We start from the raw sequence: 136,412 nt of genomic DNA, 5'->3' as shown, positions 1-136,412 counted from the left end.
GTATGAATAACAATACTTACTAAAATTGGCTTTGTCAATCTGGATGGCCAAATGATAAAATTCCCTGGTGCTTGTCCCACTGTTTGAACCTCCTCACTAGACACAAGAACACGAGCAGAACAATCCTTAATATCTACAACCACCACTCGCAACATATCATCTTTAATAGTGTTGTGGTGGATGGTGCTTCCCAAATTATATATTTTACCTAAAACACAAAATAAGAAGTTTATTTAAGAAGTTTATTCAACAAAGCATGATCAAAAAGCCAATATTTTGGAAGCCTTTTACATTGGGCAATCAGTTCGCAACAACATAAAAAAAGAGAGTGCAGTAAAAAAGAAAAGAATAAAAAGGAGAAACCAACGAAAGAATATATGACTTTTTGCTTATCCAAACAAAAGACAATCAGTCAAGATTTATGACTTTTAAAGCATAATTCTTCATTTTTATTATATTTTCAGCTTTTCTTATTCTAAATTATATATACTCTCAGCTGAAATCAAATCACAATATCAAAGCCTTTAAAAGACTAGTGAAAGTGAACTCAACATGTGATTTTCAACTAAACTACAGTGCTTAAGTTATATGATGAAATTGAAAAATAAAATAGAGTTTATAAATAAGATACCTTACTAAATGGGAGGTGGTCCTGTTCCTAAGTTTATGGAAACAACTATTCTACGACACACATGAAGGGTATGAAAGAACAAAGCATCAACCTAGTCTCCACAATAACTTATTACGATCTTACATCTTACATTACCATCTTTTCCTTCAATCTCAAACACTCGCTTGTGCTTTTCAAATCCAATAAATTGAACATAAACAACACTCGTTGGCATGACTAATGCAAAACACAATCTGTTGTATACATAGAGAAAATGAAGAAATAAATTAAACTTACCTAAGGCCACCAAATGCCCGGGGGGATCATCAACATACAACTCACAATCAACAGGGACATCAACACCATCCCCCTTTGTGCTAGAAACAATTGGGGGAGTCCCCTTTGGTTGACCTTGAATAGCCAATCCTAAGGATGCTATCTCAGATTTGATTTCTGATAATAACTCATCTTTCAATTTTGGGAACAACTCTTTCATAAACTCATTTCTCAGCGCATTCTTATCGGATTCAGAAAGTTGTGCTAAAGTAACCTTTCGAGTAGTACCACCAAAGAATTGCTTGATGCCTACTCCTCCTCCAACACCACGGACATATCTTGGATGCTCAGGACGTCCAATGGCAGTAGCTAATATGTCTTCTCGGCCTTGTTGAGTGAATGAACCTTGGGAGCTTTTTTCCACTAAGTCATCCTGAAAAAATAAAGTATTTTAGTCTACCTATTACAGAATACATGCCAAAGAATATACATATTAAAATTAAAATTAGGCTTGGCATGAGTTACTAACAATCCTCTCCGCTATAAGTCGAGTTTCTTCAGAAGTGTATTCTCCCGATGGCTTAGTGCGAGCTCTCTTCCATTTCTCATGACGTGGAGGTGGAGAAATCAAATCTGACTGATCATTGGGAGCTGAGGAAGAGGCCTCACAGATCATAATCTCCTCTAACCTATGATATCCACCACGAGACAATATGTGTGGGTGGACATTTTTTTTCACGATGTCCTGTGCAGCTTTTCTCTTTTCCTATTTCAAACATGTCACATAAAAAATTAATAAGAAATTATCAAACAGAAAAAATGAATATCAAATGATAAATATAAAACATTCAAGTTACCTGAAAGGTAGGGTGTAATCGTTTTTCTCGAAAAGCCTGCCAAGTTTCCTCATCAAGGAACTGATAAATGTCACAAGGATTCTTGTGACTTAACTTACCATAAATGTACCGGCTAGTAAGGTCACTCTTGAAACACCTTCACCGTTGCCCAACATATGATATCCATTTAGTTCTCAACAAGATGGTGTTTGGGACATCATATGTTAGCTATATAATAGGTACATGAGTGTTAGATTTACAATTTTGCTAATAATTGTGGAAGTTAAGTTAAGATTTTCATACCATGATAGTTTCCCATATTTGATTCTTCACTTGTTCAGGAACATGGTCCCAATCGTCAATAAGAATACTAGCCTTACTTCTACCAAGTAAGGCCACAAAGCTAGTGAATCTTGCACGGTTGTCTCCAAAAACTTTTCCTGTACTCATATCAAATTGAATGGGCAATCGTTTATCAGCACTACGACTAATAGTCAAGTCTTTGAGCCTAGTAGCATGTCTACACTTGGGTTGGGTAGACGGTTGACTTTGTTCCTTACTTTGTGATGGTGGAGGTGTAGATGAATCAGCCATAAACCTGTTTAAACAAAAAAATTTAAGAGAATTGTCACCTCTGTTGGCATTTTCTATGTTACTAAACAGTGTTATAACCACATATCAGTGGTATCACGAAACTTTTTTTCTTCCCGCCACAGCACACCTGGTTTGTGACTTCAAAAGGAAAAAAAATTATCTTTTTAATTGGTAGAGTTGGAGGAAGTTTTGATTATTTATGTCAATGACAGGGCCCACATTGTAGTACTATAGTTTAATAGATGCTCATGCAATGACTTGCAGCGGTTGCCGTCTTAGGTTCTCTTTTGCTTAGTTTACCAATGTCAAAAGTCAAGAGCTTCTTCTGTCTGTAAATTAAGTTGCTCGAGAATACGGTAGCAGTTTTAGAAAATAATAATATCATCATACTAACTTAGAGTGACGAAGCAGTTAACCTCAAAGGTTCATATTTCTTCCTCTATCTATATTAGGATGAAGTCAAATTTATATAGACTTAGTGTTCATCCTTCTCTGTTTCATAAGGATTCTAATTTGGTTGCTTATAGTAGATATGTCAATCCACTCCAGAAATGTTGTAATTAGAATAAAGACTCTCTCTAAATATTCAGTTTTGGATTGTAAAAAGTTGTACTTTCAATGGAGCTGCCACATGTTAATGTCCATAGGACTTGAGAATAAATATTGTTGATACCTTCTAGAGTTGTATCTGATGCTCTCTTTCTTGCTACCTCTGCTGAAGAAGATTATCCATAACAGAGGTGGATATAGATTGGAATGAATCGTATGTTTAAGAAAAAAAACTAATTTAGATTTTTATAAATCCAATTTTAATAATTAGATTAAATTTTAAATTCAAATTTATATTTTCTAAGAATATAAATTTAAAAACTGTTATATATAAAATTGTTGTATATTTCTAAGAATGTCTGTAAATTAAATATCTATTAGAACTATATTCCATTATTGTGTAATTAATCAATAATTTGAAAAACAAACCATTTTCTATATTAACCTATAAAACTAACTGGGATGAACAGGTATTATTTTCTCTATTGTTCTGTAATGTTTACTCAATTATATATAAGCATGGTGTCCCTGATATACTCTACTAACAACAGAAACTTGCAAAATAAAATCAAGATTACTCGGTCAAAATAAGAAACTTCATGACAGTTCATTAACAAAATATTACATTGTTATGTTGGTATATTTTCCCATAACCCTTCGTGATGGTCATCACGTGTGGCATGGACATCATCAACTTCAGTATCAACATCCAATGTTGGTATATTTGTGGAGAAAGATGGTGTCTCATAAATATCAGAAATTCAAGTTCAATTAATGAACACTTGGTTCTCATTCTTGCATTTTATCTAGACTCAATTTTTGGATTCAAGATTGAGTTTTAAGGAATACAAAGTGCCCACTTACAAACCAAGAAGTCAGAAGTGATCCTTGACTAGTAAGAATGAAGCGAAGTAGGCATTTTTTTGTTTTTTTGCCTAGATCTCCTTTGTTGCTTTATACATATATTGCTGCTTTGAACTTCCTTTTGCTGATTTCATCTTTGATTGCTTGTTTTGAGTCATATTGAGTCATTTTCTGTTTCTAGAGATTAGGAAAGGTGCCACTAGTACAAAAATCATATTTTATGACGTACAAAAACGAACTATGACGTACATAGTTTTGTACGTTATAATAGGTCTACATATTTTATGACGTAGTAAAAATTTACGTTATCTGAACATATTATGACACTGTTTCTAAAAGAAATAATTCTAATGAATGTGAACATAGATAATTTTACTCAATATCAATTCAAAATAATTTTCTCCAATATATGCAATTTTTTTGGCTTAATTTTGTGAAAATTAATCCATATTGCTATTTGATATTGGAATATCATTCTGGTTTTTCATGTCAGTGTTGAATATTTGATGAAATTATAATAGAGACACCTAATTGGAAAATTGGAAAGAAAATATACATCCAACTCTAATCTAACTTGTAGAGATTTTCTTATATTTGATTTGACTGACTGAAAATGTAAGTAAGCATTATTTTGGTTTTGAATGAATAGTTCAGTGAAAAGCATGAATGTATAGGTGTAAGACCGACATAATAGTTCAGTGAGAAGTATGAATGTATAGGTTCTAGTGTAAAGAAGCAAAGTAACTAAACCCTAAAAGAGACAACTAAAAGATACATATAATAAACCAAATAGATTGTGTATATCATCAATTGTTTTTTACCGTGCATGCAATATGCAACTTTATATCTTTTTGGCTTCGTTGTCTCTCATTACTCTGAGATATTCAATCTGCACCTTTAAAGCGAAGATTCTGGCCGTATATAGTGCAACGGAAGCTTTGGCCATCATAATTTCTTCAGGAGTCTTCTTCCTCGGAAAATATTGCCAAACTTCAAGTTTGCCGAGCATTGTTAGTGTTGGAATAAAGAACCCCTTGAAATAATATTCAGGTTCTGTATAAACAAAAACAATAGGGAAGGAATCAGAAACAGAACGAATAAGAAACACGAAACATAAAAAAACAAAAATCAAACTAATCAGAAACAAAACTAATCAGAAACACAAAGGAAAAAATCAGCAAAAAAAACAAAAATCAAACGAGGGAAGAATCAGAAACGCGAAGAAACGAAAAAACAAAAATCAAAGGAATCAGAAACACAGCTCAGGAATAAAAAACAGAACGAATCAGAAAATCAGCTTACTGAACATCTTCTAAGGTTTCTTCTGAGGTTTCTTCTGTATTATCTTTCAAATTCGAATTTTAGGCGCTTATATATATGTTCAGATAACGTAAATTTTTGCTACATCATAAAATATGTAGACCTATTATAACGTACAAAACTATGTACGTCATAGTTCATTTTTGTACGTCATAAAATATGATTTTTGTACTAGTGCGCAGTACTGCCATTTTGAGTTTTATTCTCTGTTTTGAACTTTCTTTGCTGTTTTGAGCCAATTCTTTTTTTTTTGCTGCTTTTGTAGGTTAACCTATAATGCTTTACTGTTTTCATATTGGTAGTAGTTGTTTTTATTAGTTTCATTTGTTGTTTTGAGATTTTGTTTACTAACTAGTTTTAACTAAACTAACCAGTTTTTGTTTATCTTTGCTGATTTGAATTCACTAACATGTTTCTTTTCTGTTTTGAGTTTTCCTTTTCTGATTTAGATAGTTCTTTGCTGTTTTGAGTGTGTTGAAGTATCATTTTTAGTTTTCTAAAGCTTTTGCTATTACAGTAGTTTTATATACACTCTCTACACTGTTTTTAGTCTCATGCATCATATCCATCCCATTCTTTAGACTAATAGTTGGTGTATCCATATTGTTTTACAGTTCCATATAGTAAATATCCCCCAATTTTGTGACAATCACCATGGTTAAGCTCTCACAAACTAGCTACTAAAATCAGAGTTCCTAGGATTGAAACTCAGGTTTCCTCTGTACTACATTAAAGGGGGAATTTGATTTTTTACTAGAGTTCTATGCGACTATGGGCTCTATCAAGAGTGAATCCTTTTAAATATGCTAAAATCAAACACCATCACAAGCAATCGAGAGATTACAACATGAAAGAAAACATGAATAACAAATCAATCATATTTATTAGGCATCTTTACTATCTTCGATTCAAGTTTTGTAATTTACTTACTGTGCCCTTAGCTTAGTCTTCTCAATTTTCTGCAAGGTCTTCTTTTGCTCTTGGACAGAAATCCACTGTTGTTCTAGATCATTAAACTCATCGCCAATGGCTGTGCTGATGAGAAACAGATGGTTAGACACATTATGCTATAAAACTACACAATTCTAAAGACAAAAAGCACAACTAGAGACATATCTAAACTCTTCTTTCAACAAACATTCTTTTTCAAGTTCTTCCTCCAGTTCTCTCTGCAGAAGGTCCAGTTCCGCGTCAGCAACAGTCTCAGATCTAGCTTCCTCTATTTTCTGCTTGCAAGCATCTACTTTTTTCTCACAATCTGATTCATACAAAAATACATTTAAAAGCACAATACAATGAAGAAGATCCACTATTAATTATACGTAATGCCTTTAGTTACATGTTGGACACTCCACCACCCAAATACTATTAATTAAAGTCAGATTTCTGAAATCTCATTTTAGTNTGAATCTCATTATACAAAAATCGTTTAATAGCAACACGACTTCAAAATATTTGTAATAGACATATTTCAAATAACTTGCTCAATCCTCAAGTTTTGAAGCATTTCAAATAACTTGCTCGTTTCATCAAATCAAACATCAACTTACAAACATACTTTAAAAATTAACATGACATGTAAAGAATAAGTCAAGTTACTAGTTTTTTTATTTTCTAAAACTCGAGAAGAAACACTATCATATTTATTTATCTAATGAGAGATCCAATAAAGTATTAGTCAATATTTTGGCTAATACCAGTAAAAAAATGTGGTTTAGATTCAATGTCCTACACAACTAAATGCTGGAGGGGCAGCTCAAAATTTCCGCGATGCAGGGATGATGAATCATGTGACTGTAATGGAGTAATAGATGACTAACTAACATGCTCCAGTCAGTACTCCTTCGAAGATACAACTTATCAGGAACTTCTTAAATTCCTAGAGTTTTGGTTGTTATGTCTAAAAGAGGGCATAAAATTCGTAGAGTTTTTCTTGCAAATAAGAAGCAAAGCGAAGATGGCTGGTTATTATAAACACTACAAGACAGATAATAAAAAGAAAAGTAGTAAGGAAGAAAAGCAACAAAAAGAGAAGCTTATACAACAAAAATGATGGCTTCAGAACTCAGAATAAATACGTACACTACTAAACTGTCATTTACTGCAAAGAAGGTTTTAGATATTCATACAGAGTGGGAGTGAAAGAAACTAAACACCTTCGTTGTTTAGTGGAGGCTGCAAAGAAATCCTCGGCAGCCACTAGGAGACGGCGTGGGGGCGTGCCGATGGCGTTGATGCTCCGACTAGTGTGCACGGCGTGGAGGCTTCGAGACGTTTAGGGTTTCGAGACGACGTGGAGTGGGGTGTATTCTGTGCTCTGGGAGGAGACTGAAAAATGAAAATAACACTAACATTGTCACGATAGATTGAGATTCGAAGAAAGGAAATGGTGAAGAGAAAGGAAAGCTGTTCGATTTGGAAGAGACGAAATGATGTGCTGGACTGGGAGATTCAAAGGGGATTTTTGCAAGATAGGTTTCTGAATATTTTCATAATATTTTTTTGCTTATAATTTCTATTTTGCCACCGCACCGAACTTATTATGATAGGTGGCCTTTTACCTATCATAATATATGTATCTTTTATTACGAAAATGCCATCACTACATTTATTATGATAGGTTTTTGAAAGTACGTTATAATATATCTTAATTTTATTACAAAATTGCCATCGGTCAATATATTATGATAGGTGGATTTCACCTATCATAGTAGCCTGTCATAGAATCCTATTTTTCTACTAGTATATATATATATATATATATATATATATATATATATATATATATATATATATATATATATATATATATATATATATGTATGTGATTGATGTGGAATGTAGATATTTTCAATAAAAAAATATTATGTTGTGTGATTTTAGGATTTATATTGAATGAAAATTCTTTTATAAATTTATTCTGACTATATTAAATTCATAGAAAAAAAAAGTATTTAAGTGATTAATTTCAATGATATAAAAAAAAATACTGCAGATAGAATAAATTTATCTTATTATATAAGAAAAACTTAATTTCTAATAAATGATTTTGTATGAGCGATAAGTTATATGACATGCAAAATATCTTTAACTCCAACCCAAACCAGAAAAATAAATGATCAAACATAATAAATAAATGTTTAATTTGAATGATATTATGTAGTTGGTAGATAAGATGTGAAAGGATATCATTTTTGGAATATTTGAATTATAAATGTATTCGTTCTTTTAAAAGAATTTACTAGCTTAATTATTTTATTGTTTATGTGATTTCCAAATATAATGATGTGTTACACAAAAGCATACCAAAATACTTAACTGTAAATATTGTTTAATTAATTAATTGCATAATATATATACATATATATATATATATATATATATATATATATATATATATAAAATATATACAAGTGTGTGCTTTTTTATGTGTAATAAAAAGTTATATAATATAGTGGTTTATTACAAACGTTACAATTTTCATTAAATATAATTTCTTAAAATATTTCAATATAGTAATTATAATTAACAATATAAAAGACATAAAATTACTCCAAAAATAACTTTAAACAATTTACTCTAAATCTTCTTAAAGTTATAATTAATAAACTAAAATTATCAACTAGCTTATCTATTATATTTAGAGTTAAATATATTTTTAATTATAAATTTTAAAATAAAATTAAAATATATTTATATTTTAATATTTAATATATTTGAATTTTTAAACTTTAAAAATAAATAGATATAATCTATTTAAATTAACTATTGAATGGAACTTGTAAAAGAAGTTAACATTATTAATTTATAAAGATTATATTAATTTATTTTTTAAGTTTAATGACTAATATCTAAATTTAAAAACAGAAATAAATTTTAATTTCGTGTTAAAAATTAAAAATATATTTATTCCTATGTATATGTATTTAAGAATCTTAATAATAATGTGATTTGTCCAAGTAAAATAATATATAATTAAAACTTTATCTTATATATGCCTTACAAATATATTGTAACTTTAAGAAACGCAACAGTATAGTAAGAGAAACATATATACGGTATATTATTCATTTTAAAGATATTGACAAATTCCATGTGTGCCATGTGAAAGTGTTAAATTTTGCATTAATGTGGCAATTGTTTGAGACATGGTATTGCTGGTTTTGGCCCTACAACACAATTCTATTATTACTCAACCAAATTTTAAAACATTATCTCTCATTTTACCTTTTTATTCTTTCTATTTTTCGCTCTCTTTTAGATATTATCTAAGTCATTTGTGCCATTAAAATAAAATAAAAAAAGGTAAGGGGTATAATTAAATAAAAACAAATTTTGTCAAAAATTAAGACATTAATAACGTGGATTATGAAATAGTTGTTTTGTTTTTGTTTTGATAGATTGACAAAAGCATCACTTGGATAGACAGTATATGTATTAATGATATAGTGAATAACGCTTCCTTTTAAACTTTGATTTCTCTTAAACTTTTGATATAATTTAGTATCTAAATTTCAAAAATAAATAAATATATATTTTTTAGTTTAGTTTAATTAAATCCTTTTAATTGTCAACATACATTTCACCAAACGTTTAAATAATTTATATCATTTAACACACATCTCAGTGTAAATATCAATAAATTGTTATTTGATACATAAAAATAAATTAATATTATTAAATTAAAATAATTATATTAATTTATTTTTAAATTTTGAGAATAAAAATATATCAAAATTTTAATTTTACCAAATTTAAGAAATACAAATATATTTAACTCATAAAATTATAAACCTTGAACCAGAAATTCATAATACTATATTTTCTCAGCGTGGAAATAATACTATTCATTTAAACTATTTTTAAAACAGTACTTTATTCTATGAAATATTTATTTCTGCGCAACTGTAATTTATAATAAATAAATATTGTAAACGTACGCATTACTCTGTAATTAAAGTTTATACTTGAATACATAAGTTATATATTGGATTATACTAACTATTTTTTTTTTTCATATAAAATTGTATTTAATTCCTGATAATTTATTTTGAAATAAAGATTAAAAGATAAATAGAAAGAGATGGGTGCTTTACAAAGAATCAAATATGTGAAAAAAAAATTAAAAGAAAAATTGTTTGATATGCGTAGTCGATTGGACCAAATTATATCAAACTAAAATTACAATTAAGAAATAAAATTGAGTAATAAATATATAATAATAAGATTTTATATATATATATAGTATGTGTGTTGGGGGAGGGTTTAACGAGAGTGATCATAAACTTTTCTCTCCTTACATCTAATGTAATGAATGAGTGTAAATTCAAGAATCAATGTTAATAGATTATGAATTTTTAGTCTGTTGCAAAATATTCAAAATTATGGGGCTGCAGAAAGAAAAAGAAGGGTGCAGAAAGAAGGAACCCGAAGATGATCCATTGAGTAAATACAAATAGGCTTCTCATTCCCAAAAATATGTAATTTGGGCCCAACATTAGTGAGTCGTATCTATAGTAAAAAAACACTTTAAAATTAACCTAGAGACCCTCTGATTATTATTTATATTCCAATCTAATCTAGTGACGTATATAAAATATTAAATAACATTTTACTCCAAATAGAGAACAAGTTTGACGCAAAAACAGCTCACAATTAATAACCTAGAATGACGTGTAAACATATAAAAAGAAATATTTATGTTTATATTTTTAAATAATTTGAAACAACATAATATAGTGTGGTAAAATAAAGAGGTTTAGTTGACAATTAGCGTTATAGATAGGGTTTTGTATTAAAAGTTATGGGTATTAAACAAAAAAATACTAATAATTATAAATCATAAAAAGGTTTACATTTTGCACTTCATCAAAATAATATAAAAGGGTATAATAAATTTTATTTTTATTTTACTTTTTAGTATGATTAATTAAATTAAAATAAAGTATAAACTAACATTTTTCAGTAGTACAGTTCTTTTCTATTATAATGCTTTATTTAAATAAAAATATTTAAAATAAAAAAACTCTTCAAAACCTCTAGAGGATTTTTTATTTAAATAAAAGCAAATTAATGTATACATACTTCCCCAGCATTAGAATTAGTAAAAAATGTTCTCTATTTTTTTTTATCAAAGTAATGCTTTAAAACATGAAAAAACTTTATAAATCTAGACATATTAGCAAAGACCAACGATCAAACTAATAATGATTAACAGAATAAAATTGTATTGTAATAAAGAAGATGCTACTGGATTTTGGATTTTGGGAGAAAAAAAAAAAGGAGAAGAAGAGGAGTTCAAGAGGAGTGCACGAGGGACTTTGATAGAATAGAGCTATATAATTCTTTCTTGTGAATGTAATAACGATATATGTGAAATTATATGTAAAATACGATCTTTTATTTTATTGATTACAATAAATAAATAAATAAATATATATATATATATATAAATCAATTTTAGGCTATTATTAAAACTACAATCATGTCATTGCAATACAACTTCTCAAATTTATCCACTAATAATAGGAGATATAATGATAATGGTAAGATATGAATCTACAAATAAGATTTTATTCTTACTATCTCTTTAAGATGGAGCGTGAAAGTTATGAATACCCAACTTGTATAAAAATAAACCAAATTTTCTTTAATGGAAGTGGACATGGGTTTTCCCCAAGCAATTCTACTTCAGCTATGATGTCCAACACATACTTCCATTGGCTCAAGAAAACTCTCCTAGGAGATCGGGCAACCTTCACTCCAAGAAAGTACTTTAATTTACCTAAGTCCTTCATATAGAAACATTGATGAAGATAGCCTTTGAATTTTACAATGGTCGCACCATGATTACTAGCAATGATAAATCAACCACATAAACTAACACGACTAGTTGTACAGTTTCTTTTCGAAAAATGAATAAAGAATGGTCTAATTGAGAGCGTTGGAACCTGTATTGATAAAAAGCATTTGACAGTTTAGCAAACCAACATCGAGGAGCTTAATAAAGGCCATAAATGGACTTGCGAAGACGACACACCATACCGTTCTAAGACAACAAGAATCCCAAAGGCAGTTTCATGTACACGATTTCCTCTAGATCTCCTTAAAAAAAAGCATTATGGACATCCATTTGATGGAGTTCCCAGTCTTTGGCTACAACGATTGCTAACACTGCCCAAATGGTGACCATTTTTGCCATTGAGGCAAAGGTCTCGTTGTAGTCAATCCCTTCAACTTGGTGATTTCCAAAGACAACTAATCATGCTTTAAAGCGTTCAATACTCCCATCAGAGTGATATTTGATTTTGTAAGTCCATTTGCATCCCAAAGGCTTTTTCCCTGCTGGTAAAGGGGTAATATCCCATGTTCCATTACTTTGGATGACATCGATTTCACTAGTCATTGCATCTCTCTATTGAACATCTCAAATAGCTTCAGAAAAGTATACAAGCTCTCACTCTTCGTGAAGAGTTGCAAGAAAGATTCTATGTTACAAGGAGAATTTATCATAGTTTAGATAATTTGTCAATGGGTACGACATACTTAAGGAAGGTGAATGTCAAGTGAGGATTGAGGACCTGATTAGGATGATGGTGTTCGTGACATAATCATGAAGCTTTATTAATGGTTGTTGTACATGATGACCTCTCCCGAGTGGGGAAGAGACAACAAACATCTCTTTAACCTTTTGTTCTATCATCAAACTGGAAGTTTATTCTGTTGAAGGAACACTCTCGGACGGGGACTCCTGTTCAAGGTACGTATCTTGGCCCCATTGACCTCGATCGAGGCCACTTTCTTGGTCGTGGGGCTATTTTCACCAATATCCACAATGTGTCCATCATTATTTGCTTTCACAACATCGATAAAAGGTAATTATACTTTTGAAGGTTCTCTATGGACGAGAGAGACAAATGGGAATTCATGTTCAACAAACTTCACATCTCTCTTGAAACCCAAAAGACTTCTCTTTCTAAATCAAACAATTTCCATCCCTTTTGTCCATCTGAATATCCAAAAAACACACTCGTGCATCTTCTACTTACAAATTTATCATCATTCCTATCTTTTCTTATGTGCATAACACAACCATCCAAACACTCGCAAATGGTCATAGGTGGGCGACTTCCCATTCACTATTTCTTATGGAGTTATTCCTTGGAAAATTGTTGAAGGTGTGCAATTGATCAAGTAACCTATGGTTAAAATGATTCACCCTAGAACCTGCGATTAAGTTGTCCTTGAAATCGTATAGCACATGCTACATTTAGAATATGTCAATGTTTTCGCTCATTCTTGAATTTTGCTAAGGTGTTCTAGTGCAGGTTTGATGGAGTACCCAATATAGCTGAACATGTTGTCGAAGACACAAACTTTATTCCATTCTCACTTAGTATAATTTTGATTTATTTCTTGTATCATTGTTATATTAAATTGATGAAATTCATTAAAGTTTGTGACACAACTTTCTTATTGTTCAATAGGTATATCCACACAGCTCGAGAACAATCACCAACCAAGGTTAGAAAGTAAGACACACCACCCATAAATCATAATGTATTAAATAAAAAATGACGGATGCTTAATAATCACTTAAAGGGAATTTATTCGTACTTTGCTTCGATCTCTCACACACTTCACACACTATACTTTTATCTTTATCACTACACCCATTAGACACATTAAGAATCTTTTCATCAATTTGGTAAGCACAATGTCTCATTTGCTTGTGCCAAATCTTGAGCTAACTTTCTGTATTGATCTGATAAGCCTTTATGTCAGTCACACCATGAAACCAATAGAGTCCATCTTTTCGTTCACCCGCTCCTATCAACGTCCTCAAAATGTGGTCCTATATTGCATAAAACCTACAGTAGAATGCACTGTACATTTTGATTCATCTATTAACTCTGATATTAAAATCAAATTGTAATTCAACTTTAGAACATGTAGAAAATCAATCCTTCTTTGTTTGCCATCATTGGTTCACTATTTGGCAGTCCCACAGGGCACCCTTGCAAAGCTCGGCTCTCCCGCAAGTTATCTATCATTCCTGTCATATGGTTAAAGGCACCACTGTCAACAATCCACAAGTTACACGCTTTCTTACTGGTCATCGTTTCACTTGCATTTGCCTTGTGAGAATTCAACATGGCTGCCAAGATCTGCTAATGCTCATTACTCAGTCCCGCTACTTCTTGTTTTCTAGTGTCTGGCTTCTGCCATTACTACCTATACTAGTATGTACCACATTGACACAAGGTGTTCCTCTTCTTCCTCGGAAGGACCTTGTCGTTTGTTGACTTCTTCCACCACTTTTGTTTTCATTTTGCGGCCTTTCTTCCAACCAATCTGGATAACCAATGATGTCGGAGCAATTTCTTTTGTAATGTCCTGTCCTTCCACAATGTGTGCGTACATCTGTTTTTTTTTTTTCTTTTTCTTCATTGCATAACTTTCCTTTAGTCTCTATTTTCATAACCAATCCCACGATCATTCCTCACTCTTCTTTGGACTTGGTGATTGTTCTCACCTTTTCTTCTTGCATCATGGTGGCATATACCCAGTTTAATGAGGGTAATGGATATGTTGCCAAAACATCTGATCGTGTTGTTCCATAGCTTTCGTAATCTAGCACATTAAAAATTGATGAAGTTTTTCTTTCTCTTCGTTTCTCAAGTTTGGTAGTAATACTACACTTGCGTCCACCATATTTACACTATGGTATTTGCTCATAATTTGCCAATTTATCCCACAATATTTTTAGCTTCCCATAATAGGAAACCATTGTCATCCCTTATTGTTTGCATTCCACCAATTCTGACTTTAGTTGTTGGATTCTTGGTCCATTCACGATTAATAATTATTCCTTAATGTCATCTTATAGGTCCTTTGCGTTTTCCATGTAGGCAATAATAGAACGCAGATTAGGTTCAATGGTGCTTAGTATCCAAGACACATGCATCAATTAAATTGTCCAGTAACATTCCATCTTGGATGCGTCTGTTTTCATCTCTATATAAGTCCCATCTATGAAACTCTATTTTCTTCGAGCTCACAAAGAGATCTTCATTACCTTAGTTCATTCCTCATAATTTTGTCCTTTTAGTTGCACTTGTGTAATTACATTTCTAAAATTATCATTGTTACTCAGATTGTAGGACGATGATGTTTTCTTCGTCGTCTCGATTTCAATAAAAGGAAATCAATTTTAAGCTACTATCAAGATTATAATTACATAATTGACATCCACAAACCACAATTTGTAAAATTTATTCATTAACAAAAAAAAGACAATAATAATGATAAGATATGAAACTATCAATAAGATTTTATTCTTATTTGATAAAAAAACGGATCCCTATCTTTAAAAAAAATATAAAAAAAAATATGTTTTTAAAAAATAATAAGATTTTATAAATTTTATTCCAAAATTTATTTTCAATTACTTTTAAATCCCTTTGTAAAAAAAACATGAAAGATTCATTTTTTCCAACTACTTTCATCTGCTAACGATAATATAATGGCAATAGGCAAGTTGATGGTAGGAAATGGTTCCATGTCTATTTTGTTGAAGTCCTCCTTCCCACTTAATGTATTCTTTCTCTTCAATTTAAGAGTTAACTATACCTTGTTTTCATGCTACCATAAACAATCAAACATTTATTTTCTGCATTTTCATGGCATGAATGTATAAATGATTTTTGTTTATTTTTTTGAACATTATTGAAAATCTGTAACTAAATAATATTATCACTCATATTTTCGACTAAAAGATAACGAAACAAATGCTGACAGACTGTGATATAGTAAACATCATGGGAAGCCATATGCACGAATAATGACAAAACATCATTCGCAAACAATATATATATATATATATATATATATATATATATATATATATATATATATATATATATATATATATATATATATATATATATATATATTTGAACATAAGTGTTACCAATAATAATAATAATTATTATTATTATTATTATTATTATTTAAATCGAAACTTTTGTCTGCTCTTTATTTTTTTGTTACCTTTTACCATTTTGGTTTTCCTATTTCAAAGCTAACCATAAACAATGTGTCCACAAAGAGAAATGTGGCTTATACTTTCTTGCTTTAAAGGGCAACATTCCACAACAATTATTGATACATCATTCAAAAATTTTATCCGTAATGTATAAAATATGTTAAATTTTGCTCTTACCCAGATTCAATAATTGCATCTAAATATTGTAAGTTTCGCAATCTTATAGATATATATAATGTTTTTAATATTAAAATAAATTTTTATCAAGATACAAATTTTTGGATATTATTTTTCAATAAAATATATATTTTACCAAGTTAATCTATATAATAAGATAAAAGTTTACATTTAAATGTCCGAATAAGTTATAGAAGTGAATTTTTGAAATATAAAATAGCAAAAAAATATCTAAGAAACTATTATATAAACTGTCCTAATCCATTACAAGCTTCAGTAGTTTCAATGTACTGGACTAAAATAGTTCTTTAATTCAAATTTCGTAAATTAATTGAACTAAGGCCAACAGACATATCTTTCATATAACTGTTCCCAAATTGAGACATCTACGTTGTATAAGGGATGAAAATCAACTGAAAACTACATTTGCGGTTTGTTGATGAAGACATGGACGACCAAGATTCCATCAGAAACAAAATCTTAAATAAAAATTAACTATAAGTGTTTGGATAATCTAATCAAAAGATTTCAATACATTATTTATCAATAGCAATTAATTTGCTCAATGTATCATGTGATTGCCACGTCACCACTAAGATCAATAATCCGACCCTGTGTAATTTGATAGGTGTCATGATGATATTATAGGGCGTATAAGAATTTCCCGCCCTTAGCACTGTGGGGCCCGCACTTGCTTTCCCTTGTGGTGTAAATATTGGGTACCTGCATTTTTAATTATCCCTCATATTTGAATTCCAACAATACCCTTGCAACCTCCATATTATTATCAAATTAAACTTCTATTATAATAATAGTAACCTCAGCTAATTTATACTATTAGTATGATTCTCAGTTATAATTTGGTTTTTAAAATTATTCTTTATGATTTATTGTACATATCTTAATAATTTTATTATTTTGATTCAGAACTTATTTTTTTAGTTTTAAAATATATTAATTCAATAATAAATTAAATATGGTAACAGGTTTTTATAAAAGTAATATTATTATGGATAGAATATTAAATTAAAAGTGAAACTATTCATATACATTTAAAAATTAAAAGGCTAAAATTATGTACAAAATATACAGAAATTAAAAATAAAGGAAACGAATTTGAGTAATATGATAGAAGACCAAAATAATATTTAAACTAATTTTCAATAAAACTTTTTGTATGACTTTTTTTATGGCTGACTACCAGTCTATGATTGTTGAATTACCTGTAGATAGTCAATAAATTATATGCAGTTTGAAATAATGAGAAAAATAAAAGCAGTATTAAAAATGAAATTTTAAGCTTTCAACAATTAAACATTTTTAATTTTAACCAGTATGATTGCATTCTAATTAATGTTTTATTTTGGTTTACTGTAGATGTTTAATAATACATATCGTTTTTATCAAATCATATAAAAGTAAAATTGTGCATTTAAAATCATTACCAAATTTCAGTAAAAGAAATCATGAATAAAGATAAATTATTCTCATATAAGTTTATTGAGAGGATGAACCATTACTTAAAATTAGTTATTACATTCTTTGAAATACATTAAAATTTATTAAATATTTTTCTAATTTTATAATACAAAACCATTTAGTACTAAATGATTTGTTTGATTAATCTTCCATATAATTTATTTAATAAACTATCATATCTATTTATTAAATTTTTATTAAAGATCTGGCTCTATTGAGTAGATTAAACAAGACTATGGAATTGTTGTATATAATCTTAATAAAATTGTTATGTACAAAGAAATTATTTAATAAGATTTAATAAATTGATAAGATGCATATTGTAAAGACTTAAAAAATAAATTTTAAAAATGGAAATGGTTTAAAATAATGAAATTTAACTATTTTTAATATGAAATGATTTTAATATAAATTATTTTGTTATGAACGTATTTCATCATTTTAAAATATGTTATATTTCTATAAATTATTTTTTTAGATTATATGATTTTTTTTTATGAATTCTTATTTTCAGTTTATTTGATTGAAGAATTGAGATGGTAGGAATGATTTTGACGACAAGCTCTTCAATTTAGACCGATCAGTTTATTTGATAGAGTAAGTTCATTGTTTGCTCTTCTTTTTGGTCTTTTGTTTTCCTTTGCATGCATTCTGTTATGGATGCATGTGACATTTGATTCTTCTATAAGATTCTTTGTTGTTTAGTAGTCTTAATAGTGTACTTGTGTTAGAATTTCAAGTGTAAGTCTAAGTCCTACATTGGATAGAAATGAGAGAGTAGAGCAGTATATAAAGGTGAAGACCCATTAATCCATTGTCTTAACGTTTTGGATAGAGAGTGATGTCAATCTCTTATGTGATTGGGCTCAGGTTTCATTAGTTGATCTTGTATCTTCCTAGTGAATCTCCTCCTTCATAAACCCAACAGGTGGTATCAGATCCAAGTGAGGACTTCTTGAAGGGGAGATTGTTAGAATTCAAAGTGTTTGTGCTTGTGGAACTATTTTAGGCTTTCTATAATGGTTTGGTTTTTCATAAGCCAGGAGAAGCTAAATACCATTATTCTATTTTTTGAGTTCACGATAGTGTGTTGTTTGACACTTTTGTTTTGGTCTATAATTGGTAATATGTTGTATGGATTTTATGATGGAATTTAATGGTTGAAAGTAAGCATGTGTTGTTTGTTTGTAATTGATGAAATTGGAGTTTTGGTTAGTTGAAATTCGGTTAGATAAATATGAAGGTGTGATGTTAGAAATTGTCTAGAATTACGATTATGACAGGTGAATTTTTATAGGGATTGATTTTTGAATGAACTTGATGTTAGTGGTCAAAGTTTGTACAATTTAAGATTTAGGTAGCTACTTGTATTGCTGAAACTGGTCATTTGGGTATGTTGAGTTTTTGTTGTGTTTGTTGTATGCTTGTTTTGATTGGAATTGATGTTGAATTGAAAGAACCAAGGAATTGGTCATTTGATCAAATTGGTACTCAATCTGACACCTAAACCTGTTTTAGAACCTTCATTGTCAGGAATGTAAAATTGGTCATTTGAATAGTTCCTTAGTTACCTAAAAGCATTTAGATGAAACTATGTTTTTTGATGTGAGATTAAGGGTCATTGATATGTCGTTGAGCGCCACTAATATGCCGCTGAGCGCTGGCCATCTAATGGCACTTGGTTTTGAGTGGTGGTCTTGTAGTCCTGAGCGTTTCTTGTTGCGAGTTGTGTACTTGTGTTTATGTGTTCTCTCTATTCTGGATTGTTTTGAATTTTTAGTGATATTGATTTAATGTATATTTAAATGAAAAATGTTGATGCTTTATGGATTTTAAATATGAATATAAGTATGGTTAAGGTGCTCGTTCATGTATGATACTATGATAATAAGGAATGTGATATTAATGATGAATATGGTATGTGTTTGATGTAATTCCATGAATATAGTGGAGAGATTCTATGGTGGTGTTTGGTAGTGTAATATATTGATGTAGAGGCTCCAAAATGAGGGATGATCTTGACACTCTTAATAATCATCCAGTCCAAAGTAGGAGAATGGGGTATATTGTGAAGAATTGTAGGAGGTCCTTAGTCTAGTGGTCATTTCTTGGTCATATATGTTTGATGAATTAACCTTGATCTGTGGTAGTTTAATTGTGTAGTTGTTTGATGTGGGTGAGTCGTTTCACCACACACGGGTGCAAGTCTCCTAAGACTTCGACATGAATACATGTATCTCGATGGTCAAGTCTAGAGTGAATGATTATGTGCCTTAGGATTGATTGATTTATTTGTGTTATATGCTTACTTCTATTAAAGTGATATATGATTGATTTTGGTACATTAGCTTACCATTTCCTTTCTCTTTACCTGTCTCTGTGTTTCTTTTTTTTTGCGATGATTATCTTAATGATGTGAGTAAATGAATATGTTCCCATTGATTTAGTGCAGGATGATAATGGTGTTGAAGCTTAGATGTAGACAGTTTTTGCTTTCTATTTCATCAGTCTTGGAAATCAGTATTACGTTTTTTGTTTTCAGTTTAACAGAATTCTTAAGAGAGATCCCAGTATGTGTGTATATTTGATGTTATGGTTATGTATGAGATCATTGTAATAACCTTGTGTACCTATGTTTTTAGGATTATCTATCTTTTCAACGATTTATGTATGATAACTCCTTTAATAATCGTATACTATTAAAATGAGATATTACACATATATTTAATAAAATTAATTAATTACTTATTAGATATCTTTTTATCAATTTTCTTAATTTTGCATCCTTTCAAATTACCATTTATGAATTATCTATAATAAATCTAACATATAGTTCATATGTATGTATCACTATAAAACTGAGTATAATTTACATACTAAAAAATATTTATTTATTATTAAAAATGACTATATAAAATAAATATTTATTTTGGACAAGTATTCACTATATATATTTTTTAAATGTTATCATTCTCGTTAAATGAATATACACATTCCTTATCCTAATATTATTAATCCTTTCTATTGTTGATTTTTTAAATATACTGCTACATTTTCATTTTAAAATTAATTTCTTTTAATAACTACTTTGTCATTTAATTCTATTAATACACCTTAATATTACAGATGATCATTTAATTTAATTTATTTATTTTTGAATATTGTTTTATAAAAATGTTTATTTAGTACCATATAAATTTGGTTATCATAATCAAATATTTGTCTTACCTAACATCAATGCCTATGGGTTGGTGGAAGGGCATTTATGAAAAAGTGAAAAAAGATGTATAGAAATTCACTATACTGCAGAGAAAAAGGGTGGCACTTTACGTCAGCTGTGGTTTTGGATTTTCTTCTCTCTCCATTTTGCTTTCACTCTCTATTTATTTCCTCTCTCTCTCTCCTTTCCTTTGTTTTCTCTGCCAATAAACCTCTTTTCTCCTTCTCTTACACACTCTGACTTTCTGTTTCAGCTTCTTCTTTTTCTTTCACTATTTTTGTCCGCTTCACATTTTGCAATTTTCTGACCCAAGCAGAAAATAGTTCGCACAACATTGTTAGGTCAGTGCATTTCTCGGGCTCCCTTTTAGATCCGTTATCTCCAGGTTCACGTTTCGATTCCTGTATTTCTAGATTTTTTTTTTAATCTGTTGCAAGTGTTGTTTATGGAATTTTAGATTATGTTCGTTGATGTTGGTTGATACGCAGTGTGATAATTTTTTTAGAGATTATGATTGCTTCTTAATTTATTGTTTTTCTTAGATGGTTTCATTGTGTTTCTGTTACTGTTGCTAAGTTATTGTGATGCGATGAGAAAGATCATAGTAATATCATAGTGTTGCGATTATGATTAATCTAGTTTAAGTAGGTGACTGGATTTCGGAAATTTTTCTTATACTAATTTGTATTTTTAGAGTATTTGAATTGGTTCAGAGAATTTGTTTTTGCAGGCTTTTGAGTCCTCTGATGGCAAGTGATTCTTTTGTGATTTCCAATGGCAATGGCAATGGCAAGTCAGAGCCTCCTCCACAGAGGACTTACCAAGCAGTAGTGATTTCCACCAGAGATAGGGGCATTGCTAAGGATGGAAAATTGCCCTGGATGTTACCCGCTGATCTCAAATTTTTTGATGAGATCACTACTATAACATCTGATCCGGGGAAGAAGAATGCTGTTGTGATGGGTAGAAAAACATGGGAGAGTATCCCTCCTGAGAATAGGCCTCTTCCTGGTCGCCTTAACGTTGTTCTGACTCGCTCGGGTAGCTTTGATATTGCAACTGCAGAGAATGTTGTAATATGTGGAAGTGTGTCTTCTGCTATGGAACTTTTGGCTGCTTCTCCATACTGCCTGTCAATTGAGAAAGTATTTCTTACAGGAGGTGGTGAGATATTCAGGTATATTTATATTTTAGTTACCTTCCTGCTTCTTTCCTTTTGTAATCATATTAAGTTTTTTTTTACCGGTGTAGCTGATAATTGTTATGTACAGAGAGGTTCTTAATGCACCTGGATGCGAAGCGGCTCATATTACAGAAGTTGAGGCAAGCATTGAGTGTGACACTTTTATGCCTCGAGTTGATACCTCTCTATTTCAGCCATGGTATTCATCATTTCCTTTGGTGGAAGACAACCTCCGCTATTCTTTCACCACTTATGTGCGTGTTAGGAGTTCTCCGGCTGTGTCCCTAGGTCAAAATTCTGATCCAGTTTTTGATAATGTTTCAGACTCTTTAAATTTTGAGGTCAATAAATTTTCTTTTCTTCCAAAATTCATTTACGAGAGACATGAGGAATTTAAGTATCTAAGTTTGGTTCGAGAAATTATTTCTGAAGGCACAATTAAGGATGATAGGACAGGGACTGGTACCTTGTCGAAATTTGGCTGCCAGGTAACATCTCGATTGCTCTGTTAAGCAGTTGCAATGATTTATATGTATGCTTACACCTTCTCTATAATTCCGCAGATGAGGTTTAATCTGCGCAGAAACTTTCCGCTTCTAACAACCAAGGTATGTATGAATTTGTATAAACTACTGCACAGTAATTTCTTATTTTTCTTGTTTCGTTTCCTTATGTTATTTTGATGTAATTGTTTTTTGTTTTGTCACTTTTAAAGTTTATGAAGACCGAAGAAGAATATATATTGTACTTCATGATATTAAAGTTGACATGATTTCTTAATTTGGTTCCTAGAAAGTATTTTGGCGAGGGGTTGTTGAGGAGCTTCTTTGGTTTATCAGCGGCTCAACAAGCGCCAAGGTAATGATATCTGTACCAATCTTTTCCGCGCAGACGTGCTTACATGCCCTTTTCTAGTTATGTTACTGTTCACAAAGTCGCTAGCACGAACCAAATATTGGGTAACTAAGTTGGTTTACTTGATAGACACATGGGAAGCTTTGTAGTCTCCTACCCAACTCATTATTCCCCCCCTTTTTTTTACCTTTTTCAAAATTTTAATCAACTTATACATTGTTGTGTTGTGAATCAAAATGATATATGTTCGGATCCTTATTAATCTGTGTACTGATGACTAAGATATCAATACCTTTTATGTTCAACGATTTTTTAGTGACTAAATGTTGTGATAAAGCCGGGCTTTCGAGAATTTGTAGGCTGGCTTTACATTAGTTGGCTCTATAATAAATGCCTATGTTCATGGAATTGGGGGCTTGACATTAGTTGACTCTAGTTTTGATAATAAATCCCTATGTCCATAAAATTGGCAGTATGTGAATTAGGAAGTGAGTTTAAGAGGCAATTAATTTTTACAAAACTAGTTTATAAAACGAGGATTGTCTCTACTTGTATTTTGTAAATTGACCATATTTTTAGTCGCTATATAAACTGAAGTTTTTTTAAAATATATTTGCATTGGTTAAAATATTATCATGAAAGGGTTTCATGATGACATGACTAGCACCTGGATGTTGCATTATTAATATTGAATAATTTACCAAAATACATGCCTCAATAATATAGCTTAATAGCTTCCTGCTAACGATTTTTAGTTATTTTTCCAAACATAGCTAGGGTATAAAAGGCTGCCGAACCAAAATTCAATTAAATCACGGTGTTGCGTGAAGGCATATTAGTGGTTTACAAGAATGTCTCGCTGATTCATTAGATACGACCAGAGTGAATTTTATTCTGAAATCACTTTGTATTGACAGGTGCTGCAAGAAAAAGACATTCATATCTGGGATGGCAATGCATCTAGAGAATACCTTGATAGGCAAGCATGACCTACTAATTTTTGTAGGAACTACAATTTTTTCTTCTCTGTGCATTTGCTAACTGGATTTACAATTTATATACAGCATTGGTTTGAGAGAAAGGGAGGAGGGTGACTTAGGACCTGTTTATGGGTTTCAGTGGAGGCACTTTGGAGCCAAGTAGGTGGATGTACCTTTATTTTATATATGTCATTAGGCATCATTTTGTGGCCTTGCTTAGTTCCTTATTTTCCATCTTACATTTTACAGGTATACTGACATGCATGCTGACTACTCTGGCCAAGGATTTGATCAGCTTCTGGATGTTATTAACAAGATAAAGCATAACCCTGATGATCGACGGATCATTCTTTCAGCTTGGAATCCATCTGATCTTAAATTGATGGCACTTCCCCCCTGCCACATGTTTGCGCAGGTCTGCAGCTATATTTGGGTTTATCTTGGAATAACTATCTCTTTCTCTCGTTCTCCTTTCATGAAGTTTTGTCAACAAAAAAATTCCTGCAGTTTTACGTAGCAAATGGGGAATTATCGTGTCAAATGTATCAGCGATCTGCGGACATGGGCCTGGGGGTGCCATTTAATATTGCATCTTATGCTCTCCTGACATGCATGATTGCCCATGTTTGTGGTAAGCAAATTATGTCAGTGTTATAGACTTAAATTTGTTCTCAGACGTACATGGCATCTTAATTCCTTTTCATGATACAGATTCGTCATTATTTGATTTTAAATGACTTTAAGCTGATTAATGGGTTATGATTCACAAAGATTTTATATTATTATGATTAGCATAATAAAAGTATGGAATGGAAAAATAGTCCTTTTGGATGCCAATAATCAGATTCTCTGAAAAATTAGAATGCCCTTAAAAAGAAAGATATAGGTTTGGGTGTGTTCTGTTTCACCGTTTAAAGTTTGGGTGTGGCTCTGATGTTTTTGGGTTGTAATGTTCCGTAGAGAGATACAGCTTTTATATTAAAATAAAATTGAAATCAGATATCGGACTGATCTAACCATATCATATCCTGTCTTTGTCAGACCTTGTTCCGGGTGATTTTAGTCATGTTATCGGGGATGCACATGTTTACCGCAATCATGTGAGACCTTTGCAGGAACAGCTTCAGAATCAACCAAAACCTTTTCCGGTAGGTGTAAATGTTAAAAAAACATTTGCTTAACGTAGATGCCCACAAAATATTTACAATTATGCACTCGTATAAACTGCCTTTTCCTTGTTGATTGCCTATACCTCAATTCAGATTTTGAAGATAAACCCAAAGAAGAAAGATATAGATTCCTTTGTTGCTGCCGATTTCAAGCTCATTGGATATGACCCTCACAAGAAGATAGAAATGAAGATGGCTGTTTAGGGATCTTGTAAGACTCTCAAACCCTGCTTCTACGCTTTCTGAAATGGGGCAAATAATATATATATATATATATATATATATATATATATATATATATATATATATTATATTTTCTTGATTTTATTTATGTAAGGAATGTTTACATTATCTGGTTGACATTTGCACCTGTGGCAAACAGAAAAAACAGCTGATCAGGATTCATATTGAACTAGTTTTGACTGGCTGACAGTACAAATTCTGCTCTTCCAAAAAGTGAAAATTGAAGTAAAATTGGCTTTTCAAAATTGTTTATAACACGTCATAAAAATTTTTAAAATCAATTTCACTAGTAATTTTCTGAATTTAAAGGTACACTCTGAAAATACGTTATTGATTTCTTTTTCTCAAATTTACAGAGAATGCGTCGGTAGTGCTTTGCATTTTTTTTAAAGCATAGTCACTTGATATTGTGTTTCATATGTTGGTCATCAAACTGAAACGTGGTATTTTCATTGTTTCAGGTATAACCATAGGACCTATATATTAAATTTATGGACAAATAAAAGAATATCGCTGGATATACTTCAAGCTTTGCTTGTTACTACTGGGAATCCTTTAGGTCCACATGTCTCGTGGCTCTAAGGTGATTTAGGTTGAGGGTTTTTTCATTTCTTTTCCATTTTCCTCGTATCCTTTTGAATTTTGAGGATTTTTTATATGTATTGTGTTGGCCATTTTTATATATACACACACACGCATGTATGTATAAAGACCAAGTAATTTGGTGTAAAAATTTAGAAGTACAAGTGATTTAAATGACGTCGATATGAATAATTTATTAGTTAAGTGAAAAATCCTACAAATAAATAAAATTTTTAATTCAAATTGTAGTTGATAAAAATAATCATTTCTTTGAAAATATTTTTTTTTAGTTTTGAAATATGTATTTGTATGAAAAGTTTGAGAGACAGAAATTAACCTTATCTTTGTTAGCCTATTATTATAATCGTACCGCTTATTAAAACATAAGTTGTTAGAATTCCACTTAAAGTTATTATATCTTGCAAAGCTAAGTACAATTTTAATAATAGTTTAGAATAAATGGTCTACATTATGAATGTGAGTTAATCGCAATGTTTTTAGTTTTTATGTAAATATTGTGTTTTATAATATTTTTTAATTATGATTTAAATATTATATGTAATAATGAATTTTTGAAAAAGTTCTGATTTTTACGTTCAAAGACCATTTTTAAGATTCATCTTTTCATGAAAATCATCTCAAGTTTTAGACATGCAAACCATTCACATATAACTAATGGAAAATGGTATAGATCAACATATTTTTAATTTAATGTTTGTTTAAAAATAATTTATGATCATCCAAATATAACAATAAAATCATATTATAAAGGAGACGAAATTTAAAAAGGTGAATGTAAAAAAAGAAAATATATAAAGTGAAAACTTAGAGAGAGAGAGAGAAAAAAATCACATCATGCAAAGAGAGAAAAAAAAAGTTTTAAATATCAAATCTAAAATCTTGAAAAGGTATTATATGTCCTAATTAAAATAATTGATTCCTTCTATTACATATTTGTGGACTGAACTGTATCATGATGAATGTATGAATTAGGTTTAAGATATTTAGGTACACCTCATAAAAGCTTGCATGATTTTTATTTGATAACACATTGCATAAGGTATTGTTGATTGGGTCACACCAATTAAAAAAGTGACTAAGGAATATCTCACTTGTGTTCTTAAGGAATAAGTGAGGGCACACCTCATGAAAGCAAAGCCTCATCAGATATCACATTGACATATCAAAAATCATAATATTTTAATAACATTTTTAACCATTTTTTTTTATAACAGGATACGTGTCATCATTTTATTCATCTGTTTGAATTTATTTTAAAAAAATATTTGAAACGAACTAATTATAAACTATCATTAAAAAGTTATAAAATAAAAATTGTTAAAAAAACTTTTTTTATATAATAAAACTATACAGTATTTTGATATATCATTCTTTTTTCTAGTTTCGCTATTTTATTTCGCACTTTTTATCTCTCTTATTTGTATATTATATTTCATGTTTTCTTTTCCCTTTTATTTTTGCAATTTGTTGCATATTATATGCATGAAGAATTCAAATAAAAATAAAAATGCAAGATATAATGCACATGATGGTGATTGCCATATTGAGCGCTTCTCCCAATAGGTAGTAATTATATTCCATACTCAAATTCTTTTTCTTTTTTCTTTCAAACTATTTTCCTCATTATATTTTATTAAAATATATTTTTGACTGGCAACACATTATTTTTTAATTTCTAATTTTGTTGTTCAAAGTTCTTTTTACCTAAAACGATAAATGCATGCCTGGATAGCAGTTTTAAAAAATACTATTAGGTGCTAAATATGAGTGTTTTTGAAAAACAACATTCTTTAAAACTTTTTTAAAAATAACTAATTGAATTTCAAAGACGCTAAATAAAACTTGATTAAGATAAAATGGACAATTATTTTCCAGTTTTTTTGCGAAGAGACAACGAGTTATAGTGGTTTTTTAATTTTATTTTCTCTTTATACTAAATGAGTATTTGTTTTATGATTTATAGTCTAACTACCTAGATTATAAGCTGAATGGATCAAAAGTTTCTCTCTTGCATTATTTATTTTAATAGTACCTTATTTATTTTCATCTTCAATTAGTTTAGAATTATAATTTGGTAATATTTTTCTTCGTATCAACTATTTTTCTTTCACATTTCACTTTTAGTTATGTCACTTTCAGTTTCTAAAGAATTTTATGTATTCTTTCTAAAAATTTAACATCATATATTCTCTTTTGGTATACGAAAAGGATGGTAAGAGAGTTATTTGAAGGAGAGATTATTATCAAAATGTTGGTATGAGTTGTATTGTTGAGAGAGACTGAATTGAGATTTCTTCTAATTCTACTAGTATTTGGAATCAAATAAATGAAAATGATTGGTAGTAAGAGTTAATCGAGATTATTGTCTATAATGTTGGTGGTAATTAAACTCATTAAACATAAATAAGACCTGAACATAATATAGCTAGCTCTTAAAAACAAGATTGATTGAAAAAGGACATGGACAAAATCTTATAATAATAATAATAATAATAATCAATATATCAGTACCAAGTATCATAAGCCTATAAATGTAATGTTATTTTATTTAAAACAATAATGTGAATTTAATGTTGATATTAATGCTGATATACTATATATGCATTTAACATAATACAGTTAAATACTATTTTTAGTCTCTTAACTAGAAGCTATTCCTAATTCCACAAGGATAAGTTATTATAAATAAATTGGTATATTATAAGTGATATGCATATACCAATCATAATAATAATTATATAATAAATCAGTATATTATAAGTGATAAGCATATAACAATCATAATAATAATAATAATAATTTATTAATTATATTATTAATATATTTTAGTAGACACTTATAATTCAAGCAGCTATTTCATAAGTTTAGCTAATTCATGAATTACTCCCAGAAAAAAAATAGATATTTTAATCTTCTCTTATTAAAAAAAGTTATAATGATAATAAAATGTCTTTTCAAGATTAATAATTATATATTAACATTAATTATTAAAACTTAAAAATATATTTATTTATTTTCATCATCAACAAAATTCAAATAAAATTAATGATGTAACTGTTGGAGAAAAAATATAAAAAATAAAGATAAATATATAAATTATATTTGTTTTCCGACAATTTTTAATTTATTTCTTCTCCCAGTTAATTGTAGGTGTATAAAAAATATTTATTCTTGTAAAATCTAGTTTCACTTTTCAGTACAAACCAGCCAATAGGATTGCTTTCCTTCTGGAACACAATCCTGTAAACCCATACTGCATAAATTTACAGACAAATATATTCTTAAAATCCTAAATACATATTAAGAGTCGAAACCAAACCAGAGAATAGCATCTGTAGTTATCATCATGCCCTGTCCCCCAGGGGAAGTTCCCTCATCTCCACACTATTCTCACATCTCAAGAATCAGAATACATCGTTCACATCAATTCTTCTTCACTTTTTCTTAGATATCTTAATATTTCATTAAAAATAACATTAAAATTTTTATCAAAATACACATTCAGATATAAAATATAAACAATAAATTTATTAATATGATATGAAAAAAAATATAAGAAATATAGACAAAATTAATGTATTCTTGGATTTTTTTTTTAGCAATACATTATTGTTAGAGAAGTAACAATTTTAAGAATGACATTAAGTTCGATGGGTCAACACAACAGAAAAAAAAAATACTGAGTTGGAACAATATATTCAATTCATGAATTGAGACCAATTCAAATTAGTAGCCTAACAGTATGTTAGATCAGTTTTATGGGTTAATCAAGTCAACTTAATAGTGTGATCAAAATTTTATATAATTCAATCAAGATATGATACAGTTCGATCGATGTATAAAATAACTCGATCAAGATATGATATAATTTAATTAAAGTATAATATAACTCGACCAAAATTTGAAATAACTTAGACAATAGCTTGTTTTAGCCTTTTCAATCCAAAATTAACCTCAAAACTGTGATTAGGCTGGTTTCATGTAAAAATATAAAATTTGGTTTAATAGCTATTTTGATCTCTTGATTTGTAGGATGTGTTCAAAGTTGTCGTTTTTTTTTTCAAAAGTTCACAAACATCCTATATTTTCCAAATACAAGTGGGTCCTTTTTACTTGCGTTAAAAAGTTAACGGCAGAGTTGTTTCCCTGGCCAAAATTAAATGACGTGTCTAATTAGTTGGCAAACTCAACCAATAAGAGATTGCTACGTGACAGTCCCCTTTCCACTCCAAAGTAAAACTTTATGAGACTTCCTTTTCTTCTTTAATCACCGTAATCATTGTCACTCTAATTCCTTCTTCTCCACTGTAAAAGTCATAATCGCACGTTGCTTCCCAAACCTTAATCCCTTTTTTCCCTTTTTGTGTTTAATGTTCTAGCATTTGTAAAACTGATAATAGGAATTGAAGAAAAAATTGCAAATGCAGAGTTTTTGATACTCAAGGACCCAAAGGACACCGGTTTCATTAGAATTTAGGGTATGGCTGGTATTGTCAAGACAACCCTTGCAGAACAAGTATTTAATAAACTACATTCTGAATATGAAGGTTGTTACTTTTTAGACAATGAAAAAGAACAATCACGTAGTCATGGAATAATTTCTTTGAAAAATGATATTTTTTTTCTGCACTATTAGGACATGCTATGAAAATTGACATACCAACTTCGTTGCCTCAAGAGATTCTAAGGAGAATTAGTTGTATCAAGGTTCTTATTATTCTTGATGATGTGAATGATTTAGATCACACAAAAAAGTTACTTGGAACTCTTGATAATTTTGGATCGGATACAAGAATAATTGTAACAACCAAAGATAAGCAAACCTGGAAGCATCAATTGTTCATCAAGAATCTAGCAAACTTGGAAGCAACAATTGGTTGTTGGATCCAAATGGTGATGTTTATCAAACATCGAAAAATGACAAGGTTAAAGTCTAAGTACACATAACATCTTTTGAATAACATTTTATATTTTTCTTGAAAGATGTATAAATTTTTTTCTTTTACATTGATGGCAGGGTCTTGGTGGCATTACAAGCTTACGAATCCACTTGCCAAGAACTGGGAAGAAAAATCTAATCCCTAGCATATTTTTTGAGATGAGCAGACTATAGTTTCTAGAAATTTTTGTGGAAAATAATGATGATTTGTTTGATCAACTTTATACTCTTACTAAAGAGCTTCAATTTTTGGAAACTGAACTTAGATTTCTTTGTCGATTGAATCACCACGCATATGCTAACGTTCACTCACATCGCATCCAGCGCACGGTAGTCCCTCTCCCTCCCGTAGGCCGAAACCATGCCCACAGCTGTCGGCTCTGCCATTAAGGGGCCTTTGCCAAAATGTGCCGAGAGGGAGGAGTGAATAGCGAAAGAGAGAACTGTGGTGTAGGTCGCCATGTGGGTCTTAAGTCCTAATGAAGCGAAGTGTTTGAGGATTTAGTTGGCGACATCGGAACTGGGTTTTGTTTCGACGAGGTAATGGTGCAGGGTGAGGGCGTAGAGGTAGGAAGAACCGGAGAGAAAGCCCTTTCCTAATCTACAATTATGAAACCCTAATTTTGGTGGAAAGGGATTTGTCATGTGACATCTTCTCATTGGCCTCAAATGACCCCACAGTGCCATGTCATATATAATTGTACAAGTCATCAAGTTTTTGCACGCAGGGCAAGTCTGTCGTAAGCATTTTTAACGCCGTAAGCAAAAAGGACTAACGTGAACCGTTTTTACAAAATATAGAACGATACTGAACTTTTAAAAAAAGAAAGGACAATTTTGAACAAACTCTACAAATGGAAGGACCAAAATATGTATTACACCAAAAAAATTTATCATGTTTCCCATGTCAAAATACATTTTCGATGACAGAAAAAAGAAGTAGACAAACTAACCCATCAACCCAGTAAGTGAGGTTATAAAAGTTAACCCATTCTTAAGTACTCACCTATCTAAGGTAAGTCAAAGTGAAACTAAATTTAATTAATCCATTTTATCATCTTAAACACCATATTACACTTTTCATCAGTTTATCTCAAATAATTATTAATATTAGGATTAAATATGTTTTTAGTCCCTATATTTTGGGGCGATTTTAGTTTTAGTCTCTCTTTCAAACTAAGGTACAATTTAATCCTTTAACTTTAGAAAACCCTATTTTTAGTCCTTTTTACCAAATTTTTTTAACTGTATTTGTTGTTTCAAGTACGTTTCATTATAACATTTGGATTGTTTACACTGTTTGACACATTTTTGCTTCAATGTTAACTGAGAAACGCGATTGAAACAGCAAATAAAGTTAAAAGAAATTGGTAAAAATGACTAAAACCAGAGTTTTCTAAGGTTGAAGGACTAAATTGTACCTTAATTTGAAAGATGGACTAAAATCAAAATCAGCCCAAAGTATAAGGACTAAAAACATATTTAACCCTTAATATTATTGTAAAATGGATTTCTCTTTCTACATAATTTATTCAAATTCCCATCACTTATAAAAGTTATTAATTATTAGGTTTAAACCTCTTTTTGGTCCCTAAGTTATGAGCGGACGTTCAGTTTAGTCCCCGCTTTTAAAAATGTAAACCTTTGATTCCTAAGTTATAAAAAATGTATCAAATGAGTCCTTTTTTTATTTGAAATACTGTTTTTGGTTGTTTCTTAACAACTGCTACATATTTAGATTGCTCTGATTTGTTTATTAATAATGACAACACTTGCTCTGATTTGTTTATTAATAATGACAACACTTGAGATTGTTATTTGTACTTCGACCATGAACATCAAAAAAAGACTCATGATACATTTTTTATAACTTAGGAACCAAAGATTTACATTTTTAAAAACGAGAACTAAACTGAACATTTGCTTATAACTTAGGGACCAAAAAGAAGTTTACACCTAATTATTACTTTATTTACATAATTTTAAAATATACATATATAATTTTTTTTACATTAAATAATAATCTTCTTCTTTTCGAATCCTTTGTTCCCTAGCGATGAAAGCCTCCACAGTGCGACGAAACTCTTCGTTGGTCATTCCATCTTCAGGGAAAGAAATTCTCGCCACTTCTTCAACAGGAACACCTTCAATCTTCTTCCTTCCCTTCTCAGTCTCACACCTACGCAACACACGACGTCGTTTCTTCCTCAAAATCTCCGTCTCGCACCTCCTATAACCTTTTTCCAAACCGATATTTGCTTCCCCTGTTTTCATTTTCTGTTTCTTTCTGCTATACTCTGCCACAGCATCTTGGTTTTTGGTTGTATTTTCAATAAACTCTTGGTACAGATTGGGCTCCGGAACAACGTTGTTACCCCGAGCGGAGAACTGAGCGAATAGTGCGATGATTATGATGTTTCCGACGAGGAAGACAAAGCAAGGACTGTTCATGAAGAGTGACAAGTCTCTGAAATATTCGCCGGAGTTTCTCACTGCAACCGGAAGCTGCACAGAGAACCTTGAAACCAAGACCAAAACCACACAAACTTCGATGATGCGTAACAAGCTTGCGACCCTTCGAAGCTTGCGGTGTTTGAGGATGGCGTTGGCTTTCTCTGTTTGAAGGTTATTGAAACTGAAGGAGTCCATTTCTTGAAGGATTGATGCAAATGCAAACAAGAACTCGTCTTATGTGTTTTACTCAAAGGGGAATAGAAATTTGTCTGTGGAAATAGAATATGTAAGTGATGTTGCAGAGAACAGTGAAGAAGCTTCTGCAGTTGGAAACATGGATACAGAAACAAAATCCAAGTGAATGTAATGTGAACTGTGTGAAGTGTGAACAGAGTGGTTCTATTTGGTGCTATGAACTTGTGCTATTCCTTCTTTATAGAGCAGAATCCAAACTTTTTAAGAAAATAATAAAATAAAAATCTTTCAATATTCCATTATCTACTCTTTTTTTTATCCCTTCCTTTCCTGTGTGTATGTATCAAATTATATTTACCTTTTTTTTTTCTTCACCTCATGTAAAATTTATGATTCATATCTAGGTTATAATTATTTTAAACAGCTTAATTTTTTTATCCAAAATTTTAAATAACAGTAACATGTGGTTTTACTGATGAATTAAAGATGACATCTTATTATATAGTTTTTGGTTAACAATGATGAATAATTCGAACAAATTGAACAAAACTTAAAAGAAAAAAATATCTTTAACAACTCTTTTTTGACAATTTTTTGACAACGCATACATGACAGTTTATGATTAGTCCGTTTTAAATATTTTTTTAAACATAAATTCAAACAGATCAATAAAATGATGATATGTATACTGTTGTAAAAAAGTTGTTAAAAAAAAGTTGTTAAAAAAAAATTGTCAAAATATCATTGTCCAAACTTAAATATTAGGAATGTACTTTTATATTTGTTTTCAGAATTCAAATTATGGACCATTGTTCTTGTTCTTAGAAATTATAAGACATATTTAAAGTACATAAATAAAAATAAATATCATTTTATATGTTGATTTTATAAAATTAAATTATATTTAAAAGTTATATTTATTATTTGTTCAATTTTTAATGATAATTATTGTCATAGTACTATATTATTATTAATGTCTCCGGTTGAAATTATATGTGAAAAAAATATATTAGAAATGTGAAGTTTGATTATAAATTAAATAAATTTTAAATATATAATTATATACAAATCTCATTTTAAATTCAATTTTATTATTTTAAATTAATTTTAAAATCAATTTCTTAAAAATTAACATAAGTTTAGTCAAAGAAGTTATTTACATAAAAGCAAGCATCGCCACCTATTCTCTTTATACTCTGAATTATTTGTGGAACTTGGAATATTCTTCTTTCTGAAATGACTTTGGACTGAGAGGAATAACTAGAGGTTGATATTGATGGCTTTAAGTTCCATTGTCATAAGGGGTGACAATTGGCAATATTTAAATAAAGTGCTGCAGAATTCCTTCTAAACTTGAAAAAAAAAAAGAGTATAATTTTTAATTATGGAATATTATAAACAGTTTTATTTAACTTAATACAAATTATTTATTTATGACTTAGAGATAAAACCAAATGACTGCAATATCTTATTTTTGTTTACTTTGAGTTATGTTGTGTTGTGGATATGGTTCCAGATTCTGTATTATTGAAATCAGGTCCTTCCCACAGAATCAGTGAAACGATGGGTGTTCCCTTCGACTATCACTTTTCTCTCTGTTCTTGCTTGCTGGAACCAAATTTCTCTCAGAGGATCTAGCATAATGCCTCTCAATATAAAACATAAACATTTATTTTATTAACTTCTCTTTAAAGTCTGCAAAATATTTTTCAAATTTTTTGTATTTCACTTTAATCTAGCTCATATATTTTTTATTTTCTCACGATGCAATTAAACTTTCCACATTTTATTCATTTTCTTATGTGCTTATAGTTTTATAGGTTAATTTCTTGATTTGATTCCTCAACTTTGGTTATTTATGATTCTAGATGTCCATATTTACAAATTATATTGTTTTGTTAAACTATTTGAATTACATGAATCAAATTTAGCTTTATGCTTTGGAACTCATAAGTAATTGCAAATAAACCTGGAAATCAATTATACACAATGAAATAGAGGAAACTACACGTTTTTCATTATAAAAATACCTCCATGAGCCTTCATTCTTACATAAGAAAAAATATTTTTAAATAAAATTAATACTTTTAAAAATAATATTAATTTCATGAATCTTCATAGAAAAATATAAAAATCTATGGAGTTTCAATATACTTATTAATGTTTTTCTTGCCATTAACTTTATTTTAATCTAAAATAATATTCAAACAAATATCCCAAACATTAAATAATGTGTATCATAGACACGGATACTATAAAAATTGTACTCGTTCTATTATTAACAATTAATAAAAATATGATATGGTACTCGTATACAAATTCAATATTAATTATTTCTATCACAATAGATAATGTGATTTTTTTATTATTATCATACTTGTAAGACTTAACCCATCCTAATCATTCTTGATGATATGAGCTTAAAATCTTGAGCTCTACCATTTTGATTAAAGACATGGATGACCAACCAAACGAAAAAAACAACTTTTCATTCTTCTTCCATAGCAGATATTTAATGTTTCAACGTGTTTTTATTATGCTTATTTTTTAACAACTCGGTTAACATATATTAAGTTATACTAAAATATTAAATATACTAATTAAAGTATTTAATAAATTTTATATTTGTATTAAATTAAAACTTTTTATTTCAAAGTTAACAAAATACATTTTATATTTAATAAAGATTTTTTTATTTTATTTCTAACAAGATATTATCATATAAAAATACATTTTTTATGTAATTGTTGTTATATTGTAAGTTTAAAATTAAAAATAATTTAATTGTATAAATTAATTAATATCTATTTACTATCATAGATAAATATAAATATAATATAGATAAAATAAAATCAAAATAAAAATAATTTTAGAAATTAGGTTAGGGAAATAAATTGAATTGTAAAAATTCGGTTAAGGAAAAGGTAGAAATGAATTGAATCGGATTTTGAAATTAGGCTGTGTTTGTGTATGTGTATTGGATTTTGAAATCGATTACATGAAAATCTTATTGTTTATCAGATTTTGAAATTTAATTGTTTGTGTTTATGATTGTGTTTGTATGTGTAACATGTTTTGAAATTTGGTTATGTGAGTATTTTAGTGTTTATTGGATTTTTATATGTATAAGAGCCTGTTATATAAGGCGATTTCGAAAAAAAACGGGTTTGGAATGGAATTGAATTTAAACAGGGAGAAGAAAAAAAAGAAAAGGAAAGTTTTGGTTGTGAAAAGTTAAAGAGAGTTGGCAGGAATTGGAAAGAGGGGGAGGGAGCTAATTGGTTTTTGAGAATTCAAGAAAGAAAAGAGAAGAAGGAAGAGGGTTGTCGGAGAAGGTTAGGGTTACATCAGCTTCCGGCGACAAAGGTATTGTTTAACCCAATCCTGTTCATCCTTAATGATATTGTTTAATCACTCTGTGTTTATCATTTCATCTGTTATAATTCTCTGTTTTCTTGCAAATGTGATGCAATATCGCGATGATTTTTGTCTCTTGCTCCTTCCTGTTGATTCATTAGAAACCCTTAGCAAAATCATAAGAATTACAGAGAGATAAACCCATTATCAGAGTTCAATGACATAACTTAAACAAAAATAAAAGAATTAAACAGATTCTTAAGAGTGTGCGAACGTCACTTTTATGTGATTCTTGATCTTCGTGTGTGTTTCGCTTCACCATCTTCGTCGTCGCGTGCGCCTTCTCTGCATCGCCAATCATGGGAGCGACGAAGAAATAAAATGGTGGTAGCACTGATTCGTTGGTTGCAATGCATAACACACAGAGAAGAGAAAACAGGGGATATTCTGGAGGGATTCTCGCTCACATTTCATCTCTGAAAAAAACGCTGGATCAGGTAAACGAAAAGATAGAGGCTACTACTGATATTACTCGAGATATTGAATCCAGCATCGTCAAATGCGAGGAGATCGAGGCCGATTTCGCAACTGGGAAGCTCATTTTATCAAAACTTCTGCCCTCTTGCAATTCGACACTGTTGACTGTTGATGGGAAGCTTTTACAACCCTTTGTCCAGAATTTCAAGAAGAAAACAGAGAGAACAGATCACGATGACCGCGAACCGAACAGAACTGTTGTGATCGACTCCAACAGAACAGAGCACGACAGTTGAGCAGCGCTTCCTATGAACGGTTTCATCAACGCCGATTACGGTAGTCATGAACTAAGCAAAAGTGGTGCGGTGATGCTCCAGCTGAACAGGATAGAACGCGGTGATAGAGCTAAGCGGTACAGGCAACTGTTATCGACAACACTGCAGCCAACGAGTTTGATGATTGAGTGTCCGGTGCAGGAAGTGGTAGCCGGCGACGGTGACGGTGTGGCAGCAACCTAGGTGGCATGGCGCTGACAGTACATTGAGAAAATTCTAGGGTTTATGGTAGGAAGAAGGAACAAACTCCTGTTACTTTAAAAAATTTATTCAGAATAAAAATTAAATAATACAAATAATTAATAATAATAATATTAATAAATAATAAAAGTTAAAATAATAATAATAATAACTAGACCTATTCTAATTTTTTCTTTTTTTTTAACCCTCTTTTCTTTTATGTTCACACTCCTCTCCGTTCACTTATGATTTCTGCTTCACCCATTGCTGTTCTTCTTTTTGAATTTTTTTTTTTTTTTTTACGTATAGTTGTCAACACGGATGCGGCACGGCCTAACTTATCATATATTAGGTATCTGATGAATCAATTCAATTCGGCTAATTGAACTTCGCCAGTGAAAAAAATTCAAATTCGATTCAATCTATTATAGATTAAAGATTAGTAAGTTAGATTGCTTCACGAATTATTTAATTATAAGTTTTTTTAGTTAAAAAAATAACAAAATTTTTCTAATTTAAATTTAAATAAATAAAAATTTAAAATCTATCAAACATAAAATTTCATTTAAACAAAAGTATCACAAAGTATTCTTAACAAATTTTTTAATGATTTCATATTTATTCAAATTTGTTTTTATATAAAAAATGAGATAATAAATATATATGTATAGATTTTTCATGTTGTTTAATTATTTTATACAAAAATAATTTCATACAAGTTTTTTTTTTAATAAAAAATAATTAATCCAACAAAAGTTATTTATTAGAAAAATTAGATAAGTTAATAAATTAACGTGACTCACTAACTGAGATGAATCATGTTCTTAGTCAACTGAATTCAAATTTGACCCTTATCATAATTTTAATTTTCCTTCATCCATTTATATCCAAACCTATAATTGGTCGGATTAGTTCATAGATTCCAATTTGTTTTCGCAACACTATCTCTATGTTCGTATTTTTTTTATGTTTCAAATCTTGATTTATATGTCACATCTCTACTCACAAATTACAAAGTTTTATAATAAATTACAGTTTTCCTATCCAATTTTGGTTTTGATTGATGAATAAATTATTATCTTATTGAATCTTGAATTCACTTTGTAATAAAAATTATTAAATTTTAAAATAAAAAATATTAATAAGGACAACATTTCTCTAATATTTTTTCAGAAAAGGAGTCACCTAACCTGATTTACTTAGGACAATTTCCATCCTTGTCAAACCAAAATAATTTTAAAAATATTTTTTCTCTATCATTACATATTTGTAGGTTGATTTTTTCTTTTGGGAAAACAAACATTTTAAAAAATTGCATTAATTTTGTACCATTAATTAAAGGTAACTATCTCCAAAAGGATTAATACCTTCTTATAGGTAACTGACACTCAAACTCAAAGTTGGTTAAACAAACCATTCTTTGTGGGTTTTCATAGTTTTTCATAAACTATGATGACTACTTCTTTTACGAAATTTTTGTTATTCATTATCCTGTCGCAATTTCAGTTGCAACAGGTATGACAATTGGCATGACAGATTATATCAATGTGTTGTTGCCATCCAAATGTTCCATGCAATACGAAACACACCAGAATGCTATGAACAGATTAAAAAAGATGTTTGATAGGTAGGAATACTCATCCATATAACTACTTTTTATTCATTTTTCTGTTAAAGGATTTGCTATGTTTCTGTTATTGATCAATTAGTCAGTTACTTAGATTGCTTAATTTTATTCATGTCTAGTAAATAGTGGAACCCTGTATAATTGCTAATTTTCTTGGTGTGAATATTAACAAAATGAACATCAATTATTAATTGGGTGTGTTTTACCTTCAGGAATATACTTGCAGCTCAAATTAGAAGTAATACACAGGACCCATAAACTACTACTTTAAGCCTAAGAAGCGAATTCACAGTCCTCCTTTTCACTCTTAGTCGTAAGGAACAGAATGGCTTAGAAGAACTGTATGTGAACATAGCTTGTTGTTTCTTTCCAAGTCCGCGAAAAACACTTTAATGTGTTTAAGATATCAATTGAAAGTTCACAGTTATGCAATTAACCAGTGCATTAAAGAAAGGCAACTCTCTTCTTTTCCCCTTATCTAGATTTCTGTGTGTGCGTCATCATTCATCAGCCAACTTGTTTGTAGCAGGTTTTCTCCAACTTCTTTCATCCCTACTTTATTTTTTAAAACCTAATGTTAATTGCTTATTTTAGAGTTCTTATAGTTCAGTTCAAATGTTCCATTTTAACTGCGAGATTTTTGGCTTTGTTTTTGCAAAGAAGGACTTTCCTGGGATACCAATGAATCCATTCTGAGAGATGTCTTTGAGAAACATGGTGAAATCATTGAAGGTTAAATCTAAGATCTTATCTCAATTTTTGGTTCCAATTTGGCCATACAACTATGTTGAAATTGCCCTAAATTCTTCTATTTGTCCTTTTGCAGTTAGAGTAATATGTGATCATGTGACTGCGAAATCAAGAGGTTATGGATTTGTGCGGTTTGTTTCTGAAACAGCAGCTGCTACAGCTCGCAAAGAAATGAATGGCCAGGTTTTTATTTGTTTCATTTCTCCTATTTGTTTGAGATGAATTCACTCTTTTATATCACAGTCTTTGAAAATATGCGGACTTATTTGCTAAAGAAGTTTGCTTCTATGTCACCCAACATTGTTGTGTATGAACCTTGCTCCTTATTCTTTGACATATACTAGATGGCAGACGCATTCGGGTTACTTATGCACACAAAGGTTAGGACTAAGTCCGTCAAACTATTCATGGTTGCAGCATATTAAGTTTCTCACTTTTATAGTTGAAGTCTATTTATATTCTTAGCTTTTTAAGTTTAGTCATTCAAAATGTAGGTTTATTATTTAAGGGATTTTGAATGGATGTTCTCGTGCTCCTTGACTTCAAATTGTTGGATATTTTTGTCATATTTCAGAACATTAATTTTTAATTAAATTTTTTTAGTGGTTGCTAAAAGAATGGTTTGGCTCAATCATTTAGTCTTAATCTCACTCAATCATTTAGTCTTAATCTCACTCAATCATCTAGACAACTTTTAGAGATTGTTTATTATTATAAATAGGGGTGTTAAAGACGAGTTATGCAGAGAGATTATACCACCCCGTTGTGTCTTTCTTTGTGAATTTCTGAGTTATTCTTGTTTTAAGATTAGTTAGTTCTATTATCCCATTATTATTCTGAGGACTTTCACATCATGGTCAAGTTCCTTAGGACAACAGAGGTCTTTCTTTGTGAATTTCTGAGATATTCTTGTTTTAAGATTAGTTAGTTCTATTGTCCCATTATTATTCTGAGGACTTTGACATCATGGTCAAGTTCCTTAGGACAACAGAGGTTTTATACGCTCAAACTAAGCTTATTTTGTGATGGATGTAAGGGTGTGGTTTTGGAAACTATCAGGCAACAATATTAATATAAGATCATTGAGACCATATAACTTGCATCTCAGTGTTTTTCCGGTTTTATTTGTCTTTTTCTTTTTTGACATAAAATGTTACTGATGGCCAAATGATAAGTAATGTGCACTTTGGAAATTTACATTTAGTTTCCCAGTCTATTTTCACATGCACTAAAAATGGGTTTAGCTATTCATCTAATAATCATTATGATTGGTTAAGTTTCTCAATGTATTTTGACCGTTACACCAATTCACATATTTTAGAAAAAGAAATTATCATTTTCCTGTTGTCATTGAGTGACAAACCCCGAAACTCCTTGAATTACAAATTCTAATGCAGATATTTGATAACACTTCACGTTCAAACCAACATGTGTCTTGGCTTTTAGTTCTGAGAACACTTCAATTCAATAGAACAATAATAAGTGACTAACAAGCAGCACTAATAGAACAAGTGTTAGACCGTTAAGAGTCTATGAGAAAAGGAAGAGACTTTAGTTAGTTGGTCTAACTACCTTGGCAGTTAGGGGGAGCGGGGAGAAGCTATTAAAACTGTATAAATAGTTGTGGATAGATTGGGAGAAACACTTTTGATTTTACAAAATTGTTTGTCGGGACTTGTTGTCTTGAGAGGGGGAGGTTAAGCTCNCTGTATTCTTTTCTTGATTGAAAGTAAATAAAAGAGGTATTANAGTTTTCTGTGTGATTGTTTGAGGGTGTGGAGTGAGTTTTCCATAAGTTCTTGATTAAAGAACCTATCATTTGGTCTGACCTGTTGGATCGAAAGGGGGTTGACGGAAATGGCAAGCAACACCGAGGGAAGGTTGGAGAATCTTGAAATTGCGGTAGAAGGGATTAAGGTGGAAACCGTTGCGATACGACGGGACGTGCAGCAGATAATGAGGGGTACTCGAGACGCAGATGAACCACCACGATGGGCAATCAATCTGACGACAACTCCGATAATAATGAGGGTACTCGAGACGCAGATGAACCACCACGATGGGCAATCAATCTGACGACAACTCCGATAATAATGAGGGTACTCGAGACGCAGATGAACCACCACGATGGGCAATCAATCTGACGACAACTCCGATAATAATGAGGGTACTCGAGACGCAGATGAACCACCACGATGGGCAATCAATCTGACGACAACTCCGATAATGAGAATCAGCGGCGGGGAGAGAGAAAGACGGAGGAAGAGGAGTCAGAAATCAACCAGTGGGGTAGAAACAGTTGCGGAAACAGGTGACGCTACCCATCTTCGAGGAGATCGATCCCCTGAACTGGATCCATCACGCTGAGATATTTTTCAAACTTCGAGGAGCAGCGGAGGAGGAGAAAGTGCAACTCGCGCGTGCATGAGCATGGAGCGCAATGCAGGTTTTTGGGTTAGAGCCTGGAAGGAGAAAGCCAAGAATCGTTCTTGGGATGGATTGAAGGAAGCCATGGTAATAAGGATCAGAACACTCATTGAGCGATCGGCTACATTCAAACGGAAGGGGGCGGTGGACGAGATTGTACAAGACCCCCAAGATTTTGGAGGACCGAACGAAGAAGGTGGCAAATGAGCAGCTGTTGGTAAAGAGTGGAGCAGGATCGAACGGTATGGGAAGACCGAGCGGTATGGAGGGATCAGAGGCCAATAGCAGACCGAACAGTCAAGACAACAGAAACCAAACGGTAAGGAATTTACCTTACCCAGAATTTCTGAGAAGACGGGAAAAAGGCTGCTGTTTTCGATGCAGGGTCCGTTTGCACCAGGCCATCAGTGTTCGGAGAAGAGTTTACGCGTTCTGCTTCGGGCGGAGGATGAGGAGGATGACGCAGGTGACGGAGTTGAACCAAAGCTGAGATCTATGGAATTGTATGGTTGCTCGACAGAAGGGTTGACTCTGTCCAAAACGATGAAGTTGACTAGAATGATAGGAGACCGGAGGGTGCTGGTCCTAGCCGACAACGGGACCAATCACAACTTTATCAGACAGAGGTTAGCGGAGGAACTGAAGCTGCCCATAGAGGATACGGCCCCTTATCAGGTGAGTTTGGGGGATGGGCAGAGAAAGTTGACAAGAGGATGCTGTAAGAAGGTCGCAATAGTTTTGGCAGAGGCGGAGGTCGAGGAAAGACTCCATTTAGTCGAGCTGGGCAGAGTGGATGTTATCTTGGGGTTTGACTGGTTGGTGAAACTTGGAGAAGTTAGAATTAATTGGGACTAAATGAGGATGAGATATAATGTGAGGGACAAGATGGTAAACATAAGGGGTGAACTACTCTGTCGCAACAGCTGGTGGAAAAAAAAACTTTATTGAAGCTAGTGGATGCTGAGTCAGGGACTTTGGTGTGGAACCCAGACCTGATGGGGACAGAGGAGAACGGTGGGTGAGATGGTGATTTGATGGGGCGCAAAAAGCTGAATTAGAAGCAGGCTGCAGCCGCACTAACAGGTATTTCGAGAGATACCCAGATTGCCTCCGCCACCTAATAAATAACACCGAATCCAGAAGGGTGGATCCTATAAATGTGCCACCATACTGGTATCCTCACCTTTTGAAGGGTGAGATTGAAAAGCAAGCAGCAGACATGGGAAGACAGGGCAACGACCCAGTACCAATATCTTGAATGCAACCTTGAAGACAAGGTTGTTGAAGGAAGAGGAAGTAATGTTAGACCGTTAGCGGTCTATGAGAGAAGGAAGAGGCTTTAGTTAGTTGGTCTAACTACCTTGGCAGTTAGGGGGAGCNGGGAGAAGCTATTAAAACTGTATAAATAGTTGTGGATAGATTGGGAGAAACACTTTTGATTTTACAAAATTGTTTGTCGGGACTTGTTGTCTTGAGAGGGGGAGGTTAAGCTCNCTGTATTCTTTTCTTGATTGAAAGTAAATAAAAGAGGTATTACAGTTTTCTGTGTGATTGTTTGAGGGTGTGGAGTGAGTTTTCCATAGGTTCTTTATTAAAGAACCTATCAACAAGTCTTTTGAATTATAAATTATAATGCAGATATTTGATAACACTTCATTTTCAATCTAACATGTCTATATGCATAGTTCTGGAAAAGTCCAATCCTGTTTCTAATTTTATAGGAACAAGATATTTCCACCCTAATATTTTTATCCCTAAGGGTTCAGCATCCAAAATAAACAAAGTAAATGATTTATAAAAGAAGAATTAGTCAAAGTATTCTGAATTATAAAAAAACTATGCCACTTTTAGGTTGTGTTAATATATATATATATATATATATATATATATATATATATATGGCTATCAGTCTCTATTTAGAGTTTTTTTTTCTTGTAAATATATATCAGGGAATGATAACAGAAAACATGCTCTAATCCCTACAGTCTGATCAGTTAAAGCATATTACTCTACCAATAAAGCATGAAACTCACAATACAAAAATTATGACACAATCAACTCTTGAGATATGAATTGATGCATTCAGCATCTGAAGTTGAACAAATTTGAACATTCATTGAACGAAAATGTTATTGAACGAAAACATTAATCCAACATCAAATATAGAATTAACCCATACAACATCAACTATTTAACAGACTTAAATATAATTTAAGCAATAATAGGTCCATAACAAAACTTAGCAGATCCTTTAGCAGAAAAATCAATAAAAAATAGTAATTGGAACAAGTATTCCTACCTAGTAACTTCGTTTTTAACCTGTTCATATCTACAAACAAGATATTTCCATGTTGACATTTTTATCTCTACAGATTCTGCAACCAAAATAAAAGAAAGTGGATGAGTACTGATTATCGAAAACTTATGCCACTTTTGGATTGTGTTAATAGATTAGGTCATCTGTCTCTATAAACAAATATATTTATTTTTAGGGATGTGTACAATCTGCAGAAATTATCAAAAACTTATGTCAATTTGGATTGTGTTAAAAGATGTGGTCATCTATCTCTATAAACAGAGATAATTATTCTCAGGATTTTAAGCTACCAAATGTTTTACATCCCAATTTAGCCATCTACAGAAATAATTGTTTATATCTAAAGTTCAGTATACACTAAACTATAAGGTCCAATCCTTGAATAAAAACAACTATTTGGAATCCAATTATAAAACTTATGAACAAAGGAAACTGGAACATAAATACATGATTTGGTATCAAACACTTCTATTGCATCAATTTAATCATTTCAATACATAGAGGCTGTGCAGGATCATATTTTTTTCAATTTAAACTAAAACTAAAACCCTACTGGTTGAAATCTAGGATTAAAACATTAGATCCAATAGATACAACTAATAAGCACAAGGGACCAAGAAAACAGTTTAGAAATAAAATAACTTGTTCAAGAACTAGTGAACTTGGTAACAGCCTTGGTACCCTCAGAGACAGCATGTTTGGCCAATTCTCCAGGCAATACAAGTCTGACAGCAGTCTGGATTTCCCTTGAAGTGATGGTGGGTTTCTTGTTGTAGCGGGCAAGTCTAGAAGATTCCTGAGCAAGCTTCTCAAAGATGTCATTGATGAAACTGTTCATGATGCCCATAGCCTTGCTGGAGATACCAATGTCAGGGTGAACCTGCTTCAAAACCTTGAAGATGTAGATCTTGTATGTCTCCACACTCTTCTTGTTTCTCTTCTTCTTCTTATCACCGCCAGCTCCTCCCTCCTTGGGAAGCTTCTTTCCTGCCTTCGGCTTCTTCTCCGCGGGAGTCTTGTCTCCTACAGTGGACTTCTTCTCCTCCACGGGCTTTTTCTCCGCTGGCTTCTTCTCTGCCTTTGGTGCCATATCTAGAGCAGAAGTTGGTGATCTGAAGAAAATTAGGGTTTGAAATTGAGATTCAGAAAGCTTAATGGAGAAGTTATTGAGGATGTGAATGGAGAAGGCCTAGGAGGATTGTAGATATAGGGAAATGTTTTGAAGTTCTGATTGGTTATCGAGCCTTGGCGCGGATCGATGAGTTGGTGTTTATATTGTCTGTTGATGAACGGTTGAGATGTTCCTTTGGCTTCTTAGTTTTCCTTGGGCGCTTAAATTTATTCTTAGGGCGGATACTACCTTTTACAAATGAAAGGAACACAATTTTGTAACTTCAGTATCAGAAAATCAATGTGCAGTGCAAATCAAAGTTCTCCATTTTACATTCATCTACCTAAATATTATTTGTTTTAAGAAAATTCACACTTATCTAATAAAAAAATTATACAAACATAATTAATTTTTTTATTCTTATTTAAAACTTAATAAAAATTCATAATTTATTTTTATTTAATTCTTTTAAAATATTTTATATTTTTAAATGAATATATTTTTTTCCAGTATGGCATAAATGTAGAGTAGAAATGGAAGTAAAAATGTATTATCATCTAAAATAATATAACATCAAAGAACTAATTTTCTTACTTAGTTGTTTCAATTGTAAAATTGTTACGTGTTTAAAATTTTTTGTTTCAAAATAAGAACATATATTATCTAATTTTTCATTCCCCATCTTTGAAATATTATACTTTGAAGATGATGATAAAAGTAAGTTATTTTTAAAAATGTAAATATTAAAAAAATTCTTCACGATTTAAAAATAAAATTAATTTTTTATATTTTTTGGATAATTATTGATTTTTTAATTTGATAGTTAGCATTTTCTTTAAATTGAAGAGAGAATATGAAAAATCCCCTCTATTGTTTTTGTTAAATCAAATACAAAACTCTTTCCTTTATAGAAAAAGGAAAAATAAAATTTGTGATTTATTTTTAGTTCAAATAATTTTTTAAATTTTCATAATAAACTTTAAATATTTCAATTAAGTTTATATTAAAAATTTTAAGTCTATTAAATATTTAAAAAAAATGTTTTCTAGTTAAATATTTGTAATAATTATTTCATCTTGTCACATACTATATTTGATTTTTTTAGTATTTAATTAATAAATAAAAGTAACAGAAGTTTAACAAAGACAACCTCAAAAGGTTGGATGACCATTTGGCTTCGGATCAGGTCTTAGAGGAAGCCTTACTCGAAGCCTTCATCTCAAAGGTTTAGGGAAAATTCTCACAACAATAGGGTAAGTAAGGGGGAGTACATTGTTTTTAGTGTAGAGGACCATGTGTCAATGCAATCACAACACACAAAGCATGAAAGATCTCAGGCTTCGGATAAAATGTATGTCATGTTAAGGGAAGAGGAAGCTGAGTCAGGAAATCTCATAGTAGGAAGTTGTTTGACATATTGTAGAAGCTTATTTATTTATTTGATTCTAGAGGGACATATTTTTTTACGTAAGATGTTTATGTGCAAGAGCTAAGTTTTCCAATGAGAGAGTCATAGTAAGATCTTGTGGTATTTACTTCAGCCACTGGTTTGGTAAAGACACATGCTTTGTGTGTTAGATGTTCGATGTTTGCAGATGGGTGTAAGTTTAAGGTGAATCTAATGTGCCTCCCTTTACAAGGTTCGAATGTGATCTTAGGGATGAATTGACTATCAGCCAATCACATCCTTATTTATTGCAGTGAGAAAAAGGATATTGTTTCCAAGTGAGGAAGAGCTATAATGGTTATCGTCTAGTCAAATGTGGCATGAAGCGAAGGAAGGATCATGTTTTTTTAATGTCTCGACTCACATGGATGTGGAACAAAGTGGAAGTTTGGATCTTTATGTGGTGAGTATGTCAGACTATCAAAGTATAAGATGTGGACAGAAGAGGTCCAGTTTCTAAGGCACGTGATATCAGCATAAGGTATATCAATGATCTAGGGAAGGTTTAGGCAGTTCTATAATGGGAGAGACCAAAGTTTATATTTGAGATCATGAGTTTTATAGCTATAGCTGACTACTGCATGGATTCATAAAAGGGTTATAAGAGATAGTGACACCTTTGACACAACTAACTAACAAGGATTAGTCGTTTGTTTGGACGGACACGTGTGAAGTTAACTTTCAAGAGCTAAAGCAGAGGTTGACAAGTGTTTCGGTGTTGGTGATCCATGACACAGGTAAATCTTTTGAGGTTTACTATGATGTTTCTTATAAGGGATTGGGCTACTCATGCAAGAGAAGAAAATATTGGCCTATGCTTCAAGGGAACTAAAGATTCATGAGAAAATTTACCATACTCGTTATTTGGAGTTGGAACCACTGGTTATTGCTTTAAAGATTTTGAGACACTACTTATATGGTGCACATTTTTAGGTGTTCAATGACCATAAAAGCTTGAAGTATCTATTTGATCAAAAAGATTTGAACATGAGGCAAAAGTGGTGGATAGAGTTCTTAAAGGATTATGACTTTGAACTACTATATAGCCTAAGGAAGGCAAATGTGGTGGCTGATGCGTTGAGTAGGAAGACAAATCACGTGTCGCATATTATGATCATAGAGCTTGAGCTTGCAAACTGTTGCCTCAGAGCGTCTTTGTTTTTGTGACGCATAGAGCAAAAGAACACACTCTCGACTTACGGTTTTCATAAGAGAACGAAGGAGAGCTTCAATGGCCCAATGGTTCGCGACTTGACTAGAAGCTTACGAAAGACGAAGCTCGTGCACATGACCGAAGCTCGAACAAACGAAGATGCTGAAGATGATCAAATGGCTAGAAGGAAAGCTTGAACCAAAAGAAGGGTTGATCATTGGATTAAAGAAGCGTGAAACATCAAAAGGTTTTCTTCCTCTTTCCTTTTTCCCTATAGTTACCTTATAAAAGGGTTTGTATATTGGTTCTGTTAAAAAAAAGAGAGACATATATGTGTATGCTTATATTTTGTTTGATTTGAAAGTTTAATTGTTATATTATTGATTTAAATTGAATGTTTATTTATGTGGTAAAATTAGCTTACTAATCTGTTTGTTTGTGTTTTTCTTTTGTATTGATCACCTGATTCATGGGAGCAGAGGGTAATGTTTCAGTGGAATAGGTGTTGGGCGGCAAAGGGACTAATGTATAGATAGTGGGATTAGTGTTTATGCATATTTGGAGCATTTTAGAGTATGTATATACACTATTAGTTTTAGAAACTCGTTGTATATGAAGTTAAAAGTGATGATTAAAATCGAATAACTACGATGATATTTTATGTGATTTCTTTAAGTTAATTGTTCTTTCTTTGAGTTAGTTGTTCTTGCTTATTGGAGCATGTGGAGAACTCAAGCATGTGGTTAGCTCAATGGAGCACAGGGTTAGCTTGGTGGAACATATGGTTAGTTCGGTGGAACATGATATAATTGATTAACAAATCACATTCTTTACACAAATCAAACCAATTGGAAGTCGTGCAACCCCTCGAAACTTCTAAATGGAAGTTGTGCACCGCTAACAACTTCCAAGTTGAAGTTATTAACCTCAATAATGACTTTTTGATTTTGACAAATTGATTAGGAAAGTTATGTGTGGGGTGTACGACTTTTTCATTTAAAGTCGTCATGCTTACTTGTTGTCTAATTTGTAAAAAAAAAAAATTCACTCGTTACTTGTCTATCACTCATTTAAAAAATATCCATGAATATTTTAAAACCTACGAGTATTTATTGATACTTACATATATTTTAAAAAAATATTTTATAATATTTTGAAACAAAATTGAAATAAAATTACAAAATAAATATAAAGCATATTATGCGTTAAATTAAATATAAATTAAAAATTAATTTTAATTAAATTAACTCAATAAAATATAAACTAATTTTAATTTTAATTAAATTTAACTTAATACAATATAATTTTAGAATTATAATAATTTTATTTAAATTTGACTTAATAAAATATAATTTTAATTTTTTATAAATAATAAATAAAATTAATATAATACTTATGTCTAACCTATTCATAAATAAATATTAAAATATATATTAGTATAAATACCAAATATCCACCACATATTACCTCCAGTTTTATCATATGTATGTTGTCCCCCCTTAATATCTATTCTCGTGATTGTTTTAAAATTGGTCAGTGTTTTTAATACCAGATTTGCTTTTGATAAAAAAACCTGAAAAAGTAATTTGTGAATGACGAGAGCGTGGTAGGGTGGTGAATATAGGAAAAGATTCTGACCTTATTGGTTACTATACTTTAGCATGGATTGATGAGCTGGCGTTTTATGAGTATGTTGATCAACGGTGAAGATGTTCTTTTCGCATTTCAGTTTTGCTTTGGCGCCTAAAGTTATATATTCTTGCCGGCTATTATCTCACAAGATTGAGAAAGAAAACCAAGACAAAACGAAACACGTCCATGTCAGAAAACAGACAATATCATATCAAATTTATCTTTTTAATCTATATTATTTGTTTTGACAAAATTCATTCGTATGTAATAAAATAAAATAATATAATAATGCATAACAAATCAAAGAATTCAATTTCTTTCAATATTACCTATTCTTGAATTGTTTCCACGGTAAAATTGTTACGCCTTTAACAACTTTTATTTCAAAGTAAAAGAATATATTATCTGATTTTCATACTCTCCCCTCATCGAAATATTTTATATTAACAATGATAAAATTAATTAGTTTTCTTTTTTAAATTAACTGTTAGGAATTTCTTATTGTGATTTTAAAAGATATTATTAAATTATTTTAATTTTGGAAAAATATTTAAAAATATAAGAAAGTACAATATTTAAAAGAAAATAAATTACTTTTACCATCATAAAAATATAATATTTGAAAGATGGGAGGATGATAAAATTAGATAATATATATTTTTAAACATAATTTAAAAACAATTCAAGAATGGTTCTAAATTTTATTCCATATGTTTATTAGATAGGAGTGAATTTTCTTAAAAGAAATGTTTTTTTTTTCTTAATAAAAAATGTATTTTCATAGATGAAACTTAAAAAGACAACATAAGTCCATTGTAAAAATGTCTTGCTTTCAACTCAATCATAAAAGAAACAGTGGGACAGTAATATATTTAAGCACCCAAAAGAAACTAAAAAGTGAAAACAACATCTCAGCCGTTGATCAACAGTCTCATAAAAACGCCAGCTCATCGATCCGCGACAAACCTCATTCGCCAATAAGAAGGCAAAACTTTGTCCTATATTTACATTCCTCTTAAACTCTGCTACTCACAACATCATTTACTCTCACACTAGCTTCTGAAATCTCAATTCGAAACCCTAATTTACATCAGGGCTTAAAGTTCTTTACGAGATATGGCACCAAAAGCAGATAAGAAGCCAGCGGAGAAGAAGCCGGCGGAGGAGAAGAAGTCCACGGTAGCAGAGAAGGCTCCGGCTGAGAAGAAACCCAAGGCAGGGAAGAAGCTTCCTAAGGAAGGAGGAGCTGGTGATAAGAAAAAGAGAAACAAGAAGAGTGTGGAGACCTACAAGATCTACATCTTCAAGGTTTTGAAGCAGGTTCACCCTGACATTGGTATCTCAAGCAAGGCCATGGGCATCATGAACAGTTTCATCAATGACATTTTTGAGAAGCTTGCCCAAGAATCTTCTAGACTTGCCCGCTACAACAAGAAACCCACCATTACTTCGAGGGAAATCCAGACTGCTGTCAGACTTGTGCTACCTGGAGAATTGGCGAAACATGCTGTCTCTGAGGGTACCAAGGCTGTTACAAAGTTTACCAGTTCTTAAACAAATGATCTGATTTCTGAGATCCTGTATGCTTGTTAGTTGTATCTAGTGGATCTGAAGTTCTGTTCTTAGATTTGAATCATTAGATTCTAGGATTTAGTTTGCATTCAAGAAACTGGATTGTGCATATCCTTTATCTATTGAAATGATTAAATTGATCCTGTAGAATTGTTTCAAAAACCTCTTTCTACATGCTCTGCAGTTTCTTCTAACTTGGTTGGGAAGAGTTTTATAATGAAATAGTTGCTTATGAACTTCATTTTATTTTTATAAACTAATTTTATCTGATCAATTTATTTTTAATTTCAATATATTTAGTGTCTAAAAGAAATTAAACAATATTTAAATATTACAGGATATTGTATTTATTTTATAGGGCACAATCTCTTTCTTATTTATTCAACCTGTTTGAAATGAAGGTGCAGATATTATTAATATGAATTAAGATATATACACTGGATTACAGTCAAAGAATCATGGCTGCAGCTTTTTAGGTTCTTCAAATATCTCAGTGAGCATTGTCTATATTATATCTGATTTTATTTTACTGCAATATTTTACTATTTTAGCTATTGATATTTAGTTTCGTAGACGATGTTTAAGGTCATCAAAATTGTATATAAGACACAAGTATGAATCCATGTAATACTTGTTCATTTTTAATTATAGAGGACGATGATGGAATGTACATTACTTTCTGGTCCTCATCTTTATAAAGCACATAGTGAAAAAATGTCATTTTAAAATAAGAAAATTTATTTGTTACAATCTGTCTTTAAATTTATTTTAACATTACTTTTTCTTGTTAATTGTCATTGAAAAAGTAAATATTTGTGATTTGGCATTGAAATTTTTTATAATATCATGTATCTTTTGTTTATGTTTTTTTATTTTTGAAAAAAATAAATAAATGTGTAAGGGCATTAACTTTGATACAAATATGTGAATAAATTTCATGCCTAGAAGTATAAAGATGAATATGATTTAGCAAACCAAGAATGAGAATGGATATATGAATAATAGTCATCATAAAGTATAAAACTTTAAAATTTTAAAGGTCAATTGAACACAAAACATATAAAAATTAATTAAAATTAGAAATTATAACACATTTTAAATTCTTACAATTTTCACTACATTTTTTTTATACATAATATATCAATTGACATTACTAATACGTGAGTGAGAAGACAAAAAAATTTAAACTAATTTGTTTCTCTAATGTGTTTACAAAAGTGATGTATGCTTTTATTTTGTATGGTACAATATAATATTTTGATTTTCTTGTGTTTCTTTCTAATATTGTTTTTGCTTTCAAATCGATCTATTAATGCAAGATTTGGAGTTTTTTCTCTCACATTTAATATTAGATTTGTGTTTTAATTTCTATTGTTAATTTTTTCATTCGTCTCTACATTTTTTGTTTCTTCCTCGCTGAAAAATCTTTCTTTTTTATTTAGAAAATCTGAACGAATAATATCACATTTGTAGTTTTTATTCTCTTTCACTCACACTTAAAGCAAATCTCCATATGGAGATTGTCCAACAAACAATAGAGAAGTAGTATAATACAAACTTTCACAAATTATTTATTATTTATTTTTTAGACTTCAAAGGTGTTATTGTTTAGAATATCATATATGAAAATATTAACACATGGTATCTTAATCCATGTCTCTGTAACACCCACTAATATACTAATTTCAATATAAAATAAGTGGGGATGAGATTTACTTCATTCAATTATTCAATGTTTCATATAATGGTAGTTCTTATAGAACAACCAATCACATTTATCAAAACAACTTTCAATTTGGAACGGAATTTGTTTTAATTGGATGTAACTTAATTCACAAAACTAATCATAAATACATTCCTTTCTCTACCATCAATGTTCCTAGGTTTGACACTAATCATTTAGTTAATAAGTATAACTATTATTCTTTAATATGTAATTTACTTTAAATGAGATTGATAATATATACTATCAAATTGTTTACTATTTTATGTAGATATATTTGGAATTTTAATTATTGTTGGAACTAAAATCCAACATGAAAAGACCGATAAGAGTATCAAGATGAATGTCATTTTCATCGAAACTGATGGGTACAATAATTATTTGACTTCGTTATAATTTATTTGTTTTAATTTGTTGTTTGTTATTACAAATATGTCATTGTAAATTTCTAACCTATCCTATTTTGCAAAATAGTTATAAAGTGGAATGTACTTCGATGACTATGTTGATTTGTTAAATGCATTTCTTACATTTATAGAAGAATAACATGTTTTTTCTATACACTATTGCAAAGTAAAGTTATTTCAAGTTGTATTTTTTTTTAAGAACAGACAAAATTAACTAAATTATACTAAATTATTAATTAATTATATTATATTGTTCCAAAAGTACTAAATTATTTATATTAAAAACTCAGTCGTACTATTTTATAGTTTAGTTTTATAAAAGGTGTAGTTTACTTAACTACTCATTAACTTAAATCTACTTCACTTTATTTTTTTAATTTCTTTGAGTGTTTCTAAAGTTGCAATTCAGTTTAGCTATTGTTGACTCAGACAAACTTTGGTCGGAGCTGACTCAACCGAATCTGATTGATTTTACCTTGGCTGAATTCGATGAGGATAAACTCGACTAAGTATCGGATGTGGTAGACACAGTCAATTTCAAGTTGAGTCTGAATCAATCGAGTTTTGATTATGACCATTATGACATAATTTGTCCAATTTTTTACTAGGACTGAGTTGGCCGAATGTTAGGGACTGACTCAATTAAGTTTTGGTTGTGGCCACCCTTGCCAAATTCGATTGGTTTTTGGTAGGGGCCAACTCGATTGAATTCAACCGAAGGCCATGACAGTCTCTACTAATTTTTAACCATGACTATCCAAGATCCAGGTTGACTGGGTCAAATTTCACTCTCGATTGACTCAATTGTGTTTCGACTGTTGACATCCTGATTAAATTTCGTCAAATTTTAGGTTTGATTCATGTTAACATTTTGCTAAACCTAGCCCGCCAACCTTTGGCCCGACATGTCTCGTCTTAACCTTTTATCTATCTTAAACTTTGGATTAGATCTCAACCTTTGATCTAGTTCAACCTATCTTGATCTTAGGTTCAGTCTGATCTATCTCGACATTTGATCTTTTAATCCATCTTAACCTTTGACCTATCTTATTTCAAATTTGGGTTAAGTTGACCTGTATCAATCTTCGGTCAAATCTAATCTATCTCGACATTTAACTTATTTTGATCTATCGTAAAATTATATTATGTGTCAAATTACGTGTCAAAGTAATAAATTCCGATAGAATACATTTTGGTAGAGCAATAAAATAATTAAATTCTGTTCATATGAAGTAATTTTTATAATTCAATTTAATTGAGACACTATTTTTTGTTCGGTGGAGTTTTTTTTAAGATATAGTTCATTTTGGTCACTCCTAGTTATTTTGCTCAATATACATACATGTATGCAATTGATCTGAGTGAATGGAGAAGGAAGAAGTGGGGCATTTAGAAAGTAAGAAGGAATAGGGCAAGACATTGAAAGGGATCGAGGTCAAGGAAGAGGTGACGAAAATTATCTGCAGATGATCTGGAGAAATATCATGTAGAGGCAATACAATTAAACGGAAGGAACTGCCCATGTTTTATTTTCTTGCTAAACATCTATGGTTATTCGGGGCTTAGTGTTGCCTATTATTCATTTTCCTTGGCTATGAAATATAGATTACGAAACAGGAGTCAGCATCATCGCATTAATTTGTTTTAATAAGTGCATTAACTTCCTTTAACAGTGTAATTTGTTTTAAGAACATTTCATTGGAGGCCAGCTTGTGCCGGCTTGCCCCGTTAACATTGTTTTTGTTCGCTGACCTATTGATCTCCATTGTGGCGTCTTTTGCAGTGCTTTTAAACTTTTAGAAACGTTTCAAGGTTCCGATAAACCATATATATATATATTTGATGATAAAATAAAAAATAATAATTTTCCTTTTAGATATTAAAAAAGAGAGGTTTCTATGATTTTGAACAGGCAAGTACAAGTTCAAAATATGACCGACCATGGAATATAGAATCTATTATCTTCTCAACTGGTCTGCCATTTTAGCCTTACAAGCAATGAATTATGAAGTGAATGGCTAAAGTACGGGATCCCAAGAAGAGATACTATTCTTTTCATGCTAATGATCATCCGACTTACACAATTACTTTGTACAACTCTCAAATAGCTGCTGATTTCTATTTTTAAGATATTTAAACATCATTGCCATCTCAAATATCTCTTTTTATCATTTATGTTTACCATTCAGGTTTTCTAAACCTTTCAGTGCTAAAGTTCTCAATTCCAATTCCAAACCTTTTTCAACATCCAAGAAACTTTTTGCTATGTTGTTGTTATTATAATTATAAATGACACAATTTCCTTTACCATAAAACTGTTCTCATGATCCATTTTTAGCAACATGGTTTAGACTAGTTGACGAGAATGTAACTGTCTGGAATTATATGAAAAAGAACAAAGAAAAGAACAGAATAAAAGAGAGTACTTGAATAATGGAATCGAGGCTGGGAAAACTATTTGAGTAAGTGAGTAACTCGTTCATTTATTTTTTTAAGGTGAATGTTGTAATTTAAAACCAGTGATGAGAGGTCATACAACAAGTGTAGGAAAAATCGTGATCAAGAACGCAAGAAAACAATAGCACACACAAACTCACATATTTCTGAAACAGGAGGGCAAATATATGTGAAGCAATCGATTGGCTCCAAAGTTGAACAATCAAGTCATAAATGAGACATTAGTTCATGAGGTTGAGTGGGAGTTGATGGAAAGGAAGGATTAAACAACGTTTGCTCAAGTTCGTGAAGATTATTATAGGATTAGTTGTAATATTAGGAATATAGTAACTCGTAGATATTGTACTTAATTGTGTTATTTGACTATGTTATTTGTAATGATAAAGTATGATTTCTATGAAATGGTTTAATTTAATTTCATAAGTTATTTTTTTCTAATTAGATGTGACATGAACTGGGAGAAAAACGTTATCACGAAGTCGTCCATCATGATAAGAGAGCTTATGAAATAGACTAAGGACATGAACGAATAATTTCTAAATGTAATGATAGAAGAATCTCGAATGGGAAACATAGTTGACAGTAGTTGGACCACCCAAACATATAATAATATCATCAATAATCTTCATCAGGTTAGGTATGTAGGAGTTATGAAAAATAACATAAAAAGTAGGCAAAAAGTTTTGAAAGGAGGTTCATGATTTGCTTGGTTCACTTAGTGGGTTTGCATGGAATGAAACATCCAGATGATTTGAAGTAGAGGATGAAGTTTGGGTTAATCTGTTCTAGGTAATAAAGATATTTCTTAATCATTGTTATTTAAATGACTATTTTGACCAAAATGTCTCTTTTCGATGTGGGTGTGGCTTGATTTCAGGCTAAGCCTACTACGGATGAATGAAGGGGAAGAACTTTGGATGCCTAATCAAGTTATAGGTAGTGGAGTGCGGACAACATGTCAAACACATCGTCTTTGCTAGGAAACTCATTTAGATGTTGATAACTATGTACATACCTAAAGAACCTATGTTTCAAGGATATAATAACTCGACTTCACCTTCATTGCCACATATGAATGACTACAATCAAGGTCAAACTCAATTGGGTTAAGACAACATTTTTCTATCAATTCTTTTAAGAAGTTCGATATTGTCAACATCAATGATGTATAAGAGTACAACCTTCGTGTTAATAAAGATGAAGGATAACCACAACAACAAAGTCCCAGGCATGACAATCCTATTATAGAAAGTCAGCGCATTGATGGCCATTTTCAAAATCCTCCATGATAACTCAAATGTGAGGGTTTAAGACTTGTAAAACAAAATGCAAGATATGAAAGATAACTTATCTAACTTAACTTTGAACATTAATCATCATATGACACAAATCAATTTCAAAGTCAAACTTAATTCTTCACAAACTAGAGAATTAAAAGGTTTATATTTATTTATAGATATTTTATGTAAATGAAGCAACCATACTCCTTGACTACTCCATAAATAGAATAATAGTAATAAAAAATATTTAATTTTATTACAAAAACAAAATAATTCTACATATGACTACAATATGTATTAAAAAAGAATTATGTAAACAAAAAAAAATATCCTAAAAAATTGTATTTTTTCTTAATTATTTATTAGTTTCTTTTTTTAGTTTTACTATTTCAAATAATTTTTATAAAAAACTATATTACTTATAAATATAATTATATATTACTCTTATTATAAAACTCTTATTATTAAAGACATTTTAATAATATTAATTTATTACAGTAATCAAATCTCACAAACTTTTACAAGTTTTATTTTCAAATTCACTTGTTATCTCTAAATTCCTCTAAAAAACAACACACACTTTTGTTTCAAATAATGTCAAATTTATTCGTTCTTTGTTCTTCAAATCATTGCACTCAAGTAAACACAATCTTAGACAAGTATTTTTCATTGGTTCGTGGTTTAATTTTATGCACAACACAGATATTATAGGTGGGGCCAAAAGGAGGAAAGAAACAAGATTCGGATTCGTGTAAAAGGGGTGCACCGCAAAGCAACTAACAATCTTTAAGAGCATGCAGAGAGACAGTTAAATTAAAGAATGGAGTGAAGCACTTATATTAAATAATGATAATAATTGGTATGCCGTTATGTACAAATTTCGTGGTTGTATGAACCAAATTTGTCCTGCATCTAACTATATTTCCTATGCCACCAAAGAATCCAATACTGCTATTAATTAAATTTTAGCAAGGCCGACAACCTCTAATGAAAATACTTCCCCTCTTCACGCAAAGCATTTAAAATGGTAGGGACGCAAACCATTCCAGCTGTATATGATCAGATTTCACCTACCAAATCCAACCCAACCAACGAACAACTACCATTACCAAATTCCACCTTTACTTATTATGTACACAAACCTCAAACCTCAAGCAAAGAATATTATGCTCTAAAAGTTGCAAATATCTTCCACACTCCTAAATTCTCTCTCTCACACCGCCCCTTTCCGCTTTTAAGAGCATGATTTTATCAAACCCAAATTGTATAGATTCCTTCTCACGAGGCTCCCCAGACACAGCAACACTGCCCCACCAACCCCAACTGCTTCATCTTCCCTTTCTGCCTTCTCGTGGCATACCAATGCTAACTCCTTCACTTTTAAATGGCTCAATCCAACTTTCTGCCTAACAGATTCGATCAATTTTGGATCCGCAGGGTATCCGATCGCATCTGTTACATAAAACACATTTGATGTCCTGTCCCCAATGGTAGATATCTCCGCCCTTGTCACATTAAGTCCATTCTCTCGAAAAGTTCTCATCACTTCTGCTAGAAGCCCCTGTCTATCCTCCGTACATAACTCTAGCATAACACCCTATATCCAAAAAAAGTAGCATTTCATTAATCAATTTATATAAGTCCATAAGGTAATACCAATACTAATAACTCAGAAACAAAACTACGACCAATAACACTATACCTCAAATGCCCTTCTCTCCACAGCAGCTTGCAAGCATTGAATCACACGATGACGTTCTGGTTCTGAACTAATTGGAGTGCCATCCTTGTGTCTTATATAAAACTCCTGTAGTGAATCATTTCCGTTCAACTTAGCATCTAAACCAAGTAACCGACCAAAAAATAACAATTGATTAAGAATAATTACCAGATACGCTTGGTCAACTGTTGTCTTGGCAGTTCCATGGAACACAACATATTCCATATCAGTCAAATTACAGACCACATCAAACAAAAGTTTAATTCGATCCTTGCACTGCACATTGACAACCGAATAACCCCTTTCGGCCCAATTTTGAACGGTGACTACTGGGATATCAGAAGTAAACTTGAAAATGGGATTCCTTTGGTAATCACGATCAGCGTACATCATCTGGTGCAGCCTTCTTTCTGTGTGCACAACGGCGTTGGTGAAGGAAGTTTTCGCACTCCTAATATCATTGTCACCCTTTAGAACATTTCTTAAACGTGCTTCAATAGTTTTAATTCTCAGAGAGTCCTCGATAAGAGTCCCAGAACTGCTGTCTTTCACATAGATTAAAGAGGCAATTCGACCATTGTGAGTCCAAACCTTAGCATTAACCACATCACATTGCTGCTCAGCTAGTACAGCAAACACCTCCGAAAGAAGACCAACGCGGTCTGTGCCCGTTAATTCAAGGGTAGTGAGACCGTTTAAGACATTGGCACTCCCATTGTGAATTCCGCCAAGCGACTGATACATAACAGAAAAACAACACTATTCAGAGTGCGGCTATTTTTAAAATAATTCAGACCCATTACAGAAAAACAACTTGGGAGAATACCAAACTTCAAAGATAAAATAGATGTCCAAATTAATTAATACCTGTTCAATATAATTCAAAACGCTCTGATCGGTTAGCTTGTTTCCGTTTTGATCAGTAACATGAAAAACTGTAATTCAATTCAAGGCAGAGATTAGGGCACACGAAATAAAAATTACCAATACAAAGAGAGGGGAAAGTTAGCTTACCATCCATGAACCATCTCCCATCAGAGGAAATGTAAGCCTTCTTAATTGAAAGGTTTAGATCAGAAAGCACTTGTACGGCATCCAAAAGAATCCCATGTTTTCTGCCGCTATCAACCTACACATTTTATCAAAGAGAATCCATTAGTTTATGATTTTCCTAACTTTTACATGAAAAACAACAATTCGAGGGGGAAAAAAATGACGGATTTTCTTGCGGGGTTTACCTTGACTATTGTTGCGGTGGAGCAGACGGCATTATCTATGACAACCCTGTCTCCCAATAAAAGGTCAAAGTCAGCGTAGTTACAACTTTTTAAAGCCGAATTTCTAGGAATGAATGGAAACACAATAAAAAAGATAAAGTAATGTGAATGAAGAAAAACATTCTGGAAGAAAAGGGGCAATGGAGTCTTGAGACACGATAAAGAAAGAAAAGTCAGAAAATTGTTAAAATACAGTTGTCGGTACAAATCAATTAGAAAAAAGCGATGAGGATTGGATAAAACATACTTTTCTCCCCCTTCGAGATGTTCACGATTCTTGACACAGTCAGACACGATTAGAAAATTAAATCATTAAATCCAAAGCACGCAACGAGTTAACAATTTTACACAAACAGAATAATAAAATAGCAATTAATTTTAAAACAAGTTGCAGTTCTAGACTTAAAAATCACAATGAGGGGTTTGGAATTATGAAAGATTTTGACAAAAGGGAGAAAAAAAAGGCAGAAAAGTATGGAAGAAAAACACTATACAAAACATTCAATAAGATTCTGAAAAACCGGTGAAAGGAAAACCACCCCTGCGAAAATTGCTTAATCAGGGGCATGAAGAAAAAGGGCAAAAGAAAATAAAAACAGAAAAGAGAAAGAAGAAGTAAGAATTGAAGTTGATTAGACAAACCTGGGAGTGCTCATGCGAATTACGAGCTTCTCGTACTCATCCGTACATGGTTGCCACTCCATGTTCAAAAGTGGAGTATTTTGATTGCAGGTGAAGGGTCTGATGAAAAGAGGTTACTGACAGCGGGAAGAATAGCCAGCCGAAACGACGTGAGCCGGTGAGTGAATAAGACGGTACAGTAAATTCTCGTGATGTGTCTGGGTGCGGAAACTGGGGAGAAGTTATATACTGGGAGTAGATAAAGTTGCCTTTAAAATTCCAAACGGTGGCTTTTAATGCGCACTACCTCCTTCGATGAAATCGCCATAAACAAATCTTACCAAACTTGCTAGCATTCGCTGTGCCTTGCTGTGAGAGTGCGAGAGCTACTTCCTTTCTCTCTCTTCTTCCTAGCGCAACCCACGCCTTGATCCTACCTCTGCCTCTTTCTAAAACCGCACATAATACCTATTTATATTATTTATGACTTTTAGTTCCTACTATCTCTATTTTATTTTATTTCTTTATTTAAATTTAAATTATAGGCCACGCCTAGGCTACTCGGGCAGCGTGACATGGCTTGCCCGTCCTGACCCAACTTACTCTTTCACCAGCGGCTAAACCAACCACCAAGACACACAAATCGGGGTAGTTACGGTCCAGCTGGGACGACACGTGGAATTTACTTGTGCTCCTTTGCGTGCTTTGGACTCAACAGCACAGTGCCAACGGAAGAGGGGTAGACCAGTGGGGTCCAGCCACGTGTCATTTGGGGGCCATAGTAACAATCGAGTAATCTTGGTAATTACGGTGTGATTAATTATGACGTAGGCACGTGACAACACCGCTCTTATAGGCATTTCCTCCGTCTCTTGTTTTTGGCCAACTTTCCCTTGTATTTCTCCTTTTGCTACTTCTGTCTCTCCTCTTAATTTCATTATTGTCTTTCCTTATAACCCTATATACTCATTCTTGTTTCATCCCTCCCTTCCTTATATCCGTCATTCACAAGATTCAAATTATCCTTAATTAATTTCCACTTAACGCCATCTGCATTGCCGTTCTTAAATTATAAATTCAAAAAAAAATCATTTCCTTTATTAACAACATAATAAATATATGTTAGAATCGAATGATGGTGTGTATGTTATTACACCCAAACTTATTATACGTTTTTTTATGTTGTTAGAAAACATTACTGTCTTTCCTTATAACCCTATTTACTCATTCTTTTTCCATCCCCATTTTCCTTACATTCGTCAATTTGTAATTATCTATTAATTTGTAATTCTCTCTTTAAACTACAAAATAAAATCATTTCCTTTATTAGCAAGATAATATGGTAGAAAAAATATTATATATGTTGTATTATACACAGTGAAAGTTATTATAAGTTTTTCCTGTTATTTAAAACAAATATATATTTTTTATTATGTTACAGTAACGGTAAAGACCACGACCTTTTTAATTAATTGCAAAGATTCTAATTTCTCTATCTTTAAAATCGAAACAAAAAGTAAAATATGTTGGTAATATTTTGGAACATAAGAGTAATAATAATTACGCTTCTATAAAATCGATTTAATATTGTAGAAATGATTGTTTTGTTGTTGTGAAAAGTGGGCCTTGAAAGAAAAAATGAAATGAAGTAGTTTATATATAAATGTTTGGTGAGAAGCTTTAATTCTACTAATACTGAACGTGTTTTGTGAGTATTGAGAAGAAAATGTTTAATGAGGTATTGTGGTAAAAAGAAGAAGAATGTATGAGAAGATGCGTAGATATAGTAATTGATTAGGTATATGATTTAGTTGATTATTAAAGATAATAAGTGGAGGTTGCGAAGAAGATAGGCGCACGTATGAGAGATGAGTGGTGGAGGCAGGTGTGGAGAATGAGATTGATGATCATGTTTAATTTTTTGAAATTGGAAACATTGGAGAGAGAAGATGATGGAGGGAGGGACCCATTTCTTAGGTGAGATGCAATGCAACGATAAGGGGGCATGGAATGTGGGTTTTGGAAGAGACAAAGGAAAGGAGGCGTGATTTGACATAAGAAATTGTGGCGGGAAGAGAGGAATGTTGGCGGCAAAGGAGGGAGAAAGAGAGGATTTCCGTAGATATTGTGGACCTAAAGACTGCATGTGCCACGCACGCAGCCTGTTTCAAAATTTGAATCTGTCTTTTGGCAGAGTGGGAAGCATTCTTCACAACTCATGGGACCCACTTTCGTTCTTTCCACACTCCCGCTTTTTTTCTTTCTCGCCCAATCCATACTTTTGACCGTTAGGACTCCTTTTTCCTGGCGCCAAATTCCAAAACGGGTTTTTCTTTTCTTTTCTCTACGCTATCCAAGACAAACATCTATCTATTAAAAGATTAATCAATATTATTTTAGTATCTTATATTTTGGTATAGGTTAAAAGTTTTTTTGTCTCAGTTTTGGATGAGAAAATTCGAATTGGTCTTCATTTTTTTTTATGTTTAATTTGGTTCTAAAGAATGTAATTATAATTCAATTTCGTTCTTTTTACTAACTCCGTTTAAATTGACAACGACTTGTTGTCCAAATGTGCAACTCCACTTTGAAGTGTCATTTATTGACTGATTTTGAGTCCTACGTGGCATTATCAGTTGGAATTAGGATTTTTGAAATAATATTTGTGCAAAAGACGAAATTTTCAAGCACATGGGAGATACATAGGCAGAAGGAGGCTCATTCCATCCTTTCCTTGGACCGCGCCTTCCAAGCAGTAGCGTTCCCCATAATCGCTCCTCTCTCAGTTTCGTCTTGAAGTGGTTGGCGCAGGGGAGGTTTTGAAAAGGGGTGTCTACTACACCACAGCTGGAGGCGCCTCCATGAGAGTGGCGTCGCCGGCGACACCGAAACAGTAGGAGAGGGTGGCGTGATGGTTGAGCTCAAAAGGGTGGCAGGTAGTGTTCGATTGGGGTACGGTCCTAGGGAGGCAAACCCAACCCTAGGATGGAGAGAGAGGAGGCGACATCGCCGACAGTGGCTCCGATGGGGCACAGTGACACTGGCGACGCTAAGGTCAGCTGAAGGCGGTGGCGCGGTGGCCGTCGGATAGAGGCGGTGGTGTGCGAGCCCCAACCCCAGGTTGTGCGAGAAAGAATTGCGAGACCTTGCGTGTCTGCTGTTGGGTTTGAAAGCGCAAAATGAGGGGGAGAGGCTTGACCCCATGCGTTTCTAGGTCAGGAGAATGCATTCCAAAGAAATTCACAAATTCTATTTAAAAAATCCTAATTCCAACTCACAATGTCACGTAGGAATCCAAGTCACCCAATAAATGACACTTCAAAATAGAGTTGTACATTTGGACAATAAGTCGTTATCAATTTAAACAAAGTTAGTGAAAATGATGGAATTGAATTATAATTACATTCTTTGAGACCAAATTGAACACAAAAAAAACATGAAAACCAATTCAAATTTTCTCAACCAAAATTCAAACCAAAAAGAGCTTTTAACCTTTCCTATACTGAAATTTTAATATGATATTTTATGTTTCTAAAAGTATTTATTTTGTTCATTTTTAATGGAAACCGTCAATAGAGTAAGAAGGTTCTTAGTCAACATAGTTTTCGTTAAATTGACTTTGTATATGTATATAAAATTAAAATTTGTTAATGTGTTAAAAGTTTGATATAAATTGATTCTAAAATTTAAAAAATAAATAGATATAATTTTTATAACACAATTGAATTAAATTTTTTAAACATGTCATATAACGTTTGATATATTCTAATTCTGTTTAATATTTAAAAAATAATAATACTATTGAGTTAAAATTATTATATTTATTCACTTTTAAAGGTATATAATCAAAATGTATAAAAATTTAGAATAAAAACAAATTTTAATTTTGTATCTAGACAGTAAATATATTTAATCCAAAATATTAACCACAATTTAAAGTTTTGATATCAGCTCTATTAATACTTGATTTTGGTTTCTAATAACAGAATTAATGTCTATTTAACAAGAATAATTATTTTCTCCAAACCTTATAATATATTCTTTCAATTCGACAATTCCATGATATCATAAATATTCACAAATTGAAAATTGCATAGTTCAAATTACATACTCATTCTCATAATTTGAAATTAAAATAATTTATATTTTTCAAATACAAACATGACTTAATTCATAAAAATAATCTTATGAAAGAAAAAGCTTTCTTATTGACTAAATTCCTATTTGATTAGACTCATTGTATAATTGTACGATAAAGTTATCGATTTTTGATCATTTTCTTAATTCATGTAGGTGAATTGAGAAATATAATTTACTATCTTATCCTAATTAATAATAAATGTTATAAAATCAGTGAGTATTTTTCACATATCACATCATAATTAATATCATTTAATTTGATCTTTATAAATATATAATTTTAATTATTAAAAATGTTATAACTATTCTTTACTTTATTAAAATTATATTTATCACAATATAATTAATATATATATATATATATATATATATATATATATATATATATATATATATATGTTTGTATTAACATCAAACAAAACTATTTGTTTAAAGGGCCTTAAGGTACGCTGACAATATTTATTAAAACCTAACAGTAATACGTATATTATTTTAACGTACTAAATAAAACAACATAGAAAAATACACAACAAAGCACATAACATAACGGTTGGATAACAAAACATTAACCAACCAAGCACCTTTTCTTGTGCGTAAAAGACAAATGTTTCAAATATTTAAAGATTAATTTCCATTCTTCACAACCGATATGCAACAAATAAGAGAATATTGATTCATCTGTCTCCTCCAAATAATTTAGTAGTTATTATGTTTCACTAGAGGAAAAGTTAAATAAGTTATGATTTTAAACGGAGTAAAGAAAATAAACATAATATTTTTGTTACTCTTCCTACAAATTAAAAGATAATAATGCACAGAATAATATAATTACACATTTAAAACAATTATCACTTAAATTTTTTTTATTATTTAAAAAAATGTGTGGTTTACATTAATTTTAATTTTTATATATTTTAAGATGAGATTTTTTTAAAATCAAGTAAGAGTTGTTTTCTATTTTTATTTTGTCAACCTTAAAATTCCTTTTAGATACGTAAATAAATAAATTTATTGCATATATATATATATATATATATATATATATATATATATATATATATATATATATATATATATATATATATATATATATATATAAAGAAAATATGTTAAAAACATATGTTGAAAATTTTTATTATATATTTAGAGTTGATAGTTTTGACTCTCTGTTGTATTTTCTTCTGAACTTTTATCAGTGTCTTTTAAATTATAATTTTTAATGACATATTAACCAATGGTATCACTCGTTTTCTAATTGAGTAAATATATTTCTTTTATTTCATAAAAAAAAATTACACTAAAGTAATCATAAATTATAGACGGATGGAATTTATTTATAAAAATAAAAATTTGTTAATAATTTGAATGTATCGTAATTTTTTTTTCTCTTCTTCCTCCTCTCTTCCTTGTACTCTCCTTCTCTATGGTTTGTTTTTTTTATTTTTTGATTTTTATCCATATCTGTTTAAAAAAACTCATTATACTTCAAAAAAATGACATTTTTTTATTAAAAAATTATGGGTTAAATATGTTTTTAGTTCTTATATTTTGCTGTGATTTTGGTTTTAGTCACTCTTCAAATTAAGGTACAATTTAGTCTTTCAACTTAAAAAAACTCTGGTTTTAGTCCTTTTTATCAATTTTTTTTAAGTCTATTTGTTGTTTCAAATGCGTTTCTAAATTAATATTGAAGCAAAAATGTGTCGAAGAACATAATTTAAATTATAATATCAAAGAACATAATTTATTAATAGAAAATAAAACTATCTGATTTTTAATGTATCTAAACAGCCTCCCATTATACTCAGATTTTCTCTTTCATTTTGATTTTGTGGTAGCTCAAACGGAAGGTGGAGAAGATGTAAAAGCTTTACGAGCTGTCAAAATGAGTAACTCGGTCTAATCCGACCCGACTCATCACGAGTTGGTCATTTATTGAGTCAACCCAACTCGGCTAATTTATTAGTGAGCCGAAAAAACTTGAACCCGACTCGACCCACCACGAGTTGGTGGACTAAACGGGTTAGCTCATTAGCTCACTTAACTTTTTTACACCCTCTTCTTTTGAAATTCTTATAATATGTTACTTTGATATATCAAATTGAAACAGTAATAATTGGACCAATTGATTAAAAAAAAACTAAAAAAACTGAAGAATCTAAATTATCAAGTAGCATGTGTTTATTTTGTATTTATTAATATAAAAAAAAATTAAAGAATCTTAGTTATCATAAATAACATGTGTTTATTTTGAAATAATTAATATAAAAAAACTGAAAAATCTTAGTTACATGAAAGATGTTTTATATATAGGATATTTTATATGATTTTATATTGCTATGATCGTGTATATTAAATAATGAAAAGTGTTAGATGAAGTGGTTATTAAGTGATTGTAAAAATATTGTGTATATTTTCTTGTGTTATTAATTATTGAAAGTATTGTAAAAATATTGTATATATAGGATGTTTAAATATTGTAAAAATGTCGTATATGTTTCAATATTGTAAAAATATTGTATATATACGATGTTTAAATATTGTAAAAATATTGTTATATAGGATGTTTAAATATTGTAAAAATACTGTATATGATTAAATATTGTAAAAATATTGTATATATAGGATGTTTAAATATTGTAAAAATATCGTATATGTTCAAATATTGTAAAATTATTGTATATATACGATGATTTATATGATTTTTCCGCGTAAGGGTGTGATTTGCAGAGGGGAACTTAGGGTTTGATTTGTAGAGGAAAACTTTTGGAAAAATAACAGCAAGAAAGGCTCTATTGCTAAATAAAGGTTGTGCGCTTTGAATAATTAATTTAAGGCTTAATACCTCCATTAGTCATCATATTTGTCTGTTAAAGGTGAAAGGTGATCGTTGGAGAGGAGAGAAGAAGAAGCACCGTCGCCACATGTGATGGTTATAAAACACATCACCCATCCAATTTTAATACACAATGTCACGCAATCAAAACATAAAATCCAATTGAGCATAATTTAAGCCGTCAGAGACAATTTAACGGTTAGAGTAAAATGGGTACATTTTTACAAAAATTATGACCCAATTGAGACAATTTAGAACTTGAGGACCAAACTAATATTGACAGACAAATATGAGGACCAATATTAAGCCTTAATTTAATTAATTTGATTTTAATAAAAAAATAGATTTGAATAATTAACTTAATTAATTTGATTTAATTAAAAAAATAGGTGGGTTGGTGAGTTAACCTGACCTACCACGGGTTCAATCTGTGTAAGCTGGATTCTTAGTGAGTCGGATCAAAATTGACTCACATAAAATAATTTTCATTTTTTTCTAATCTTACCTGACTCAAATCCGTAATGAGTTAGATTGACTCACGACTTTCAATCCATTTTACCGACACGAGTTTACATAGGGAGAGAAGATGAAAGAAAGTGAAGGTGGCGCGTGGCATCCAGAAACAATGGTGCAAGCATATTGGTAGACAAATAATACTGGTCAGAGTTGTAGCATACAGTAGGCAGAAGTGGTTGACACTTGGCATGCCAGCAACTCCATCTCAATTTTTTCTCCCTTTTTTCAACACAATATCATGGGTTTATGCCTATGCTTCCACCGACCCATGTTCTTCCTAACCAAAAAGTCATAATTAACAAGTACACACATATGCTACCATAAATTGAAATTTAATATTGTGAATAAAATGATGTGTATAATAAATGGTGGAAATGTGGAGTAAAAAGAAGTAGAAAAGAAGTTAGGGTGTTAAAAAGTAAAAGTAAGTTTTACCAATATAGTGATTCATTAATAGGAGTAGTCTAATTGAAGTGAGTAATAATAGTTGTCACGCAATTGTAAGGAATGGACCAACCATCACGTTTTCACTGCTTCTATATAATCAAATGCATTAATTAATAGCTGCAAGGTCTTCCACAGGTGAGAAACACAACACAAACATTAAATGGAGGCATCCCATTTGAGTGTACACATGTTGTTTTAGCATGTTCATCATCACATATTTGGTAAGTTGGACCATCAATGTGTTTTTATAACATCTCCATCTCATTCCAGCTTGCACAATTGACTTCTCTTCTGCACTATAGGTACATGCCGTTAATTTCCAAGCTGCAAACTTAAACATCACTGTTACCTCTTCATTTCTTTATCCTTTTCACCCTATTTTTCATTTACTTTGTTTTGATTTATGAGTTCGATGTCAAGTCTATTTCAATAAAGAGTCCTCAATATTTAAATTTAGGTAGTTTTTTCTGATAAGATATAAATAAAATCTCATATTGAATAAAAGAAATTAAAGTGTTAAAATAGGTCACAACCTGCGGGTCAATCCGGTTACGGGTTCGGGATCAGTTGGGTTTGAAAAATTGTATTTTTTTATGTGAATCAGATTTCAACCTGACTCATTTAAACCTGGCTCATGCAGGTTAAACCCATGGTGGACTGGGTTGGCCCACCAACCCGCTTACCTAATTTTATTTTATTAAAATTTAATTTTTATTTATAAAAAAATATTTATTATTATTTTTTTGCTTGAAAAAATTATTTAAGTTCCATATTTTCAAAATTAATTAAACATCCATGTTGAGAGTGAAATTTTAGAGTGAAATTTGTTTAGATTTGAATTATAGAAAGTTTGTAATTTTTTTTTATTTAAAAAAAATTATAATTAAGTGAGTCAGTGAGTCAACCTATCCACCAATTCGTGGTAGGTCGAGTCGATTTCGAATTTGTCTGACTCGCTAGTAAATGAGTCGGATTGGATTGACTCACTAAGTAACCAACCTGTGGTGGACCGGACCGGGTCGAGCCGGATTACCCATTTCAACAATTCTAAAAAAAATATTAAATATGAGTTTATATACACTTAAGATATCTTCATAAGATCCTTTAAAATATATCAAAAGTAAATTCATCAAGGCTTGACCTAAATTGAATAATATCTTACCTAAAGATATGTTTATAAAAAAATAAAAAACACATAAATTTGTGGATTGTTCTAGAAAAAATTCATACTATACACAATCTTTTAAGACTTACAATTCCTAAGCATGCATCTTCACATGGATGAAACTTTTTCTTTTTTTTTATTACGAGTGTTAATTTGGTTGCCCCCCTTTACCTTAATGATTGAAAAAGCTTCTGCTTTACCACACTTTTCTTTATGACATAAAATGGTTTTAATTAGACTAACCCAACTTTCTTAATGTACAAGCTACAGCTTTTAACCACCAAAAACTGTCCTTTAAAGAACACACCCATCTCCGACTAATTAATATTAAGTCAGTGGAATTCTGCCACGTGATTTTAATGGTAGGTGGGATTTGGACTTAATATAAATGTGAGAGTCATTTTATAACTAAAATTCAAAATCAACTGAATTTCGTTCTTCTGAGTGATGAGATAAAACAGAAATTAGAGAAATCGTGAAAGGTTGTTGGGCTCAGATTTGTTAAAGCAAGGTTTCACTAACTGGTATTTTAATTCTTTTGGTAAAAAATACATTACTACACTTTTAAAATTATGGAAAATATCTATTTTTTTAATTAATTTTTCATAATTAAGTATTCATTACCTTTTTTATAATTAATTATTAATTTGGTCTCAAAATATAAAAAAAATCAAATTATTTCATTTAAAAAAATAAATTGAATTGAATGAAAATTTTAAATATAAACATTAAATTAAAAATATGAATTTTATGTGACACTACTATAATAATAACTTAACATATTATATTTTTTAAAAAATAAATAAACTAATTAAAAAATTAATAAAATAAAAATATCAAAAATTGAGATGATATCATTTGAAGAAGTTGCACCATTATATTATCCTTAATAGGAAGATGTTATTGAGTAACAACAAGATGTTATTGAGCATCATGAGGATGTTGTTTAAGAAGAACTTGAAGTTTGTAGATTTTCTCAAGGTCCACATGATACACCATTTTTTATGAGTTGTGTTGATAATGCTATATTCGTGACAAGGTAAGGTTAGTAAAGTAGTAGAATTTTTTTTCCCTTTAATACTTGATGAGTTATTTTAACTTTATATGCAATTGTTTCGTTTAAAACCAAGGGAAGATAAAGTTGGTCTCCCATGAAAAAAAATTAAACAAATCTAAAACATGTCATTTGGCGGCTTCAAATTTTGTCATAAATTTCGGTTTGACGCCTTTATGTGGTATTTCTTACTATTATTTCATATGGGGTTGATATTGACGTTCATTGAGAGATAACATAAAGAGACAAAAAATTTTTATGTCTTTATTGTTGAGATGATTATCATACTATATGACATGTCCACGTAGCTACATCTACTTAGAGTGGAATAATTGTGTCTAAACGAAGTCCTAAACTTTGAATTGGCTTTGGAAGCTCTCATGGTTTGGTCGTGTACCGTGTAAGGGTTACATATGAGTTGAGACAATGTCGTGGTCTCCAAGTAAGATTGAACTAGTTGAGAAACCTATAAAACTATTATTGTTAGAACCAACCGTTGGAGTATGTCGTGCATACTTGTTGGATGCACTATTTTTATAAATAAGAGCACCACCTTCATCCTTATATCATACTTGATGCCCTTTAGATACATGTAGTCATGTGATAGATATGTCTGGAGGGTTGTTGCATTGACCCACTTGATATCAGCTTTGCAAAGAAATTAGTTAGATATATGACTTTTTTACCGCTTCAAATATATCTTGCACTTTTATTTTCTTTATTTTTTCATGGGTTAAATATGTTTTTAGTCCCTGAAGTTTCACTGAATTTTGGTTTTAGTCCCTGCATCAAACATTGATGACATTTCATCTTCCTAGTATGGAAACTCTTACTTTTAGTCCCTAAAAACAAACGGAGTTAAATTTTTTATGATGTGGCTAACAGCACTGCCACGTAGCCTTCCACATTCTGTTACCATTGCCTTTCACGTTGCTTTTTTTTTAGCTTTTGGATTAATTTGATTTTGTTTTGCACGTGTCTGTTAGTGATGAGATCAATTAGGTATGTAGTAAAACTAATTGGGATTTAGGGCAAAAGTGAAAACCCCGCACTACACAAATGGAAAACTAATTGGGATTTAAAGCTCCGAGAACCATACTGTCACTCACCATCCTCTATCGGCGTCGCCAGACCAAATGGAAAACCCCACACTACACAACCACGACCACGACGCCGAAAAATCCACCTTCTCCTCTACTTACCACAACTCCTTCACCAATTTCTCGGAATCGAACCACCACCTACTATCGCCGCCTATTGTCTCCAACCCAGCAAACTCTAATCCCCTCCTCTCCCGACGCTTCCTCTTACATTGAAACCTTTGGTGGGTTTTGCAGAAGTTCTGCCACCGCTCATTCGATTGTGCTTGTTGCTGATGCGGTAGCGGAGCTCTCACCTTTCTCCATGGCAGCTTTGACAGCATCGGAGAGACCTGTAAAATGGGCGACAAAGGCATACCATTTTCTTCGGTTAACTTTTTCTACAAAACAAGAAAAAGGAATCGTAAATGTAAATATACTGGTTTTATAGCTGGGTATTTGAAAGTTCGACTATTTGGGTTGCACAGGAAACAAAGAAAAAGTTGATACCTTTTTCTTGATTTGGGTGTTTGAGGTTGTGCATTTGGTGAAACTGTGGCTGAATTATTCTGGGGTGTATGAAATTCCTGTTTCTGATCACATTTGCCCTAAATCCCAATTAGTTTTACTACATACCTAATTAATCTCATCACTAACAGACACGTGTAAAACAAAATCAATTTAATCCAAAAGCTAAAAAAAAGCAACGTGGAAGGCAATGGTAACAGAATGTGGAAGGCTAGTGCCGTTAGCCACATCATAAAAAATTTAACTCCATTTGTTTTTAGGAACTAAAAGTAAGAGTTTCCATACTAGGAGGATGAAATGCCATCAATGTTTGATGCAGAGACTATAACCGAAATTCAGTGAAACTTTAGGAACTAAAAAGCATATTTAACCCTTTTTTCATTATTAAAATTTTTTTTTTTTTTTTAAAATTAGATATATTAGCACTTTCCTTATATTAAAAGGAAACCTCTGCTACTAATTATGATAAAAGTAAATTAGATAACTTATACAAACACTTTAACTACCTACTTCATCAATCAATGGAACTTAAATTAGATATAAAAAAAAATAACAACTTAGGCATGGAAATATCAAGTGAAATCAAATGAAACATAACCAAATTTCAGAATCTAATAAACAATTTTAAAAACTGAATTTTTAAATTTAGTGGAAACAGAATCAAATTTCCAAATTTGTTGAACAATTTTACTTACCAAATTTTGCAATACGTAAACCAAAAACAAAATGACATATAAAAACTAATCGGATTTGGAAATCAAATTAACAAAATCCAGAAATAGAATCATATTTTAAAGTCCAATATCCAATTTTAAAAATTAGGATTTTGAAATCTAGTAAACTAAAAATAAATAAAACACGCAACCAGTAATTGAATCTAGTTAACCATATCCAAAAATAGAATTAAATTTTAAAATCTATTAAGCAATTTTAAAATTGAATTTCGAAATTCGATAAATTAAAAAAAAAAACATAGAAACCAGTAATTGAATTTTGAAATCTAGGTAGCAGAACCATATTTCAAAATCTAATAGGATAAAAATAAACGTGACATCTAGTAACTAAACCGAAATTGAATTAATAAGATCTACAAACATAATTGAATTTTAAAATTTGAATTTCGAATGTCGAAAAACTCCATATAGTCTGAAGATGAAAACCTTACATGTACGTAAAATGATGATCCAACCCTCTTCTACTACCCTCGCATTGAACAAGCTTGCTCTAGGCATAAATGATCTGAAGCAACCACAAACTTTTTGGTGAAGAAGGAAACTTCGTTTGGTAAAGAAGCAACAAGTTAGGAGTGTGCAACCAGACAAATAAATAACATTACAGTAAATTAAGTTACGCGGGATGGGTAGCCACAGTAAATAATCTTTACCTAATCATTTAATGTATAATATATAATGTGTAGGGTTAAAATGTGGATAACAGTAAAATTTGGGGTACAAGAAGAAACCTGTGGGGTATAGGAAAGAAGCCCCCTTTATAATACTTTTGGGCTGACGACCAAAAGGCTCAATTCATGGGCCCATTCTTTTAAACCATTGAATTGCCAAACTTAAAGTTTCAGTAATAAAAAATAGAATGGAACATGAGCTTAAGCTTGAGAGTGAGTTGGTGCATGGCGGTGAAGAGGAAGAGAGGGACAGGGAGGGAGGGGAAGAAAATAATTAGGTTTAGGTATATAATTTTAATAAGGGGTAAAATCGAGTTATTACATTTTATGGGTTGCAGGAAGTGGAAAGGGAGGTGTATGAAGAACTTCCTTAACTTCCGGGAGTTTTAAAAACTAGTTTGGGCCCAAAGCTAAGCAGTAAAGGAATGTTTCACCCTACACCTTCAACATTTCATCTACACCGATATCTCATTCTACACCTCCAACTTTTTCATAAGTTTAATTTTTAATTTTAATAAATATCTTTTTCATTCTTAACTTTGGTAGGGTCACGACTCTCCTTGTCATAACCAACATCCGCCCTTACTCACCAAACACCATTCTTAACTTCTTGACTTCGTATGATTTGGTAATATGTTTTTTATTTTGGAAATATTTTGTTGACAAATTCAATAATTCTATAAAAATTTATCTATCTAGTTATTTCTTACTTTTAAACTAATAATGTTAAAATTGTAAATAATATTCTAAAACCAATCCATCCTTGATACAATGGTTGTGCGAATCAAACTTCAAATAATCATAAATAGGAATTATTACAAAATGTTATTTTTCATTATTATGTATCATCTCCTTTAAACAATATAGTTCATGTCTTCATCAACATTTTCTAAATGTGACATAATTGTCATGTCTATTATTTTTCTGTGCAATATCTACATTGTATAACTCTTAACAATATAAAATATAAATGGTCATGTATATCTCAAATTTCTTGATGTTTTTATTCAAACGTAAGTACATTTTCTATTCTTGCTGAACATATCACAATAAGTCATTAACCCTTATTTCATGTTGTTCACTAATGTCACATATGTTAATCCAAATGTGATCCATAACCACATACATTATAAATTTGACTGTCATTAATAAAGCAATGTCATTTTCACATTTTTAATTGAAGGTGTATCCTATCCTTTCAAATAAAATATTTTTCATTATTCGTTAACACATATAAATTAAGTCTATTATCTTAAATTTAATAAAATTTTTACAATATTTTTTATTTTCAAAGTACATGAAATTACAATAGTAAAAAGTACTGCTCGATATTCAAATTTGTACCTTTTAAAAGTGTTATTTCAAATTTCACTAAGTTTAATGATAGACTTATTTCTATATTAAAAAACAATATAAAAATAATTTTCCAAACTACAAGTACTTACACAAGTACTTACACGTGAATTCACTATCCATCTATCATGTAATTGTTTTTCATCATTAGAGTTAATTACTACTTCACTCACCAAAAATCTTCGTCTTTGAGGTACTTACAACACAACCTTGTAAGATTGATGTATCAAAGTTCTTTTCTCCATTCTCCATATGTCAACAATATTTCTTTGCATGCCACTTTATAACAATGGTCTTGTTTGAAATGTTTCTTACTTTGAGAGTTTGACATTCACATTTTGTTGATTAGTCTCATCATCGCCAAAGTCCCTGTTTGCTTTGAACTTTTCACCTCATTACCTTGTTTTTATGCCTAGATTTTTCTTCAAGAATATAGCTTTGCTCACATCCTTAAAGTATAAGTAACTATTAATATTATTATTCGTTATATTGATGATGAGTTAATGAGACAAATATAGTAAGCTTTGAAGTAGAAGCTTCATACTTTCATTTTCAACTATGTTGAAAATTGCCATCAAAATTTGGACAATGTATTCAAATTGTTGATATGGATTCACTCAAGCATATAGTTTTATCTTCAAGAATATTTTTTGTGTGAAGTGACTCAACCTCATAGAATTTTATGAGAATTCTCAAATTTCTTTTGCCTTAGTCTTTTCCATAATGCTAAATAAAATCGCATATGTCATTATTAAGTGCAAATTTACGATAATATTATCGCAATTTTCTTTTCATTTTTGAACCATGATGTCCATAGGTCTTTCAAGAATTACATCCACACAATTGTCCTTTCTAATTTTTTTTTTCATCTTCAATTCCCATGATGAAAAATTATTTTCATCAAACTTCTTTGTCTTGCATTTTGTTGTTGAGTTCAAAATTGACTTATGCACTTCTTACTGTAAATAATATTATTTACTAAAAGAATGAAGATATTATTAAGAAAAAGAGGTGATTCATTAATAAACACCCTTAAATACCAAGTATTTTTTGACAAAAAAATTCTAAAAATCACCAATTATATCCAATAATACGAATAATTCCTTTTTTGATGTAAAGGATTAAAATACCTATAATCACATAACATATTCATATCTTTTTTACAACACTATTATAGTGATAATAATTAGCAAGGATATATAATAAGAAATTCAATGTAAGAGTACTAATGTTCTCTTTAGAAAAAGCAACTACAAGGAGAATTCAAAAGAGAAATTCTAATTTCTTTCGAAGTTTTTTACTAGTTAGAAATTAGTAAAATGACAATATACAAATAGAATGACTCATAAATTTATTATTTTAAAATTTTAGATTGATAACGATATTTTAATATCTTATATGAATTTATTCATAATTGATTAGTGTCAAAACTATCCGGACCTTACAAATTTTACATTAAAACTCATAGATACGGGTTTTTAAGTTGAACCTTGAGAAAAAAATTGTTCAAAACTTTAAAATGATGACCATAGTTTTTTTACATATAAATATTTATTTCAAGGGACATATTTACGGAGGGGATATTTCCCACTAGGGTGTTAACACGATTTTAATATTTTGTTTAATTTAAGCCTTTTGGTTGTTTGGTTGGCATTTGCGCGCTGCGTTGGATTTGGCAAGTTTGTGAATGTTGGTAAGTGATATATTATATGTACATTTTTAAAGTGGAACCCACATCATAGTATGAAAGAATATAAGAAAGCAATGAATGGACATCTCTGTGTTACTTGTGTGACACCTAAAAAAAAAAAGGATACAGATAGAAAAGAGAGGCGTTCATATAATATATGATTGGTACGATGAAAACACCAAGAGATAGTCTGTGCGTGTATATATATATATATATATATTGAACAGGTCTCATGTGTAGTATTATCTAAAGACATTTTCATGTATAAAAATAAAATGGATGTAAAGAAGAAGTCACAGAGAGCATAAAATAAGGAAGGTATTAGGAAAAAATATATAAAAAAAGAAAAGGTGAATAAAAGTGCAGTATCTGATATGAGTTATGAGGTTGAGAAGTTTGGAATGAAATTAGTGCATAAGTGAGTGGTAAAGGTAAAGGAGAAGATAGTGTGGTGAAGTTACAGGTAGCTCACATGGCTAGGTAGCTAAGGGTAAAAGGAGGAAGCATGCGAAATGAAAGTGGCACAGTAACAGAGAGAGAGAGAGAGGGAATGTGGGGTCCACTATCCTAAGGGGCCGACAAAGAGCATCTTGGGATGCATGGGTTTTATTTACGCAGGAGGAGTTGTTAGTGAGAGAGAGTTGGCGTTTTGTGGGATTTTTATAATGTGAGTTTCAGCAAACTCTCCGGCGCTTCTGCACCAATGTGTTGGTTCCTTTCCTTTCCAGTGCCTGTCAGCGCCACCCACGCGTCTCCAACACTCTGTAATATGCGCTCATTGGTCAACACCCTGCCTTCCACCAACCCTTACAACCTGTCTTCTCTCTCATTCCTTTCTTTCTTCCTTCTCACCATTTCACTCTAACTCCATCTTCTCCCATTAATTGCTTCTACTATCCTCCATGTGCCTCTTCCCACAAAACACTCCTCATCTAGATCCTTTTCCCATTCCAATACAATCTCTATCTTCTTATTACTATCAACTATGTCACAATTTCAATTCTATCACTTATCACCAATTCCTTCTAAAAATTAATTTACAAAAAATATTCTTTCACACACTTAAATTTTTTTACATTCATTTGACACTCTTCTTATTTATATTTTATCCTTTTTTTAAAAAAAAAATATAAAAATTTAAATTTTTATTTACTTTTATATTCTATATCAGATGAATATAAAAATATATCATAATATCATTACTTATTGATTTATCTACGTGTATCATTTCTATATGTAAGTTTCAATATAACTCCTAAACACATATACATCAACTTAATTACTCAGCACATATAGGTTCGCACAATTTTAAGGATATATGAATCAATCAATATGTTTTCACCTAAATGATATGAATTCGTTTAAGGATACACAACCTTTTAGTCTTTAGTCAATGATACAATGAAACTACACGGTACAATATGTCCTTTTTATAAGTATACATAAATTTTGAATACTAAATGTATAAAATATGCTAAAAATAACAAATATGATATATATATATATATATATATATATATATATATATATATATATATATATATATATATATATATATATATATATATATATATATANATATATATATATATATATATATATATATATATATATATATATTAATTAATTAAAGTAGTGTAGTGTGTAGACTTTTTGGGTTAGAGACGAAATTTGTCTATTTTGATAAGAATTATATGGACCTACATGTTCTTAGAATTAGTCGAGTTATACATAAATATAAACGAATCTGCATTTTACTAAACCACTTGGAATGAATTTTTTGTAAATTGAGATATTATTGTTTGGAAAACAATTATATAAGAAAGCCAAATATAACAAATATGTATATTTATTAACTAAAGATAAATATTTTTAAATCTAAAAATGGAATAAATTAAGTACTCTTACTTTTTTTTTCAGAAAAAAAAAAGAACTAGAGTAAAAAAATTGTTGGAGAACATTTTGGCGTGTGGTAAAAAGTTCATTCCTCATAAGCGTGTGCAGGTTATGTTATCCATTCCCTGAAATTAACAACTGGTGAGGCGCGTGCATGTGCAGCCTTGAATTTTGTATCATTAGCGTTAACCTGTAGCATTGGCAACGTGGAAAACGGATAAGTTCTTTATAAACAATTGTTTTTAATAATAAAATATCAAATTGAAAAAATAGTTATAAAAGAATATGGTTATGCTTTTTTTTTTTTTATGAAACGATGGCGTATTGAGATACAGTAGGTATGGAGCTGCAAATGAGAAGAGTTAGAAATTGAGGCGAAAGAAAGGGGTGAAAACGCATGAGCGATGTGGGCCTGATTTTTAAGGTTAGACTTTGAGAAGTTTGCAGAAATAGGCTAGCAGGCTGTGTGTAGTTTTAATTGTGCCAGCTATTGTTGATTTACAGTATAAACTAGTCTGTCATATACCACATCGAACTTCCCGTTTGCGTTATGGATATCTTCTCAGGGAAACGGCCTAAGAAAACTTGACCTTCTTCTCTCTCACTATTCATTATTTTAATATCCCTACTTACCATAACTCCTTTTAGATTAAATGAAACTGAATTCAGACACACTTAAACTCTTCTTTCAATTTGACGAGAACTTAATCAATTACTATTCTCTCTCATAATTTAAGTCAGTGATAGCTACTCCATACCCAATAACCAAAGCTTTAGTATCGTCACCACCTAAAATATATAATTTCACTCTTTTAATACTATTCTTCATACTTATCATGTTATTCAAAACTTTGGTTCAAACCACAACACTACTTTTTAAGTCATATCAAATCTTACACTGTATGCTTTAATCATCACATACAAAACTTCACATTATTACTTCTCCAAATCAACCTTTTCTTTAATCAACTCAATTAAATAATGCCCTAACTTTTATTGTTAATATAACTTTAATTTAGTGACAACTATTCAAGCTATTACACCCATTTCAAAAGTTAAAAAAACGTATCTAAATTTTTTACATTCATCTAATATTATTTGTACTTACTTTTTAATATTTTTTTCTTAAAAAAAATACAAAAATTTATATTTTTATGATTATTTTATCTTTATAGTCTGTGTATAAAATGAATATAAAAATATATCATGATATCATTACTCTAAAAAATTATCAAATGCTTTATCTTTATCCAAAGTTTATTTTAGTTATCGGAGTAATTAATTTTCATATCAACAAATTAATGTAAAATATGATAACTATTTTTCTTTTAAATATATTTTTTTCAATAATAAACCATTTTAATAGATATGACCATTTCTATTTGGTTGATTGTATAAACATATATTTCAACTAAATATATCATTTATTCAGCCAATTCATCGTATTAATTCCCTTAATTATGTTATTTATTAATATCGGGGAAGTTATAATATTTATTACAATTACTATTATCTAAATGTTAACCGTAACTGCACATATTTCAAGACAAAATACTATAAACAACAAATTAATGTTTATATAATATATCAATATTATTATTATTTTTCTTTAATTAAGTTTTAAGTATTATAAATTTTCATAATTTTAATTTCTTTTAGTAATTTGTGTCATTGTGTGTTATAAATAATTTTTATTTTTGTTTAAACACCCTGCCATTTCATTTTTGTCATCCACAAGAAAACACTGCTTTTATGTTTTCATTTTTAACTTACTAATAAACTCTTTTTTCCTCTCACTAATTTCTTTTAAAAAATCAAGTTCACTGCTAAGTTAAAAAAGATTAAAAAGGAATCATATGATAAAATACTTATACAAAAATAAATATTATTTCATCTATTTAAGGAAGTAGAAACTCAATTAAAAATTATTTATCTATTACTTAAAACGTAATTAAGTTTTATTTATAAAGGACACCTCTTTCTCGTAAAACTTTTTATAAATGTAAGATAAGAGAATATATACTTGCAAAAAAGATAATATGATGTTCAAATTATGAATGTGTGTCAAATAGTGATAAATATTATAACACGAATAAATCATTGGTGAGCAATATTTTTTACATTAAGGTTTTTGAACTTTTATCTTATTAAGATTGGGCCACATTTGTTTAATGTTTTACTAATACGTTTTAATTCTTAATTTCTTTTAATTGGACTATTATAATGTTAATAACTTCTTTTAACAACTTTTTGATAATAGGTTATGTGTCACTATTTTATTAGTTCATATATTTGAAATGAACCAATCATAAGTTACAACATAAGCCGTTGTAAAAACGTTATAAAAAAATTGTTAATTTTTTTCATTTTAATTACAATTGACTTTTAATAATCTTGATCGCGATATTCTTGTTGATATGATGTGATGTTATCATGAAGATATGGATCATATGCTATACAATAATAATTAGTTTAAGATGATATTAATCTTAGTTATATAAGTCGAGACAATATTAGATATATGACCAAAGACGATGTTAGATGATGTATAATACTAATAAATAATTTAAATATATATGAAACTAATATATATATATATATATATATATATATATATATATATATATATATATATTTATTTATTTATTTATTTATTTATTTATTAAAAAATAATTTAAAATAAAATATTAATCCAAAGTCACTTAAACGTGAAAACAAAGTATATACTTTTTCTCTCCCTAACCAGTGATTTCAATCATTTAAAAAAAGTTTCAAATTCATTAGTGTAGTTATTTTTAATAAAATATTATTTTCAAATATTTAAATTAATTACTTTCTCTCTAAATTTAACAAATAAATTTAGTGAAGAAGTAAAATTAATTTCAGTAATATTTGTTTTCCACAATTGGTAGATTTATAGTTATTATTAATCGCTTTGTTCATATATATATATATATATATATATATATATATATATATATATATATATATATATATATATATATATATATATATATATATATATATATATGATTTTCCAATATATTTTGAAGAAACAAATTAGTACACTAAATCTTAATTATAATAATACCATTGTGTAATTTTTTGTTTTACTGAGTTTCTTTTAAGAATACTCACATTTAATACTATTGTATATAGGTGTTTTTTTGGATCATATTTTGAATTTCACTTTGATAATATGCATCTTATATGTTAGTTACATTAAGACAGAACTCCAAATATATATGGTACTGTATCCATGTTTTTTTTTTCTTTTATCCATAATTAATAGACATATATGTATAAGTTAATTGAAAGAAATACCTAAAAATGATAAAAGAAAAAATAATATGTGATATTAAAATTTGGAAAAAAAACATATAAAAGAGTGGGGCATATATATATATGTATAAAAGCTTAAACTGCATGGGAGTTTCAAAATCGTATCTAAATTTGAATGAAGTTTTTGATAAAGTAAAATAAAATGAAGAAGACTCCTATAATTAAGTAAAGTATTCAAAGCGTTTTATTGAAAGTGAAATTAAAGCATTTAAAGCAGAGTAATGAAAAATATTTAATTATGTTTTAATAACTCTGACAAGAAAACATTTTTTCCATGTTAAATCATAAATGGAAATAAATTAAAATTTTAATGCATTGAAGAATAAAATTAAAGATTTTATTTATGAGAGTAATATAAATAATAGTGATAGATGTATGATGTACTCCACACACAGAGAGAGTATATGTTGTTGAGGGAGAGAGAAAGAGTGATGGGGACCCATTCACCGCCCATAAGCACGCAGTCTTTCTGCAAACAAATCTAGTTTGGATCTGTCTTTCTCAATCGAACCCTAACCCAACACTGCTTCTCCCAAAATAGAAGAACAACCTTCGACCTGTTCTTTCTTTCTTCACCTCAAGGGGGAAGGAATTGAACTTTTCTAGAGAAAGCAGGTTCAAGTACAAGTCAATTTAAGGTCAATCTCTCTCCATCACTGATTTCAATCACCACTTTGGCATCATCAAATCATCAACATCTTCAACGAGCAAAGCAGCAAGAGAATCAGGACACTCCACTCACTGCTGCTCATATATAACAGTTTGTTCTCATTAATTTCCTTCCATTTCCATCCACTCCATATTTTTCTTTCCTTCATCTACATATATTTAGAATTGCCAAATTCATTTATATATATATATACTTTCCAGCATATGCAAATGAAGTTCTAGCTAGTGTTAAGACCTTCACAATCCTTGTCTGTATCCATAGACGACACTCAATTATACATTCAAGGATAGAATCAGAATGGATCCAATCACAGCACATGGTCAGTCCCTTCCCCCTCCTTTCCATCCAAGAGATCTCCATCTGCACCACCAGCCGCAGCAGCACCAATTCCAAACCTTAAACCAAGCCACCGACGACGAGAACAGCGGAAGCAGCAGCGCTCAGAAAAGGGACCGCGAAGACAACAACGGCAACAACAACGATGAAGGTGCTGGTGAGGCTGAGATAACAAGGAGACCTCGCGGGAGACCAGCCGGCTCCAAAAACAAACCCAAGCCACCCATTATCATCACTCGCGACAGCGCCAACGCCATGAGAACCCACATGATGGAGGTGGCAGACGGCTGCGACATCGTTGACAGCGTGTCTGAGTTCGCCAGGAAACGCCAGAGAGGGGTTTGCATCTTGAGTGGGACTGGCACAGTCACCAACGTCACTCTCAGGCAACCGGCTTCTTCTGGTGCGGTTGTCACTCTCCATGGAAGGTTCGAGATTTTGTCCCTCAGTGGATCTTTCCTTCCGCCGCCTGCTCCACCGGCTGCTTCCGGTTTGACCATTTACTTGGCCGGTGGGCAGGGACAGGTGGTGGGAGGGAGTGTGGTTGGGACGCTGGTTGCTTCGGGGCCTGTGGTGATCATGGCTGCTTCGTTCAGCAACGCTGCTTACGAGAGGCTTCCTTTGGAGGATGAAGACCCTTCGCTGCAAATGCAAGGAGGCTCAATTGGGTCACCCGGTGCAAGTGGTGTTGGTCAGTCACAGCTTCTAGGAGGAGGAGATGCAACTGCTCCACTTTTCCATGGTTTGCCTAACCTTCTCAATTCTGTTCAAATGCCATCTGAGCCATTCTGGGCATCCAATCGCCCACCCTTCTAGAGTCTGTTTGGATAAAACAACTTAATTCAATAAATTCTTGCTCTCAATCAACAAGAGTTTATTGCCAAATTTGACTTCAAAGCTTATTCCAATAAGCTAAATAGTAGAGGTCATGTTATTTTCGTAAGTTCAAAATAATACCTTCCAATTCTCTCATCATTGTCGCCATGAGTTCTACATTGCTGTTCTCTTCAATGTAACAGTTAGTTTTTCTGCTGGTGGTGGTGATGGGGGAGATGGCAAGAAATTCATTTAGTTAGGGATGTTGAAAGTAGGAATCCAGGTTTCGTGCTTCGATAATTTGTGTGTCATTTTGATTATTAGGAGATATATAATGTTTTCTTTTGCATGTTTTCGAGACTGTAATTAAACTGAAGATGAATTTTTATATCCGTGGTGAGTTTAATTCTGTCAATGACAATGGAGTGCTCGTGGTTGTCTCGTGATTATATGTATCATCCATCAGTTTCTAGCAGCAAAAACAGTAACAGTAATGAATGTACGACCACAGTTTTTGGTTGTTTCAGTTTGACTGCGGGTTGATTAATCAAACATCTTAGTAGGCTTGTCCACAACAGTCTAGTTACGTAAGATTGGAAATTTTGTTGGACAGACATTAATTTCTTTTTTTCTTTTTCCTTTTACAATACAGTATCCGATTTTGGACTCTGATTTTGATGACAACAACGTGAAATCATAATTATATATTTATCAGTAATTTTTGACAATATAAAAAAGTTAAGAAAAACGTAATAAGTGTTTAAAAGGCTTGGTAAGTATAGTAGTAGGAAGGAGATGTGTATATGAAGCAACTGGTACACACACATGCAGTGTCTGATGAAAGCTCCTTTTCGAGGCAGTCATCCTCACTTTCATTAAAAGGCAACACTAACCAAGACACAACGTTCCCGAGTGTTTATTATCTAAACCCTCTGTCTCACTGTCTTCCATACTAAACCTATGAATTTTGCGCCAAACATGTTTTTATTCTAAGCACTGAACCTCTTTTTTTTTTTTTTTTTTTTTCTTCAAAACACTAAAGTGAGGTTGAAAATCTAAATAACATGAAGCTTATCCAATCATCCTTGCTAATGAGACTTTTTGGCTTCTTTAATGGTATTGTGTGTACTGCATGCGTCCTGCCATCTATCTGTTGGTCAACTGATTCTAAATTTCCTCGAGCCAGACAACTGTTTTGTTCCCTCAAAGTAAGAATCTTATTTTGTTTTCTCTTAATATAGTTCCGTGCTAGGTTCCTTACCAACCTATTTTTCTTCCTTGGAAACCTTAAACATTTCTCCATCTTGCGGCTATATATTATCCTTAGTTTCAGCTATCCGCCTATTATTTTTCCAACTAAAGAAACAAACAGATTATTTTTAAGGAAAATGCTAACAAACTGTTCCTTTTTATTCAAGAATCACAACCTGTTTTTATATACTTTTTAATGTTCTTCCAGATACTTTCTTCAAATTTCTTGAGGTTCTCCTGCACTGCTTTACCAAGACCCTACTTTTAAAATCCAATTTTAATATTTTTCGGACAAGGTTGTAGTCTGATAAATATTGTTGAAGTAAACAAATTATATTCTGATATTGTTAGTTGGGTATAAGTAATAACTCATTTACATAGGAAAATGTTATTACATCTGTAACCTGACTAATTGGTAGAACTTAGGATCACCGATCACGGGTCCATTTAACTATTCATTCTTGATGGACCGAGTTTATTTAATTTTTTAATCATTCGCTACTTCAAAACTACATATATAAATGAAATGGTCAACAAAAAATAATCATAATAAGAAGAAAAAATATGGTACCCCTTCACAAATTTAAGGGCTTTAGACTTTGTAAGAAACTCTATTTTTTGGTGTGTATACATCCGTTTTACTATTGGTTCAGAAAGTAATTGTATTAACATCTTTAGATATCTCTATATGACTATAACACATCTCTTGTATATGGAACCCGCTTCACATCCTTCCTAGGCACAAAGATAGATTTTTTATTTGAAATTGGTCTGAAATTTTGATACATTGTAATTTCTAAATGAATACAGTTATTTTAACTTAGGTGAAATTTTATTTGCACGTCAAACACAATTATCAAGTGACATTGAAACAATACCATATCAAATAGAATAAACAATTTAAATGTTCATATAAAAAAAATTAATGTAATTAAGTTAAAATGATTATAATTATTATTTTTTTAAATCTGTGTCATATATAAAAGTTTCAAAAATAAATTTTAATTTTACATAACAGTTTAAGAACTAAAATCATATTTATTTCATTAATTATTTATTAACATTAACTAACAATTAACGTAATTAAGTTAAAATGATTATAATTATTTTTTTTTAAATCTGTGTCATATATAAAAGTTTCAAAAATAAATTTTAATTTTGCATAACAGTTTAAGAACTAAAATCATATTTATTTCATTAATTATTTATTAACATTAACTAACAATTGAATTATTGTTTTAACGTAACTATTTATCAATTATGGAATTATTATTTATAATAATATATTTGTCCATTAGTGCTGGACATATTTTAACAGCTACTAAGAACTATTTTTCAATGCAAGTTTTCACACAATTAGGGGAGGGAGTAAGTTATAATTAAAGAGCATTAATTATAATTTTTAAACTATTTGTTTAACCCTCTCTTCTCACTTTTACTTTTTTTTTTTCATCTGAACGTGAGTCTGATTAAAATGTTTTTTTAACATATTAACGGGAATTACATAAGTGTATAACTGTTTCTCGATAAAAATAATATTAATTAATATTTTATTATCACAATAAACTCATTATCTCAAAAATATCAATATATTATTCACACAATAATTCATTTTTAATTTCTGATGTACTAGTTTGGAAAATTGTTTCAATTTATAATATAATAATGGTATTGTAATGTAAAATAATAATGTATGTAAAACCCCTTTAAGGTATATTTATTCTTTACTAACTAACTAAAAATGAAACTAAAGAAATAGAAAGGGAAAAATCTATCTTTATAGGACATCATAAACATGATTAGTAATACATACGTAAATAGGTGTAATTCATCATTTACATAAAAAGCTACATTTAGTGAATATAATTCACTTGGAAAGTATTGCTGAGTGAATGATTTAAAAAATAATATTAGTATAACATTTAAGGAATTGTACTTTCAAACCACTCCAATTTAATTATTCATAGGGTCTTGTGATCAAGCCTTTGACGTGAAAGAGATATTCCTGCGGTCAATTGAGCAGAGTTAAAAATGAAAGGAAATAGTATAAAAATTAGAATGAATATTCTTTAATTATAACTTAATCTTTCACCTTAAATATATGAAAATATGCAAAACTAATATTAGAAAACAGTTATTTTATAATTGTTAAATTGAGTCCGAACGAAACTATAGAAAAAAAAAACATGAATATTAAAATTTTGTGATGCAGATGATGAATCGGGCATATTAGTAACTTGGTAAGACATCGCTAAATTCTCATCTAGTAATTTGAGAAACTATATAATTCCCATTAATTAGTTTTGTAAGCTAAATTCTCATCTAGTAATTTGATGAAACGAAGAATATGCAATTACCAAATGACCATTGTTCTTTTTTATCTTTTTTTAATTTACAATTCTTTATCTATGATAACTATAATTGCAAGAAGCTTGGAATTGCACTGGAATCTTAATTTCTAAAAAATAAGAGTATTGTTTATGCAGGGAAGGGAGTGTGATCTTGGGGAGCTGTCATACAAGATAAGGACTAATGTATAATACCATATGACCACTCCATACGGCTGGGAAGGAAATCAAAGTTGAAACACTAACACAACTACACTACAAGGATTTTTATGACAACGAGGTTGTTTACACGTGCTCTTTTTTTGTAAATTACCTAATCTCTTACTAAAAAACGTTGGTTGAACTAGGATTATTAAACATAATGATGATGTGTGTGGATTTATTAGTTTGGTTGTTGTGTAAGATTTTTTTGGAAGTTCCTACATGTTTGATCTGCAATTAGGTTTTGTAACGACAAATTCATTGGTTGGTTTTACGTAGTAAATAATAAATATTGTTCTTTTCACATGAAATTGTACAATACATAATAACTCTTACAATTCACAACTTAGTTAAACAACAAATATCACAAAAACACAAAGAAACTATTTTTTGTATTTTTATCAAACAGTTAGTGTGTAATAAGAAATTTAATATAAAGTATTTACAATTGTGAAAACTAGATTTCATCAACTTCATTCTCATGCATACTTAATCATCTCAACTCCAAATTCATATTAAAACCAACTCATAAGATTAATCGAATTCTATTCTTAGTGACTTTGAGCCTATGATAAATCATTAAGTTCAAAATTCTTGAATTCTTAAAAAGTAACCATGTATTAAGTTCAAAAGTTTTGAGATTACCAATAAATCATGTTCTATAACTAGATACAAGCTCCATTAGGTATTCAATTTCAGTTTTAGATTCAAAAGACATTTTCAAACACCTTAAGAACCAATAATCAAGCCATGTATAATCAAGTCACAGCAAACATTGAGCATAAAAATCAAATACTAACTTTAATAAGGAAAAACATGTTGATTAACATCACAAAATACACTATTAATTTTATTACATATAATTTCAACAAATAGAGCCAGCTCTCCACGGAAAAGAACCTAGGGTTTAAAAGTTGAAGAGATAAGAAATAAATTGAAGCCAAAGAGAGAAACACGTCTTTCCCTAAGATTCTTTAATTCTACTTCATGCTTCAATTACTGTTAGAAAGTGAATTTAAGCTTAACTCAACCCCACAAAACCGGCTTGTAAGGTGAGATTTGCACCTCACCTATATATTATAATTCGTCTTATTTCTAATTGATGTAGAACTTCCAACAATTACGCTTCCTCTTTGCATTTTCATCTCTAATTTGTAACTCAAAATTAAAAATTCAAGATTAATGAATCCAAAAAAAAAATTTAAATCATCATGAAGTTCTTTTGAATTTCTAAAACATTTAGCTTATTCAACCATATTCAATCCCGAATTCCTGATTTCAGCATGGAAAGCAGGGTTGGAGATCAGTGTTTCACGTGCAAGAATCCTTATATCTTCTCTTGAAGAATCTCTTGAGACTCGAACCAACTCTCCCATTGCACCTCCACTGATCATATCTATTGCATTTGCTTCTGTATCATATCAAACAAAAACTCTTTGACATATACAATGTTCAGTATCTAAATCGTATAGATGGATACGATGTATTTAGTGCTCACCAAATTTTGCTAAGTGGCAGAGAGCAATCTCAATATGACGCCTAACTAACGAGACTTCATTATTTGCGTTTTGCACAATCCACGGAAGCAAATCGTCCACTATAAGTAAAGACCTTTCAACCTTTGTTCCTGTATAACAAGCAATAACAATATCATTGCTAGAGAACATGAATATGTACGATGATAAGATAATGGGAGTAACACATGAATGATATCAATTTAAAGACAACGTAGTTGTTTATATATATATATATATATATAAAAGGTATTACCTTGAGTAGATGCTTTAGATTCACATTTTGCAAAGTTGGCTATTGCACGGGCAACCTGGGTGTGTACATCAGGATGTCTGCATCTGACCATTCCCAATAGTGCCTTGAGACCACCTTCATCCCTTATCTTTATTTGTAGTTTATCTAAATATATAGAGGAACACCAAACTTGTAAGGTTACCAACAATGTTCTTAATGCCTACATTATAATTAAAGACAAATTTAAATTATCGATCGAACAAACAGCTCCAAGACCACTTGGTATTTTGAGTTTTATACTACATTTATACTTTTCATTTAATCTTCGTTTTGAAACCAAGTAGATTAAATAACATGGTTATCATACCCCTTACTAACAGAGTGACAATCTAATTCAATATATTTGATACACTCATCGAATACTTGAAAAAGTATGGATGATATTATTGACATTAAATTAACTTTAAGAGAAGGATTAATTGGTAATATGAATTTGAAACATTTAGGTTTATTTATAAAAAAATTATTTACAGAAAATATTAAAAAAGTATGGATTTTCTTTTAAAAACAATTTATTTAGAAAAATTATATAAATCTTAAATGTAGTAAAATATAAATACTCTTAATAGATTTTTATAAAAATTTTAAATACAAAAAGCATAAAATTCAAAAACATAAATTAAAATTACTAATTAGAAAAAAAATTACAAATAAATTACTAACTTTTCTTCAAAACTAAACTTTTATTACTAAGTAATTTATATTTTTAATCTTTACATTTAATTAAATAACTAATACATCAACAAATAATTATCTGATTTGAATTTAAATTTAAATTTGAATTTGAATTTTTGAATTTTATACTTTTTGTATTTTAAATTTTTTGTTAAATTTTATTAATATTTTTTATATTTTTCTATACTTTAAACGTATATTTTTTTTAAATAATTTTTTTCAAAAAAAAAAATCTATACTTTTTAAAATTTTCTTTAAATATATTTTTTTATAAATAAACCTATATGTTTTCACTCATATTACTAATTTTTAACTTTACAGTAAATTTCTTTTCAAATATTTCTACCTACAATCATATTATTACTTAATTTTAGTTTTCTAATGTATTACACAGAAAAAATATTACATAAATTATTTTAACCATATAAATATATATTTATCAAAATTAATTTTACAAAAAAAAACATAATTATAATATTTTATTATAATAATTTTTCTATTACCATAATTATATTTAAATTGTTATTTATTATAATCACTTTTCAAATTTTTTATTCCTAATTAATTTATAAATATTAAATTAAATTTATACTCAGATAAGTTTCTAAAAAATTATATATTTTTAATAAATTAATTCATTATAAATAAATATACAAATCTATACAACTAAAAAAAGTTACCAAGAATTGGCTCATAAATAAGAGCATCCATAAAGTTCTATGCATCCGTCCTACATTTCAACTAAAAGGCAAAGAATGAGTCTGATCATGAGATTGAATGCACAGTCTATCTAACAATAATCTGCAGTGCAGATAAACATGGTAACTTGAAAAATGAGATAATATCAAAAGTTTACCATTTCCAAAAAGATTAGCAAATGCTCCAGCAACCATTCGAAGGGTCTGAGGATCTTCAGTATTGGCTGCTACCATTGACAGTAAACTAATGCCTCCTTGAGCCGCAATGAGATCTTGATTGGTTTCTGTTCAGACACCAAACCAAAAAAAGAGATAAATAATTGCAAGTAAATATTTATTTTAAGTTTCTATCTGTGGAAATTTACCATTCATTGCCAAATTGGCAATGGCGCTTGCTGCAACTCTATGTGTGGTTTCATCTTTTGAGTTCTTAAGGAGTGAAAGCAAGGGCGTAAGTACACCTGCTTCTACAATCTTCTTCTGGTTTCTTTCTGCAACATCAGGGTTGATATAGATGTTAGACTGCTATTTTATATATAAAAGGTTTCTAAGCTTAAGTTGGCAACACTGAAACCTTCACAAGCTAAATTAGCTATTATTTTCAGGGCATGGATTTGTACATCAGCATCTTCTGCTTCAAGCAATGACAGAATCTTCTGCAATCCACCTGCTAAATTATCGACTTTATCAGCTCAAAATATCTTCTAAATTTAAAGTAATATTTATCAACATAAAATGTTAAGTTTTCAAGATGCAAATAAATAATTACTGCCTTGTTCAAAGAGCTTGGCAGCTGAGGCCTCCTCTCCGTTTGCTGAAGCTTGCTGTAGATGTTTAACTAGGAAAGAGGGAGAATAATCTAAACCACCAGCAACTTTCTCAGATCCAACTCGAAGAATTTTTTGTGTTTTCTGCAAGATCAAATTGCAGTCAGAAGTGTTTTCAGTAGATAATTACAAGGTCAAGTAAACTTATGGCTTATTTTCTCTAAATGCACCAGAAACCCATGAAGAATTTGCAGAAACATGACGATGTCTTAAAAACGATTAAGAGATTAACTAATGATTCAAGTAGTTAAGGTTTTGTGCAGTTTAGGGAAACTATTTGAACCTTCATGTCTTCATAGAGGAGAAGAAAACCTAATGATGATAATATTCCTAGATATATATAGGATTGCAAGTAGACACTAAATAGTAATGATGATACCCTTTTAAGCTTTTACAGTCAAGTACAAAAATCACCATTTAAATCCTAGAAGCTTTATAAATCTTTAATCACTCTACTTCAATCAAAACTAATAACATAAAAGTCTTATTTCCCTTTTATAAGAAAACATGAAATATAGCCAATTAATTACTATATGATATTCGTGCACTTCAGATATAGCTTACTTTTCCAACATTAAAACCTAATTGCAGCAGTTGACTTTGCAATCTGGCTATTTCTCTTTTGAGATTCTCCTTCTGGTGTGCTTCATCTTCCAACATCTTACGAATTTTTAAGATATGTGACTCTCTTGATGCCTATTCAGGAGACATATACATACACGTGTAAAACTAATTCAGAAGTCACATAAAAAGGCACATGCAAAGTGAAAAGTACAAAGGGAGCAAAAAAACATACCTCCCGATCTTTCAGTTCTTTCATTTGACTTTTCAGACGATTTAGCTCCCCTTCTGTAGCATTTCTGATAAGAGTCTCTTTCTGAAGTAAACTTTTCAAAATGACTACTTCCTCAACAGGCACAATGGCCATCTAAGAAATGATAATTCACTTATGAGCATGAAATGTTTTACTACTGACAATTGACTTACTATTATCATATTGTAATCTATTTTTTCTTCTCAGAATTCTTTGTTGACTCTTCCAATGTTCGAGCAAAAATAGAATATAGTCGAAAATAACTTAGGTAATTGAGTCAGAAAATAACAGGGAAGATTAACAGGACCAACAAGTGTGAGATGAGTTGCTCCTGAATTCTTTACAATGAATTAATGTTATAATTTGTTGTGAGGGATGTTTTGTTGTTATATTAGCATGAGACAACATATGGTTTAGCAAATGACTACCTCTGCAGTAGATGTCATACAAAATTCCTCGTACTTTTTCTTATTCTCCATCACCTTCTCTTCTAGCTTCTTAATTGATTCCTTATTATAGTCTTTCTGATATTTCATTCTTTCCTTCTGAGAAAAGGAAACGCTTATCAGTACATATTTACCAAGAAATCGTGAAATCAAACCATTCATGTATGCTACGAATTGACTTACATTAGATAAACCAACCTCCAGCGAATCCGAATAGCTTTCTTTGGCCGATGTTGTGCAATATTGTCCTGAAATTCCTTCTGCTGGTGAGTTTGTCTAGCCTTCTACATGAACTTTTGTAATCAATTGTCTGCTATAATTTTACCATGGTTCATAACCTATAACAGTCACATACGTTCAGCATTGTTAAAATTGGCCTACATATCTACAAAAATGTACATTAATCACAGCAACACAATATGGTATGTACTATAGTATGTTGAAAGTTATTTATGGAAAATAATAATCAGTAGCTGCAACGGTCATGGGACCTTCCTCAATTAAGCAAAAAAAAGTAGGAAGTGCCAAGTGCCACTCACTGGCGGTGTATGAATATCTATAAAATAGCCAATAAATTGAAGCCCAATACACAGAAAAGCCATCCCTTACCCTACGTTTCAACTAATTTCTACAGCTTATTTCTATTATATCGTCTCTTCTGTTCTATCATCATATACCTTGAAATAAAAAATAACTGCATCATAACTCAAAACTATCCAGAACCTTCACAATGATTATTATATTCTCCCGTGTGCTGTGGAGAAGCTCCAACAGTATATGTTACAAATGGACAGGTCTTATAACAGTTTCCCATAACAAAATTAAGAAACATTGTCGTCACATTGGTATGCTTGAAATGAACAATAACAAATATATCATGAAAGATTATATGGATATGGCAATAATGAGGTGTATGAGAGCAGAGAAACAATGTGTTATTCACGAATGCAATAATTAATAATTGATAACCTTGGGCGTGGATTACAAACAAATCACAAAACATGCTAGTTTTTCTTATTCTTACAGTTGTATTTGTCCAAAAACTTGCATTGCTAGTATAATAAAGTAAACAAAATATGTTATTCATAATACCATTTATCTACAAGGAAATTACTAACCACATAAGAGATTAACTTAAAGAGACCTATTATAACACAACTTTTTTATGCCTATGGAGTATATATAACATTATCAGTGACCAGTATTACTAGCTCCATGCTGTCCTAAGCTTCTCCACGTTAAGTATTAATTATTTTAAAACAAGGACATTTGACGGTTGTGACAGAAACAGGTTGGCGGTGTCTTTATACCTTTGTCAGCCTCTAACGCATAATAAATTATATATTGCTTCATGTTTTAAAAGTTAAACAATTCCAAATCTTCCTAAAAAAGTTCCTACTTAATCAAGAAATAATTGAATGTATTTTATGTTTAACGGATATTAAAATACATTTACTTTTTCTATCTAATATTTTCAAGGTATTAGCAACCATTGCTTTTAAGTTTAGGATAAATAAAATCTCAAATTTTATTTTAGTTTTAATATAGTTTTATTAAATTAATTGTAAAATTATATTTGAGAATAAAATTTAATTAAAATATTATAAGTAACTATTAATTTTTATTGATGCTAAAAATGATATCGAGTTATGTGTATTATAAATCATAATTTTATTTTAAACTGCCTCATCACTGGTATATAAATCTGGTATGTTGCCCTTCAATATTAGAGCATAAAGAGAAACAGATAACACAAGTATATACAGTCTTCTAAAATCACAAATAGTTTTTTAAAATATTATATGAGTACAAAATATAATTATAGTATTTTTAAGCATTTCAAATTTGGTCTCTTAATAATTCCTTAGGCAGCCTGCTACTCACTTGTATTCTGTGAATAAAACGATCTTAAATGTAAAGACATAAACCAAAACAAAACAAGGTAAGCTATAGATTCATTTAAAATCAAACTAACAATTTAACTATAATGGCCATAATAAAAGATTTTACCTATATTTATAAAACTAACTTGCATTAATTATGACCCTAATAAAAGATCTTATACATTTCTACCCACTTTATTTAACTTGGCAAGCAATAATTCAAACATTACTTGTCTATATCATATTATTACTTTTTCATGAAAATCATAAACTGTCCAAAACTTCTCAAGACTTAATGTATTGATTAGGCTAAGAATAATGATTTCTCTTATCCGAGTCTTCTTACCTCCTCGTCTCATTGTTATATTTTGAATCAAATTGTACAAGAAGATAAATCATTCATATTTAGATTTCAACATAAGTTAAATCTATTTATAGTCATCTTTTTCAACTCTCACACTCTAAGTACTCTCCTCTATATGAGTTAAGTACTTAGTCAAATCAGAATAGTCTATCCTCATCAATACATTACACATGTCAATCCTTCATTAGTATCTTCACCATGAAGATTACTAATCCTTACTCATAATTCATAAAATCAAAGAACAATTCATACATAAGAGAACAGGCCGTGTTGGACGTCCAACACCACCAACAGAGTCATACTAAATTGTATTTTTCTACTACAAGATACTCCAATTGATTTATATAAATATTTTCCCACTTTTATACCAAAAGCTCCTCGTTTCTAACTCATTTTTTCCATTTAGACAAACCCTTTGGATTTCTCAACATAGAAAAATCACAACTTACATAATTTATAATTTGCCCAAACAATTCACAAAATTCGTAGTTACAACTATGTAAATATATTCATCAGTCCCCAATTTCAACAATTTACAGACCTTAAAAGCTAATAAACAATATTTCCAGAATTTAAAAACTTCAGAACACACACACAAAAAATGGTGTAGTTTCATAGCTCATTTTTACCTTGATTTTGAATCTTTAAGCTCTAGAGATTCCCCCCAGTTTACTTGTATAGGTGACTCAAACTACACGAAGAAAAATTCAGATCAATTATCTGACCTATCACCGTACTCAAACACATGCAAAGAATTCAGATTGAAGAGAATTAAACAACATATACAACTCATAAAAACCATAGACAAAACAATTTGTGCTCTAAAAAAGATAGAGATGAACTTACTCAAATGTTAATTCTGATAGATTAGATTAACCAAAGAGCTCAGAGGTAATGTCTGATTGAAAAACAAATGAAGAGGAAGTAAGTAGACTTAAAAAGAATTTCTAGAAAAATAACAACTTTTTAAAATGAACTCTTATAATTAAAATCTATGTATACATTATACTTATATCATTTTATTAAACCTTCTACTATTTTATAATTACTCATTTTCTTATTTTTTACATATAATTGTACAAAATAAGTTTTGTATAAAAATTTAATCATACAAATTTTTAACTGTACAAAATTTATTCCTACAATTTTATGTTTTCAACACATTTTCTTGTTCTTCACAACAATCATAAAGTAAATGTTATCAAAAATATTTTGGAAATTACAAAAATAATTAATTGACAATGCAGGAAAAATATTAAAATAGTTAATTTTAAATAATTAATTAGAATAATAGTTAATTTTAAATAAATATACCAAAGACATTAGGTTTGTGAATAAAAATACTATAATTGATAATATTTTGAAGGACTCAAATTATATTAAAATATAAATATAAGTTAAATTTTATTTATTTAAATAAAATGTGTGATATTATAAACATTTATATGTAATTTAATATTTAAAAGAACTTTAAAGTTTGGTTTGAAGTGAATATTAGAGGACTTGTGTATGGTGTATGACAAAGATTTACAATTTTGTCTACACAAAAATTGTACCAAAAAAGTTTGCAATTTTGTCACAATTTTTTTTACCGTTGCTAGAAAATTATATGTTTGTGATGTACTTGTATTTAAATTTTTACTCTATTTATAAATGTGTTTCTGTTTTAAGAGATTATTATTTTTAATTACATAGAAAAATGCCAAAGAAAATAAATGGAAAAGAAGAAGTCTGAAACAATATTTAACGACACTTAATACATTTTTTTGACTTAAAAAAGACAAATTACATCTAATTTTCAGATACGCTTGAAATATGGTTGAAATCGTGTTAATATATGCTAAAGTAGTGTATTGATTTTAATATGAAAATTAGAAATAGAGTTCTCATTGGAATTAAAAATGATAGGAATCACAACTTTTAATCGGAATTAATATATGAATTTAACTGCTCTTAAAAATGGTGAAATCTGAAATAAATTTACTTACTTTTAAATATAAGAATTTAATTGCTGACAAATAAAAACTCTGGATAAATATAAAATAGTACAAAACTAAGATGAAAAACATAATTATACTGCAAAACATTTTTAATACCCTAAATACTTTAAAATATGATATAATGTTTAAGAAAAAAAAATTATTTCTAAGAGAGGAAAAAAAACTAAATTTAGTTATTTAGAAGATATTAAAATAAATAAAAAAATTTCTCTTTCAAAATAAAATAAAAATTTAATATTGAAAGTATTAGTTATTATTTTGTAATATATATATATATATATATATATATATATATATATATATATATATATATATATATATATATATATGGGTTTGTTAACATCCTGTTTTTCAGTTGGTACATTTTAACATTGTATACCGGATTATAGTAGACAAAAATATCCTCATATATTATGGATTATAAGTTTTAAAGTCAAGTATATTTAAATAATTTTCATTCTCAAAACTAAAAAAAGAAACCCCAAACCTTATTCACCTCTCTCATTCCTCTCAAACCTTTTTATCTGTCATAGCCCCACATAAAAAACAATGAGAAACACTGTTGTTAAGCAATTTCTTACAAAAAAAAAACTGATTTTAATTTTTGTCTTATCTAATTTTCACAAGACATATGAAGAAATTGATAATTCGCCTGGAAAAAATCAGAAATGCTATTAAACAATTTCTTACAAAAAATTATGAAGGAATTGGTAATTGACCTAGGTTTTTAAGAGATGAAGATTTAACATCTGCACATGATGAAATTAGAGAGGTTATTGAAAATGATGAAATTGAAGAGATCGAGAGAGAAAAAGTTGGAGTGAAAGTGATGAAAGACAAATGATTGAGAGGAATGAGAGGTGTGAATAAGAGTTTGAGTTTTTTTAGTTTTTGAGAATGAAAATTATTTAAATATCCTTAACTTTAAAACTTAGAATTCATAATATACGAGGATATTTTTGTCACTATCACCTGATACACGTTGTTAAAATGTACTATATATATATATATATATAACTTTTAATAATATTTTTTAAATAATTTTATACCTTTTTCTTTAAAGAAAGAGATAGTTTTCTTGGTTAGAAAAAGTTAAGAATAACATTAATATATTACCGTTTTCAATTTCTAAAACAAATTCGTAAGTTACCGTTGTTAAAAATCGATAGAATAGGTCGTTATTTTAGAGCACAGTATTAAAATTATGAATATTAAAATCAAACTGATTGTTAATGCATGACTTATAATTTGAAATTTTTACTTAAAAATGGTTACACTGCATACAATTTCAACCAAAAACGTGAGAACTTCCAAACTAGTAGAAAGACACATCCTAAAATAGAACACTAACCCTAAGAAAAAAAACCTAAAACCTTTGCACCTTGTCACCCTTTATAGTAGGATTTTCCTTAGAAATCGTTTCACGCCCTGCAGCCTTGAAGTCATAGGTACACTCGTGCTTCTCCGGGTAACGGTGCACCCCGCAGAAGATGGTCCCACACTTGCACAGGAACCCGGTTAAACCCACTTTTCTGTTACAATGCCCGCATCGATTCTTGGGTTTGGAAGGCCCAGCCGCGCACGGCGGCGACTGCTCGACCGAAGAGGATGGCTTTACCTCGTCAAGAAGCGCTTGCGGCGCGGAGGGACATAAGAGAGAGTCTATCACAGAAGGCTGCACCTGGAGACAAAGTTGCTTGTAGCATTTGGAACAGAAGTTTCCTTTATCAGGAGTGCCGAAGAAACCGCAGTTGTTGGCGCAGAGATTGGCCTCTGAAGTGGGGTAGCTGATGCCATTGTTAGATTGAGAACCCATGTTTTTGGATCGATGAATTCTGTGATTTTTCTCTGTTGTGAAAAAATGGAGAATGGTGACATATATATATATATAAACACCGCGATATGATATTGGTTTGATAAGATTTGCAATCTGATTAAAAAATCACGTCGATATCTTTATATTTTATTTTGATTAATCAATCAATAACTACCTGGTATTTATTTATATGAAAAATGTATGATACCATATTTAACTTAATTATAAAGATATAGGTCTACTTTTAAATATATTTCTTTTCGGGAGGGAATCAGTTATCCCACACGTAATTCTGAAAAAAAAAATTAATTATTATTTTATCATTGTTTCCTTAATTTGATATTTTTATAAGTATTATCTTAGGATATTTTTCAAATATTTTTATATTTTTAATTCGTTATGAAACTTATTAAAAAAATGTTATAACAGTAAAATATATTTAGTGATTAAGCTAAAATAAGATAACAATTATATCATTTAATAATTATTTTTTGGTGTCGAATATGATTTTTTTTATCTATCTTATTCTTGTATATGAAGAGTATTTCTGATAAAGAAGGGAGTAGATTTGAAAAATAATACAGTAAGTGAGATCAATTTTTCTCTTCTTTTTTTTTTTTTTTCATTTTATCTCTCTTATAACTATTATTTTGCTTTCGTTATTATCACTGATACTCTTAAAACTACTATATTGTTATTCAATTTTATAATGAACACTAAATTGTATCTATGATCAATATTTTTCTAATTTTTATCTTATATTATTTTAATATGGTTTATCCTAGATCAGTAAATGAGTCTTAAATTTATATATTCAAATATTAATAATATAAATTATATTTACAATTATCTCTTAAATTTTGTTGTGATATCATTAAATATAATTAAATCTTAAATTAATTAAACTATTAAATTTTTAATATATAAATAATTATTGATGATAGTAATTAAAATTAAACAATTTAACTAACTTTATTTAGAGAAAGAATAGCGAGATCAGAGATAAACCTTATTTAATTCATATTCGTGCTCAAAAGATAGGGACGAGTTATTAGGTCCAATTAAGGTGTAGGTTTGAAAATTACTAATAATTTTTTAAAAGTAAATGCACCAAAATAAAAACAACTTAAAATATTTTAAAAAATTCCATTTATCTCATCTTTTGATAACTTTTTGACAATTATACCAAATCATTACAAATAATACAGTGATAAAATCCAGTATCATTCTTCTAAGAGAACTTGAGTTAAGTTGTTTAATTAAAATTATTTATCAAAATCAATTTAACAATACAAAGACAATTTGATTCAGTGAACTGAAAGGAAGAAATTAACAAGAATATTAAAGTTTGAAATTAAAGTTGGAAAAAAGCTTCTTTGGAATTAACTTCATGACTACCATTACAGTAACTTATCTCAACAATATAATTTGCTTTCAAACATTAACATCACAGTATCTTGGTTTAATCCCTTAAAACAAGTTCTAAAGAATTATGCTCAATTATTAATTCCTTAAGTAATTAAACATAAACTTTGCATTAAGATTTGATGTTTACCAATGACCAGGAAAATTGAAACTATTCCTAACATCGTTCCTTCTGGTTGCTTTTCTTATAATGAAAAGTAAAACAAGAAAAGCATATGAACACAACTTATATTGAAAAGGAAGATTACATCAAATGTCAGTCATTACATTCAATTCCAACAAAAGAGAGAATTAGCTACTCCTAGTCATCTTGAACGTACATAGTTTTGCAATCCCTTGCATACAATGTTGTCTGGATTCCTTGAGTAGTCTCCTGAAGTCTGCAATATTCTATGGTTCCTTTCTCTTACTGTCTGAAAAACGTTTCTCTGTCTATTTTCCATGTAAAAGCCAAATGAATAACTAATTCACTTAGCGCACAATGCTCGCTCGCTAAGCAAATATTTAATTGCAACTCTTCCTCAAAAGTTTATTCGCTCAGCGAATTGTTCTGGTGTGCTGAGCGAATAAAGTAAATATTAGCTGAGGGAATTAAATTTTTGGCTTAGCGAAAAACCTCTTACAGCACTCCACCTTGATGTATGAATTCCTGTACAACTTTCCTAATTTTAATTACATCTTTCCTAATTTTTAAGTGTAAAATCAACACTTATCATCTTGGCATTCTTTGTATATCTCACAAGGTATTTGAATTTCTATTATTATTATATTATTGTTGTTTTATTTTTTTACATTATTAATTAATAAAAATTACCTTTAAAGTATTTTTTTCAAAAATGCATTAAAATTAATAACATTATTATGTGTGTGAATTATAATTCAATGACATAAAAAGTTCTATTCTTTTTTTTATTCACCAAGAAATTGTATTCTCATTTATGCATTCTAATTTCTGAGGTAGTTAAAATAATAGAGTAATTAAGTAATAATATAATAAAATAGAAGGATAGGAAGAAAAAAAAAGTGATAGAACTATACTCTCGTGTTCATTGTTATCTTTCATGTTTTCTCTCAAACCCTTTATCCTTCCTTACTTCTCTTCTCAGTTTTTTTTCTTTTATTCTTTATACATCTCAGAAATCTTTGGAACTACTAAGTAGCTAGTGAAATAAGGAACATTTTAGTCTGATTTGATTTCAAAATAAAATAAGTTTCTATTTATTTTATTAAATTCTTATTCTCTAATTTTTATAATGTTTTAGTCATAAATATTTGTAGAATCAATTGAGAACAATGATTCTCTCAACTTTATCTATCTTATATTGAATTTGTATTTTGTTTGGATACTTTATACTTGGTTACTAAAGGAGGTATTAGTATCTCTCAAGCTGCAATTGTTTGGAGGAATAGTTATTTTAAGTTAAGAGAAACTAAAAGAATTTAGAAACTCTTTCAAATTTATGGTGATGAGGATAAGGCTGTAACAAGTGTTTGTGATATTGAACACTAATTATGTAATGATTGTGTATGTTTTGATTGAATTATTTTGATAGAAATAAGATTAGGCAAAAGTCTTAATCTAAGCATGATGTATCAAATTAGTTAATTGATAACATGTGAGAAGATTTGAATTGACGAATTAAGTTCTTTAGAAATAACATTGAGCTATTTTATGGTTTATTTATGATGCAAATGGTGAGATCTTTAATATTTTTCTCAAGCAAATGATTTTTGCTCAAGTGAAAATGACACTATAATTTAACTAAGTTTTTACTTAATTTTCGTTCTAGTAAGCATATATTTGTTCAAGTTAAAATATTTTTGCTAACCCTAAAGCAATTATATATATATATATATATATATATATATATATATATATATATATATATATATATTAATGTAATTGTTTTTGTAAACGAAAATTGAGATAAAATACTTACATTTTATGTATATTAAAGCTTTTGAAATGATATATGTGTTTTGTGTGAATATTGCATATGTAGTGACTCCTAGGAAGGATGTACTATATTGAGGTTATATGGTAGGTTTTGTAATGAGAGATATTTCATTGAGATTATCCTGACTCTCTTATTATTAGAGTCACGTAAAGAAATATATTTGGTTGTGAGAGTCAAAAAAGGTTCCTACAATATAAAATTTTAATATGGAAAACGATCGGACCTCATCAATACAAGAAGTTTATCTCGACCATATTCAAGAGAGATTCGTGTCTAGATGTAAATCTATAGTTATAGCTCCTGAGAGGCAGAAATGAAATGGTGGGTGAAAAGTCTCAGTGTTTGTTCAATATATCGATCTTCTATAAGTAGAGTCTAAGTCATGAATAATGATGATTGAGTTGTAAAAATATTAAAACGATGAGCATTTAACTTAACTGATGATTTAGAGTTGATAATGAATTTCTATTTAAAAAGAAACTTTTGTTGTTGAATAATTTTTATGAAAGAGATGGAGAGTGTGTAATAAAAGGTGGGAAATCAAGCTTGTATGATTGAACTCCTTGGTTATGGTTTGAGGATAATGTTAGTGACATAATATTGTTATATATTTTCACTAGTTTATCCTTTGTTTTTTATGTGATTTTTTTACAATAATAGTATGTTATATATTAGTATATGACCCTCTAAGTGACAGTGAGGAGGAATAGTAAGAATGCAGAGTTTCTACTATAAAAAATGTATTTATATACAATGCATACGTGTATAAATACAATGCAAGAAAATTATTAATTTAGCAATTAATTTATATATCATTTTATAAACTAAAAAATATTGATATTTAAAATAATTTCTATGACTAAAAAATTAATATTGATTTGTGGATTAAACTTTAAATATTGGTTTGTAATATTAGTTACAATGTTTTAACTACCAAGAAATTAGTATTTAAATTAGTCTTTAGTCTAATTTAAAAATTAATTTATATTATATTATATATCATATTATAATATTTTTTTTATTTTAAAGGATTAAATATGTTTTTAGTCTCTATAGCGATTTTTGTTTTAGTCCCTCTTTCAAACTAAGGTACAATTTAGTCCTTCAACTTTAGAAAACTTTGATTTTAGTCCTTTTTTATCAAATTTTTTTAACTTTATTTGGTGTTTCAAACACGTTTCATTATAGCATTTGGATTGTTTACAATGTTTGACACATTTTTGCTTCAATGTTAACTGAGAAACGCGTTTGAAACGACAAATAAAGTTAAAAAAATTTGGTAAAAAAGATTAAAACCCGAGTTTTCTAGAGTTGAAGGAATAAAATGTACTTTAGTTTGAAAGAGAGATTAAAACCAAAATCGTCCCAAAGTATAGGGATTAAAAACCTATTTAACCCTATTTTAAATTATTATATATATATATATATACACATTTTACTTCTTGAACATTCTTATATAAAAATTACATTTTCAATTTTTCGTTTTTATTTACCAGAAGACTCAATGGTGTTTCATCTATTACTGGAAGACGTAAAAGAAAGACATGAAGCTTTATTATATTATAGGAAACAAATGTCACCATTAAACAAAATTTCATCTAGAAAAAAACGAATTAATATACTTGTACGCTGAGATATTTAGAAATATATTTTCAACCGAATAAATTTAACAAATTATCCATTATTTAAATAACTTATATATATATATATATATATATATATATATATAACTGATAAAAATAATTAATACATCTTATACTTATTTTAGTTATCTTTTTGTCTTTAGTCAAAGGTTAAAAGAAACATATAAATACATACTCATGAAATAGTGATGATTATAACTGAATAATATTAATAATAACAAAAATTAATACATCTCATACATATTTTAATTAACTTTTTATTTTTTATTCAAAGATTAAAAAAACTTATAAATATATACTTCTGGAATATTTATCAAATTCTTTTATTTCTATCATATTTATGTTTTATAATTTTTTAAAAATTTTACGGATTTGAGTATCGATGATTCTTCAACATAAATTTTAAATAATAAATAATAAATTATTGGAGTTATCAATTCATTTCTTCATCAAATTAAAAAAAATATTATTAATTGTTTTTATGTAGAAATAATATTTTAATATTTGTAACAATGCCTGTTTGAAAAAGACTATATATTAACAAAAAAAAAAAAAAAAACAGCACAACATTCCTACAAGTACCCTCCTTGAGTTAAAAATTCTCATAGAATCCGCTGTTTAATTGGTTATAAAATTATACCCTTTGTTTTGCGTCTTGTTAAAAGATGAGTGTGTTTTCAAGTTTTAATAGATTAAATAGTTTTTCAAAATTTATAAATGAAATAGTTTTATTCTTTACAACTATAAGCTATTGTACCTTTTTTTATCCTATTAAAAACTCAAATTCCAAATATTTAACATCTTCTTCCTCCCACTCTAGGCTGCCAGGGATATTGGAATATGAAGTTATAGAAGTTATTTTATTTTAAAAAAATATTAAGTAGTTCATATAATTATGATAAAACGTAGTAGGCCTATTAGATAGTAAAAATATATACAGTTGTAACACAGATTACTTCTATTACACACTCCAAAACAAATCATAATAAATAGAATGAGTTATTTTACTATGTACCCTTTTAACTTTCTTCCTTAATTTTGATTACTTTAAAGTTCGATCTTTTCCTTTAGGTTTATATGTATATTTAAGATTGGAGTTACGATATAAATTTATGAAATGTGAAAATAAATTGTACTTTTGTCTATTTATGAGGAAATAAATTAAAATAATCATTACTTACATAATTTACATATTTATACCATTTTGAATATTGTGCTTCTAAATCTTTTATCATAATTAATCACGAATTGAAAATTAAATTTGGTACCAACCACTATATAAAAAAAACACTTCATTTTTATCGTGGAATTTAAGCGGTTAAAATCACAGTCGAATTACATGTTTAAATTCCTATTTTTTTTAAAAAAAAAAGTTAAATTACACTGTACATGTCATTAATTATCACTTAATAATAAAAAAAATTAAATTATAAATTTTCACTTAATAATAGATATTCTATTAAACTTAGAGCTGTCAAAACGGGTAATCCGGCTTGACTCGGCCCAGCCCACCACGGATTGGTTACTTAGTGAGTCAATCCAACCTGACTCATTTATTAGTGAGCCAGAAAAATCTGAACCCGGCTCGACCCACCACGGGTTGGCTCACTAGCTCATTTAATTACAATTTTTTTAAAATAAAAAAATTACAAACTTTTTATATTCAAATTTAAACAAATTTTACTCCCAAACAAAAAAATTTATGTTAAACTAAAGACAATTCATAATAATAATAAAAAGTACAATATAATCCAAATGTCATTAAAAAATAAACACAAAAACATACAAAAAAAACATGCTCCTTGAAGAATTTCAGTGAAGAAGTGAGAGTGACAGCACTCGTAAATGAGAGCAAGTTACGTGAGAGTGATTTGTGAGAGCAGAGGTTACTTTTTTGGTATACACAGTGAGTGAAGAGTGTATTTTATTTTTTAGGATTTCATAAATAAAATAATAAATTAAAAAAATAAAATTAGATAGGTGGGTTGGCGGGCCAACCCAGCCAACCACGGGTTCAACCCGTATGAACCGGGTTTAAAAGAACCGGGTTGAAATTTGACCCGCATAAAAAAAAATTCAATTTTTTCAAACTCAATCCGGTCTAAACCCATGATGAGTTGAATTGACTCACAAATTATGACCATTTTGACGCTCTAATTTAACCTAACCCACTCCCAAAACATGCACAAATAACATGAAAATGATAAAAGGAATATACGTAAACAATGAAATATATTTTAATAGAAAAACAGTATCTATCTCAAAACCTTCCCAATATTTTCTTCTTCATGGGCATGCCGCATTACATCAATTGCTTATATCATTTTTATTTTTCTTATTGTAGTAAGATTTTAATATTTTTCTAATTTTAAGTACAAAGTCAAGACCCGTTTGCAATCTTAATCGTTAGAAACAAAAAAAAAATTGTAAATGTTTGATTATTATTATTAATATTATCCTAAAAAATAATTCAGCGAAGAACATGACAATAATATGTAACCTATAATTTGATTCCAACAGCAAAATTATAAAAAAAAAAATGACATACATTTTGGTATTAATTATATATTGGATTATTGGTCTTATTCCGGTTAAGTCCCTCTAAACAAGCATAGGTCTAAATGAAGAAAATTTAACTTCAGAACATTTAATCTTTCTAGTTTCAACATCATACATTAATCATTTTGTGAAAAAAATAATTAATTTTGTATGGAAAACTAATAAGTATGAAGCAATGGGTAATTAATGGAGTTGCGTCGTTGTGTATAAAATTGATATAGGCCTTTGCGTTAAGGAAACGGTATTGTCAAGACGCAAGCTTCACCAAAGAGGGAATTTCATTCCTTGAAGCCTTCAACCAAGTCATACAGTTCAGATCCAACAGGGTTCCAACCCTAATCTTAGAACATACTTTGCTTAATCATTAATTTGTTTCACAAAGGTTCCAACTTTAATACATTTTTTGTACTTTCTTAAAAATCATACAATATAATATCATCGTATAGTTTATGTTCATTGATTGAAGGTATTGATGATACAATCTGTCACAAAAGTGTTTGGTCACTGTTGTGCCGTCAATTATTAACACTTACCTAACTCAAACTATTCTCTCTTGTCTCAACACTTTTTGTATGGGGATAAACATTTAATTAATTTTAATTATATTACGACGATACTACTTTTCTTAATCAACTAACATGCTGATACAACTTTGAATATAGAATATACAACTTTTTGTTGACCTTCATTTTAATTTTTATTTTCTTCTACATAATATAATGTTTGTATATTCTTTTCAACTAATTAATAAGTGTTTTGTTTTAAAGTTAAATCATTGTTTTTCAATTATTGCAACTGTCACAATTAACAATAGTTTTTTTTTTAAAAGAAAAAAAATCATCTGTAATAATTATTTATTTTGCTTTTTTATCTGTAAAACGTATCGAAATTGCTTTATAGATTACAAACAAATTCCAATAATTTATTAGGTATAAAAAAGTTAAATTACTTTGTTAAGAACTCATAGATCTAATGATTTATTAGGAAAAAAACATTTAATTCTAAAAATATCAGCTTTACTGATTTAGCTAGTTGTTACTTATTAACATTAATATGATAAAACTAAAATTGTGTTAACCAGTAACAATTTTATTGCGTAATTAGTGATTTTTTCTTGGCAAGTACCAATCATTCTTGAAGACATTAAGAAAAATGATTTTAAACCTAACATAATTTTATATAAAATCGACTGTAGAGTAAAATTTATATTTTATTTATATATTATAATTTGGTTTTAATTTTTAGTTGATGTGAGATTTTGTAACAGAAAATCTAGTTTTTATAGTAAAGTATTCATTAGTTGCTTTCTTAATATGGATTGCAGTATAACAACACTCAATTTAAGTTTGAGAAGGTAAATGAAACATTTAAGATAACCCATCTACAAATTGGTTAACTTGTATCCCAATTATAGTAAAAAGCTTCAACTTTTGTCTAAAAGATAAAGCAAATCCAAATTTAGTTTAAAATTGCTTATTATATATCATTTACTATTAAAACAGACCCGTTGTTTGGAAATCAATTTAGGAATTATCAAATACATTAATTGAAGCATAGCAATTGAATAATTTATGAATCGTAGTTATAATTTTTTAAAATACTTAAAATGTATCACGCCACTCATACAATGTTTATATATATATATATGAATTTTTATTTTCTTTTGATAGTTTTTAATATGTGCGAACAGTTTTTTAACCATTGAAAATAATGGTCATTACCCTATTTTCTAGTAAGGAACTTTTTGCAGTTGTCACCTCCATCTTAAAGAAACTCCCATTGTTAATTGGTTAGATAAGTTGAAAGATTGTTTTTTGTTTGAGTAACCTCTTAATTAGACCGATATTTAATATAGTTTACTAATATCATTAAATTACAATCAAAATAGAAGAAACTTTTTTCACTAAAATTAGAGAAACGTATTATAATTATTAATATTACACTTAGAACATGTTTGACCCAATTTTTAAGTTATTTTCTTCTTAAAAATTCAAAAAAAGACGAAGCCAAATCACGTTTTTTTTTATTTACTTAAAACTCTAAAGAGTATAAGGTACTAATTTTTAATAGAACATAATTTCAAAGTATATGTTTTATTCGTTATAGGTGGGTAGACCATGGACTGACTTTGGAATTTCAGTTATTGTTTGATGTAAGTTGTGCAGAAAAAAAGAAAGAATATACACAAATTGAATCATTTGATTTGCTAACAAGGAGGATTTGTCGTGGAAAAATCAAGAATTTAATAGTTTCTTTGACATAGGAAGGTTAGATTCGTGTATGTATTAAAATTCATGTCGTTCTCTATTCCAAAATCTCTTGAATGTGATTGATTAGTTGAGAGCTCAAATAATTCTTTTGGTTATATATAAAATGATTGGAAGAATGAATAGTTGAGAGGAAAAGCTTATAACCTGTGTTTGATTCCTACCGCCCAAGAAGCTGCGAGGTAGTTGCTGCTGCCACCCACGCCTCCAGTCGGTGCCACTCACTACCACGTGTCATATTCTCATTGGTTAACATCCAGACAATATCCAGATGTCGGTTCTTAATGTCACTGTATCTTTCTCTTTCCTCACTCAAACAAAAAATCGCACTATACTGAAGAAGCCACGCTTTCAGAAAAAAAAAAAAAAAGAAAAGCAAAAATAGTAACAAACAACATAACTTGGAGGAGCTAGCACGGAGATACTTAAGCGTGACTTATTAGCAGCTTTATTATAATTTACTAATAGAAAAAAGTAAAATTAATCGTAAATTAATTGTAATTATAAAATGCCAATGGATGAGGTCCACGTAGCAGTAACGGCGAAGACAGGACCAACCAAACCAAACGCCACGCCTCCGCTTTTGAAAGCAATCCATGCCGTTACGAGTTGCAAGTTGCAACACCCGTCACTCAAAATCCTCGTGGCCTTCAAGAGTGAAACGGCGCCGTTTCTGGCAAGTGATTTTGTTGCTGTGTGTCATCAGCTTTTAGATCACCTGGGAAGAAAACCAAAACCGGAAAAGGGTGTTGTTGCTGCCAACTTCACGTTTTAATTCTCCAAATTAAAGCCCCATTTCCTGAATCGACGAGTTTCTCGTGACCCTCCTCTCGTCATCATCGTCTTCCTGTGCCCTAATCGATTCTCTCGTCGTGGGTGCTGATCGTATTGGGCTGTGAAATACTGTCATCGACTGTCATCAATCATTCATAAACCAAAAATAAGAAATCCTTTCTTGTGTGCCAGATAAACTAGTTTTTCTTTTTCATTTTCCGATGACGTATTACGATAATGATGGTGGTCGGAGAGAGGAGGTGGTGCTGGATGTTGCCTACACAATCCGACCCGATGATGGTAATGGGGACTATGCGAAATTGAGGGCCGGTCCCGACGACGTTTCTCCACTGGGTGCGGCAGTGGAGCCTTCTGTGCCGACGATAAGAGCCACCGTGTTGTATTGGGTGAAATTGGTTTTGTTGTTTTTATGCCTGGGGTTTTTGGCTGTCGTTGCTCTCGTCTGGATTGGACCCTATTGCATGGACAAGGTTTGTTCTTTTTTCCCCCACTGGCTGCTATTGGATTTGAGGATTGGTGTTCCCTTGTAAAGTTTTGATTTTGATAATGAAATAGCTGAATTCCGCCCTTTGTGCTGCATAGTGTAGAATAATTGTGTTTTGCACTTTTTATATTGTCTCTAACATGAAACATAGATTAAAATGATGTGATTCTAATGGATGATTTAATTTGTTCTTGACAGGGGGTTATTCCGATAATAAATTGGGAGACAGAGACTTTCAGTACTCCAATATTAACTGTTTTGGTGTTTGCCTCCGTAGCAATATTCCCAACCTTACTCTTGCCGTCTACACCTTCCATGTGGGTGGCTGGAATGACTTTTGGTTATGGCTTTGGGTTCTTGCTAATTATATCTGCAGCAGCTATTGGTGTATCACTCCCTTTTATCATTGGCAAAACCTTCCACCATAAAATTGAGGTACATGCTTTGTCTTGAATAAGAGTTGGTTTGTTTGCAGGTTTTGCCCCACCTTTACCAATGTGGATTCAATGTTTTGTATATCTATGCAGGGGTGGTTGGAGAAGTATCCAAAGAAGGCTTCTATTCTAAGGTCTGCTGGTGGAGGGAACTGGTTTCATCAGTTCCGGGCTGTTGCCTTAATCAGAATTTCCCCATTCCCATACTTAATCTTCAACTATTGTGCTGTGGCAACAAATGTTAAGTATGGGCCTTATATAGTTGGATCCTTGGTAGGAATGGTGCCGGAAATATTTGTTGCAATCTACACGTAGGGTTTCTTTCTGTTTCCCTCATCACATTTTTAAGCTATACTAAGAAATCGTATGTGTTTTGCTACGTTATATGCGTGCTTAGGTTGATTATTTCCTGGATATCTAATGTTTGCATCTGAAATTTGCCATGTATACCTAAAGTACTGACGCGTAAGGTGACCACTTTTTGCTCACTTTTGAATAACTCTGGCTCTTGCTTGGTTATGTTTAGAACAATATGGTTGTTTCTGCAAAAAACATAGTCCATCGGGTATAACTTGCTTGGCTCTGATGTATGGTTTGAATTTTCAATAACTGATACGATCAAGAGTCCTGCAAACCTTTCATCTTGCATTACCTTGTTTTCTGTTTCCCCTTGTTGCAATATGTTTTGTTCATGAGTATTCATTCATTATGGAATAGTTCTAAGACTGATTTGGTGAACTGATGAATCTTCAATATATTGATGAGAGTGTGATATGCTTTAAGAGTTTCCTTTTTTTGTGAGGGATAATTGCTCTTGCCTGTGTTTTTTAAATTTCTGGTCGTATTTTGTAGTTTAACTTCTCTACGCATGCTTCCAACCAAACTTGGGGATTTTTTTATGGCCATCAGATTTTGACACTAGTGCATTTTTTAATAAATAAGCATACTCATATCGTGTCCTCACGTTTTGATACTCCTTGAATTTGGCCATGTAATTGGACAATTATTAATATATCTATGAAGTAGATTTTTAATTTTATGGGAGAAGTTTAGTATTTAATTAATTTGTTTCCCTTGTTAGATCTTAATTAGGAATGCTATTAATCACACAAGCTTTATATCAACGGTTCTATGACTTTATATAGAAGTAAGATATCGATCTGTTTACATGCATGACCTATGTATGTGGCTTCTTAAATGCATCAATATACTGGCCTTTTGTCTGCTAAATTATCATGGTTGCGTATTTATTGAACTAATTTACACAAAAATGCCTGATTGCATCGTGCTTACCTAGGGAAACTCCAAAAACCAACCGGTTCCACAAACCAAAACTTAAAGCTATCAATTATACTTGGCTGTTCTACCTTTTCTAATACCATTGCTGTTTTGTCACCTATACTATCATAGTTTTGTCGCTCTTGATTGAAAAAGGGCAACCGTAACTTCAATGCCATCAATTCAGCATGCAGAGTTGTTATTGAATGCAATGAGATTTTTTTTTTGTTTTATCATCAAGTTGATTTGGTAGGGTAAGGAAAACAAATGTTAGTGCAACAAAGATTGTTTGATTGTCACTGGCCAAAATACCTAAGCTCTGTGAGGACAGGATTAGACAAAGTTGAGAAAAGGTCTAGGAATTAGGGTTTGACATTTACCTATGGTTTTTCATCTACAAGTTATATGTATCTGTAAGCCTCTGGTTGAGGCTGCTTTTAGATTGCTCTGACCTCGTACTAGAGCCTTCTCCCTTCCTAACTGTTACTTACGCTTGTGTTCTTATGGATAAAAGGCTTGCACCATTATGTTGTTTTATGCTTTGAGAGTGTATCTTTACTTGGTCAGTAGAAACAATGTTGGTTCAAATTTACCCATTTCAAAATAATTTGGTTGGTTATGAAAATTGAAACTTCATTTCAAGGTATCTGGATGCTCTGAAACTCATTGTTTACTTGGCCATTATTCTGCAGTGGAATTTTGATTCGTACATTGGCTGATGCTTCACATGAAAAACATTCTCTATCTGCCCCACAAATTATTCTGAATGTTGCCGGCTTCTGCATAACTGTAGCGACAACCATCTTTATCACAGCTTTTGCCAGGAGACGGCTTGATGAGTTACAGAAGGAGGAGGAGACATTGCTACAATAGTTGTCCACAACTTTTGGTCTGGTTTGTTTGTTTCCTTATATGAAGCAGTTCCTACCATAAATCTAGGAAGGGAGAGGCTTTATAAGGAGACATTATCCATTGGAAGAGTTGACCGTCAAATGTATTATATAACTAGTGGGGAAGGGTTGACCAACAGGCTGACATGACCAACACCTCTTTTAGCGTTCCATTTTCATTCCGTGTTCCTTATACGGTCTACAGAAATTTTCTTTGTTAGTTCTTCTACCTCATTTATCATTTTGTATACCACTCCAATTCCCGATTTATAAATCATTTATTTGAATTCGCTCTAAATCCAATGCCTCAATGTTCGTGGACTTCCCCATGTTTTTTTGCATTCATTTATCTTTCCCAGTTTCCCATTTCATTTACTAGGGTGGTTGAAAATATTTATTAATCTACTTTGATCCTTTAAATTTTTAATTAAAAGTCTGATCAAATAAGCTTTGAAAATTAAATTTGTATTTTTTTAAAAAAGAATAAATTTAAAAATATAAGCTTTGAAAACATTTTAAAATGGTAAATTTAAGAAAGATTGAATTGTGAAAACAATGTTCGATTGGTTTTAATTTGTTTGGTATTGATAATAGGATCTGATTCAATTTTATAATTTTGTAATTGATGAATTGAATGAATTTACACAATTATAATTCTTAAACATAGTCGGAAATACAAAATCACAATTATAATTGAATGTAGAGGAAATTTATTTCAGTGACCATTTTTTGTTTGTTTGGCAAATTGTTTAGTTTATGATTAAAAAGTGTTTGTGTTTTTCAAACATTAAAGAAGTGCAAAGTCAGCTGAAATATCCAGTAAAGCATCCTCTTCAACTTGGATAGTTGTTGTGAGGTCAAGAACCCACTTCCCTTAAAACTTACATTACCAAATTTCACCCAACTCTTGTTTCTTTCAAGTCGTCCAAAATCGTGAATTTAGTGCGTAAGAAAATATAAAAAGAATACGTAAAAAACAAAAAAAATATTAATTATATTTTAAAATTTAAAACGAAAGTTTATATATAATAAGTTTTTACCACATTTAATAATTCCATATAGTTTAAAAATTGAGATTAAGTACTCTTTCAACTTTTTAAGATAATAAAATCGTAATAAAATTCTATACGGAACATTGTATATAAATATTTATAATGTTTAAAAACATAATTATTATTATTTTTTAAATATTGTTATAAAAAGATAGGATTAATATTATTAATAATTTCAATTTCAATTTTATATAAAATAATTTATTTTAATATATTATTATTGAAAATATAATACTTTTATATTTTATAAATTATAACAATTTTAATTTTCAAAAACATGTTTTTTATATTAAATTAATTTTAAATATATTAACATATAACTAAAGATATCCTATTACATTATATTAAGTATAAACTTTCCCGTTACTCTCTTTTAATTTAAAATATTTTATTTTTTACTTCTTTTTTTCATATCTAGATACAAACCAAGTTTTAGAAAGAAAACAAATGCATAAATTTAAATTTTACAAACATCTAAAATGAAAGTAAAAGAAATCATAATATTATATATAAATATAGTAATACATTGGATAAGTAAAATATCATTTCTCAAGGGAGTTGTGCAACACATGACAATTTTTCCTTTTATAACTCAACTAGACATCAAAATGCACAAAACAACACAAAAAACTCTTTTTATTATTTTATCAAAGTATCAAAAATTTATATTTAAAAGAAACTTTCATTGGAATTTGGTTTCATGAATCATATGAATATAAAACTCTGTTCAATATTTCATTATTTCATTCAAACATTCACATCAAGACATACTAGTACTAATCCCTTAACAACCGGTTCTAAATTAATATATCAAATTGCTAATCCCTTAGTCAATTTAACATACAATTTACATTAAGTCTGATGCTTAGAATGACCAAGTTATTGAGTGTATCCCTAGATCCCAAATCACTTAGGTGCTCTATCTATGTCCATGTTCAAATTTACTTTCCAGTAATCAGAGACACTCAAATAACATTGTATTTTCGTACAATAATAATAAATTCAAGAAAGATCATATGAACAAACAACGATATATTGAACAGGAAAATTACATCACAGTGAGTTCATTACATCCAATCCCAACGAGAGAGTTTAACTACTCCTAGTCATCTAGAACGTACACATTTGAAGCAAACCCTTGCAAAAATGGTGTCTTGATGCCTTGAAGTAGTCTCCTGAAGTTTCTGAGATGTTTTCGTTTCTCCCCTTTGTCTGGAACTTGAGTTTTCTCTGTCTGTCTATTTCCCACTTTAAAAGCCAAAGAAAATAATTATTTATTCGCTCAATGTGCTAGTGCGCTGAGCGAATAAAACATTAATTAGCTAAGCGAATTATTGTTAGCTGCGCGAGAAACGTCTGACAGAGTGGACACATCTTCAAAATACATCTTTAAGAAGAAAAAAAAAAGGTGGACACATCTTTGAAATGTTTAACTATAAAAGGTGTGAGATCAAGATCGACTTGGAAGTGGTGTGTTGTTGTCTCTAAGAAGTCTCGTCAAGCTTTGTTGAACTTTGAACATGGTGCTCAATGCCTCCAAGGAATCTACATGGTAAGGGGGCAACATGTAGTATCAGTCTAGGGTTAGTCCATCCAGGGTGGTTGGAAACCATCTGCAAAAGCTCTTTCATCTTGAGTATGGATGTTGACTTTAATCAAATAAGTCTTTAGATGTGTAGTTAGGTTGATTGTCCCGTCATATTTTCACATATTGATGAGGATTCCCTTAGGAATGTGGGCACAAGTCACTTTTGTCATGAAAGGATGAAAGTTCGTGATGTGGCCGGTCTTGTCCCAAAAATTTTGGGTGTGTAACCGTGGAATCTTGGGACTCTGTTGATTCTTATCTCGGTGTGGGTTGCGATGTCTATGTTTGCTATGATCTTGTTTTGAGTGGTAGGAATATCCGCAATTTTCCCCGTTTTGAGTCAGGTTGACCTGTTCCGGTTTATTTGAGTTTTACATTGAGGGGATTGGTCACGACTTTCACGCAAACCTAATTATGTTTGCGGGATGCACTCTCGGGAATTACGCAAATCTTCTTCTCGGGAGGCCAATGTTAAGGAGGTGATTTATCGTTCTCCATGTCAGTTAACTTCTATTGATGTTCTTGAAGGTCCACCTAATGCTGACGGGTTACGGTTGCAAGCTAGCACCATAGTGTTTGCGTTGTTCTTTGGTTAGTTGGATTTGCATTTGATATTGAAGGGTCGTTACTGGGTTGGATTCCATCTCGTGGGAAAGTTAGGCTTGACTTCGGGTGGTGACCATGGGAATGTGAGGTAGGGGAAAAGTTTTACCGAGACTCTACAGTGGACGTCAAATGTTCTTACCAAAGTCTTGAGGATGGTCCTTTGGACATATGACATGATTCGAGTGAGTTTGAAGTCTCTGATGTGTACTCTCGAGGGTTGAAACATGAGAGAAGATCCATCTGCAAAAGAGTTTTAGAATTTATGATAATAAAGTACTGATATAAGTGTGATTATTAAAGTGATTAACTATTTATTGGAAAATACTAGTTGTATTTATATGATTAACAAAGAGTCGTGGACCTATGTTATGATATTAAATAATATCATTGAAATAATACTTACTTCAAGTAGATAATAATAACAAAATGATATGTTATCATTAATAATAACCATAGTATCAAATGACGAGAATAGTAATGAGTTATGATTATGTGAATATATGAATATTTCTCCAAAATATAAATATATATATATATATATATATATATATATATATATATATATATATATATATATATATATGACTATTCTAATATGAAAAAGTATAATAAGTATTCTTAGCTTTTTAGTATATTTAATAGGTACACTTTTTAACCACCATAACCATTATGACTAAATCAAAAAATACCAAAATTAAACATACATTTAATTTAATTAGGCTTAATACCGCTTTTAATCCTTAGTTTGGAGGGCTGTGTTTAAAATGGTCCTACCTTTTTTTTCACGTAACAATTGATCCCAACTTTTGAAAAAACGGGTCAAATTCATTCTTTTTGCTAACAGCGTCAAAAATCAAACGTTGCAGTTACCAGCCTGGACAAAACATATTGAGTTGTCTCATATGTGGCAAATAGGTGTCAATTTTAAATTTAAAAAAAAAAATCTTAATACATAACCTTCATCTTCCACCTCCAGCTTTCCTTCTTCTCATTCCATTTTTACAGGTGAGTCGCTGTCTTCCTTTACTTCCCCCAAATAATCACAAACCAATGGCAATTAGGTCAACTACGGATTTAACATCAATGCCTATGGAACTGACAGGAAGGGGAAAAGAGACCATTCCTACTACCTTCGTTGGCATTCACACCATCATTGACTGAACCACTGGCAGTCCCGAAGAGCCTATCAAAACCGTAACCAACCCCCCCTCCACTCACTTTTTCATTTAATTTCCTTTCCTTTACACACATTTTATACAATTCATTCATACAAACATAGGTAGACTGGGAAGGAAAAGTGGCTCTCATACAATGTGCCAAGGCAATGGGCATTCAGAAATATGTCTTCTACTCCATCCACAATTGTGACAAACATCCTGAGGTTCCCCTCATGGAAATCAAGTATTGTACTGAGAAGTTCCTCCGTGATTCTAGCCTCAATCACATCATCATCCGCTTATGCGGTTTCATGCAAGTCACCGCCACCTTACTATCCCCTCAATCCATTCCTTTAATTTCTACCCACTTCCATTTCATTCACTTACAATCTTTCCTTGCAGGATCTTATTGGTCAGTACGCAGTTCCCATCCTTGAAGAAAAATCTGTTTGGGTAACTGATGCCCCCACCAAAATAGCTTACATGGATACTCAGGTAATTTATGTACCACAATTCATCTCCCTCCACGCTTTCTTTCCCTCTTCATGTTTCCTTTCTAATCACTCTGCCTCCACCCTTAAGATATAGCTCGCTTGACATTTATAGCCATACGAAATGAGAAATTAATTGGTAAACTTCTAAAATTCGCTGGTCCCCGTGCTTGGACAACCCAAGAGGTAATCAACTTTTCTTCTTCTGCTGCTATTCTTTTTCTCCACCTCCTTCTTCATTCCTCCTTTTACTGTTAGGTAGTAACCTTGTGCAAGAGGCTCGCTGGGCAAGATGCTAATTGATTTACTATTGCAGGGAATTGCTCCGTTACCCACTACACCAATGAACCAATGTAAAACTAAGCTTCCCAAACACTAAGCCTGGGGTGGAGAACAAGGAGAGTATTTTTCGAAAACCACAAGCACCAACCCTCATAACTCAAACACCTCTTTCATCAGTTAAGGAACCCTACAGTACATAACCCAATAATGCAACATTATCAATTGATTAACACCTCAGAAAATTATCCACCCAGCAGAGAAAGAAGACCATATCCCCAAGAATAACAATAAAGTCAACTCCTTTTTTACAGAACATGATGAACAAGACAGAAAAGCAAAACAAAAAAAAAAATGAAAATTTTCAGAGATCAGCAAAACTTTTGCAACGTTTCAAAACAGGGCTGGATTAAACATTTCAACACCCAACAAAAACCAATACAGCTTGTGAGAGGGGAGGAAAAGCAGTGAAACGTTAGGTGACTTGCTAAAACGTTTTTGACTCTCTCTGAAACTAACAAATGGGCATTCGCCGATTGTCTTCTCCGTTCAATTGGATGTTCGAATGTGCTCCGATTCGGTAGAAAACCATGGTCGTTGCAACGTTCCCCATATTTGGTCCAAGGCGGGGAGAGAGAAACCGAAACCCTAGAAATCGAATCAGCGATGCATCTTCTTGGGCGAGGTTGCGGTTCGATTAAAGCTTGTTCTCCATTTTGCAGGTAAGATTGAGCTTATGGGATTTGGGGTTCCCAGAGTCTCTTCATTTTTCAATGCTTCCTTCTTTGAAATTTGTTTTCTGTGCACAGAGAGACTAGGGCGTGTGAGAGTAAAAAATAAGAGGGTTTTGCTTTGATATTTATATCCCTCTTCATCGGAGTCGTAGTGGAAATGGAGGTCGGAGCCAGCGGAATCGGAGTGGGAGGAGACATGCTTGGAAAGCTGGTGGAGGTGGAAGATGAAGCTTATGTGTTAAGAATTTATTTTTTTTAAATTCAAAATTGACACTTTATATTACCCATCTGCCACGTATGAGGCAGTTCAATATGTTTTGTCCAGGACTCATTTGATTTTTGACGCCGTTGGTAAAAAGATCAACTTGATCCGTATTTTCAAAAGTTGGGATCAATTGATACGTGAAGAAAAAAAGATAGGACTATTTTGAACACAACCACCCAAACTAGGGACCAAAAGCGGTATTAAGCCATTTAATTATAATTATAATAAGTACAAGTAAAATTAAGATTATACATATTTAACAAAAATGAAAAAAATATAAACGGTATCCATTTTTTTATTTAATTAAAGAAATAGAACATAATTAAAAAAAACTAATAATATTATTACTTCTTTTTCATAAATGGATCCTAAACTAATCATAACGTAACTCACTATTTTCTTTTCTTCTAATTTTATTATTAAGTCATTTTTATATCTCCTATTTTTACGTATTAATAATTGTGTATGTAGTTTAATCGGTTAACGAGTTTGTAAATTTCATAATATATATTCAGTTTCTACTCGTAATGAAATCTTTATATATACAATGAAACTAATATTAGTATAATGGATTTGTAAGAAAATATAAAGATATTATGGGTCAACTTCTTCGTTAATAAATACTAAAAAAATTTAATATTTTAAAAATTTTTGTTAACTTTCGTTTAAAATAACTTTTTTATACAACTTCTTAATTTTTAAAGAACATATTAATACATTTTAATTATTTAAATAATACATACTATATTATAATTATTTAAAATGATGTAACTTATATCAATAAAATTAGGATTAAATATGTTTTTGGTCCCTTAACTTTCAATGAAAATTGGACTTAGTCCTTTTTCAAAACTTTGGTCTAATTTAGTCCTTCAACTTTAGAAATGTATGAATTTAGTCCTTTTAACTAAATTTTGTTAGATTTATTTGATGTTTCAAGCAGGTTTCATGATACTATTTTGGTTGTTTACACTGTTTGACATTTTTGCTTAAATGTTAATTGAGAAACACGTTTGAAATAACAAATAAAGTTAATAAAATTTGGTTAAAAGGACTAAATTCATACATTTCTAAAATTAGAAAACTAAATTAGGCCAAAATTTTAAAGGGAGACTAATTTCAATTTTTAATAAAAATTAAGGAAAAAAACATATTTAACCCATAAATTATAAAAATTTGAGCAAACTTTTCAATTAATATTTAAAAATACTAAGTCGCAATAAGTTTACTCAAAACGTAACTGTTCATTGGATTCTCATATGGTCCTTAGTTGGATATGGGAGTCAATATTAGTACAAAGCGTGGGACCCAACTCTTCACTATTGCGACAAGACAAGAGAAACATCCACCTGCAACAATGCAATAGTTTAACTTTAATTTATTAAATATAAAATGTTCAATAAACAAAGCAGAATTATTTGTAAGATAATTAAAAACTACAATTAATGTAATATTTAATGCTTTATTTTAAATGTATTCAAATAAATTAAAAATGCTCAACATTTATTCAAGTAGTACGTAATTATGCTCTTTAAATAATTTGAACGGATAAATTTATTCTAGAGTTAAAAAATATTCTAAAGCATTTTCAAATATATTAAAATAGCATCCATTTAGTTTATTAAATCTTACATATAAATTTAGTTATTGGTTTAGTATCTTTAATTTATACCTTAATAAAAATAATGTTTATCAAATTCAATTTATAATTTATTTTTAATTATCTTATATTTATCTTTTTCTTTGTTTAAGTTTTAACGAATATGATACTTAAGCTAAATAGAAAATATAAATGTCAATTTATTAAAACAATTAAAGAAAGATACCTCTCTATTTTAAAAGTAAATGAAATTTAAGTATTCAACATGTAAGTAGAGATGTAGGTGTAATTGGTAAAGAAATATTGTAATTATTCTAGGAAAACACAATGTTAATAGAAATTGACATAGGAAAAAAAAAATAGAAATTACAGAATCTGTGGTGAACAGGATCATCTTATCCCAAATCTTGAAAATTAAACTAATCCTACTTATCAAAACATAATGTCACCCTAGAAGTTACACACCAAAGACAAAACAATAAAATTCCCCATCTTCTATAGTTTTATTCGTCTCATATGGATAAAATATTACGATAATTCCACCAACTTCTTACTCTTCTGTAATTTAAGAACCATCCTTAATACATTCAAATTTTGTATGCTATTCACACCTACCACACTTCGACAAATTTCGCTCCCCGTGTATAAGAGAATATGTAACTATAATTTCTTATAAATAAAAATATTATTTTATAAATATAAATTAATTAAAATAAATATTTCTATTTTCAATTTTGAAGATTTTATATAGGTAGAATGAGTATTTTATAACGAAAATTGAAAAATTAATTAAATAAATGAAAAAGCTGCACGGGGTTCTGTGCTTTGTCTCCCGCTGCCACCTTCCAAGTAAAGAATGGTAGTAGTACATTCCTCTTCACCTCGCACTAAAATATTTCCTTTTAAAAACATAATTAATTAAAATTAAAATTAAAATTAAAAATGAAAATGGTATGGTAGGACTACTTTCCTCTCCTTCACCATGCACTCAATATATTTCCCTTTAAAAACATAAATAATTAAAAATAAAAATAAATTATAATTTTTTTTAATTAAGCCAAAACCCCTCAAAAACAGAAGCCAGCCACTTCTCTCTCACTGTCACTGAGCTATCTCTCTGTGAGCTCAAAAGAAACGGATTCTTCGTTGTTGGGATTAGATTCGGAGCTCCGAACCCGCATTGCACTCAGTTCACCTACTAAACGACACCGTAGAGAAACAGATAGTGTCAGTGTGTGTGAAAGAGATAATGTCGATGACGATGGTGATGGAGGAAGACGAAGACGCAGAAATAGAGCACGTTTTCGTTGCTCATGAAATCGATCTTGATTACGAGTTCGACGCTGCTCGGTTCTTCGATTTCACTCGACCGGAGACTCCAGCGGAAGCTCACCAAGCTGAGCTTTGGTTTCAAACTGCTGCTAGTTACCCTCCTTTGCGTTAGTATCCTTCTCTTTCTAACACGCATGTCAAATATTTACATGAAGCGTTTCTTTCGTTTCCACATTTTTCGTTTGCCACATTCTGCCAAATCGTTTTCTATATTCGTTTTTTCTTTTTATTTTCGTTCTTTTCGGTCTACAAACTCTTTTCTGCTGTTCTTGCTGAAATTACGCAATCTGTGTTGTTGTTTCTTTGCTTCAGCGTTTGTCAGAAGGCTGGTTGTGAGAGAGGATTTGTTCTTGGACGACGTTAGCGATTCGCCAAAATCGGAACACCTGGACTGCACGAGTAATGTTGATGATGAAAAATCCAGTGTTCCGTTACAGACGGGAATTTTGGACACGGCTTTTGAAGATAATGGTATGCCTCAACCATTTTACTTTCTTTAATGCCGTTTACTTGTTCTACTGACTTTTCTCTATCTTTATGCAACTCTCATTCTCACTGAAAGTTGTCCAAAACGACGTCGCAATCAACTTGCTTTTGTATATTTGTATATTCTACCTGTCTTCCCAGTGCTTCCTTTTGCCTGGTGAATTTTCAATTTCTATTATTATTTACACCTTAGGTGATCCGATTAAGCAGTAATTAGTTGTTACACTGATATTTTGTTTACTACATCTTCAACATTGGGGAATAATCATTTATCTTCATGAAATTCTCTTGTCAAACTAGCAAAAATAATTTACGATTTCTCTTAAATAAATTGGACCGAACACACTATTTAGATTATGTATTGTTTTTGTTAATGCGAATAAAAAAGAATGGAAATTGGGAAGCTTAGTTTTCTGACCCTGGGATGTTCTGTATTTAGATCCGCCTTTGTTGGGTAGGGTGCCTGTTGGTAATCATGTGGACCTATGTGCATTAAAATGTTCCGTGTTCTATCTGCTAGTTGAAGTGGAACCATTGAAAGTCATTGTTGTTGAATGTGGACACATTTTCCACCGCCTGCTACTTAGCAGAAAGTAAAATTTTATCAGGCTTGTTTTGTACAAGCCTTAGCGTAATTTTTAAATTATCACACTCTTGTTGAGGTCCTTCTCAAATAACTGCAACAGTGACCTGTATGCAGTGGATATCTCTATTCCGCTCGAAGTGGTAAATTGAAAACTCTATTATATAATGGGCTTATACAGAGATACACTTGTTTCATTCAAGCTTTCTGCGCTCATTACTTTCTCTTGACTTGTTGGTGATGCCTTCTTCTGTAACTGTTAGGACCAAAAGCACTTGGTGGAAATATCTCTCACTTATTGGTTGGAATTCTACAAAATGACAGTACAAGACCACTACAAGAACCTACAGGTAGCAATCTGATACCAATACCATCATCCAGATGCTAACGTATGAGGGCTCTAAATCTGCTCAGGGGTTTAGCATCTTATAATCCTTATTAATATGTGAATAAAAGTATCATCAATTGATTACTTTCACGAATGCAGCTTTGAAGTTATCAGTTTCTTTCTAGAAATTAAATATACAATCTCAGGTGCTAATGGTATTGTTTGACATATAATCCTGATTTATGTTGCAAGTGTCTCTTGTGCTATGGTTATTCTTCGTATGACTGATTTCATTTTGTCTAAGGATTAACTCTCCCCAAAGCTTAAGGTGGAGACGATATGTGATCTCACCTTACCTTATTTAGTTATGAAAATGATGGGAGAGGGATCAAATTTCATACCATAGTCATTTAGGCTTAACTATGTCAATAACTACTCTCCCAAAAGTTTAAGCTGTTAGATGGAAGTACTTGAGGGGTGTTATATCTTTAACACAGAATTATTTTTTACCAGCTTCTGATGTTTACGATATTGCTTTTGCAATTCTCGCTCATTTTCTCTATATATCTGTCTTTTCCCTCTTTCATTTGTTCCAACTTGCATTTGTGTCTTTTTCTAGGACTTACATTTGGCAGTAAGACAATCACCAACAATTTGAATTCTAAGGCTAAGTCTGCCGTGTCAAAGAGTTCAACACTAATGAAACCTACCACCAGTCAATTGGCCAAGCAAAATCTCCCTGCTAAAAGTGTTGGTTCAAGGTGAATATTAGAATAAATTTCCATTTTTCATATTTAAAGCGACATGGTTTTTTCTTTGGACGTGAGGAATAGAATGGCTATTTGTTTTGAATGTACCATTCGATTGAACTATACTACGACATCTTTGTTTGCTTGAAGCGGTGTGACATCACCAAATTGGGTGGGCATTTTATTCTCAATGAAATCATATTGTTTAATAAGTATAGCTGTGGGAGTATTATTACTGTATATCTTTGCTTTTTTTTCTTTTTTTTTTTTCTGAAAAAAACAACAGATAACCCTATATCTGCAACTCTTCCATTCTCAGATTTCAAAAGCAACTATTACAGAATGAACAAAATTTATCTATCTCTTCTGGAGTAGAAAGTCAAGCTTCCAAGAGGCAGAAACTAGAGGGCGGTCTCTTGTGTAAGGTCTGCGAGTTGCTCTATTCTTTCTTTTATAATTTTGCAATATTTAAAGAAACTGCCTTAAGATTTGTCTATATGATCATAAATAGATGTATGCCAGAAATTGATCATAAAGATGACTGTGTAATGCTGTGAAATTTTACGCAGTTTCTAGAAAGTGGCAAATGGTTCATCTTGAGAAACTTTTCCTAACATTGTTACATTTGGATTGGATGTATCAAATTGCTCCAAGGAACTTAAGTGTTTGGTTGATATTTGTCATGGGTAACGGTCAAATGCATTAAAAGAATTACATTTTTAGGGTTTGTTTGTGAGTTGGGTTTGGAGAAGGGAAACGAGAACAAACTTTTCATTTTTAATAAATATTCTCTATTTGAAATTTTTTAAAATGAAAGAAACAAAATTATAGAGTAACATAAACTTAATGTCATAATCTTTTTGTTTATTTTTGTATATTACTTAATTTAAAAATAAAAAATGTACTCTGGCTTTCCTTTACCTCCAAAATGCACTTCCAAACATGCTCTTAGTCTTCAAGGTTTGGGTGGCAGTGGGAAGTACTTAAAATGTGGAGCACGAACTCGAAGGCTGGTTAAGTAATGTTGACAACACATTTATTTTAGACAGAGTGCTTAAAATGCTTACTTTTTTGTCTGTGACAGGTTCCAGATGTGAAGCCTCAAACCAATTTTTTCCACAAGACTCGAATGAGGGTATGAATCCTGATGCAGAATTGTTGAATTTTCCCTTAGTAAATGTAGATTATTAAAAAATTGTAAAGTATCCTCTTCATGTGATTTACAGGGTACTTGTGTTTTTGTCCTTAAAACGTTATTCCTTATTTGATTTTTCAAAAAAAATAAAATAATAAAAGTTCGTTTTCTATTTCTTAATACAATGCCTGTTGTTCAGTGAAAATTTGTTAATGGCTAAAGGTATCCTCTTTTAAGTACCTACCTAAACTGCAAATGGGAAGAGTATGAATTTTTTATATCTTTGAGGAATATGATCTTGTTTCTTAAGGGGGCAGGAAAAAGATTCATGTGATATACTCTACCCATTTGTATTTTCGTGTAGGATGTCATGGTTGAACAAAACTCTGCATGTTCGAAGCTGAGGCTTACTATTCCAAGGGAGCCTGACCTTAGAACAGCACAGAGAGCACATAGGATGAGGTTTGTGATTGTGAATGTGTGATGCTCACTGAAATTTGGATGATGGATGTTCTTCTTTAAGACAGTAAACATTAAGAAATAAATGTGTTCTGCAGACCTAAAAATGTTGCTGAGGCAGAGCGAATAACAGTAGCAGCTCCCAGATTCAAAGCTCGCCCATTAAATAGAAAAGTTAGTTCTTTTTTAAGTATAATTTCTTTTGTTTGATTAATTTGGTGCATTGTTCTCATCATCTTCTCTAAATTATGTTCACAATCTAGATTCTTGAGGCTCCTTCATTGCCACCTCCCAAAAGGAGCACTCCACGGTTGCCCGAATTTCAAGTAAGATCGAGTTCTGATATTTAATTTCTCTATTCATCCATATTTATCACCATACTATTATTTTAAAAGGAAAAGTACTGAACAAATAGTCAGGAAAATAATTTTGTTTCTACTTATTTATCTTGAAGTTCAAGTTTTCTGTATTTACTTCTCAGGAATTTCACTTGAAAACTTCGGAGAGGGCAATCCAACACACATCTGCTACGTCATCTTCACTTCACTGCTATGATTCTGATAAGGTTTAATTTCATACAATTTTGAATATTAACAATTATTCTGTATTTTTTATTGTTGATATGCTCTTTTTTTTTGTTTCATTTTCCTGTTGCACGATAGATATGGTTAGCCTGTCTGAAACCAAAGTTATCTGGTTGCAGGGTTGGGATAAGCATCCTACTATTTCTTTAGAAAATAGAATCAAGGATTTAAGAAGGTAATAAATTTAATGATAGTGATAATGCTCTTTCAAACTTTGACTGTTTTATTAAACAGTTGTACTAACTACAAAATACTCTCTGTCCATAGACCTACCGCAGGAGGTGCACCAACGTATGATGGATTGGGGTTTACTCACATTTTTAAAGCTCGTCCACTTAATAAGAAGGTAATGAGACGTCAATAATAAATTTGAATAAGTTACATGATAGTAACTTGCTAGCAAGGAATAAAATGTGAACCATCATTATATTTTCTGGTGGCATGGTGAGATATTATTTTAAATTTTTTCATTATGATTTAAAAACTTGCACAGACGGTAGTGTTTTTATTGCATGAAACAAAGTACTTATCTCCTTCATAGTAGTATCGGGTAACATTAAATCATAGATATCTCATCACCATCAAGCTGTTATATAAAACACAACTCATATTAAAGCCGGGTCTAAAACTTAAATATCATTTATAAAAAGAAGTTTTTCCTGAATTACCTAGACTATGATATACATTTTGGCTAATAGATGCATGTAGCTACTAATACTGACTTCTTTCTCAAAATTTGCGTCCGGGCCTCAGTATTTGTTAAGCTATATAAACATAATTAAGCACCTAATTTGATAATAAATGGAGCACTATTCTTTTACAATCCATTTTAGTTAAGATGAAGGTGCAAGTGAAAAATACCTTTTATAATTTTGCTGGATTCAATAGTATCTTTCCGTTTCAATCGTCGTTCTTCTATATTTTTACTTCAAATTTTCTTTCAAACTCTAATTTAAGCAAGTCTTATGAAGAAAGACGATTCTTTTTTTAAAGAGAGTCCAGGATTTACGTGACATTGTTTCAGATAGTATCTAGATAACTTTCCAGGGGAAAAATTTGTACAAAATCCTAAAGGCAATATAAGTAAAACTGATTAATAAAACTATTATAAGATAAGTAGATAACTCTATTTAGTTCATCTTATTTTCTTTTCTTAATTATGTATGAGAGTAATCTGAGTTCTGAAAGATACCCACATAAGTCCGAAATTCAGATTCTTTTGTTCCCCCTGTTGTCTGTAATTTTGTCTTTTAATTTCATCTTACATTCTTCCAATGTCTGACTACAGATAACTCAAAGTAAAGGAGATGGTGTTTTCCGTAACTGCAGACAGGAAACAACAGTCCCCATGGTATGGCATAGTGCTTATTNATTTTTTTTTTCCCATGATATTTTTTTTTTTTCAGAGTAGAAAATTTTAATAATTGAACCTTGCTTCAATTCATACAGGAATTTGATTTACAGTCTGCAAAGGAGGTTCAGCAAGATCCGCCAATTGAACTCTTTAGCAAGGTGATTTTTCTTTTCATTTTTAACTTACATTTCGGGCTACCGTTTTTGCTTGGTGTACTTTCTTGAGTTAATTCTCGAGCCTTGCAGCATGTAACTTTGCCGCTTGAAATTTCATATGGTTTTGTTGCTAACCATAAGATATATTTTAACGATTTAATCTTTCAACTTTCTTGAAATGTTAGCTGTCTCTGACGTCTGAGTGCCAGCCAAATAATGGATCTCATTTCAAACTGCCTCAGCATTCCGGGATGTGTAGAAAGGTTTATCCTCTACATTACTTTCTTTTTATAGTTTATCCTACAATTTTGAATGGCACGTAAATGATGTTGGATTACTTTTCGTGTTGGCATTCTATTGAGTTATTTGTTTCTTGGTGCAAGGACTCAAAAGAAAATATATTAAATTCTTTTCGTCCAGACCAAGAGGTAATAATATATTAAGAATGTGTATGAAGAACACGACTTCTGTTAACATTTGCTTTTCCTATAAATTTCTAATTTTTAAATATTTAAATGTTATATTTCTATCTTTAGTGATTCAATATTAATTTTGACAAATTTCATCATCTAGCTGAGCTTAGACACTTGTTGCAGGAGAAGACTTTTATGTTTGGGGCAAATCAAACTTCTAGAGGGAATGGCGGTTGCATCAATCTGATGGGTGAAAGGAGGTATGCGCTGTTGGCACCACTCTTCATGTTTAATACGATTGTTAAATCAGAACTCAACATCAATTGATTGCTTATATATATATATATGTGTGTGTGTGTGTTCAACATCGAACTGAAATATTCCAGGAGCTTGGGAATTCGGTGACTATAAACTAGGGAAAAAGTGCAACCTGCTTAGTTATGGGCATCGAACTAGAATTTTTGCTGACATGAGATTGACTGTACATAGTTGAATCTGAACGCGGATGATCGGTGTATATTCTCTTTCTGTACACAGAATCTTACATTTTTTTTCTAGGTGCACAGCTTGTATCTTCTATAACTGCCCTTGATCATAATTCAAAAAGTATATCATTAAAGGAGAGAGTGTTGCAGTCTCTTAAGCTTATGTTTATTTTCGCTTCTCATAGCATTAATTCTGGAATGGTATATGTATCTGTACCGAGTTCGGCCATGCCCAATAGACTGTTTTGTTAAGCTTCATAGCATCAAAATCTTGGGACTGCCACCTATCTCAGTTTGGAAATGGATCCTCTACATCAAAATCTGGGACTGCCACCTGTCACATTTCTTGGTCATTTCCCATTTTGAAACGTACCTTTTGTATTTCGAAAAGTTTAGGACAAGAGGTGGCCCAAGACATATATGTAAGAGGTGGGAAGAAACTTCCAATAAAGCGTTACTATCCAATCTCAACTCGAAGCACTTGTCATTTCTTCCTTTCCAATCTAGCCACAACCTAAAAGGAGCTTATATTTGTTGGTCCTCTATTCGGTAAAGGGCCTAAGAGGCCCACCATTTCACATCAATTAATTAGTATATCCGTTGTTAGACTTTGAATATAATTAAATGTCACTAACACAGTTGGCCAAATAACTTGGCTCGAAACAAAGAAAAGATGACATGTTCACCTTTTAGTTTTGCCATTCAGATCATTGGAATTATACAAGGATTAAAAGTCTTTTCCTAGAAATGGCTGTTACATTCTTACGTCTGTTGCAAATGCTGAAAATTTATTGTTGATTATTAGGAAAATTGTAATTTCTCTTTTTACTATGTTCTCTACACTCCTATTCCTGTGAGGTGACGGAAATGCTATTTTACTTAATTTTACTTTAAATTCTTTTTTTAATTTTTAACAAATATTAAAATGTTTTTTTATCCAGTTATGTTTTGAATATATTCAAAAATAACATTATTTTTAATTATAATATTCCGGAAAAATATATTCGTATTCAAATACGAACAAAGAAATTGTTTATTCTAAATTTCAATAAAAAAAAGGTTGGCATGGTTGTTAGATATTCTTGCCGTGTTCTCTCGGGATCTTTTAAGAACTGATTGGGTGACTTAAACACTGTAGTAGACCAATTTATCTGCATCGAAGAGTTCATATGGTTTGATCACTTTGTGTGGAAGGAAAGTTTTAGAGCACTCATGTTTTTATTATTCCTCTATTTTCTCTCTCGCACTCAAAATTCCAATGCATGATTTCATTTCCAAATGGCAGGCGCCACAATATCAATGAAAAGTTTACTTGATGCCGTCGGCTGAATCCGCTTCGGCCGGACTAGCTTTTTTATTATACGATCTTATAAATAAGATTGAACAATTTATTTCGGCCACTTCCCAAGTCTTAAGGAACTATTACAGATATGTAGAGCCACAATCCATCAATTCTGACTTTGTGAAGACAGTATTCATACATAAATTCCTAACATAAAAAAATTGACATAAAATTGTTTTAAAAACAAATATAATTGTTCTTTCCGGGTTTTATTTTTTATATTCTGAAAACTAGGATGTCTTCTTTTTTCAATACTATAAAAAATCTCCTTGGCAGTGACACAATATGTACCTCGAGAGATTCTGGTAGAAGATAGATATAAGTTTTAATCAATTTAAAGATGATAACACTGGAAGTGTTATTATGAATGCAGGTTATTAAAGACATAATAGATGTTTAGTTTATTATGAATGAAAACAGTGGAAGGATTGAAGGTTGAAATTGAAGTAATTTCTTTTATTAGATACTCTATTTCAAATAATATATATTATCTATTTAAGAATGCACAAACTTATTTGTCCTCGGAAAATGGAAACAGAAGCTTCAAATGTTACAAGTTGACTTCTTCTTTTTTATTTTATTTTTTTTAGTGTTATTATTTATCCAATCGATCTTTATTGGCAACCTTGATTTGTAGTTCATACATAAAAGAAAATGTATTGAAAGTGCGGACAAACAGTAACCACTCAAAGAGCCATGTTTCTATTACAATAGAAGCTGAAAAATTCAGTGGAGCAGCTTCCCCCACACAACTCTAAATATTAATATACGCCCTCAAATATGTCTAGGGTCAAACTGAACCGAAAATCCTAATTGAAGATTTGAAGAAGAAAATGCGTCTCATCTTCAACATGTGTGTAAAAGTTGACTGAAGATAGTTCAATTATTTCTTAAATCATTGAATTTACACCTAAGATTTTGTAATTCTCATAATGCCCATGTATTGAAAATTAGGTAGGTATCAAAGGTGATCAATGTTTAATTATTTGCTATATCGCGTTATATTTTAAAAAAAAATTAATTGTCGCTCACTAGGCTTATTTGTGACGAGAATATCTTAGTTATATACTTTATATTATTTATCAATAAAATATTATTTCCAAGTGGAATATGTGATTTTCGGTTGTTTAAGAAACATTGTACTTTGTTTTCTAGGGTAAACGAGAACACGGCTCAAACGATTCCGGAAATATAGAATATCTATGGGCCCAAAATCTTGTGAGTTCAATCTCTTTAAAAACATAAATGTTTTGAGCCTACAGAAGGTGAATTTAAAATGAAAATGAATTGAACTATGATCACGTGCTGTATTAATTTAATATTTTAGGTAAGAAGTCACATGCCGTCTTGGCGTAAACAAAATCCATTAGTGGCATTATTACACACCAAACATCGACCTAGTACATAAGTCAATTGAAGTTCATATATTAGTCCCAACACAACTTAATGAAGGACAATTTATTAAGCTAAATCTGTAGTGGGATTAGCAACATCCTAGCAATACTTAAATAGCATTTTGACCAGCTTTAAACATGGACATCTCCCTAGCCCTTTGACAAGGTTGTGGAAATTTAACAAACCAATATCTTAAATATATATATATATATATATATATATATATATATATATATTCAGAAACCCAATGCAACTTTCAATCAGATTGACTAAGATGGAGTAACAGCAGCTAGTTTCATACATTAGGCCAAATGGATGTAATGAATGTCATTTTTCAATATTTTAGATGGTTGTTGATGAAGTGTAACCACATTGAAGCTTAAAGCACAGTTTAGGACATAAGTGATTGGTGGTGGTGAGTATGAAACATGACAGTCTTTTCAGATATGCTACTGTTCGCTTAGTTTAGCGGCCACATTACGCATTGACCTAGCAAGCCAAGCAAAACAGGAATTAGCACAATCAGGTGCAATTAAGCAGAGAAGTGTTGTTGATGTATTTCGATTTGAATGTATGCTGTGCCTGAGATATCACACGAGAGCAAAGGGAACCAGACTTAGCTTTTGGACCTATACTTAATCGGAATTACTCACCATAAGAAAGCCAAGAAACACGCTTCCCAACATCAACTCAATTTATACAACTCAATGTGTTCAATTGTACATTTGAACCTACACAACAATTTCCATACATTTTGAACATACAAATCATCTTTATTTCATTCAACTGCTGAAAATGAATTCTAATTACTAATGGTTCTTTAAGCAGAGAAATAAAATCCTACTCAGATGTTAAAAGATTTGTGCTGAAAGAGCAAAATAATTTACACTAAACTTGGCCTTATCCATCAAGTTGCTGAAAATACTAATAGTCAGACAAGTGGCTATGAAATATAAACTTCCAAAAGGAGCTGATCATTTGAAACTAGCCAGATTATGATTAACATTGACAAGCCTTAACATTAACTAAGCTATCCCTGGGACTGGTTTCAGAGGACTCAGTTTACTCCATAAGTACTTTAAGAGTAATTAATAAAGTTGGCCCTGGAAATATGTGAAAGAAAGAGGAGCAATGGGTGACTGTATACAGAACTGAAATTGGAAGCTTAATTTCATGAATCGCAGAACAATACAAAAAGAAACTGCAATTCCTTATCAAACAAACACACACAAAAGAACAATGTCTGAATAGTTAATATTACTGCATTGACGAATCATCATTATGAAGTTCGGGGTAGGAGGCCAGCTCTAGATGGCCAAAAACCGAAAGAGGCAACCATACAAGCAGTTGGTTCTAAGCTCACAATCGAATCTGACAAAGCACTAAATGAGGAAAAGACAAAAGATAAAAAAGAAAAAAAAGATCATGTGATTGGCAAAATGCAGCGAGGGAGAATTTTCCTCCCTCACGAAATACACATAAGTTTTCGTTCTTTGAACGTTTTATGTATGTTGCCAAAGGGCACAGAGCGTTTGATATATAAGCTTACACAACAGGTGAGAGAAAATCAGAAACCCAACCCAATCCAAGAACAACAAAAGTAAGCCTTCCCTCTTTCTGTTTCTCCGTCATTCCTATACAGTCCAATTGCTGTAATGAACTCCCTCCAATATCCACGGAAATATAATAAAATCAAAGTAAATCGGTGCAACATAAAACCAAAAGATAAAATAAAGAAAGAAATACCCGAAGATGCAGGGTGGGTTAATAATGGCTTTATGAAAAGGCAGAGGAGAAAAAGAAACGGCTTCGTGCGAATCAATCAATGAGTCGTAACTTTGGACCTCTTCTTGGCTTCGCTGTAAAGCACCACCCCCATGATCGTGATTCCGAACCCCGCCATTCCCATAACCGTCACCGGATTCCTGAAAATCAAAACCGAAACCACCGCCGCCACGGTGGCTTTGGCATTCCCCAACACCTGAAGCGTCAACGCGCTGGTGTGCTTCGTCACCAAAAAGTTGGTCAAGTTGACCAAATAAGCGACGGTGGCATTCCCAAGCAGCAAGAACAAAATAAAGGGGTCTCCCCTGGCTTTCTCCACAGTGAGAGCGAACACATTCCCTTCGATGTAGAGTGTAAACGGTAACAGTATTAAAGCCGCCAAGGGAGCCATGTAGAGAAGCAAATTCATGGAGTGAAGCTTCTCCGCTTCAGAGGTCAAGAGAATTCCCTGAACCACTGACTTCAAAGCTCGACCAGCAGTTGAACCGACACACACCAAAAACCCGAACAGATGAAACAAAGGCTCGCTATTGCTAGCAACCACGATCCCAAAGACAACGGGCAAAAGCGCCAGGTAAACCTCCGCGGTTTCCTTCTTGCAGGTGATTACGAAGGCGAAGATGGCGGTGAAAAACGGCGTCGTCGCGCCGATGGCTTGGTTGAAGGAGACGGGAAGGTAACGGAGCGAGGTGTTGCCGCAGACGACGGAAAAGCAGAATATGGCACTGAGGGCGAGGATCTTGAGGAACTGCTTCTTGGAGTGGATGTGTTGGAGGGGAACGATTTCTAGAAAGTTGATGGAGGCGTAGGAGTAGGCGGCGCAGGATAGCATGTGGAGCATTGTGAGGAAGATGGGGTAGCGGTAGCCGTAGAAGCTGAGGAGGTACTTGTTCAGGAGGAGGACGCCGATGTTGGATAGGTACCACGACGCAATGATGAGGGCGGTAACCACCGTGGGCGAGAGTCCTCCGCCGTTGGATCCGAAACTGTTACGGTGCTCCCCCGGCGGCGTGGGCGGAATGTCGAGCACCTGCTCCGTACTGTCGAGCCTAGGATTGCTCATTCGACGCGTGGTCCATGTCTGCGCCTCCACCATCGCCGACAGCACGGTCCGGCTAGGGGGATGGTAAGGTTTTGTTTGGTCTGGTTTGGTTTTTGGCGGCCAGATCTGAAGAGAAGCAGAGTAAGGCGATGGTGTTGTTGGGAGGGAGAGTAATATTTGATCGTACGATGGGGTGGGCGATTTTGGAGCGTTGGATGAATATTGGAGGGAAGAATAATAAATAATTAAAGAGGGTTTGGTTGAGTGTTAAGGTGGGCCATGGTTGTTTTTGTTTCCCCAAAGATGGATGGCTTACACACCTTACTCTTTCCTCTGCACATGTTGAGGTTCCCTGTCGGTGTTCTATTCTCTAACATCTCTTGATAACGATTACATCTTCCTTCTTCTATTTTTTATTATTTACCTCTTCTATTTTAAATTATATTACTCTCCTCCTAACTCTATAATCATCAATTTCCCTTGGATCTAAGAAGTGAAACAATAGTTGATAAAACGGTCTGCTTATGATATTTGAAGATTAGCGTGAGTTAGTGGTATTTTGTTGTGTGGGCTTAAAACAAAATATGACGCGTCTATTGGTGTTTGGATTTTTTTGAACAAGTTTTAAGCCACACCTTTGACTGCTGCTCTAAATTTCATGACTTTTTTTACAACGTCATTTACTTTGATTCCGTGACTTTCCACAAAATCCACTATAACAAACCACTCCAACATCAACTTAACGTTTCTAATTACACCTTTCCTTTATGGATTAACACCTTCAAAAATACATTTACTTATTAAAGGAATCATTAAACAATATACTTGCAGCTATTGCTCACGCAAGTTTAATACTTTTATATTAATTATTAAACATTGATGTCACCTGCTAAACAAAAATATTGTTATTAGCTGATGATTTTCTCAAATTAATAAATTAGTCTTCTCATAAAAATTAACAAATCTTTTTTATTTAAATACATTAAACTTTTGTTCTCGTGTCATTGTCTTTAATACGCTGAAATATTTGTATTTATTACAGCATTTTTTCGCGATATGCTTGGCGTATTAACTCTTCAATTGCTTCCGATCAAGTCTGAAGAGAATTGATTAATTATTTAATAGTGCAGACAAAGTATGGTAAGTTCAATATTTTATTTCTGATTTTTGAACGCCGTGAAACTTTTCTGAGAGTGAAATGCTAATGCTGCATTGTGACGATCAAAGAATAACCGAATCTGAAAATTTTCGCATATTTTGTAACTTTCAATCGATTAGTTGCAAGCTTCAAATATGTTATTGCTCATCGTTTAATATAGGGTCTGGTTAAGATTAAAAGAGTAATAATTACTCTACTATGTATGAAGATTATTTTAAGCTTCTTTTCTTTTTGTCTTTCCCCGAGTTCAGGTTAT

The 136,412-nt window shown here is 30.8% G+C and overlaps 14 protein-coding genes across 24 annotated transcripts in view; 5 read left to right on the top strand and 9 right to left on the bottom strand.

The window, feature by feature from the left end:
* LOC106766302 overlaps positions 1-1,702 on the bottom strand; it is a 2,712-nt gene extending 1,010 nt beyond the window's left edge. Inside the window, exons 1-3 of the mRNA XM_022782771.1 lie at positions 1,416-1,702; positions 908-1,319; positions 17-208 (exon numbers count right to left, since the gene is read on the bottom strand). Of these exons, the coding sequence (XP_022638492.1) occupies positions 17-208; positions 908-1,319; positions 1,416-1,562 (751 nt within the window). The 5' untranslated portion in view covers positions 1,563-1,702. The remainder of the gene's footprint in view (positions 1-16; positions 209-907; positions 1,320-1,415) is intronic.
* Positions 1,703-1,754: 52 nt separating this feature from the next.
* Positions 1,755-4,674, bottom strand: LOC111242058. Its single transcript, XM_022783455.1, has 3 exons — positions 4,551-4,674; positions 2,026-2,320; positions 1,755-1,950 (listed from the first exon to the last, which is right to left on the bottom strand). Exons 2-3 carry the CDS (start codon positions 2,314-2,316, stop codon positions 1,882-1,884), a joined length of 360 nt encoding a protein of 119 aa, XP_022639176.1. The 5' UTR covers positions 2,317-2,320; positions 4,551-4,674; the 3' UTR covers positions 1,755-1,881.
* LOC106766301 lies at positions 4,584-14,168 on the bottom strand. Its single transcript, XM_014651037.2, has 5 exons — positions 14,028-14,168; positions 13,801-13,903; positions 6,166-6,307; positions 5,980-6,081; positions 4,584-4,782 (listed from the first exon to the last, which is right to left on the bottom strand). Exons 1-5 carry the CDS (start codon positions 14,166-14,168, stop codon positions 4,776-4,778), a joined length of 495 nt encoding a protein of 164 aa, XP_014506523.1. The 3' UTR covers positions 4,584-4,775.
* A 6,988-nt stretch (positions 14,169-21,156) lies between these two features.
* LOC106765682 (bifunctional dihydrofolate reductase-thymidylate synthase) lies at positions 21,157-26,161 on the top strand. 2 transcript variants are annotated; one of them, XM_014650379.2, is made up of 12 exons: positions 21,157-21,313; positions 21,703-22,149; positions 22,244-22,643; positions 22,719-22,763; positions 22,948-23,013; positions 23,928-23,989; positions 24,075-24,149; positions 24,240-24,405; positions 24,498-24,621; positions 25,032-25,138; positions 25,253-25,370; positions 25,864-26,161. In XM_014650379.2, exons 2-11 carry the CDS (start codon positions 21,719-21,721, stop codon positions 25,361-25,363), a joined length of 1,587 nt encoding a protein of 528 aa, XP_014505865.1. In that variant the 5' UTR covers positions 21,157-21,313; positions 21,703-21,718; the 3' UTR covers positions 25,364-25,370; positions 25,864-26,161. The 2 variants fall into 2 exon arrangements, with proteins under 2 accessions (XP_014505865.1, XP_014505864.1); XM_014650378.2 differs by having other exon boundaries at positions 21,157-21,357.
* A 6,748-nt stretch (positions 26,162-32,909) lies between these two features.
* LOC106767920 lies at positions 32,910-33,829 on the bottom strand. Its single transcript, XM_014652887.2, has one exon. The coding sequence runs from the start codon at positions 33,591-33,593 to the stop codon at positions 32,952-32,954; it is 642 nt and encodes a 213-aa protein (XP_014508373.1). The 5' UTR covers positions 33,594-33,829; the 3' UTR covers positions 32,910-32,951.
* An 11,012-nt stretch (positions 33,830-44,841) lies between these two features.
* On the bottom strand, positions 44,842-46,263 carry LOC106766781 (probable histone H2B.1). Of its 2 annotated transcripts, XM_014651536.2 has the most exons (2): positions 45,745-46,263; positions 44,842-45,121 (listed from the first exon to the last, which is right to left on the bottom strand). In XM_014651536.2, the coding sequence occupies exons 1-2, from the start codon at positions 46,151-46,153 to the stop codon at positions 45,042-45,044; spliced, it is 489 nt and encodes a 162-aa protein (XP_014507022.1). In that variant the 5' UTR covers positions 46,154-46,263; the 3' UTR covers positions 44,842-45,041. The 2 variants fall into 2 exon arrangements, with proteins under 2 accessions (XP_014507022.1, XP_014507023.1); XM_014651537.2 differs by lacking the exon at positions 44,842-45,121 and having other exon boundaries at positions 45,500-46,262.
* Positions 46,264-51,421: 5,158 nt separating this feature from the next.
* LOC106766930 (probable histone H2B.1) lies at positions 51,422-52,219 on the top strand. Its single transcript, XM_014651721.2, has one exon. The coding sequence runs from the start codon at positions 51,523-51,525 to the stop codon at positions 51,958-51,960; it is 438 nt and encodes a 145-aa protein (XP_014507207.1). The 5' UTR covers positions 51,422-51,522; the 3' UTR covers positions 51,961-52,219.
* Positions 52,220-58,653: 6,434 nt separating this feature from the next.
* LOC106765534 (ACT domain-containing protein ACR8) lies at positions 58,654-61,918 on the bottom strand. Its single transcript, XM_014650198.2, has 7 exons — positions 61,485-61,918; positions 60,804-60,849; positions 60,580-60,694; positions 60,433-60,500; positions 59,734-60,300; positions 59,548-59,652; positions 58,654-59,442 (listed from the first exon to the last, which is right to left on the bottom strand). The coding sequence occupies exons 1-7, from the start codon at positions 61,544-61,546 to the stop codon at positions 59,080-59,082; spliced, it is 1,326 nt and encodes a 441-aa protein (XP_014505684.1). The 5' UTR covers positions 61,547-61,918; the 3' UTR covers positions 58,654-59,079.
* A 21,386-nt stretch (positions 61,919-83,304) lies between these two features.
* Positions 83,305-85,265, top strand: LOC106767066 (AT-hook motif nuclear-localized protein 26). Of its 2 annotated transcripts, none has more exons than XM_022783454.1 (2): positions 83,305-83,671; positions 83,843-85,265. In XM_022783454.1, the coding sequence occupies exon 2, from the start codon at positions 83,879-83,881 to the stop codon at positions 84,731-84,733; it is 855 nt and encodes a 284-aa protein (XP_022639175.1). In that variant the 5' UTR covers positions 83,305-83,671; positions 83,843-83,878; the 3' UTR covers positions 84,734-85,265. The 2 variants fall into 2 exon arrangements, with proteins under 2 accessions (XP_022639175.1, XP_014507373.1); XM_014651887.2 differs by having other exon boundaries at positions 83,782-85,265.
* A 4,339-nt stretch (positions 85,266-89,604) lies between these two features.
* LOC106766300 (kinesin-like protein KIN-UA) lies at positions 89,605-94,067 on the bottom strand. Its single transcript, XM_022782655.1, has 11 exons — positions 93,986-94,067; positions 93,785-93,901; positions 93,339-93,470; positions 93,107-93,238; positions 92,488-92,626; positions 92,290-92,382; positions 92,081-92,206; positions 91,874-91,999; positions 90,304-90,447; positions 90,032-90,160; positions 89,605-89,944 (listed from the first exon to the last, which is right to left on the bottom strand). The coding sequence occupies exons 2-11, from the start codon at positions 93,890-93,892 to the stop codon at positions 89,778-89,780; spliced, it is 1,296 nt and encodes a 431-aa protein (XP_022638376.1). The 5' UTR covers positions 93,893-93,901; positions 93,986-94,067; the 3' UTR covers positions 89,605-89,777.
* A 5,348-nt stretch (positions 94,068-99,415) lies between these two features.
* Positions 99,416-99,865, bottom strand: LOC111241970 (zinc finger A20 and AN1 domain-containing stress-associated protein 7-like). The gene has a single exon (XM_022782770.1). It carries the CDS (start codon positions 99,863-99,865, stop codon positions 99,416-99,418), a length of 450 nt encoding a protein of 149 aa, XP_022638491.1.
* Positions 99,866-110,242: 10,377 nt separating this feature from the next.
* Positions 110,243-113,896, top strand: LOC106769528 (transmembrane protein 64). The gene is made up of 4 exons (XM_014655181.2): positions 110,243-110,982; positions 111,195-111,431; positions 111,524-111,741; positions 113,401-113,896. Exons 1-4 carry the CDS (start codon positions 110,713-110,715, stop codon positions 113,579-113,581), a joined length of 906 nt encoding a protein of 301 aa, XP_014510667.1. The 5' UTR covers positions 110,243-110,712; the 3' UTR covers positions 113,582-113,896.
* An 8,564-nt stretch (positions 113,897-122,460) lies between these two features.
* On the top strand, positions 122,461-130,263 carry LOC106767560 (protein TPX2). Of its 6 annotated transcripts, none has more exons than XM_022783451.1 (18): positions 122,461-122,809; positions 123,015-123,173; positions 124,035-124,121; positions 124,719-124,860; positions 125,168-125,273; positions 125,933-125,983; positions 126,348-126,445; positions 126,541-126,616; positions 126,706-126,768; positions 126,924-127,007; positions 127,146-127,201; positions 127,294-127,372; positions 128,315-128,377; positions 128,476-128,538; positions 128,721-128,798; positions 128,919-128,963; positions 129,132-129,208; positions 129,507-130,263. In XM_022783451.1, the coding sequence occupies exons 1-18, from the start codon at positions 122,620-122,622 to the stop codon at positions 129,538-129,540; spliced, it is 1,551 nt and encodes a 516-aa protein (XP_022639172.1). In that variant the 5' UTR covers positions 122,461-122,619; the 3' UTR covers positions 129,541-130,263. The 6 variants fall into 6 exon arrangements, with proteins under 6 accessions (XP_022639172.1, XP_022639174.1, XP_022639171.1 ...); XM_022783453.1 differs by having other exon boundaries at positions 129,335-130,260; XM_022783450.1 differs by having other exon boundaries at positions 124,044-124,121; positions 129,132-130,262.
* A 2,177-nt stretch (positions 130,264-132,440) lies between these two features.
* On the bottom strand, positions 132,441-135,301 carry LOC106769126 (probable sugar phosphate/phosphate translocator At1g12500). Of its 3 annotated transcripts, none has more exons than XM_014654611.2 (2): positions 133,917-135,301; positions 132,441-132,752 (listed from the first exon to the last, which is right to left on the bottom strand). In XM_014654611.2, the coding sequence occupies exon 1, from the start codon at positions 135,049-135,051 to the stop codon at positions 133,993-133,995; it is 1,059 nt and encodes a 352-aa protein (XP_014510097.1). In that variant the 5' UTR covers positions 135,052-135,301; the 3' UTR covers positions 132,441-132,752; positions 133,917-133,992. The 3 variants fall into 3 exon arrangements, with proteins under 3 accessions (XP_014510097.1, XP_022639167.1, XP_022639168.1); XM_022783446.1 differs by having other exon boundaries at positions 132,441-132,659; positions 133,917-135,300; XM_022783447.1 differs by lacking the exon at positions 132,441-132,752 and adding an exon at positions 132,976-133,273.
* Positions 135,302-136,412: the final 1,111 nt, after the last annotated feature.

The sequence above is a fragment of the Vigna radiata genome, chromosome 7, assembly GCF_000741045.1.
Source record: "Vigna radiata var. radiata cultivar VC1973A chromosome 7, Vradiata_ver6, whole genome shotgun sequence".
Classification (NCBI taxonomy): Eukaryota; Viridiplantae; Streptophyta; class Magnoliopsida; order Fabales; family Fabaceae; genus Vigna; species Vigna radiata.
The sequence above is the reverse complement of the archived record's forward strand: the minus strand, read 5'-3'. Positions and strand labels throughout refer to the sequence as shown.

Excerpts from the sequence above, each read along its gene's own strand:
- LOC106766300 (XM_022782655.1), bottom strand. The coding sequence starts at position 93,892 with ATGAAATATCAGAAAGACTATAATAAGGAATCAATTAAGAAGCTAGAA. Across the intron at positions 93,239-93,338 it reads AAGAACTGAAAGATCGGGAG|GCATCAAGAGAGTCACATAT; the intron begins GTATGTTTTTTT and ends TCTCCTGAATAG. Across the intron at positions 92,383-92,487 it reads TGCCAAGCTCTTTGAACAAG|GTGGATTGCAGAAGATTCTG; the intron begins GCAGTAATTATT and ends ATAATTTAGCAG.
- LOC106766301 (XM_014651037.2), bottom strand. The coding sequence starts at position 14,168 with ATGACCAGTAAGAAAGCGTGTAACTTGTGGATTGTTGACAGTGGTGCC. Across the intron at positions 13,904-14,027 it reads CAAATAGTGAACCAATGATG|GACCACATTTTGAGGACGTT; the intron begins GCAAACAAAGAA and ends TATGCAATATAG. Across the intron at positions 6,082-6,165 it reads TTGTTGAAAGAAGAGTTTAG|AGCCATTGGCGATGAGTTTA; the intron begins ATATGTCTCTAG and ends TCTCATCAGCAC.
- LOC106766930 (XM_014651721.2), top strand. The coding sequence starts at position 51,523 with ATGGCACCAAAAGCAGATAAGAAGCCAGCGGAGAAGAAGCCGGCGGAG.
- LOC106767560 (XM_022783449.1), top strand. The coding sequence starts at position 122,620 with ATGTCGATGACGATGGTGATGGAGGAAGACGAAGACGCAGAAATAGAG. Across the intron at positions 128,539-128,720 it reads CAATTGAACTCTTTAGCAAG|CTGTCTCTGACGTCTGAGTG; the intron begins GTGATTTTTCTT and ends TTGAAATGTTAG. Across the intron at positions 128,964-129,131 it reads CTTTTCGTCCAGACCAAGAG|GAGAAGACTTTTATGTTTGG; the intron begins GTAATAATATAT and ends CACTTGTTGCAG.
- LOC106767920 (XM_014652887.2), bottom strand. The coding sequence starts at position 33,593 with ATGGACTCCTTCAGTTTCAATAACCTTCAAACAGAGAAAGCCAACGCC.
- LOC106769126 (XM_014654611.2), bottom strand. The coding sequence starts at position 135,051 with ATGGTGGAGGCGCAGACATGGACCACGCGTCGAATGAGCAATCCTAGG.
- LOC111241970 (XM_022782770.1), bottom strand. The coding sequence starts at position 99,865 with ATGGGTTCTCAATCTAACAATGGCATCAGCTACCCCACTTCAGAGGCC.
- LOC106766781 (XM_014651536.2), bottom strand. The coding sequence starts at position 46,153 with ATGGCACCAAAGGCAGAGAAGAAGCCAGCGGAGAAAAAGCCCGTGGAG. Across the intron at positions 45,122-45,744 it reads CAAACATGCTGTCTCTGAGG|AATCTGTAGAGATAAAAATG; the intron begins GTACCAAGGCTG and ends TTTTGGTTGCAG.
- LOC111242058 (XM_022783455.1), bottom strand. The coding sequence starts at position 2,316 with ATGGCTGATTCATCTACACCTCCACCATCACAAAGTAAGGAACAAAGT. Across the intron at positions 1,951-2,025 it reads AAATATGGGAAACTATCATG|CTAACATATGATGTCCCAAA; the intron begins GTATGAAAATCT and ends CCTATTATATAG.
- LOC106765682 (XM_014650379.2), top strand. The coding sequence starts at position 21,719 with ATGGCAAGTGATTCTTTTGTGATTTCCAATGGCAATGGCAATGGCAAG. Across the intron at positions 22,764-22,947 it reads TTCCGCTTCTAACAACCAAG|AAAGTATTTTGGCGAGGGGT; the intron begins GTATGTATGAAT and ends TTTGGTTCCTAG. Across the intron at positions 24,150-24,239 it reads TGGAGGCACTTTGGAGCCAA|GTATACTGACATGCATGCTG; the intron begins GTAGGTGGATGT and ends TACATTTTACAG.
- LOC106769528 (XM_014655181.2), top strand. The coding sequence starts at position 110,713 with ATGACGTATTACGATAATGATGGTGGTCGGAGAGAGGAGGTGGTGCTG. Across the intron at positions 111,432-111,523 it reads CCTTCCACCATAAAATTGAG|GGGTGGTTGGAGAAGTATCC; the intron begins GTACATGCTTTG and ends ATATCTATGCAG. Across the intron at positions 111,742-113,400 it reads ATATTTGTTGCAATCTACAC|TGGAATTTTGATTCGTACAT; the intron begins GTAGGGTTTCTT and ends ATTATTCTGCAG.
- LOC106765534 (XM_014650198.2), bottom strand. The coding sequence starts at position 61,546 with ATGGAGTGGCAACCATGTACGGATGAGTACGAGAAGCTCGTAATTCGC. Across the intron at positions 60,850-61,484 it reads ATTCGCATGAGCACTCCCAG|GGTTGTCATAGATAATGCCG; the intron begins GTTTGTCTAATC and ends ATTGGGAGACAG. Across the intron at positions 60,695-60,803 it reads CCACCGCAACAATAGTCAAG|GTTGATAGCGGCAGAAAACA; the intron begins GTAAACCCCGCA and ends TAAAATGTGTAG.
- LOC106767066 (XM_022783454.1), top strand. The coding sequence starts at position 83,879 with ATGGATCCAATCACAGCACATGGTCAGTCCCTTCCCCCTCCTTTCCAT.